The following is a 144,179-nucleotide window of genomic DNA, read 5'->3' as shown; positions in this document are numbered from 1 at the left end:
GGGGAAGGACTACCCTATTCTTTCAGACCTCTCTCTCAGATGGTGGGTGTGCATAGTAAGTTGTGTGGAGGGACTAGCCTCTCCATTCAGACCTCTCGCTCATATAACAGGTGCGCTTAGAAAGGATGTGTGGATGGTCTGGCCTCTCCATTCAGACATCTCTTAGATGACGAGTATGGATAGTCTGGAGTTTGGAGGGGCTTCCCTCTCTGCTGAGACTTCTCTCTCTAATGATAGGTGTGTGTAGTACGGTGTGCAGAGAGACTGTTCTCTCCTTTCAGATCTCTCTCTCAGATGACAGGTGTGCATTTTACAGTGCGTGGAGAGACTGGCCTCTCCTTTCAGACCTCTTTCTCATATGACGGGTGTGCATTGTAGGGTGTGTGGAGGAACTGGCCTCTCTACTGATACCACTCTCTGTAATGATAGGTGTATGTAGTAGGGTGTGGGGAGGAACTGGGATCTCCTCTCAGACTTGTCTCTCATATTGCAGGTGTGTGGAGTAGGGTGTGGTAAAGGGGTGCCCTCTCCTTTTAGACCTCTCTCCCAGATTACAGGTGTGCATAGTAGGTTGTGCAGGGCCAGGCCTCTCTGCTGAGACCTCTCTCTGTAATTATAAGTATGCATAGTAGGGTGTGGGTAGGGACTGGATTCTCCTTTCAGACCTGTCTCTTAGATGACAGGTGTGTGTTATCGGGTTGTTGAGAGATTGGCCTCTCTCCTGAGACCTGTCTCTGTAATGATTAGTGTGTATAGTAGGATGGGAAGGGACTTGCCTTTCCTTCCAGATCTCTCTCTCAAATGACGGGTGTACATAGAAGGGTGTGATGAGGGACTGCCCTATCCTTTCAGACCTGTCTCTCAGACGATGGGTGTGAGTATTAAGGCATGTGGAGGGACTGTCCTCTCTGCTGAGATCTCTCTTTGTAATGATAGGTGTGCCTAGTGGGGTGTAGGAAGGGTGTGGGCTCTCCTTTCAGACCTCTCTTGTAGATGATGGGTGCGTGTAGTAACGTGTGTGGAGTGACTGATGCATCTGGTGAGACCTCGCTCTGTAATGATGGGTGTGAATAGTAGGGTGTGAATAGAAGGGTGTGAATAGTAGGTTGTGGAGAGGGACTGGTTTCTTCTTTCACACCTCTCTCTCAAATGATAGGTGTGCATAGTAAGTTGTGTTGAGGGACTGGCCTCTCCTTTCATTCCTCTCGCTCAGATGACAGGTGTGCTTAGAAAGGATGTGTGGATGGTCTGGCCTGTCCATTCAGACAACTCTCAGACGACGGGTATGGATAGTAGGGAGTTTGGAGGGACTTCCCTCTCTGCTAAAACTTCTCTCTCTAATGATAGGTGTGAGAAGTAGGGTATGGGGAGGGACTGTTCTCTCCTTTTTGATCTCTCTCTCAGATTATGTGTGCATAGTATCGTGTGTGAAGGGACTGGTCTCTCCTTTCAGACCTCTCTCTCATATGACGGGTGTGCGTAGTAGGGTGTGTGGAGGGACTGGCTTCTCTGCTGAGACTTCTCATTGTGAGGATAGGTATGCATAGTAGGGTGCGGAGAGGAACTTGGCTCTCCTATCAGGCCTTTCTCCTAGATGACCGGTGTGCGTAGTAGTGTGTGAGGAAGGCCTGGCCTCTCCATTCAGATCTCTCTCTCTCAGATGACGGGTAGGCATTGTAAGGTGTTTGAAGGAGCGGCCCTCTCTGCTGAGACTTCTCTCTCTAATCCAAGGTGTGTGTAGTAGGGTGTGGGGAGGGACTGCTCTCTCCTTTCAGATCTGTCTCTCAGATGAAAAGTGTGCATAGTATGGTGTGTGGAGGGACTGTCCTCTCTTATCAGATCTCTTTCTCAGATGACGGGCGTGCGTAGTAGGGTGCGTGGAATGACTGGCCTCTCTGCTGAAACCTCTCTCTGTAATGATAGGTGTGCAAAGTAGGGTATGGGGCGGGACTTGGATCTCCTTCCACACCTCTGTCTCAGATGGCAGGTGTGCATAGTATGGTGTGTGGTAGAACTAGCATCGCTGCTGAAAAGTGTGCGTAGCAAGGTGTGGAGAGGGACTTGGCTCTCCTTTCGACAGCTCTCTCAGATGACAGGTGAGTGTAGTAGAGTGTGTGAAGGGACTGGTCCTCTGCTGATACTCTTCCCTGTAATGATGGGTGTGTGTAGTAGGGTGTTTTGCTGTAAAAAGGTATGCAGTGCTTTGATTCTCCCTAAGAAATTCTATATGCAAGTTACGCTATTCCATGCTCTCTTAGTATATTGTGTAGAAGTGAAATTTATGATGTTAGATTGCTAGAAGGTCTTTTAACTCTGGTAGAAATGTTTATTTCACTCCTGTTGGTCACAGCGTGTATTTTGCTGTTTTAATAATTTCTGTGTGGTTATTTTAGATGTGCTAATCAACAAGATGAGACTGTTGAAATACACACTTTTTAGTCAAAGTGTATTTTTCTGAGTGTGATTCTTTAATGTGGTATTGCAAAGAATGAAACCGAGCTTCTAAATTATCACTGCATCCCTGGATCTCAGGTTAGGGGACTGTTAGTAATCTACAAACACAGATACTCCTTTCAGTATGCATTGAGTGGAGTTGTGTCGAGCTACAACAACCTGTTTATTCACATTCAATCGATGGTGCATTGAACCAACTTCATTCATGACACCCATGAGTGCGAAAGTAAATCTTGTCGAGCTCAGCCAGAGTCTTGCACTCACTAGCAAATTATTATCGTCTATTGCCAGAAACATCCTTTTCTAATGCAGGGAACAAACCAGGGATTGCCACTTTTGACATTGACAAAGCTGTACCAGATCATGTCATGTTCATATGAATATAAAACCGCACTATCTATCATGCTACTGCACATGCCCTGTGCATGTGATTGCACATAAATACTTCATCCGAACACACAGTATTTTGCAGCCTGGGTATGCAAATGTTGTAGGTGGGACATAAAATCTTTGCCCCAAACCTCAAAATTTGTGATGTGTTTGTTTCTGACACCAAAATACCACTTGCCTGTGTTCTTCCACTGCTAAAAACACTGCCAGATCACAGTCTGTGACTTGGCAGAATATCCAACAGCACCGTGCCTCATAACAAGAGGATGTCTGGGTCCAGGGAGAATAGATTTCAGTTTTAAATGTTTGTGCTGTTTGCCACCAGACACTCTAGCGTCCCTGCAGTTCGCAAGGCATCAGCGGGAGCAAAATATGAGGGAGAGGTGACAGAAGGTGGAGACCAAAAGAATCTCAGGGTGGGGCAGACCATAAGTGTTGCAGGTAGAAAGGGGCACAGGAGACATGGTCTTGGAGTGGAAAGAACAGAGGAGTAACAGGGTAGCCATGGATGCAGGGGAAAAGAGACATGGGGGGGGGGGTGTCACAGGAGACAAAAGGCAGGGTAGGGATGCAGGGAAGACACAGGATTTGGAGGGACTTGGGTATGGTCCAGGAAGGGGGCTAGAATGAGATTGACGTGTGTAGAAAGGTCCAAAGGAGGCAGCCTGTGGTACATTAGATTAGGTGAAAAGAAGCCAGATCTTGCACATCCAGAGCCGCATCCCTGGCAATCACCTCAGAGGTTTTTTACACAGGAGGGGGGCCTGAGCATTCCAAAGTAGATTTACAAGCTAGGCAGCGAGGTAACATCACTTTTGCTGCTTGCCAGCTTGAGACTCATCGCCCTTTTATTTGCCCAGCGGAAGCACGGAGCCAATATAAGAAAGGTCAATTTCATTTTTTTTTATAAATACATGCTTTGCTGGACTTTTCTAAAAAAAAAGTAGGATTTTTACAAAACTAACGTGATTTCGAGAATATTTGCAAATCACTAAATCCTCGGGTGTTTGTATAGTGCCAACATATGCCATGTGCATGTAATGAATCTACATGTGCTTGCTTTTAAATTGGTATGTAGAATGCTAAAATTGATCTGAGAGACAGGTTATTAAACGGGGCCACTACAGAGACTTTGACAATATTTCACAGTGCACAGCCTGAGGCGCTGGAGCCAGGGAGCCCTGCCGCGGTGTGCGGCAGTTGCAGTTTCAGCCACTACTTTGAGCAGCGGGGCCTTGGATCTGGCAGCCTTTGGGCAACAAACGGACCAGCGCCTGTACCTGTCAGGGTCTCGTGCGCACCACGCAGCGCCCCAGTCGCAGCGCGGTAATGACGGACCCCCAGGACACACTCTTGGTCTCCGCGTGGTCCGGACTAGTTCCGTGACCACGCCTTCTTTTATTTATAGTACACGCAACCGTGACACGTCACGGTCGCGCTAGCGCACTGCTACGTGCGTAACCACTAGACCGCGTACATGCGGTCTTCAAACATTACACTCCTTTCAACCTTTATTAAATCAAAAGAGAAAAAGGAAAAAACCACAACAGTAGTCTGTCTCAGAGTCACTGGGTTAACCCGGGACAGGTGATAAATCAAAATGGCCGGCAGGCCTGTTACCAGTCTGATGAGCAGGTACCACAGTCTTAGCCCACGGCAAAGTCAGCCCCGCGCCCTCTTCGCCAGCTGCGAAGAGGGCGCGGGGTTTCTTCTCAAACCATAGCCAGCAGCTTTCCCTCGGAACAGGACCCTTCAAGGAGTGTCTTGTCGGGCTGGGGTTGGTGATAGCCCGTCGCCGGAAGGGTGGAGGCTATCTGCATCTGACCTCCAGGAATCCGGAGAGTTCGCCACAGTTCTTTCCTCGGGGCTTCCTTGCACACTCCCTGGGGGGTCGATGCCGGACGCCGTGGGGCTTGAGGTGGTTCTGTCCTGGTCTTGATTTTGCTGTTCTCCAGACAGGGTGACTGCTCGCTTGAAAAATGATACGTTGCGTGTGACGCTCTCGCCGTCGCGCTGGGCAGTTACCATCGTGCCCGACCGGCGAGTGACTGTCCATGGACGGGGCTCAAATGGGAGCCTGAACTTGCTCCCGGGAAAACGGTCCCTCACGTAGACCCAGTCTCTTTCCTCTATGGGTGATTGTCTGGCCTGGCGTCTAAAGCTGGCATACTCATTCAAGCGTCTTCTGTTTCGCAGTGTTTGCTGGGGGTCTGCCTCACTTGGGGTCCAGGTGCGATGATGAGGAATGGTGTCTCTGACAATTCTGCCCATAACGGAGGGTCCCGGGGCGGTAGTAGTTGTGCGATGAGGCGTTAGCCGGTATTCCCTCAGGAACGTGTACAGGGCCCTCTCGACTGGTGTCCCTTCTGCCTGAGCGATCCTGATGACTTTGTTGAGGGTCCTCATGAACCGCTCCACCTCGCCATTGGCTTGAGGCCATCTGGGGGTGATGTTCCTGTGCTGAATCCCCCATTCCTGGAGGTAGTCGGCGAACTCTTGGCTTTGGAACTGTGGCCCGTTGTTCGTCTTCATTTGTTCGAAAATGCCATGTGTGGCGATTATCTTTTCCAGTTTGGCAGTCACTTCCCTGGCGGTCAAAGATGTTATTATTTCTACTTCGGGATATCTCGTCAAGTCGTCGATGACGACGAGCATGTAGCGGCCGTCCGGAAGGTGTCCAAAGTCGGCGCTTACTCGTTCCCAGGGCCTCGTCAGATCATCCTCAGTGATTACTGGGGCCGGAGGCTCGGGTGGACCTGCCGCTTGGCACCAGTGGCATCCTTTTACCAGCTGTTCGACCTTATCGTCCATCTCCGGGAACCAAACTTTTGCTCTGAGCCTGCTTTCTGTTTTCACGATCCCTTGGTGGCCGCGATGGGCCAGCTCGACGGCCTGCTGTGTCAGACTCGCTGGCATTACAAATCGGGGTCCGCAGAGAAGGCACCCTTGGGCATCCACCGACAGTTCATCCTTCACTCTGAGGATCGCCTCTAGGGCCTTCTTTGCCTCGGGAGTTCTCTGACCCAAAGAATTCTGGAGTGACTTCCAGTCGCTGTTTCGTGACGCCTTTATTGCTAGCTGGAGGACCTCGTCACTGCGAGTCGCTTCCCCAAACAGGTCGATGCCCATAGGTAGGAGTCGTGAGCGCTCCAGGATGATCCTTACGTACTCTTCCGTTTCTTCCGCATCTTCCCGTTCCTGTGCGGTAGCCGCTCTGGGATGCCGGGAGAGGTAGTCGGCCGGGTTGTTTGCGCCGGGCTTGAACTCCAGCTTGTAGTCATACTCTTGGAGCTGTAAGATCCACTTCTCAATTCTAGGGGGAGGCTTGGAGACTGATCCACGGAAGAGGGGAAGTAGAGGCTTATGATCGGTGGATACGGTGAAGGGATGTCCATAGACATACACGTGGAAGTGCCTACAGGCCCAGTGGATTGCGATGGCCTCCCTTTCAATTTGAGAATACCTCTGTTCGGTCTCCTTTAGGGAGCGGCTCGCATAGGCTATAGGCACCCAGTCCTCTCCGTTTTGGCTCTGTGTCAGTACCGCCCCCAGTCCATACGGGCTGGTGTCAACAGCGATGTTGGTTGTTTTGGTGGGGTCAAAGTACGACAGAGTGGTGTTGGCGGACAGGGCGGCTTTGGTGTTCTGGATCGCCAGCTCTTGTTCTTTTCCCCAGTGCCATGGGGTGGTGGATTTCGTAAGCTCCCTTAGTGGTCTTGTGAGGTTGGAGAGGTCAGGGATGAACTGCCCGCAGAAATTCACCATTCCGAGGAAACTCCGCACTTCTGACGTGTTGGTCGGGGCGGGGGCTGCTTGCACGTCTCTCACTTTTTCAGGGTCAGGCGCTACTCCTTTGTCGGAGAAGGTGTATCCGAAGAAGCTGATGGTGTTCTGTAGGTACTGACACTTCTCTCTGTGTAGCGTAAGGCCTGAGTCTCTGATCCTTTGTAGTACACTCCTGAGCCTCCGGTGGTGCTCTTCCACGGTGTCGGCGTATATCAGCAGGTCGTCGCTGACATTGAGGAGTCCTGTTATTCCGCGCAGTACCTCTCGAATCGTGTTTTGGAATACTTCCGCTGCACTTGATATCCCAAAGTTGAGCCTACGATAGCGCCGGAGTCCGACGTGAGTGGAGAAAGTGGTGATATATCTTGAGTCCGGGTGCAGTGGCAGTTGGTGATATCCTGACCTCAGGTCCATTTTGGAAAACCACTTTGCTCCATTTAACTCTCCCAGAATGTCGTCTATCGTGGGCGTCAGATGTCTTTCTCTTCTTACTGCAGCGTTGGGCAGGCGCATGTCGACGCAGATGCTCACTTGCCCTGGTTGTTTGGGTTTCCGCGCCACCACGATTGGCGATACCCAGGGGGTGGGTCCACTGACTTTCTCGATTATTCCCTGCTTTTCGAGGTTCTCCAGCTCCTGTTCCACCTTCTTTCTTAGATGGAATGCTATCCGTCGATGACGCAGGGCCACGGGCTGAATGGACCGGTCGATGTGTAAGGATACTTCCTTTCCACTGAGACATCCGATGCCTTTGAAGACGTCTTCGAATTCTTCAATGATCGTTTTGAGTTCTTCCTCTAGTACTGCCATTGCGGAAGATATTAGATGCAGTTCCTCGGCTGTTTGGCCGCTAAGTAGCATTCCACTACCTTTTTTGGTGACATAGATGGTAGATGGTGCTCTCTTGTCCTGGTGTTGTACTTCCGTTTGGAAACACCTGATTAGCGGTATGGGTGTCTTTTGGCCGTAAGCAAAAACTCTGATCTTCGCTGGTTTTAGACTCGGTTTGTCTCGCAGTTGGGCATAAACGTTTGCCGCCATAAGTTCGATGGATGCACCTGTGTCGATGGTTGCTCTCACCTCTTGGTTCTGTATCATTATTCTGCACTTCGGGAGTCGCCGTTTTTTCCTCAGCGGCTGATCTATGGCAAACACATAGTGTACCGGGTAGCTGTGTGTGTCGTCATCCATGTCTTCGCTCTCGGGGTCTTCCCGTATGGCGTGGGCAGCTTCGGGTTTGGGCTTGGACGACCTGCATACAGATGCGAAGTGATTCATGCGCCCGCACGACCCACACTTTCTTCCTCGGGTGGGGCAGACTTGTGCTCTGTTTGGCGCACCACCGCAGTATCCACAGTCTTTGCGGCGTTCTAGCGGCCTTCCTCTCCCCGCCGGGCGTTGTTTAGGCCGCACCACGTTGACGTGTTCCGCTACGTGCACCTGTTCTGTTTTAATTGGTCTGTGGAGGGCTGCTTCCATATGAGACGCCCTTGCCTGGGATAATTCTTTAGAGCGGCCCAGCTTTAGGATCTCCACTAGTGGTTTGCCATCCTCTTGGAGGATTTTCACCCTCAGGTCGGAGGAGTAACAGCCTTGGATGATTTGTCTGCGAATTTCTTCTTGCTCGTCGCGGAATCCGCACGTGCTCGCGAGCTCCTTCAGGCGGCCATGGAAAGCGTCGAGGGATTCTTCTGCTTCCTGTCGCGCTTGCCGGAATATGAATCGCTCATAGTCCTTACTTTGCATCGGCTCAAAATGGGCATTGAGCGCGTTAAGGAGCGTGACATATGTGTGTGGAGTAGCTTCCGTCAGGGTCTTGTAGATCTGATAAATATCCTTCCCACCAAGATGTAGTAGGAGCGCCCTGCGTCTCTCCCTCGCCGTACCTGCGCCCTCGAAGTAGAATTGCAGCCTTTCAACCCAGTCCTTCCATCTTGGGGCAAGGGCAGCTGGCACGCCGTAGACGGAGAAGGGCTCAATTGGCGGAATGGACGCCATGGTGGGGAGGGTGCTGTCTCTCACTGCCTCGGGTACACGGGGCAAGTAGCCGCAGGGCCGATGTTCCACACCGACTGGGCCGCTGGGATACTCCTGCCGGGAGCGTGACATTGGGCCGTCCTCAATAGGGCCCCCTCAGGACACTGTTCATGGGTGTGCTTTTCTGTCCTCCGGTGCCACTGGTGGCGTGGGGAGCGCGTAGGACAGCAGTGCAGGATTCTCTGCTTGGGCCTGTGCACCTCGGGGCTGTGTAACAAGGTTGAGCACCCCACTGACCTTCTGGCAGCTGAGAAGCTATGCGCGCGCCGTCATCCACTCGCGCTGGGGCATCACACCCCACGTGGTACCATCAGCGGGGCCCAGCCAGGCACAGGACATCGCCGAGCAGTTGAGGGGCGGGGCAGGTAGTGCTTCAGGGCACACCATGGGCTCTCTAGGCCCTCGTCGCCATTGTCAGGGTCTCGTGCGCACCATGCAGCGCCCACAGTCGCAGAGCGGTAATGACGGACCCCCATGACACACTCTTGGTCTCCGCGTGGTCCGGACAAGTTCCGTGACCACGCCTTCCTTTATTTATAGTACACGCGACCGTGACACGTCACGGTCGCGCTAGCGCACTGCTACGCGCGTAACCACTAGACCGCGTACATGCGGTCTTCAAACATTACAGTACCCACAGAGACCCCCTATCCGCCTCCCACCATGGGTGGGGGCTGGATCTGCTGGCTTTGGGGCTCAGAGTGACTCCCAAGGACTTATGTCTGAGGCGGCTACTGCTGTGTCCTATTAGCCAGCCCGGGCCCAGCTCCTGCCTTGAACTGAGCTCCAGCCATGGGAAACTCTAGAGCCCTTCTCCCTCTTGCGGCGGGTGCACGTCCAGCGGTCATCCACCAGCGGTCCGGTGTGCGGTTGGGTCTTGTGGGGCCTCCCTGTGGGGGGTGCCAGTGCCTCTCTGTCAGACCTGCTGGGAGCCCTGGGTGGGACCACCCTGTCCTGGACAGCGGATGGTGAGTCCTCGGCCCCTGCTGAGACCACCACACCTCCCACAATTAATCACCTGTACCCTTGCATTGCTGGACTGAGACCAGCCTTCACCTCCCGGCCTGAAGGGGGAGCGCCCTGCAGCCAGCCGCCCCGCCTGCACGGAACTCCTTTGAGCTGAGGTCGGAGGACCAGACTGGAGGTGGGTGCCTGCATGCAAGCGCTTTGGGGGCATTCAGCACCGTTCCCTACCGCCTGCCCCCTCACTGCCTTACACCTGGATTATGGCTGGGCCTGCAGCCCCACACCTCTCCTGCATCTGAGAGGAGCCCTCTGTCACCCACCATTGAGAATCAGGCCTGGGTCTGCCAGATCTAGCCACCTAGATCCTCGCTACCGGCTTGGGGCCCTACCTGGGGTGAGACGCCGGATCTGGGAGCTGCCAGCTGGGAGGCAGAATCGGCCGCACCAATCAAGCGGCGTGGGGTCCTGGGCGTGGGCCCTCTCTGCGGCTCCCATTCCCCAGCCCTTCAGCGCCCTGCAAACCACCGTTGAACTCTGCCACTGAGGCTTTGTGGCCTGTTTTGACTTTCAAACTTTAGCAGCTTCCCTCTGACCCATGACAATAAACATACCGCTGGCGGCACTCACCGAGTGCGTGGAGTCTGCGACGCCGGCCCTCCTGCCGATTCTTTGTCCCGGTGCTGCCCTTCGGGGTGCCTGGTCGTACCCTGCGGGCCCTGGATCGCCCTGCCTGACTTTGAGTTGCGGTGCCTGGGTGTGGCAGCCGGCCTGCTGCGGTGGGGTCCCCTCCTCCCCGGTGCTTGCGTGGGGGGTGTTGCAGCTGCCGGTTCGGGCAGTGGTGGCCCTGTTTGTGTGAGGTGCCCCTCCTGGATGACCTGATGCTGGTCTGTGGCAAATAACTGTGGCACACCCGGTTGATCTCGGCTCCTATATCGAGTGGCGGTGTCCTTGGCTTGTTCCCGTTCCCCTCAAGACTCTGACTGATCCCTCATCTGGCCATCAGGAGGTTGCCTTCAGTTCCTCCTCTCCGACGGACCTGGGGGTCCTGGACTTCCACCAACCTTACCCCCGGTAGACCTGTGTGCCTGGAGGTCTCTCTGCTGCCCGCGGGGGTCCCCTGCAGAGGACATCAGTGGTGGTCACGGAGCCGGGTGGCCTAGACGTGCTTGCCCCCCTTCTCCCCTCCTTCGCCATCATCCCCCCACTGACTTGCATGACCCCCGGGTCCACGCTCCATTCTCTCCTAGTTTGACAGTAGCCATGGGTAGAGACAGGGTACCCAAGACTCCGCCACCCAAACCAAGCTGGATAGGTTTACACCACAGAAGCCAGAGCCACTGGTGGCCCCATGGACAAAGAAACTCCTGCCACGTCAGACCTCTCTACCCTCCTCCAGGCGATTCATGCTTCGCAGTCCTCGGTCGAGGGTAAGATTGCGGAAGTCTAAGTAGACATGACCCTGATCCAGCAGTACCCCCACAATGCTACTGCCCGGATGAAAGAAACAGAATCCAGTGTGTATGCCGTGGAAGACAACGTCCATCAACTTAAGCTCCAGGTAACCTAACTCCAGTCCCACACACAGGAGCTACATCGGCGGGCCGAGGATGCTGAAAACCGGGCCCGTGGCAACAATCTTCACCTGATTGTTTTTTTCTGAGGGCGTGGAACAGGGTCGGGCAGTGGCCTTCGTGGAGCGCTGGATACACTCCTGGAAGCCTGAGGGCTCTCTACCCCCCTGGTTCACAGTTAAGAGGGCACATCGTTAGCTGGCTCCCTGCCCGCAGCCGGGCACCCCTCCCAGACCAATCATCCTGAGGATCCTTAACTTCAAGGACTGAGATGCTATCCTAGCCGAATCTCGTAAAAAGCAGTCTCTCAAACATGAAAACCTGCCGATAATGGTGTTTCCTGATTACACTTGAGAGGTTCAAACCCAACGTCGTTCCTTCAGTGTGGTCAAGCAAAAGCTACGCTTGCTTAACATCCAGTATAGGCTCCTCTTTCCGGCTCGTTTGTGAGTGATTTTCCAAGACAAATCTCTCTTCTTTGACATGCCTGAGGAGGCATGTATATGGGCAACAGAGGAACGTCCGTTGAGGCTGAATGCCCAGAACCCGGCACCATCCAGCGGCAATGAGGGCACCAGGTGAGGCATGCCGAGCCTCCGACCGCGACGCAGGTGCTCCGGCAGGCACAGGGGCCAGGGTGGTGCACGCTCAGACTCTCCAGTGGGCCCTTCACGGGGGAACATGCCCAAGCCATATGGAGAGACCTCTCCTGCTAGATGGCGCTCCAGCTCCTTAGTTCGCTCCGACCCTGGAGCGGCTTCACCTCGCCCATCCTTGCTGGAACTCCCGGGCACTGATCTCTCTCGCAGCCCGATGCTCCTCCCAGGGCCGGTTTCAGCTTTTGCTGAGTAGTTAATTTTTCTTTTGTCTCTTTGGATGTTGGCTATTTGGTACTCTTTTGTAACATGCACACGTCACTTTTCTTTTGTAACACACTGTTGGCTGCCTCTTAGATTTTGTTTGCTTTCGATACTTACACAAGTGCCACCATTGCCTACATAACGTTTGTTCTTGTGTTTTAGAGTCTGCCATATATTGCAGTCATGTCACTTTTTCCTCCTGTAATGCACCGTTTGCTACCTCTTGTATTTTGGTTGCTCACAATTGTCACTTTTGCCTCATATAACTTAATGTTTGCTTTTGTAATTTGTTCACTTGTAATGTTCTCCTCATGCATCAGTTCTGTTCCTATTGTGAAGCACTCTGACACCTTCGGGTAAAGTCTGCGCTATGAAAAATATATAAAATAAAATACATAAATAAATAAACCCAATGTTAGCACCTTGCTTGACGATTAACTATGAGGAGGGGTCCTCTACGACTTTCCCTGTTTCCAAGCGTTTTAGTTTGGTTCTGCTGCTTTCTTGTTTATTGTACAGGCGATAGATGCTTCCGTTCCTGAAGTGTAGGGTGGAGGGGTTGGGGACGGTTGGGGCTGCGGCCCCTGATTGTTCTGTTTTTTATCTTCTTTGTCTTCTGCACCAACCTTGTTCCTTTACTTCTGGGCAAACACACGTCACACACTGCTATCACACCATATCCACTAGCTCTAGACATAGCCTCACTTCCGCGACCACTGCCATTCTGGCCGGTGGCCCAGCCCCTTACACGGCCTCCCCCTGTCCGGTGATTCTAGCAGGGCGTCGTCGCTCCATATAATGTCCTGAAATGTTAATGGCCTGCTAGACAAGCTCAAGCTTGCAACTGTCCTGCAATATGCTCAGCGTCAGGCAGCGGAAGTACTCCTGCTTCAGAATACCGATCTGCTAGGCAACCACTGTCCCTTCCTTGCGACATGGCTATGGCGCAGTCTGGCACTCTGGATTTAGTAGGGGGTCAAGAGGGGTAGCTATCACGGTACACCGCACTCTTCCTCTAATGCCGCATAAAGTGACACACGACCCTCAGGGCTGTTTTATACTTCTGGAAGGAACCCTCGGAGATCGCCCTCTTAATCTACTGGCTGTATATTCCCCTCCTATCCTGTTGGCTTCCACACTCCGCAGACTTACCTTTGAAGTTGCTGCCCTGCCCCTGGGACTGACCATTGTTGGGGGTGATTTCAACATAGTTATGGACCCCGGCCATGACACCGCATCTCCCCCCTCCACCTCCACCTCCAGGACTACCTAATCCGGCCTCCTTTCGACATGGGCGGCTAGCCTAGGTCTCGGGGAAGCCTGGAGACTTTGGTACGCGACAGCGCAACAATACACCCACACCCTGGCCTCTCACCGTACGCACACGTGCATAGATAACGTTTTCCTGCTGGCCCAGGACTGCCGGGCTATTCAAGCAATTTATATCCTCCCCAGACGCTTGCCAGACAATTCCCCAGTGATGCTACACATAGGCTCCCTCCCCTATCCTCCCGCCGAATTTGGCTACTCAACGCCTGGTTTCTCCAGGACAAGGGCCCTTATTTATGAGGCCTTGCGTCAGTTTTGCGCCGCCGGTGCGTCACTTTTTGTGACGCACCAACGGCGTAAAATATGCGCCTTGTTGCGCCATATTTAAAAAGTGACGCATCTAGGTAGATGCGTCACTTTTTAAACCCCTGCGCCACATTATACCTGCGTCAGGTATAATGTATGCAGAGGGGGCGTTCCCCCGCAAAAAGCCTCGTAATAGTGACGCAGTGAAATCTATGAGATTTCACTGCGTCACTTTTAGGGTGCTGTTGCGTCAAAATCTTGCGCCTGCCTCACAGCAGGCGTAAGACTGACGCAAGCCCTTTCACATGGGGCTTTCCCCATGTGAAAGGACGCATTGCAGGAGTTGCGTCACTTTTGTGACACACTCCAGCAATGCGTCACTTTTGCGCTTTCAGATACGTCAGAAATACTGACGTATCTGTAAGTCCTTGCGACATGATGTGTCATACATTAAATATGACGCATCATTGGTGTCGCAAGGAGTGCGCAGTGAAAAGTGACGCATCGCTGTTTTCACGCAGCGATGCGTCACTTTTCATAAATGAGGCCCATGGAGTTTAAGGACCACATAGGTGCCGAGCTTCGCCATTATTTCACCACTAATCAAGAATCGGTGTCCTTCTCTCTACACTCTGGGAGGTCAGAAAGGCCACCATTCAGGGTTTCGCCAAGGGTCAACTTAAAATAACCTGCGCGGCACGTGACTCCCAGCTCACGCTTCTGGAAGCACAGGCCACCCAGCTCGAGACACTGCCCCCTGATAACAGAACTGGCACTCAAGACAGGAAACTTGCGTTCCTGAGGTATGAGATCATACAGACCTCTCTGGAAGCTGCCAATTTGCTTTGGCGATCATCCGTGGCCTGCGTGTATGGTTGGGGTGATAAAAATGGGAAGCTCCTCCATCGCCTTAGAAGGGGTACGTGACAGGGATGCCTCCTCTCGCTGATCCTGTTTGCTTTGGCAATGGAGCCCCTTACCTGCCTTATTTGATATGACCACTCCCTCACTGGATGGAGGTGGCCTGGCTTTGAAGAAAATAAGATTGCGCTCTATGCGGACAATGTACTGCTGTGTCTGGCAGACACAGCCCAATTGGGGCCCAGATGCCTCCAAGCATTAGACCTCTTTGAGTGCACCTCCGGCCTTCGACTAAACCCGGCCAAGTCCGTTCTGGTCCACCTTCACCTGTCACATGAGTGCTTTGATTGGCAGTAGGCATGAGCGGATTTTGCGGATTGGCAATCCGCGAATTTGCGGATTTGCAAACTCGCAATCCGCAAAATCCGCGAATTCCCGCGAATTTGCGGTTTTTTTTTTTTTTTTGTGTTCGCCCGTGTTTCTGCCAGTTCGCGAGGGTTTTTACAATTTCGCAATTTGCGAACTTACCTGTCGGGTCGCAAGTTTTGCGAACTTGTTGTTTCTACGTGTCCAACCTGTTTGGGACACTCTTCTTCATCACTGCCACTCTCTGTCACCACTTCCACTCTCTGACTACTCATGCCACCCTCTGGCCCACCCATGCCACCCTCTGTTTCGTCACCACACCCTCTGGTTGTCCAGTGTACATTATTTTTGGCAAAGCAAAGCACACCTTCCCTGCCTCAAGTGACCTGAATTAATTTGGGGCTGATTAATGTGTCACAGAATATTTTTTTAGCTGGCACCTGCTTCCTTAGTGCGCCCTGATTAGTGATCTTTTGCACTTGCTAAGTGCTTTCATTGTTGCAAAATTAGTTACAACACCTGCCCTGCCCCAACTGACAATAATGAATTAGGGGCTGATTAATGGATTTTAACTTCCAGCCTGGCTCCTGCTTGTCTCCCTTAGCTGTAATTCAGGACCTTTGTGGCATATGTGTAACTATTCTGAGGTTCAGAGCAGGGTCACATAATAGTTGCAACTGGCAACTGAACTCTGGAGGGGCCCCTCAGGAAGCACTACAGGAAATGGCTACTAATGATGAGCCTGAACTTTTGAACCTGGTAAGTAGTTACTTTCAGTTTTGCTAAAATCGTATTTCTGCAATTTCGCACTTATTCGCGGGGCGCGAACTCACGCGAACAGTGCGAGCAGTGCGAGCAAAATCCGCTGCTCGCGGATTTGCGGATTTTTCAGGAAATTCGCAAATCTCGCGGATTGCGGATTTCCCGAAAATCCGCAAAATCCGCGAGCGGAACGGATTTTCCGCCCATGCCTAATTGGCAGTCGATGATTCCCTTTCGACGGCAGTCCTTCAAGTACTTGGGGATCTGGGGATCCCTTCTCCCTGACCTTGCATGGTGAGGTCACTAAACATCACCCCACTGGTTAAGCGGGTCCACTCTGATCTCCTTAAATGGCATGTGCTGCCCCTAAACCCTCTGGACAGAATAGCCCTATTTAAAATGATGATTTTACCTCACTTTCTTTACATGCTTCGGAATACACATCTCTCCTTTGCTAGGTCTTGGTTTTGTGAAATGGATGGTCTGGCCACCAAGTTTTTATGGGGGGGCGGAGGCCCAGGCTGGCTCTGGCCCAATGCTGCATCCTACCTTTTGATGGAGGTCGTGGGATGACGACCCTCTATCTCTATTATTTAGCGACTCAGCTCCTTATGGTGCATGATTGGTTTAACATCGGCTGGTCCAACTCGGGATACCGCCTGGAATTGCACACCCTGGGCTTCTCTATCCAAGGGGATGTTGTATGGCACTGTTGTTCCCCGGGCTCTCCCTGAGGTCACACACGGAGTTCTCCTGGCCTGGCAGGCCTCACTACATCATACCCGCTGGTTGGGCAAGCTGATCCAATATATCCCCTTGTGGTACGGCGCCGGGGTCCGAGAGGTTGCTTCTTTGTCAAGGTTCGGGCCCTGGGATCTCATCTGGATCTCCCTGCTGGGCGTTGTCTGGAGTGGTACACATCTACGCTTCTTTCAGTAATTGCAGGCCAGATACTCCCTCCACTCCTCACAATGTTTCTGATATTTGCAGCTGCGCGATGCCTTCTGTTCCTATATCCCAGATGGCACTTCCTTGCCTGAGTATAGTCCACCTGAAGCTCAGGTCATGACCAGTGCTTTGGGAAAAGGAGGGATCTCCCGCATTTACAGCTCACTCACCAACAATACTCCCAACTCCCTCTCTCAACGCCGGGACTAATGGGAGGGCTAGCTTGGGGCTCTGGAGGACGCTGATTGGAGGGACGCCCTGATCGCCCCTAGAACAATTGCGGTCTCAGCGAGGCTTCGGCTAGTCCAAATATACTTCCTACCCGCTGCCTACCTTACACCGCTGCGTCTCCACCACGCGGGGCTTCGGCCTGATGCCCTCTGCCTCCACTGCCCCACTCCCATGCAGACTTTTATCACATGGTATGGATTTGCCCTGCGATACAGAGATACTGGGAGTCCTTAACAGGAGAACTCACGGAGGTCTTGGGCTGGGAGGTTCCTCTTGATCCTACATGTGTTCTCCTGGGCATTACCGAGGGGCTGGATTGCAACAGGGCTGAGAAACTCTTCATCAATACTGCACTGGTGGTAGCTAAGAGGGACATTGCTGCTCACTTGTTGAATACCACTGTGCCCAAATTGGTGCGCTGGCGCTGGTGGGTGGACTGGTGTGCTGCACAGGAGTGGCCTCTTTATGTGGTCACGGGATGTCCTAAGAAATTTCACCGAATGTGGGGCAAATGGGTAAGAGTGCTAGACGACTAATATGCGTTGATTTGATCTCCAGATTGAAAGTGCATATGCCAATATTGGACTATCCTTTTATGCCAATGTGAAAAGTTTTTGCCTTGGTCTTGCCTTTTAAGATGTAGTCTTGAATGGTGCTGTTTTCCTTGTTCTATTCAAAACTCACTAAAATTGATTATCAAAAAATCACTCACTGGTAATTATTCTGGAATTGCTTGTGTTCTTAGCATGTGGCCTGGAAGTCCGGCTGGACTGCCCAGTTCACTTTTGGACCAGGACTGTTTTACATATGGCTGGTCCCTGTCTGTAGTGGTACAGTGAACAGGAAGTGATGGGTTGGATTGGTAGTCAGAGCAATGCCGGTGCTTATAATTAATTCAAACATTCCATCCATCCCATATTTTTTTCGCCCAATGATTCTATCTAGGTGGCACTCTGAGAACGTGGTGTCAGACTCTGTTCAGGGAGCACAGGGCAAACAGGAGATTTTGGGCCCGAGGGTGGTGGTTAAGGATGTTTGCCATTGGTGTCCTGGGAGCAGTCCAACTATGGCTCTGCAAACTGTGACAACTGCAACCTTTTACGCACTTGCCTGTCATGATAGTGTGGGTGAGCAGTCACAAGCTTCTCAGTGAGGTAATGCGGGAGGCAGGAGCTCAGAAATTGACCATCCACCAATAGAAACAATAAGATAACGTCCACCAATAGAAACAATAAGATAACGTTCAACTCAATGATTATCTTCATGAAAAAGAAAGTACTTTTAATCTCACGGAAAAAAGGAAATACTGTACAATCCAATGGATATGACGTATACTGGTGCAGAATTCTACTGCCGCAGCTCCTTCCCGGTAATCGTACAGTGTCTTGCAAGTGCTGCAATTCCCACTATACCCATACCCACTTGTCTCTTGGTTTGGACAAGATTAGGTCCAGGTACAATTAGTTCAAATGTTCTCACTGTTTTACGCAGGCAGCTCAGTGCAAACATTTAATATTTGTTTAGCATCAAAGAACAGTTCCCAGCTGGCACTGTAGATTGACCCGCCTTTCTGTCTTTCATCAGCTGGTGCAGGTTCAGCCCTTCAATGTACCTGCAAGATGCTTTCACCACTCCTAAGCATTCAGCATATGTAGTCACACCCTCCCACTTTCACACTGTGAACTCTTATTTTGGAGCTGACACTGCAAAACAAATTCAGGATGTATGTATATGTGACAGTGTACAGGTCAGCAGCAGTGTCCATCTTGGTCAGATGTGGGAAAGCACTAAGCAGAGGTAATCGCTGCCTTCATGCCAAATCATCTGGTGATATCTCTGGGCAGTGGTAGCCCCTCAGCAGGTTTGGCCTCCTGCTTAGCAGTGATACACTCCTTCACTCCTCAGTGGGGTGGCAGCATGAGTTGATAAAACCCTCAGTCAGCTGCTGGTTGACACCTTCTGACACAGCATTGGTATACCTCACTTCATGAACTGTACAAAGAGGCCCAGTGGATTTGTTTACAGCACCGGCCTCCTTTGGGTTGTCAGCTTTCTCTGAGGTTAACCACACTGGAAACACTTGGACCTCTTCTCTCTTGCAGAGCCAAACACACCAATTCCCTCTAACAGCAGGCACGTAGGCTTAGGGCCTGATTTAGATCTTAGCGGTAATAGTTCCGCCGTCACTTTTTCAACAAAGACCCCGTCTGCCTACTAGGTGGTCTACTTACTCTGTTTGGATGCTGGATGTAAGACCATCGGAGTGCCTCCGACTCCACCAGGTATGTTTACCCGCATCAACAGCGCAATAGGTAAAAGCAGCTGTTGGAGGGAGGAAGCCAGTTTGTCCACTGGCCTAATCACAATGTGCCTTTCCGATGCTGTGACTGTGGCAGTAAAACCTCCACACCTGAGTTGGTGGTAGGAAAAGGATATAAGGCAGAGTCTCACCTTTTCTCACTTTCAAATTTCTGTTTACGCCATGGACCGGATCTCCCAAGCTCACCCCTGCTTTTTGATGACAAACACAATCAACACTGTTGTGGATGGAAGCTCCATTTTTACCTCCTACCTTTTGACTTGTCCGTCAACAATTGCACTGGACTTAGTGCATTTTTAAATCTCCCTTCAAGCAATAGCATCCAAATGTGTAATGCATATATGTGTGTGTAATATAGACATTTATTAAATTTAAAGAAATTCACCTGTATGCTTTCACCATATTTCTAAATCTGGTGGAAGCTGCTTTTAAATAAATGGACACTTGCACAAATATATCAATTTAACAATTAAAAAGTCACCATACAGATCAGTTTAAAGAAATTTTGAAAATTATCAAATTAAAAACATATACACTACACATCATTGGGATAATTTAAATTTAACATGATGATAAAATTGCACTAGACAAGATATAACCTTGACCTTATTAATTTCCTGTTAAATCAACCTCAGCCCCAAATTTGGATCATTTAAAGTATCTATCCATGTAACATTTCCCCTTGTTTAGTGCAAGTCCTTTATTGTATCCAAATTCAATAGTCACATTATTATTTTGAGGTGCAATGCATATGTGTTTATTCTTATCAGGAATCAAGATGAAATAAACACACCTGTAGTCACACTTAAAAAAATAATTTCAAACATCTAGTTGTTGGTGCAAGTGTCCATTATCATGATGAATGGCTGCACTTAAATATAAATACCCATCCCATGCTATTCTAACCAGAGTATGCACTGAACAAAGTAAACATCAAACAATATGTTGTTGTTCCTGCCATATTGGTAAATCAAAATGTATACTTCACATTTTTGTCAGAAACATTTATAGGAATCAAATAAACACAAAGGAAAATTAGTGACCGGACAAACTTGGTTGAATCAAAATAGTGGTTTATTAAACCAATGAGATAATTCTCTCCAAAAATAAATAAATAAAATAAACATAATTTTAATTAACATCCAATAGAATGGTGAAATAAATTCACTGTTGTGCTGTAGCATTAAACTTGCCTTCTATTGAACTGCCAAGCGAAACCTCCTGAAGATGACACATCTAGTGGGCACAGAGCAGACACCTCAATTATCTGTCTTGGGGGGGGGGAGGGGGTTTGGAGGGGAGTCTCGAAATTTGGAGGGGCGTTTTTTGGTTTGGGAGGCGTAGTTTTGGCTTTGGGAGGGGGGGTTGGTTTTGCAAGGGGTGGCCTTGGGTTTTTGAGGGGTGGCTTGGGTTTTGGAAGGAGTGACTTGATATTTGGTAGGGGTGGGTTGCACTGTGGAATAGGTCAAGGCAACAGCAAATAATGCATCTTCACGGGGAAAACTGATAGGATAGTCGGGAGGAAGTAGGGTGTGGGAGGTAGAAGGAGTGGAAGTAGGTGATGTGTGTGTGTGTGTTGAGGTTGCAGGTGCATGTGGGTCTGGGTTTAGTGTAAGTTGTGTAGGTTTGAGTGTGTGCTGGGTGTGGTTGTGGTGCTTGTGAATGTGGTGGGTCAAGTGGATGTATTGGTGGTTGTGGTGTCTGTGGGTGTGCTGTAGTGGTGAATGTGGTTGTGGTGTCTGTGGGTATGCTGGTGGTGGTATGCTGGTGGTGGTTGTGGATGTGGCAGTGGGGGTAGTGTGTGTTGGTGTGGTAGTGGGTGTGCTGGTGGTGGTGGGTGTGTATGAGGTATCAGTATGTTGTTTGGATGTATGTCTGTGTTTTTTGTGTTTATGTGTGGGTGTGCTGTTTGCGTCTGTTGGAGTGGGTGTGTGCAATTGTGTGAGTGTGCTTGGGACAGGGAGGTGAATAGGGAAATGGGATCAGGATGAGGGAAGAGGTGGGGCACAAGGTTAGGATTGTTGGGAAGCTGTGGTCATTGAGGAGGTTAGACCTTGAAAAGACCTCTGTAGGCCAGACATAGCACTATGAATGCCTTCCAGGTATTCTACCATTTGTTGCATATTACAGCTAAGCCCCTGGATGGCCTTCAGTAGTGCAGTCTGGCTGACAGAGATGTTTTGTAGGAAGTTGATAGCCTCTTCACTCTGCGCAGCCACGGGCACAGAGGCAGGGGGTGAAGTGCTACCACTGAAGGGCGGGGACAAAAGCAAAACGAACATTAGCTTGTGCAACATTTACAGAAATCATTCGATCACAGTTTTGCAATTCCCCATTACAGCTCCTACATCATGTATGATTGTGTCTCTTATCCATTTTTATTTTTCTGCAGGATCTGTTTACCACCTCTGAATAGTTGGGCTTTGTTTTTTTAGATTATTGAACTTATGTCACCAAAAAGATATAAACCAAACAGACCTTGTGTACAGTGTGTTTACAAGGCCCATAAATCTGCATCATTTTCATTCACAAAAAGTAAAATATGACTCAATGTGTGCCAACAAATACTGTAATGTTGTACCAATATTTGTAGAAAATGAAAGCCTGTGTTCTTTGTTTGGAGATTTCACAATGGTAACACTTAATTCAAGTAACTAAACTATATTTCAAATGTGAACAATATTGTATGGATTATGTACTGCAGTAGATTCTCAATGAACCACGCACTATGTCAATAGGTATGCTGTTGAAGAAATTAAGAAAACAAGTTTTGGGTGGATTGACAAATGACTTCTTCCATATAAGTAAATCCATCGGTCTTGATACATATCAAGGTTGCATTTTATACTATGTCACCTGAAATAGGGCAAACCGTACATCATTCACAACAGTGAAGAAGCATCACACCTGACACAATAAAGACTAGTGACCTGTTTGGGGCAACTGTCCTTTCTAACATTAAACAAACTCATATGTATTTGTTGTTTAGGCAGGGATGTGTCTGCTGAAACCAGCCCTTTGGTAGTGAACAGAAATCAGATAGTATCATTTTCCACAAATTCATGTACAAAACACATCATCATACATCATGTGCAAAACGTACCCATTCAAGAACTCTTCTTCTGTGTTGGACATGTGTTAACCTTGATGTTGATGGCAAAATTAGTTCCTGTAACAAAAATTAATTATTTAGCATGTTAATCGTGCACTAGAACTTACCCCCTTTCTGCGGCTGTTGGGCTCTCGCCTGCCCATCTTGGTCCGGATAGTCCAGGCCTTTAGGGGTATCAGGGTGTGGCACATGTAATTTCCATGTTGGGAGGACTTGCTGAGCTGGAATTCTGATGACTTCTTGGTCCAGCGTAGTATGTCCTCCCACCTCTTGCGACAGTGAATGCTGCATTTCTTTTAGACCCTCAGGGTCTGAACCTGCTTGGCGATGGCCTTCCATATCTCCTTTTCATGATAGCCATTAACTTGCATGGATACCAGAAATGAAAGAATAAATTATTGATCCATGACTTGCTATTTGTCTGCATTGATGTAATACAATATTACTACATCAATCACAAGTGTTATCCAGAGTTTCTACACAATATATTCATGTCCTTAATTTTGCCAAAATATGACAACAAACAATGCCTCTGTTGTAATCTGTTGACAAATCTTATCGCTTGTCATTCCCTAAAGTCACTAATCCAGGCCAGTGACTTCATTTAGGCGAGGAGACTCTAACATTTTCTGTAATGAGAGGCACTTCTCACCAGTGAATGTCATTGTGAAATACTGAAGAGTAAACAACTTGCGCATTGTGACCAGACACCCCCACGCCCAGCTACATTGGCTCAAAGCATAATGTCCTTAGAGCCAGATACTATGGTTTGAACTAGAGGAGGTGGCCTAACGGCTAGGGTGGTCGACCTCGAATCTGGGGAACTGGGTTCGACTCTCTGCAATGACACTGACAATCCTGTGATTCTGGGCAAATCACTTAATCTCCCTGGGCCTAAATAAAATGAATGTGTACTCATGTAATCCAACTGGTGCTATGTAAAGTGCTCTGATACCCGAATCAGGTCAAGATTGATCTTTATAAAACTCTGTAAAAAATACCATGACTAAGGTCAGTATGACAGGGCTGTCATCTGTGTCAGTGAGTGCGTGCTCTTTGGGGCTGTATGAACATGTGTGCATAAGAAGGAGATACATTTGTATGGGTGACTCAGAGCCTATGAAATGTCAACTGTTTGTGAAATTAATAACTCTCCATTACATTTTTCTTCCATTTACAAGCATCCAGAAGAATCATTTTGCTCACAATTTAGAGTTGCTAAGAATTTCTTTCTAAGAGTCCAATACCTCAGTGCTTCAGTTGTTCACCTCTGTGACTATGCCCAATCCCTGTCCACAAATCTGACTGAGTGCTGCTCATTGTCAGGCCTTGCTATCTGCAGCCTGATGATCATGGTGTCATATGAACACAGCCTTCCCTTAACTTTGAAAAGAAAATATGACATGATGCTCATTTGAAAAATGACACAAGGCTATGAGCTACTCTGAAGTTGTGTGGGAGCTACTGGTAGCTCCCAAACGACTGGTTGGAGACACCTGATCTAAGCTGAGTGATATGTGGGATAATACACATTGCAAGCATCGTTTTAATTTGGTATGTAAAAAACAAGTAGATGGAGAGTTATACATGAAATATAATGTGTTTTCTATTTTTATATGATGTGAAATTTCTACATTTTACATGAAATTCATCTATATAGAAATATATCTTAAAATACACACCAAATAAAATGTAGGCCTTTAAACACACACCACATACTAATGTTGGTATTTTCACTAATCAGAAAGTGCATAACATATCACATCAACATTTCTTTTATGTAATGTAAAAAAGAATTACACCACTTCAATCACTACACTTAAGACATTCTAACCTGCATATTAAAAAAATTGTTAGCTTCACAAATACATGTTAAACATGTACCTGTTCCGCTGGGGAGCCATTGAGCTTGCTGTACAGAGACAGCACCTCAATTGCTAGCAACTTCAGCTCCTCTGGTGAGAAGGCTGGGGCCCTGTCACCTGCTGCTCCTGGCATCGTGGCTCCCAGAAGTCCAAAACAGCAGCAATAGCTGAGGAGGTCTTGTGGGCTGCAGTGTTAGGAGGCAAGTGAGCTTTTTTCAAATGCCGAGTACATGTATATGACGTACGCGATCGTCAATGGCAATTGATATATTTATTGGCTGCTGTATGTTGCTTTTACACAATTTAGCCTATGGTTGGGTCCGTCGTGGTTTTCACACCCACTAGGCAGGCAACTTCCACCACGATCAAGTAATTCCAAATGTCCTGGCGGCGAGGTCTTGCTGATGCCATTTTAAATGGTCAAATAGTGTGTCTCTGAATATTTAGTGGGTCACCTCTACTCAAAATGGTGTCTACTTTGTTTACCATACAAAATGCTAATGTTACTCATTAGCTTAAAAAAAACATGTATATGTAGTGCGTTACTGTTGTTTAATGCAATAGTTGCGCAATGTTGTTTACACTGCCGTTGGCTGTATTTTTTTTTTAATTATGTGTAAATAATACATTTAAAGTGTATTATGTACACATTATTTTTTTAAATCAATAGATGTAAAAACATTAAATTGTTAAAAATATATCCCAACTTTACAATGTTGTATTAAGAGATATTGAGAAACCACACATCTTTTTTGTAAAACATGACATTTGTGTCATGTATTTATAAAAAAATTGTAAATTTTTTTAATGTAATTTTTTATGCAGACATATGAACCCAGAAAGAGTGAGAAGATGATGGCTTCCGGTGTACTGACAATTTCCAGACCTTGTGACCATGGAAGAACGGGATATTATCAAAAAATGTAATAAAGTAAGTAAACTATGCCTCACAATTGAAATCCCAAATCTCTCACACCAATTGTCAAACTCATGGCAATACTTAATTTTTTGGCTGTGGGATCATTCCAATACACTATGACAATATTTGGTGGAATGTCACAACCAGCTTTCAGTTTTCTGCTACAAGAAGTTCTTTCTTCAATGACGAGACACATCAACAGCTTCATCCAGTTTCCTACAAACCAGGATTTTACCTTGGACTACCTACCACATGTAGTTGGAGCAATTGCTGGCACACAAATTGCCTTAGTGCCACCACACTACAGGAAAAAAGTATACAGGTATCGAAGGCACTTCCATTCAATCAATGTGCAAGTTGTCTGCGTACCTGATTTGTACATCACTAGTGTCTGAGCATGTTTCCCCGGATCAGCCTATGATTCCTAGGGTTCAGCAGCATACCCCAGCAAATGTCACAACATGGACCTGAGAGGCCCTGTCTTGTTGGTAAGTACAATCTGTCAATATATGTTATTTGGTTAATTTCCAGTTTCATGATCTACAATAGTAATACTTTTTTGGGCTCTTTTTTTGTCATTTAGGAGACTCAATTTATCCTACATATTTTGTAATGTAATTTTATGAACCTTTTTGCTTTTATCTGTTTAAGGACCCTTCACTGTGTAATTTCATTTGGGAATTTTAAAGTTATGACATTTTCAGTTGTATGACGCTGTTGCCAAATACAAAGGGAACATGGGTATTTCCTGTGGAAGTCACACACACAGACTTTGGGTGAATGTATCTTTTATTGAGACAACTTGCATAGTATTTATATGGACGTTTTTAAGATTGCATTTGACTTGTTTTCTGCCAATATGTGCTGCTTGATTTTCTCTAACTACATGTGGTAGTCAACCAAAAGCATAGTCATCTCCCTTCACATTGGCAAAATGCACATTTTGTGTTAAGTGTACGAACATGTTAATCTGTCTCATCATTGTAGAAATAACAGCTTGTAGCATACCACTTAACGTTGGTTGTGACAGTTGTTTAGGTACTGCAACAGTGTAATGGAATGATCCCGTGACCACAAAATTGAGTACTGCCAGGATTTAGGAATATTGTATTATTGTTGTGCAAATCCTTTTGTAAGTCAGAGATCTTGCTCCAGCTAATGACATAATCGAATGATATTTTGCATATTAAATCTGATTGTTTTGATGATATCCCCTTCCTTCATGATGGCAAGGTGTGGAACAGGAAATGTAAAAATGGCACTGAGTATTTGTGTTTTGTATGGTTTGTTATGTTTCAGAAAAACTTGACAGAAAAATATTTTTTAATTTAATAAAATACTAATTGCTGAGTTACTGATATTTGTATTTTGTTGTCATGGTAGAAATTTGTAAGAAACATTACCTTCTTGCAATTCATTCATAACATTTGGTTGTTTACATTTTGAATATATGATGGAAGCAAAAATAATAGAATGAATACAGAAAATAACTACACCAGTTTCTGACTTTATTTGATTTTGTTTAATAACAGCAAAAATAACAAACTAAAACAGGATAAAAACCAATAAGCAAATGAAACAAAAAGCAGGTCAGTCAGTTATGGTGAATGAAGCCATTATTGATGAGCCAAAATTGTTTGTAGTCCAAAGTCTGATATACAACTGGCCTCAGAAAGGTAAATGTGTTCAGACAATAGTCCACAGAGTGAATGGTAGTCACACACTGGAGGAAATTAGGTACTGTGTCTCCTGGTGGTGGTGGTGGTAGTAGTCTTACCATTCTCTTTTGGTGGTGCAAATGAGCATGTGCTCCTGCGGTGGGGGGGCTGGTGGATCCACACTTGCAGGGACTGAGGTGGGTGCAAGTGTTGACTCTTGTGGCAGGGTCTCCCTTTCTGTGACTGAGGCAGATGTAGTGGCTCAGATGTATTAGGACCACAGAAAAGGGAAGATGGTGATGGGAAAGGCCTGCACATATAAGTGTATATGTCCTGCACCCCAGTCAGTGAGCCCAAACTGGAGTTGAGATTCTCCATCTTTACATTGTGATCCCTCTGCAACAGCTTCATGTCCCGGAGCTCTGTGAGGACTTGCTCCATCATGGATTGGGACTGCTGGAGGGATCCCAAGACTTGGTTGATGGTGGCCTGGGTGACAGTGATCTCAGTGGCCTCACTATGCTGGCCCACAGAATCCCTTCCATGAGCCCTACACCCACTACCCAGTGCCCTTGGCCTGGTGTGCCCCATCCCACTGGTGCCTTACTGAACTGGAGGTGATGGTGGTGTTGTCTAAACAGCAACCAGGTCTGGGGGACACAAGATTGGTGTGCTTTTTCTTTGGACATAGGAAGTAGAGGTATTCATAAGCTGAGATGTTGTAATAGCTGGGGTGGGAGGTGTAGGTGTGGGCTGAGTGAGACTCACTGAAGCCATTTGCCCAAGCAGACCAGATGGACCAGGCTGCTCCTTTTCATCCAGACTTTCAGGATTGGAATCCTCCCTGGAACCTTGATTCTGAGCTGGAGTGGAGGTATCGTGAGTGACAGGTGTTTTGCCAAGTGCTGTGGCTGTCAGACCTATTATGAATGTAAAAGAAATAATATGTGGTAACAGTGTGGATTACACATCCAATAAATTAAAAAAAATGTAGCAACCTAAAAGGGAAAGAGAATTGAATTTCATAATTTTACCTTTCAGTTGAATTGGAATTAATTACAAAAACAGTTTATATTTCATACACAACTACTTCAAATAAACAGGTAAGAAGATGTTCTGAAATGCAAAAAAATAAATGAGTAAGTATTCATGAAATATACCCAGCATTCAACATAACACAGTAGTTAGGAGAAATTTGAATTTAACCATTCCAGGGCCTAGCAGGCTAAAAAACAGACAAATACATAACTTAGAGGGATGTATAACATCATATAAACAGTGCAGAGTTAAGTTTTCACATAGCCACTTATATTCAGCATACAAATTCATATGACTTAAATTTGTTAGGTCAACAAACTTTGATTTGTGAAACTAATGACTTCAATTCAATTACATGACAAGAAAGTGATAACATACAACATTTAACAAACAATTTTCAAAAGAGAGCATTAACTAGAGATTGATCAATAAATGGCACTTTACCATATTTATTATTAAGAGAACCAGAATGGGGGGCGTGGCTAACTGCCAAGCATGGCGAGCGCACATTAACAGAGCTCCCAGCTGGGACCAACATAATCCTGCATTTAACTATGGAATCTAGGGGTAATCATGCTGAAACCTTCCCTCTACCCAACCATGATGCCAATGAGGTCGATCGGCTGAAGAAGCGATATTGCGGGCCCCCGCAACTGCCAAACAATGCCGAAAGAGCTGGCCACTGAACTGCATAGCCTCGCGGAGACGAGGGGCAAGGCCTCCAGGGAGTGATCGTCCAGAAGGCACCCATCGACTGTCTCAGAGAGTTACCCTATGCGACTGCAGAGATGACCCTCGTAGGCCCGAGACTTATCCAAAGGTGTGTGCGAACTTGATCTGCAGTAGCAGCAGGATTCCTGAGATCGTGGGGGCCTGAACACCATGATCTGCTAATGAGTGAGAGGCGACACAGTTCCGACTGGCGCGCAAGGCTTTTACCCCTTTGCTTGGCGTTGTGTGAGAATTTTAGCTGAGGTGCCCTCTTACCTAGGAAATCCATCCGGAATTGACGATCTCACACCAACGCCTGCATCGCCCGATGAAACCCTGCCACTGCACAATCGATTTGCTGCCTCACTGGGGCCCGGGGCTGCGGGGTGGGTCCTGCCTTTCTGCTAGCGCTGAGGTGTGTATGCTGTGAGCGATGAGGTGAATTAACGGCGGATGCTGGCCAGCGCGGTTTTTTTCCACAGGCCCCCCACTGCACATCAGAACTGCGCTGACACTGGGGCTTGCTACACATTTAAGAGAGGCCAGACTGCTATGGAATAAAACGGGTACATAATTCTGTGCCGACATTGAGGTGAGGAGGAGCACTCTAGAAAAGTATTCTCTAGAGGCCAGCTTGTGTTTGATTTTTGACGTCCTCCCCTGCTTTGTGAACTGGGTGGATGCATCCGGGTTCTCCCTTCGCTATTGTGTGGTGGTCATAGCGCAACTCCGGGAATATAGCACCACCTTCTGCTTGTGCTAGACTCCTGATGCAGGAAATGTTATCCCCAGGCTCTACTCAAGTTGTTTGTTGGGGCGCTCCTCTTTGCCTCTGTTTCAATGATCGATATCTGGCTGCTGGTTGGCTCTGGAAACCTGGGTTGCTGAATATACTGACTGCCCTGAACAGTGAACACTCTACAAAGCCACCACCTAACATACCTCGACGGACACTTGGGTATGACTAGATTTTATAGTGCAAAGTCGTGATCCACTCTGGCATTATAAAGACTCGGAGTGCTATTCCTGACTTTCAGTAGACTAACATAGGGCCCTCCCTACCCATATAACAGTGTGAACTTCATTTTTCTTGACAAATCTTGCCAGCTCCGTCCCCTAACCTGAGCCTGGATTTCCACTCAGTACACGGTACAGATGAATCTCACTCTCTCTGATGTAATATTCATGGAGGCTGATTGGCACAGACCTCCTACTCACTGAGCTTCTGAACTATTTCACTGGAATCCAAGAGAGTGAACTAATAGATACAACTGCCTCAAACATTAACACTCTCCTACAACTACAGGGCCATTCTAGTTTGTACTACTGGCACACTTACCGGGCCATTCCTTCTACATTGTGACAATGTATCTGGTAGCTCTTCCCATTAATGTAGCTATATCATATACTTTACAAAATGGGGTGCACAAAAGGGAAACAATCTGATATGCCCTCAACAGAAATACCACTCCAGGGAGACCCTGACTAGGCCTCCTAGGCATCCTCAATAAGATGCGTTCCACCGACGGCTTTAACACCCCCACCTGATAAGCTGGACTAAATCCTTCAGGAAATCAGAGACTCACGTCAATCTATTGACTAACAAATTGGCACTCTCAGCACTGGCTTCACCCTCCTATGTGCAGACCATAATAAACTATCTGATACAGTCAAAGACCATGCACAAACACTGCTAGAACTAGTGCCACAACATAGGGAACATTCTAAACAATTAACGCAAATGCAAAAACAACTGACTACCCTCCTTAACAGAGTCGAGGATGCAGAGGGTAGAGCCAGATGCAATAATGTTCCCATTATTGGAATGCCAGAACATACAGAAGGCCCCAGTGTGACTCAATTTGTAGAAAAAATGGTTGAAAGAGCACATAACCAAGAGGGTCTCTCCACCTTTTTCTGTGTGGAACGAGCACACCAGATCCCTACGGGCGGACCAGCAACAGGAATGCCTCCCAGACCACTTATAGCTTGTATCCTCAATTTTAGGAACCGCGATGTTTTACTTCAAAAGGCATGAGAAAATCTCCTATACAGTATGCCAACACACGGATCTCTCTCTACCCGAACTATTCAGTGCAAGTGCAGTGCCAAAGGGCATCCTATCAACCATTCAAATGGAAACTCTAAGCTCTCAACTTGAAATATGCTCTGCTATTCCCAGCATGGCTAAAAATTATCCACAGAAATTCCACTTTTTTTGAATGTCCTAAGGCAGCAAATGACTGGCTAGAGTCCACTCTCCCTTCTCAATCACTAGACAATATTGATCAACGGCTACGATGTGTCACACACAAACAAATAAGCCTAGGACCCGTCGCAACAGATCAGCACGAACATTATCCACCAAAACACCTCCATCAGAGCAGGTCCTAATGGACCGGGAGTCGGTGTTGGCGGTGGCTGCCTCCATGAGTGACCCTACGCAGACGACGTCTCCGGAACAATCGGATGACAACTTGCTGCCTTCAGACTCAGAAAGCAATGATATCCTGTTCTCCTCGATCACCCATCAGATCGTAGAGGACTTATTTAGTTAAAACGATGGATCAGTACACATGGAAAGATTACAACGAAGGCCCTAACCAAACACGGTGGAGGGAAGTAAGACACTATTGATGTACTAACAATTTGTTTTTTCTCTCCAGATTTCTCCTTATTTTAACATATTACTGGGTCCTGCCACGAGTTTAGCTCTGTCTGAAGCTGTAAAGTCATGCCCAGCATAGGACCCACCCCCGCCTGCAGTTACTGCATTGTATAACCGTTTGGAATTAGTAAGTTATAGAGCATGTCTGGCCCATCGTAGTTCATCAGTTGGCCCTAGTATTGGGTGTTATTGTTTATTGGTGCCTGGCTCACCCTATCTCATACGATACACTGTATTCCTCTTCCCATCATGACACATTTCCTTGTATCTGTCTGATATTATATGGCTGTGTTGGGTAAACACAAAATATTGACATGGAATGTACAAAGAATGGAATCGATCCACAAACGACAGAATCTACGCCCAACTGAATAGACGAAAAGTACAAATAGCCCTTGTCCAGGAAACACATTTAACCAACTCAGAAGTGACCAAAATGCGTAAAAAATGGAGAGGCCACATTTTTAACACATCTTACTCTGCCTTTGCAAGAGGATCACTTATTTGGATTAGGCGTGGGGTACTCTTTCTTCTTGTAGATCAGCGTGTAGACACGGCAGGGCGATATGTACTACTACAGGGCAGACTAGATGATATTCCAATAGTAATTGGCAGTGTATAGCCCCCTAATTATGAACAAAATACCCACCTCACTACCCTCAACACAGTTTTATCAGGTGGGGTTGTATGTCCATGGGTCATTGGTGGAGATTATAATTCTATTTTAGATGTCCACCTGGATCGCTCTCATCTCCCGGTTCAAGGAGCTGTATCCACTAAGAATGCAGAGTTCCAACAGGCTTGGGCTACGGGTTGGACACTACAAGACATATGGCATCAACAACACCCTATTAGTCGGGCATACTCATTTTATTCCCCCCCCCGCATCAGCTGCTCACCAGGTTTGACAGGATTTTCTGTTCCATGTCCTTGATGTCCCAGATTATTGATTCCACATATCTTGGAAAAGCACTGTCCGACCACAACCCGCTTGAAATAATCCTTGAATGGGGGAAGGTGCCCACTCCGTCCCAACTTGGCGACTTTGGCCACAAACTCTAGAGAATGCGGTTTTTAGGGATACAATGGGCACAGCCAGTTCTAATTATTTTACAGAAAATTATAACTCTGCATCTTCCCGCCTAATGGAGTGGGATGACTTTAAATCAGTGATTCAGGGCCCAGCAATAGCAGCAACAGTAGGAACTCGCCAGGAAACAGCCAAGAACTGTACCACGGTGGAAGAATCCCTTAATAATCTGGAAAACGCTACTATTGCTGATCCGATTAAACACTCACAGTTACAAGAAGTCAGAATCAAACATGCTGCACTTCTTGAACAACTTCACCTCATAGATTATAGAGCATACATCCAGTATAGTAACAAAGAGGCAGACAAATTGGTTACTCTTTTAGCAAGCCTCATACGAAATGCTCCCCCAAGTCCTGATATCAGAAATATCTCTACCAGATGGTACAGTTGTGCTTACGTAAGAAGAAATTAACCTTGCATTCTGTACCTACTACAAAAACCTATATAATACTCCAGCTACTACATCACTTGAACATATAACAGCCTTTTTGAGTAACCTTACATACCCTAAATTGAAAACAGCAGCTCAATCAGAATTAAAAGCCCCTATTACAAAAACTGACAAAAAAGAAGCCATTAAGGACCTTCCCAAAAATAAGACCCCAGGTTTAGATGGATTACCGGCTGAGTTTTATTTGACATATGCTGATAAACTGACCGGATGCCTAGAGACCCTCTATAAGACAGCTTTTGAGAAGTGCACCCTTCCATTGACAACTATGCAAGCACTAGTTACCTCTCCCCCTAAACCTAATAGAGACCCCCGGGACATGTCAGGCTACCGCCCCCTTTTAATATTATTATCAACCAAATATGAAATACTTAGTAAAATATTGGTCGAGCGACTCCTTCCCTACCTCCCAAAACTCATCCATATTGACCAATGTGGATTTATTCCTGGCCGCAATACATCATTAAATATCAGACGTTTCCATTACATAATGGACACCGCAATGGATCTTTCCTATAACGCTGGGGTATCTCCCTCGACCTACAACAAGCGTTTAATACACTTGCTTGGACATATAAGTTGGCCTCTCTGTAAAAATTTGGCATCCACAACTGCTACTTACAATGGGTTAAATTATTATACACTGCCACTATGGCCCGGGCCAGGGCTGGCTCTCCTATATCTCCAGCTTATTCAGTAGCAAGGGGTACTAGACAAGGATGTCCCCTGTTGCCACTGTTATTTGTTTTCATCATCACTTCAGTCCTCTTGGTTAACTGTGTTCTTCCTAGCGCCGGGACACCTCCTCGTGAGGTAGCTGTTTGCGCTATATAAAACGCTGTATTATTATTATTATTATTATTAGAACCCTTGCTTATTAAGCTCTGTAAAGAGGCCACAAATACTGCAGAGTTGGAACCTATCCCATCTATATTTCAACAATTCGAACAGGTGTCAGGTCAAACAATCAACGAGAATAAATCACATGCCTTTTATATGCGGTATAAAGACACCCCAGATCCAGTTATATTCAGCGATTTTTCACTATCAACTGCCCTACAGACTTTTAAATATCTGGGCATACAATTATATAGAACTCCCCAAGACCTAATAGATGAAAACCTGTTGACAATGATAGGATCACTAGGGATGCAGATCTCTTTTTGGACCTTGTTGCGATTGTCTGTGATGTGCAGAATAGCCATCTCGAAAATGGTAATGCTCCCTCGACTTTTATATTTCTTTACCAATTTACCAGTCAGGATTCCTGCCAAAATCTTTCATACACTTGAAACAATCCTGTCAGAACTTATTTGGGGAAAGGGACGTAGGAGAGTGAGTATGGCAAAATTTCAATTGCGACCTGAAAAGGGAGGCCTTGGTGCTCCAGACTTTCGGGCATACTGTATGGCGATCAGCTACAATGGTTATCGTGCTGGCTTGCAGGATGATATATACACGAAATAGGCTATACACCACAGCTCCTTAATTAGGGTATTCTTCACACATTATTATTGCCACAAGCCAAGATCCCACCCACAGTCCCCCTGCTTAAAACAGCATTAATGTACTGGATGAGGGCGCTTCAATACTCAATACACCAAAAAGACGTCCCCATATTCTCCTAACATCCTCTTGCTTGGGATACCTACTGCAAATGGATTAATTTTGAAACAGGTTCTGTCCTCATGGGCACAAGAAGGTGTAATGTCGACTGGGACACTGTTTATAGAGGGAACACTAGCGGACCAGGATAACTTTATTTGTACTCAGCTGGTCCCTCCGACGCTATTTCTCCACCATGCCACTATCTCCCATTATATTAAACGCCACTGGTCCCTAGAAGGGATCGAACCTCCTACCCATGAGCTAGTTTATGCAATATATCTAATGGGAAAAGGACGAAACCTTACCCGCTGGTTATACAGGGAAACATTCTTTACAACGCAGGGCTTACAACGCCATTCTATTACAACGCAACTTTTACAACGCAGGAACAATTACATCGTAGGAATTTACAACGCATACTATACCTACGCATATGTAGGTACAACGCATGCATTTGGTAAGTATAGTATGGTAAGTTTTTGTTATAACTTTTATATTATTGATTTTGAATATTGTAAGTTATATTTATTTACAAAATATAAAAATATATTTATATATTTGGTAATAGTTATGTAATAGTAAATTAATACTCAGGTATTAATATTAATGCTACAGTCGAAAATAATATGGAAATATTTGTATTGTTATAGTAAAAAAAATATTATCGAGATATTAATTTAGTTAGTAAATATTTTATTTTTAGGGGAATATTTTTTTAAACATTTTTAAGGTGTAGACAATTTTTTTTGATACATTAATACTCAGGTATTATTATTAATGCTACTATTATCATTAATAAGGATGTATTCATAGAAATATGTAATATTAATCATGATATAAAAAATACTCCAGTATGAATTATGTAGGTAAATATTTAATTTCCATGTTAAAAAATAATTATTTTGATATACAGTTTATTTAAAAAATATATATTTTATATTGTTTAGCTTTATATCAATTTTACAAATGATTTATTTGTAAGGTAAAATGTTGTTATTGTTAAAAGTAAATTGTGAATTATATCATATATCTAACAATGTAAAGCATATGTAAATAATTAATAAAAAACATTTATTATGTATATATAAAAAAATTAAATAGCAAAATATATTTTTTAATTTAATTTACAGTAAACATTAAGAAAAATGTATAAAGAAATTGAAAACAGATAACTTTTTATTGATTTAACATTTTTAGCAAATTTGTATTACATTTTGAAATAAATATAGAAAAATCAATTATATTTAATAATATTTTACAAAAATATTTTTACATTTTATTCAGTATTGTAACATTTTTTATTACCATTTGTAATAAGTTTCTCACACTTGTCCATTGGTTTCAATGAGAGAAATTGTCCTTTTTTCATTTTTACAGAAATATGTGACGTTGACGCGTAGACATGAGTTTCATCATTATGGAGAGGGTCGCTGGAGAGAACAGAAGCAAGGGAGAGCTGCGTTAAGGTAAGATACATTTACGTTATTAAAATGCATAGGGGTCCATTAGGGTAGCGACCGGTTCTCCGCCCGATCGCAGAGTCGACCCAAGCGGAAAGCAGCTAACATGGTGGCGGTGTCTAGGAGACACCGCCATCCATGTTAGCATAAATGCGGGGTTGAGCCTTTCTGTGGCAAAAAGCATGCGGTTTTTGGCATTTGGGGGGCCATAACGGGCCCCCAGGGATTGGTACCCCCCTGCAGTTCCATGCACAACATGGCAGGCACCGCGCAGTGTCTGCAACGTTGTGCACGGAAGTGCACGACATGCCTTCCTGGCATTGCGGGAGGTGGTGCTGAGAGCACTGCCCGCCGCTATGTCAGGAATGCAGGATGCGCCCACCAGTGTGGCAGCCGCATCCTAATGTCTGCAACAGGACCCCCGCACCAGTGGCGGGCGGTCCCAATCCCCGAAAGTCCGCCCGCCATCCTAATGACCCCCATAGTGTAGTGGTATTGTTTATTGTAAGGAGAGAGGAGGGGGGTATATTTAGTTACTAAATGTTTTTACGTAGGTTTGTTGTATTTTCACAAATTGATTTCCGCTATTACCATGCTGCAGTAGTAGGCCCACGTTGGGTCTTGTTTTTTTCTACAATAGTTTTTGTTAGTTAAGTACTTGATGTTATATATATAATAAGTACTTAATTTCCCAAAAGTGTTTGTAAATGTGTACTTTATTAGTTTAGGGGTACGTTGTTTAATAAGTAACACATTTTTATTACATTTGCGGTTAGATGTATTTATACATTGTTTAAAATGTTATATCTTTTGGATGTGATAATAACTTAGGGCCCCATTAGGATGGCGGGCAGATGGCCCCGCCGGGCCAGCGGTAGTCACCGCTGGCCCAGCGGGGGCAATCCGCTCGCCATCTGTGCAGAAATGACCCCCTGCCATATTACAATGGCTGGGGCGTCCGCGGCGGATTGAAAGACCGACCGGGCGGAAAAGGGTTCTCTATGGTGGGGGTGTTTGAAAGACACTGCCAGCCAAATTAGGATGTGGGTTTTGAAATGCCTTTCCGATGCGGTATTGCCGCCACGGAAAGGCATGCAGAGTCTGCTTTGAGGGCCCGTTGCGGGCCCCCAGGGAGATGGAAGTACACAACATGCCTTCCTGGCATTGTGGCGGGCGGTGCTGAGTGCACCGCCCGCCACAGTGTTGGGAATGCAGGATGCGCCCGCCATTGTGGCGGGTGCATCCTAATGGTAGCCACGGGACACCCGCCATTATGGCGGGTGGTCCCTTTGTACACCGGGCGCCCGCCATCCTAATGTGCCCCTAAATTTCTACAGGATTTTGGGTTTTGATGGATTGTTTTTGGGAAATTTGAGGCTTTTTTATATTGACAAAAACATACTTTTCTGGATTGTTTTATTGGGTTTCTTCATTTTGAATTTCAAAGGATTATGAAAAGCATTTGGATTGGACTCATCATTGGATTGCAACATTGGATTTTGTTGCGTTTTTTCTACACAACAAAATATTTTCAGGATTTTTTTATTGGATGCGTTTTTTGATGCATGCACTTATTTTACTGTGTGTATATTAACATCTTTTTCATCGGGTAATGGATTGTTTACCTGGATTATTTGTTATTTATTATGGATTAAAGAATAAAAGGACTCTTGGTGAAGTAGTTGATGGTATGTAAGTCCAAGAGTTGAAGATAGAAGAATTCTGAAGTTAAGAATACTTGACTTTAAAGTTTAAATTTAATATTTGTTTATTATGCCCAATTTAATTAGTAGGAGTTGTTTTAGGGTAAAAGAGACAAGTAAAAGTAATGTGTTTTAAAAGTGTAGGATATGTGCAAGATTATCCAGGTAGTCTGAAGCCACTTGCAACGAAAATTGTTGCATTACACCCAATAGTCTTTCAGACATTTCCTTAGTTCTGTTAGAAATACGTGGGTTTTGACTACCTGTTAATGATTGCACCATTCTCATTTCTTGGAAACTTTGCTCCTTCTTCAAAATTTCCAAAAAATGATAGAAATTCGGATAAGGTTTTCCAATTGCTTTATTGAAAGAGTTGTGCCATCACTCTATGACATTGTTCGTTTTTGCTCCTCCTTCTAAGCAGGTTGAGTAACAGTTCCACCAGTCCATATTTACACAACTACAAATCCCAAAAAGCAGTACAAAAACCTGACTAGGCTGTGGTAGTCATGCCTGATCCTGGGAAATATAAAAGTGCTGAGAAAGGTGGGGCGCCTGCGTCTGAGTCAGAGGTTCTTTTGCTCTCACAATGTACCTGCAAATTCTAAACAACTACAATTAAATAAAGATGGAAAATTTTACATTCGTATAAAACTATTCACCATTCTGAGTCTGCCACAACTTTCCAATTATTTAGCATGACAAAATACTAGTTGAAATGCATTTTATTTATCATGTAGTAGTTTCTTTGTATTTAAATAATAACTCGCCATTACACGTTTTCTTTATTAAAGAAAGTGCACACTAGTTTTAAAATAAAAAGCCACAAATTAATTCCAAAGAGTGTAGGAAACCTCATTATTCAGTAGTATGAGTTGCACATTCCAATTTTTTTTTAGTCATCTTACTTTGAAAATACATGCATACAAACACACACCCCCTCCTCCCCCGCTCAAAAGACTCACAATAGAAGCAGTGCTTGACCTGTGCTGGTAGGAAGTGATGTGAAAAAGTAAATGCTCGTCTGTGATGATTCAAAGCCTCCTCCCTGCCCCCTTTCCATTCACAGCCTCACAGCCTGGGATATCTAATGAACAGGCTTGTTTACTGACCCTGTTATCTAAAGGTCTCAATCTCTTCGGCGCTGACGACACGCCTGAGGAACACCTGCACAGGAGAGACATGTCTTGTACTAATTGTTCTTCCTAAAGTGCCCACTCCTCCCCTTCTTTCGCCTCGGCTTCTCTTTTTGCCCTTCTTTTTAAATGCTAAAAGTATGCTAACTTTTTAGTTATTATTGACTGTAATGTAGCAGGGAGAAGCTAATATGGCTGTACTGCCCCACGTAATGTAGTATGTGCGCACAACCAATAGGAACTCCCTATAGTTTTTATTATCTGCCGGAAGATGATTTTAGGCCTTGTTGGCAAATATTGCGCTCCTTTACCGATGTCGCGGTAATTTCACGAATTGCGAAATGTTGGAGGGTCTGCCTATTGGCTACCGTGATTGAACCTGTATAATGCCATATCTCTTATGCTCTATTAGTACTCAAGAGAATTTAATTATGAATGCTTTGTATATCGATGTGCTTTTTAATTTTTTTAATTTATTTTACAAGAGATTACAACCATCTGTAATGTACATGCTCAAAATAGGACGTCAGAGAACCGGCGGGGAGGGGGGTAGTTTCAATTATAATATAGTAGTTTATGGATACCTGTATAAATACGAGTTTTATAACATCTGGCTGTTTAACTATACGAGTGATCCAAACTTTTTACAATTGCCGAGACCTCTGTATTATTCAATGTCAGTATGTGAAAGAATTCATTCACACGTATAGAGTTTGGTTGTATTATTTTATCGAAGGATTACCATTTAAAAAAATATTTTGTATTACTTTCTTTTATTCTACTTTTGCCAAACTCTGTATCTCATAAGCAACAAGAATTGTAAAAACTCAATAAAATTGTGTTTAAAAAAAATGATTTAGAGGACCAACACTTACAAGCACCATCACGGCATGTGAAAGATGATGACTATTGAAAACTTTTATCTTCAATACAACTCAATACAAACAACAAGTTAAACAAGATGTAACTGATATATTTATTTTCTATGTAAAACAGATCAATGGTTTTGAACACATTAGCAACAGCTAACTTCAAAGCACACCGGACATTTAGGTTGGTGACACATTGGAAATTATAACTTACCAGTCTCCATTCCACCAGTGATTCTTGTCAAGCCTTCATGAATGTAGGATCTGCAATACCTTCTCCTCCCCGTGAAAGAGTTGTAAGGAGACCTGGGATTACCAGAACCAGTCATCTGGAGTTCCAGTTGACTCTTGGAGGCCAGAGAACACACTCACCCCACAGGTATTTCACCTCTCCGTATTTTTCTCCTGTATGCACAGGTTTTTTGCTAAAGCATTCACCGTGTCAGCTTTTCTGAACCACATTTGCCTTTTCTAAGATAGGGGTGTATTTTGGACTTGGGCTCAAACAATTGTGGCCTATGCTCTTCGATTTCATCTACCATGACTGACAATTCTCCCTCAGTAAAATGTGGGTACCGCACTGCCATTATGAAATGATAAACTTAAATGATTGCAATAATCCAAAAAATAACAAAACGAACAAATTTAACAAGTAACAGGAAAAGCAAAAAAAAATCTTACTTGAGTGAGAAATCGCTGTTGGACAATGTTATGCTGCTGTGGAATGGCAAAGGAGCATAGTCTGAAATGGAGTGTGTTTTTTTAGTGTGGGGTGCAGATGCAGACAATTAGCCAAAACACATCAGGTGTGTGATGCTAGCATCCAGCTTACAGTGTCAGATATAGTCCAATGTTAACCACATCCTGTGACGGATTCACTTCTTGACAATGCGCCGCAAGAACACTCAACTGGGGTGGCACGGTGAGCAAAGAAATGATGGATTTAGCCTAGATCGCTTGACTGGGGTGAATGTTTTGATTTGTTCTACATTCCGTCCATCAATTGAGTTTCTTTTGCTAGAACACTGCCAGCACAACTGTGAAATCTCAATAGGCTCAGCACAACTCCAATGGCCTGACAGTGTCGGAGTACTATTTGCTAGCAGAGGAGTCTGCAGCATCGGCAGTGGTAAGCTGTGTACGCGACTGTAAACACTCTGATGTAGACAGAAATTCAGCCTGCATACATATAAATAGGGTGGGTGGGATTCCGTTAGCTTGATGGAGTACTTAGATGCACAGCTGCAGAGTGACACTGGTAGTCCCTTCAAGATCTAAACAGGCTCTAAGATTTTTGGGCAGACCCTCAGCTCCTCCAGCAGATACACTGACTCTAGGTGATGTCCTTTAATATCTGGGAGACTGGCTGCTAGGCAATCATAAGGTCTGGTTATGCAGGAGCTCTTTGAGTACAATGCAGAGTACTCCCTTCCTTGATCAAGAAGAACTTGGGACAGGAACAAAGTTGGATGGTTGGATCCTACTTTTATACACAAACAAGCAATGCAGACCCAAAGTCTCAAAATTCAGAAATTGTTTGGGATCATTCCCTTTTAAGTGTTCTTCTCAGGTTGCACTTGAGACACAGCCTTAGTGTAAAGGGATGCTTCTCACAGCAGGTTGCCCTAGGGACTCTAATCAGGAGCGCATTTAACATGGGTACACTGAAGTGTGAGTTGTCTGCATCTGGCTATCATCAGCTTTCCTGAAGCAGTAATTAGAGTCAAACAAAAGGGCATGTCTGGCCTAGGTATATCCTCACTTCGAACAACAGAAACAGCAGTCTCAGCTACCAAAGAGCAGTGCTCAGGAAGAACAATCAGCAGCCCACTGTCTGAGAAAGCAATACTCACTCTCCAGCTTGTGCCATGGTACAACCAGGTGCAAAAATAACAATTGATGGACAGACTCCAGAACAACGTCATACATTCACCCTAGTACAGAGATCTGGGCCTAAATCCATCGTTATTTTGCACTCCACACCACCCCAGTTCAGACATGGCCATATGCAAATCAGACTTGACCCTGTGCCTCTTGGGAACAGTCCAGCCCGAACTGCCAAGCCATGTCTTTCCTGGACCGGAATCAAGCATCCTAGGACCGGATTCTGGCTATCAGCTGTCCTCAGCCAGGATAGCTTGACTCCAGTGGTGTGGAGAGCATGGGACTAACGTCTGAGCATACCCATCCCCCTCGGGGTGACAAATGCAAAAATAACAGTTGATGGACAGAATGCAGAACAATGTCATACATTCACCCCAGTACAGAGATCTGGACCTAAATCCATCGTTATTTTGCACTCCACACCACCCCAGTTCAGACATGGCCATATGCAAATCAGACTTGACCCTGTGCCTCTTGGGAACAGTCCAGCCCGAACTGCCAAGCCATGTCTTTCCTGGACCGGAATCAAGCATCCTAGGACCGGATTCTGGCTATCAGCTGTCTTCAGCCAGGATAGCTTGACTCCAGTGGTGTGGAGAGCATGGGACTAACGTCTGAGCATACCCATCCCACTCGGGGTGACAAATGTAAAAATAACAGTTGATGGACAGAATGCAGAACAATGTCATACATTCACCCCAGTACAGAGATCTGGGCCTAAATCCATCGTTATTTTGCACTTCACAACACCCCAGTTCAGACATGCCTATATGCAAATCAGCCTTGACCCTGTGCCTCATGGGAACAGTCCAGCCCGAACTGCCAAGCCATGTCTTTCCTGGACCGGAATCAAGCATCCTAGGACCAGTTTCTGGCTATCAGCCGTCTTCAGCCAGGATAGCTTGACTCCAGTGGTGTGGAGAGCATGGGACTCACGTCTGAGCATACCCATCCCACTCGGGGTGACAAATGCAAAAATAACAGTTGATGGACAGAATGTAGAACAATGTAATACATTCACCCGAGTACAGAGGTCTGGGCGAAAATCCATCGTTATTTTGCACTCCACACCACCCCAGTTCAGACACGGTCATATGCAAATCAGCCTTGACCCTGTGCCTCATGGGAACAGTCCAGCCCGAACTGCCAAGCCATGTCTTTCCTGGACCGGAATCAAGCATCCTAGGACCGGTTTCTGGCTCTCAGTCGTCTTCAGCCAGGATAGCTTGACTCCAGTGGTGTGGAGAGCATGGGACTCACGTCTGAGCATACACATCTCACTCGGGTGACAAATGCAAAAATAACAGTTGATGGACAGAATGCAGAACAATGTCATACATTCACCCCAGTACAGATATCTGGACCTATATCCATTGTTATTTTGCACTCCAGACCACCCCAATTCAGACATGGCCATATGCAAATCAGCCTTGACCCTGTGCCTCATGGGAACAGTCCAGCCCGAACAGCCAAGCCGTGTCTTTCCTGGACCGGAATCAAGCATCCTAGGACCGGTTTCTGGCTATCAGCCGTCTTCAGCCAGGATAGCTTGACTCCAGTGGTGTGGAGAGCATGGGACTCACGTCTGAGCATACCCATTCCACTCAGAGTGACAAATGCAAAAATAACAGTGCAACAGTAGGGACAAGGTTGTATAGCGTAGGAGTAATAATTACTATTCCCACTCCAGTGAGTGCAACAGTAGAGAAAGCGTTGGATAGAGTTGTGGTAAAAATTACTATTCCCACTCCAGAGAGTGCAAGAGTAGAGAAAGCGTTGGATAGCATAGAAGTAAAAATTACTAATCCCACTCCAGTGAATGCAACAGTAGGGAAAGTAAATACTTCATATATGAATAAAAATAAATTAAATATTAATACCAATTACAAATTAATAAAAAGTAATTACCAATGTAATATAATATAATAATTAATCAATTAAAAATACAAATAAAAACTAGTTATTAAAAATAATTACCTATTACAGAAATAGGTTCTCCGCAGGGTGGGGGGTGGGGGGGTAAAAAAATAGAAAAAAGTGATTACAATTTGAGGGGGAGACATGCTACTGAAGAAAAAAGTAAATGTATATTTTTTGCGTGGCTCATGGAAAATTTCCGCTTGGTGTTTCATTATGAGGGTTTTTTTTCTTTTTTCTCTTAAATGTATAAAATGAAATGTCTTGCTTGGAACGTCGCGGGGCTTAACAGTAAAAACAAAAGACGTCTTGTGTCGGAAGAGTTGAGGCTGTACGACCTTCATCTTATGCTGTTAACTGAAACACACATAGCCGGCAAGGATAAAAAAAAAAATTCCCAACTAGGTTATGATATTGTTTGCCGCTCCACTTTTGGAGCTTCAATTAGAGGGGTCGCAATTCTTAAAGATAAACGATTCAAAGCAGAAACCTTACGAACCGCTCATGATAAAGACTGTAGATGGGTCATCACCCAACTGAACATTGAAAATCATAAGCATATAGTCTGCGCGGTGTATGGCTCAAACCAAGACTAACCCAGGCTCTTTGATGATTTAAATATAAAACTTTTAGATTGGGATGGGAAGCTCATTATAATGGGGGATTTTAACTGCATCATGGATTACCAACGAGATACTACCAGGCCTAGGAGCTTCCAGCGGATGCGCAAAACTAGAGCCTCAATTCTAGACCTATGCCATACACATAATTTTAAAGACGCTTGGCGATACTTATATCCACACACCCCTGGCTACACATATTATTCCGCACCTCATAAACTTTGTTCTCGACTAGACATGGCTCTAGCTAATGTTAAACTATTGAACATTAGCGCAGTGGAAGTATGTCCTCGAATTTCCTCAGATCACAACCCTATAATGCTGACTTTTGATACTCCACATACTCGTACATGCCATAGACCATTTTCTTTTCCCAGATACTTAATATCAGACTCTGTCTACATTTCACAATTAAAAAATCATCTTACTGAATTTATAGAAATTAATTGGAATTCTGCCTCATGTAATACGGTTTGGGACACCTGTAAGGCAAGCATTCGAGGATTCACGCAGGGATACGTGCTTAAACAAAATTCTGAGCGCCGTAAACTTAGTGAATCCTTGATCTCCAACATCTCTGCTCAAGAAGCACAACTAGCCATAGCACTTCGGTTAAACTCACCTACAGTAATAGAGATAGGCCTTAAACTAAGTCAACTAAAATCTGAAACTAAAACAAAGTTTATTCAAAAAAATATCGCCAACATACATAAATTAAAGATCGCGCTATACGAGGCTGGGGACAAAATTCGCAAAATCCTGGCATACAAAGTGGCTGAAAATAGAGCTAGTACCATAATTACAAACATCCGAGGCTCTGATAATAAGATATACGACCAACCACATGATATACTGGAACAATTTGTGGATTTTTATAGGACTTTATACACCCCCGAATCTATTCCAAACGAAACTATCATACAGAATTACTTAGATGGGACTTTAACAACCATACTTAATTCTTCGGAAATAGATTCGCTGTCTGAAAATATTACAGGGCAAGATATACGCCAAGCTATTGCCACTTTACCGATAGGAAAAGCCGCAGGGGAAGATACCATCCCTCTGGAAATATACAAAATATGTTTAGAGGAACTTTTACCCTTACTACTGCAGGTCATACAATCCATTGGGGTGACTGGGAGGGCCCCCAAGTCATGGAACAGAGCTAAAATAATCTTTTTCTTAAAAAGGGCAAGCCAAAGGAAGAGAGGGGGTCATACAGACCCATCTCTTTGATTAACAGTGACGCAAAAATATTAGCAAAAATCCTAGCTACTAGGCTAGCTCCTCACATGCCCAAAATTGTTAATCCGCAGCAACACGGATTTGTCACCGGGAGAGATACTACCACCCATGTTAACATGGCTATAACAGCGTTCGACGTCGCTGAGACTGATTCCACCCCACTCGGCATGATTTTGCTCGATGCCGAAAAAAGGCCTTTGACCGAGTGGGGTGGGATTATCTCTGGCACGTTATGACTAAAATGGGGTTCAGTGGACACTTTTTAAAGTGGACAAAGGCATTATACGATAATCCCTTAGCCCATGTTAGCTACGGGGGGCAGACCTCCACAGACTTTAAGATCTCTCGAGGTACTCGCCAAGGTTGACCCCTATCACCCTTATTATTTGCCCTTTCACTCGAACTATTTTTATACTCCCTCCAAGCACAACATAGAATCGCCCCCTTCAAATCTAACGAACAAACACTGAAAATCACGGCATACGCCGACGATATCGCCATCTATTCTTCTTATATTATTAAGGCACTACAAGGGATTAACATCGAGGCTTGTAAATTTGGCAAAGTATCCGGCTATAAGTTAAACACAAACAAAACACAAATCATAGCCAATCACACACCAGCGGTAAAAATTCCCGAGATCTGTAAAACTGCCACCTACCTAGGAGTCAGAATTACATCTAACATACGAGAAATAAACAATCTTAATTATAACGAACTAATCAAATCTACTACCATATTGCTTAAAAAATGGCACAGATTGCCTTTGAACCTAATTGGCAGAATTAACCTTATCAAAATGAAGGTACTACCTAAATTTTTATACCTCTTTCGTTCTATTCCATTAGCATTAAACAACTCTTTTTTTAAGCAACTAGACGGAATATTTAGCAGCTTCATTTGGGGATACAAAAAAGCCAGAAGATCGTTGAAACTCTTAAAAAACAGTATAGATAAGGGAGGCCTAAACTTCCCCGATGTTAAACCGTACTTTTGGTCCTCATTTTTTAGGCGCCTCCGGTCTCTACTACAAACTGAGGACACTTTCTTTTTCCATTCTTTTATGTTAAAATCAAACTCAAAAATGTTTTTACTGCGAGCAAACCCCCCTAACTACTACAAGAGGGTAAAATTCAAGACCGCCAAAGATATTTTTAGGATATGGGTTAACATTCTATCTTACTGCAATACATCTTTTTATCAACCCAAACTACAGTTATGGGGCAATCCGGGCCTTCCCAGGATTTTCAATGATGGCATGGCCCTTAGATGGTCTGCTTATGGAATTAAGGTTTTGGGAGATTTGTACGGCGTGCAAGGGTTTTTAGACTATAATACACTTCAAACTCTGTATAATCTGACGGAAACAATGAGATTCAAATATTTACAAATACATGACTTTCTAATAAGGAAGAACCAAATCCACAACATTTTAGACTGTGATATCTGGAACTGTTTATATTCCACCAAAAACAAATCTTTGATAAGTGAGGCCTACAAACATCTTTGTGCCATTAAAATCGACGATTGTCAAAAACTAGCGGAAAAATGGAGTAGTAAAATCGGCTTAAACATAACTCCCAAACAAATATCATGCTCCTTATGTAATATTAATAACTTTGTACGATCGTCCATTTTAAGGTTACAGCAGTTTCGAACAACATATATGCTATACTATACACCGGAAAAGATCTCTAAGTGGTCCCTTAATAACATTCAAGGCGATCGTACCAAATGTCCTAAATGCTCTGCTCATGCAGCAGATTTAGGACACATGCTGTTCTCCTGTCCGACTTTAAAATATTTTTGGGGGGAAATACTTAAAGTTTTGGAAATCAAGAAAATCTTCATACCTTCTCTTACAATACCAATAATCTTACTCGACATCCATCCTGTTTCCCTTCCTCAATCTGCCCTGATAACTATCCTTATCTCCTGCACCAAACTCATATTAGCTATAGCCTGGATATGTCCTGAACCCCCTAGCATATGGGAATGGTGGTCACTAGTCAACGAAATCCACTCTATGGAGTTAGGGCTCGCAGAACTCAGAGGAGTTCGCTCATTAAAAAAATTCGAGAAAATCTGGGGTAACTTTCTTTTTTGAAGACTCTTTGGTTATTTAACCTTATCCTTCTGCTGGATATCTATTTTGTTGCTGTAGATAACTATGTTTTTACTGTTTTTTGCTCTCAATATAAATAATTGACTCACCTTGTAAATATGGTCCAAGTGCAAAATGAAACATCTTTGTTATGGAACAAACTATATTTATCTTGTAAATAATTGTCTTTTTTTTAATTTTATGTACACAGCCATGTCTTCCTAACTAATTTGTCAATAAAAAAAATACAAAAATAAAAAATAATAATAATTACCTATTAATACAAATTAATTACCAATTAACAATACATTAATTAACAATTAAAAATAATTACAAATTAATTCAAAATAAATGTAAATGTAAATGTAGGTGTACTTATATAGCGCAACCTGTCACCCAAAGGGCATCCTGGCGCTTGCTTAGGGAACCCGTCCTGGTATTCCCCTGTGAGAGGCCCCGGCAGGGTGTCCACAGGGTGAAAGCCAGGCATCCCGCCGCGAGGGGCCGTCGTGGAGATTAAGCAAGCTATTGCCCAGAGTTGCAGAGTGAGACCCCGTGAGTCGAGTAGGCACCGGAGCTAGAATTGTCGAGGCCGTGGAATTTTTGAGCCCGAGACCCGCTGAGGCGGGGAATCGAACCCTGGTCCATGGTCGATCCCAGCGTCCGGGACTGCCGCCTCTAACCACTGAGCCACACTTCTCCAATACCAATAAATACATTAAAAGATGTAATTAATTACAATTAAATTACCTCATACCCTGTTCCCCTATAAACTTACAACCCACAACAGAAAATAAATTCATAAAATTAACATAATTATCAATTAATAAAAATTAATTACCAATTATAATTAAATTAATTACCAATTAAAAATTAATTAACAAATAATTCAAGATAAATACCAATAAATAAATTGAAACATTTAATTAATTACAATTAAATTACTTCCCACCCTATTCCCCTATAAACCCACAACCCGCCACAGAAAATAAATTAATAAAATTAACATAATTATCAATTAATCAATTAATAAAAATGAATTGCCAATTATATTTTAGTTAATTGCCAATTAAAAATGAATTAACAATTAATTCAAAATAAATACCAATAAATAAATTAAAATATTTAATTAATTATAATTAAATTACTTCCTACCCTATTCCCCTATAAACCCACAACCTGCTACACAATTACATTACGCAAAAAATAAATACCATAAAATTAATTACTTAAAATAAATTATAAAATAAATATACACTTTTCACACATATACTAACATAAAAAACACTTAAAAAAATTCCATATTATTAAAAAATCGATATTAACTTACCTCAAATTCAATATTTTTGTTGACTGTATTCTGTCCATTCGATATTTTGTCCATTCTATATTTTGAATTCGATATTACTGCAATTCTATTCGATATTTTTGCTGACTATATTCTGTCCATTCAATATTTTGTCCATTCTATATTTTTAATTCGATATTACTGCAATTCTATATTTTTAAATAGATATTTTGACTGTATACCGATGAGCATCAACGAGATTGAAACTGATCCGGGGGTTGTATATGTTTCTGTATAGAGGGAGTGTGGAATAGCAGCTTGTGCTGAAATGTCTCTTTTATCAGCTCTCTCTCTATGATGAGATTGTGAGTGAAACCTGATAGATTAGAATGCTACACAGAGGAATGCCACTAGAAATTATTACTTCAACACAATTCAGCTTAAACATCACTTTTTACTTTATGCTGTACGCTGCTCAAGCTAATACATTCATCGCTACCTATTCAAATGATGGATGGTAGAGGACAGCAACATGATTCCTTTTATCGTTGACCTAGATATGTATGTACATCCAGCCAGATATGTATGTCACATTGCTGCCTAAAATAATGTAGAGCAAATGAGGTGCCTGGCTCTACTGATGGACTGACCTCCTAACTTGCTATATGGCACCAAACATAACTCTGGCTTTGATGCCTAACCCTCTAACCACCCATGACGGTAACTTGAACATGCCTGTGTGTCTCCTTTATGACTGACATGGCCCAACTGTTAAGTCTACCGAAGACATGGGATGTATTGGGTTGCCTCCACGTCACTTGAGTATATCAGTCAATGAAACACTGTTGAGTCCAATAATTCTTCTGCCAGCAATTTGAATGAGGTATTTGGGAAGGCAATGGATATTAACATTTCAGAGCAGCTGACATAGATAAGAATGATTTGTTAGTAGTGGACGGGGATTAGCATTTGGGACCATCACATGACTTAATTAAGAATTGCAGATTTTATGTGTATTTTGCAAGGGTAGGTTCCTGCCTAAACAACATGACTTTCACAGAGATTATTTATATCACAATACTCCAGTTTTTATCATCCTCTTTCAATTAATAAACTCCTCATGCAGCTTTCCCTCTCAACTGTCTGCTGCAGTGGCGTCTAATAGGGAATGAGGGTGGGGAGAGGATGGGGGTCTCGAAATATGTTTATAAATGCACTTACGGGGGCGTGGCCAAGATGGCGGGGTGAGCGGATGCTTCTTCCCGCAGCTCCTCCGACCCGCCTAGGCCCGAGCCCTTTTTCGTCATCTTCTCTCCCCCCGCTGAAGCTCAGCAGATGAGAGACGGATGGCGGAGACCTTGGGGCACGTATTGAAACTACTTTGGCCCCAATCGCTCCGGTGGAAGCACCTTAAAAGACTGTTTCAGGACGGCGGAGCGCCTTGGAGGCGGAGCTGATCGTGGCGCTGTCCGGACATCCCGGCTGAGGCCTGGTGCTGATATCTAGCGATCTGGTGTGGAGACCGCCCCGAGGTTCGACGGGGATCGCCTGAGGGATATCGGCTGCGTGACTTCCCTGCACGGGGACCCTGCCGTGTGAGCGAGGTGGTGCTTGGACTAGCGGTGATGGCCTCCCAAGGGATGCGAGCCCCGGCCCCTGGCCGGTAGACGACAACGCTTGGAATCGGAGCCAGATCTACTGTTTCTCCTTCCTTGCCCGGCGGCCCTGGTTGGAACTTTTCCCGTGGGCCTGGCTTCTGGAGTGTCCCCGGTGCCATCACTGGGCTTGGACGATCTTCCCGGCCCCGCCCAACCGCCATCTTGTCTTCACAGCTAAGGTGAGGCGGCCCTCCTTCGATGTCGCTTGAAGTCGCCTACTGCACCTCCACTTTTGCACGCCTCTCCCTTCCTGCGGGACTCTCCGGCGGAGCTTCCCCGACAGGGGCCCCTGTTGAACTCTTGGCTGGGCGCCGATCGGCCCTTTGTGACTGGACTGGCCCGCCATTTTGTCATCTGTGGCGCAGGTTCCCTATCTGGCCGGGAGTTCCTTCTTGAGGGACTCTGCTGGCCGCTGGAAACTCCTCGAAGTGGCCGGAGCCCGTGTCCTTGCTTCAGTTGGTCGCGACAAGGGACGAGACACGAATGGCTGGAAAAGGAGGTTCGAGGAAGGGGGACCGTACCCTGCCGGACATGCTTAGCAGGGCCCAGCAACAACGGGACAGGGCGCAACCGTCTCCGGATTCTTCCTGGGCTACTGCGGACACGGGCGGGGGTGAGCCCCCCGTCACGAGATCCTTCATGGAGGACCTGTTCAGCTCGCTTAAAGCGGACTTCCAGACGCTGAAGCAGGAGGTGGCCAGCGAGGTACGCGAGGTCCGCAGGGAAGTGGAGGGCCTTGGTGAGCGGATAGAAACGGTGGAGCCAGCGGCCCAACGCCGGGACGACGAGATTGTCCATCTGAAACAAGACGTTCTCCGTCTCAGGGAGCAGTGTGTTGAACTCCAGGCCCACACCGAAGACCTGGAGAACAGGTCGAGGCGGAATAATATCCGGGTACGGGGTGTGCCGTCTGCGGATGAGGGGACAGACCTGGTGGGCTACTTGCGAGACCTGTTCCGAGACATTCTAGGAGAGGCCGCGGACTTTCCGATCCGCATTGATAGGGCCCACAGGGCCGGCCGGCAGCGACAGTCGGCGGCACCTCCACCAGACATCTTGGCCTACCTTCCTGACTTTCCGATGAAGGAGCGCATCATGTCCGAGGCACGCAGGATACAGCCACTGATGTTTAGAGAACGACCTGTGGCGCTGTATCAGGACCTATCTGCCATCACATTGCAGAAGCGCAGGTCCTTCAAGATTGCGACCGATTTCCTGCGTGAGCACGAGACGCCGTACTCCTGGGGACATCCCTTCCGTTTGATATTTCTTTGGAACGGGGTGCTGCACCAGCTGCGTTCCCTGCAGGACATTTGCGTAGTCTTGGGGCTCACGGCTACGGAAGAGGATGGGGCGACGCCGTCTTGGAGGCGCTCAGACAGAGGAGGACGACGGAGGTCGGCGAGACGGAGATCGGCGGCGAGCGCTGGACGGCCTGACTCGCCCACCATCAGAGCGGACATGGCCAGTGCCCTGAGAGAAGCGGCCAGGGATTCGGCTGAATCGAACGGTGTGGCCTTGACGGCCTAAACTCACTCCGGGGGGAGATGGACATAGCTTCTTCGGTGCCAGGTTCGGGGGTTGGAGGGTGGGTCGGGGGGGGGAGAAGTGAGTGGCCGGACGTCCACTTTTGGTATTTTCTACGGACCTGTCCGTTTTGGGACATGACTGAGACAATGGGTTGTTTGAGTTGGTATTTGGCTAGTTGCCATTGGTTCGTTTGGGGTGGGGTTGGGTATTGTTCTGGGGTTGGGAAAGAACCGTCAGATGTTTCCTGTGTACACACTTGGCTTACTTCTGCCTGCCCTGCGCTGCTGCCCCGCGCCCCTCCCCCTCCGGTTGCCTGCCCGCGGCGTAGCGTCTTCGACCTCTGGGAGATATGTCGTCCCTGAAGGTGGTGACCCTTAATGTTAAGGGCCTGAATAACCCTGTTAAGCGTAGGGCGATTTTGTCTCTGCTAGAGGGGACACAATCTGATATATGCCTCCTGCAAGAAACCCATTTGCTGCCCCGCGACTGCCATAGAATGCGCTCTGCCAGGTTTCCCACCCAGTTTTTCTCCTCTGCTGCGTCCAAAACTGCGGGGTGGCTATTCTGCTAGCGAGCTCCTTTAAGGGGGAGGTGTTGTATAAATTTGCTGAACAAAAGGGGAGGCTTTTGGCATACCGCCTCCGCCTGGGGGGCATATCGTTCACTGTTGGCTCCTTATATAGCCCGAATGACCATCAGGAACGTTTTTTGGATTCGGTGCTGGTGGATGTAACTGATTCCCCCGATCGTCATGTCATACTAGGGGGTGACTTGAATATTGTCTTCGATTCTGCAGTAGACAGGTCGGCGCAGCGGTTCCCGCAGATTGGGGAACTTTCCCAGGCCGGGAAGACCCATATCGCCGAACTGGATTTGCATGACCTTTGGCGCACCCTCCACCCTACAGATAGGGATTACTCCTATTATTCGCATGCGCACCGGACCTACGCACGGTTGGACTACTTTCTGGTTAGCGGACTGATGCGTGCCGCTGCTACGGCGGCGGACATTGGGGTCCTGACACTGTCTGATCATGCGCCAGTCGAGGGTGAGTTTGCGTGGCCGGCGTCCTCCCCCTCTCGAGGGGTGTGGCGACTTAGGGACACCCTTCTGCATAAGAAGACAGTGGTAAAACACATTGAGGAGGCGATACGGGACTACCAGGCACACAATAGTAACTCGGACACCTCGTTGGCGACACAGTGGGCGGCGCTAAAGGCAGTCCTTAGGGGGGAATTTATCTCTATCTCCTCGGCAGACAACAGGGAGCGGCAACGGAAGAGGGAGGAGTTGACTTCCCAGGTCAGGGAGCACGAACAGGTCCACCGCTGTACGGGTGCTACGAGGGTTTGGAGGCAGTTGAAGGCTGCCAGGAAGTCACTGTCGGCGCTGGACATAGACAGAGCGGAATACGCAGCGTTACGTTTAAAGCATGCATTCTACACAGGGGGGCAAACTTTTGGCGCATAGGCTCCGAGTTGCGCAACAGCGAAATGTAGTGAAGGAGCTCCTGGGTACGGATGGAGTGGCTGTCTCGGGTGACGCGGAGGTGGCGGAAGCCTTCTGTGGTTTCTATGAGGCGCTGTACACCGGAGACCCTTCCTCGCCACGGGAAACCGTGGACTATCTGGAATCTGTGGCCCTTCCGGCGCTAGACTCCGCTCAGGCGGAATATCTTGAGCGCGATATCCACGTTGAGGAGGTGATTTCCGCGATTGCCAGACTTAAGCACGGGAAAGCCCCAGGCCCGGATGGTTACACGTCCCTGTTTTACAAAACCTTTTGCCCGGTTGTGGCCCCTATCCTCGCTCGGTTGTTTAACTCCTTCTCCGAATCGGGAGCCATCCCACCGGATCTCCTGAGGGCGACGGTCTCGGTGATTCCGAAACCTGGGAAGGATCGGGCCTTATGCGGCTCATATAGGCCCATCTCGCTCCTGAATGTCGACCTCAAGTTGTACACGGGGATTCTGGCGTCCAGGCTGGCCCTGCACCTCCCGGGCCTGGTTGAGGCCGACCAGGCTGGTCTTGTGCCCGGCAGACAAACTGTCGACAATACCACGCGCGTGGCGCACATTCTGGAGAAGGCTTCTCGGATCCCGGGCGAGCGGATGCTGCTGGCGGTGGATGCCGAGAAGGCCTTCGACAGGGTTCACTGGCCTTATCTCGAGCAGGTACTCAAAAAATTTGGCATCGGTGATAAATTCTGCTCGATGGTTTTCAACTGCTACAGGCACCCTTCCGCAGTGGTGAGGGTCAACGGGTGCAGCTCCCGTAGTTTTGCGATCAAGCGCGGCACGAGGCAGGGGTGCCCCCTTTCCCCACTCCTCTTTGCTCTATACATGGAGCCGTTTGCCCAGAGGATCCGCCAAAACCCGGACGCAATCGGGATCAAGATGGGGCAGTATGTTCACGCGGTCAGCCTCTATGCGGATGATGTCCTGCTGACATGACCCCAGGAGATCCCTTCCCGCTTGCGTCCACGAGTTGGATGCTTTTTCACGTGTGGCCGGTTTCAAAATGAACATGGGCAAGTCGGTGGCTTTGGACGTGTCTCTAGCTGCGGACACTAGACGGGACCTCCAGCGGCTCTTCCCCATGCAGTGGTCATCGTCCCTGGTGCCATACTTGGGGATTCTGCTGGCGCCGACGTTGCCGGCGATGGTAACGGCTAATTACGCCTCTCTCAGTAAGAAGATCAAGGAGGAACTTGACCGCTGGGGCAAGAGCCTGTTGTCTTGGCTTGGCAGGATTGCGGTGGTCAAGATGACGGTTCTACCCCGGATCCTATATCTTTTCCGAGCCTTGCCGCTCCAGCCTCCGGTGGGTTGGATCAGGCAGACGCAAGCTGACATCGCGCACTTTGTCTGGCAGGGCCGCAAGCCACGGATGAAGAGAGTTCTCTCCACGCTTGCTCCGGAGGCGGGGGGTCTTGGTATTCCGGACCTCCGGAAATACTTTCAGGCGGCACAGTTGCGATACCTTGTGGAGTGGAGCAGGTGGGGATCCAATAAGCACTGGCTCTTTCAGGACCAGGCGGTGGCGGGGCGCACCCTCCAGGAAGTTCCATTCTTGCGCCGAGCTCACCGCCCTCCCAACCTTTATGCTTCCTTTGTCACGAGGGTCCCCCTGAGGGTATGGGACACGGTTTGCGAGACTCGGGACCTCACCACGTTTCCCTCGCCGTTTATGCCCATTATGGATAATCCGGATTTCTCCCCAGGGATGGAGCCGGGCGCGTTCTCCCATTGGTGGTTGGCGGGCTGCCGGGCGCTTTTTCAGATTTATGGGCCGGAGGGGGTGGTCCCCTTTCAGCACTTTCAACAGGAGTTCCGCCTGACGGAGTCTGATAGACTGCGATATATGCAGGTCCGGCACTGGGCGCTTCAACCCCAGGTGCGGGACACCGCCGATCGTCAGATAACACCATATGAGCGGTGGCTGGTGACCCGCGCCAAGGATGCTAAACTGATTACTGATCTTTATAAGTTCTTACAGCCTCCTCCGTTTCACTATTATAACCCGGGCAGGGAACGATGGCATAGGGAATTGGGTAGGACACTTAGCCACAAGGAGTGGGACCAGATTGCACACCGGGCGAGACATTCAGCGTATCACACCGGCCTCACTGAGACATTCACCAAGGTGTCCACGTACTGGTATTACACCCCTGAGAGACTGCACAAGATGAATAGGCATATTGAGAAGGAGTGCTGGAGAGGTTGTGGTCAGGTGGGGACCCTCACGCATATTCTTTGGGATTGTCCCTTGTTGGCCGCATATTGGAAGGAGGTTCTTGATGAGGTGGATACGCACTTTGAAATTGAGTTACCGCGCTTTCCGGCGTATGTATTACTGGGCCTTCCTAATGGCCTGATGTACCCGCTGAAGTCCCGTAGGGGCAGGCAAATCGCGATTGCGCTGGGCTCAGCGGTTCAGAACATCCTCATCCACTGGCGCACTACCACGGTCCCCTCCATCACTGGCTGGCTGCACAGGCTTTGGCATGTGCTAGGTATGGAAAAATTGTCACTCACGGTGGCAGGGGAGATAGACCAATTTGACGAGCTGTGGCAACCCTTTCGGGCACTATTAACTACTGAATTTAGGGAACTCACCTGTCCGAGGTACCTCAGGCTCCTAAGGTTGACGCCACCGGTGATTCCAGCTGACTAGGGGGGTAGAGGGGCTGGGTTGCTGGAGGGGTGGGGTGCGGTGGGGAGCGGGTAGTGTTTCTAGTGGTACATTGGACGGGGGCGGTGGGGGAGTTGGGGTGTTTGGGGGAGGGTTCTAGGGGATGGTGGGTTGGGTTTGTTATTGCTTATTATTTTCAATGCTCAGACTGATGGTGTTGACCATGTTCGGACTGCAGGTATTGCTTATATTGAGCCTTTTTCACTTGCTGTTGCTTCCTTTTTCACAGCGGACTGGTCCACCGTCGCACTCTTGACATCAGCTCATTTCTTTGTTATGATGTATGTAACTCTAACCTCCTGTTCCCTCTCCCTATGTTTTTGTCTTGATAAAATGCTTTAAACCTAAAAATGCACTTACTTTTTCTGCTGGCCCCATCTGTCCTCCGTTATCTGCTCTTCCTGACTCCAGTCCGGAAGAAGCTGCATGAAGCACCCAGGCATACAGGTTCTCCTGAGCTAATCACACCGCGGCAATGCAACATTGTGGTTGGTGCTCAGATCAGGACAGGGAGTCTGTGCATATTCCCTACCAGGATGTCCATTACAGCCTGGTGGGGAATATGCAACATGCCCATGATTTTTTGGACAACCAAAACGGCCGGCCAAGCAGTCATGCGCACTTAATGTGCATTGTCCACTCCTCCTCCTTAAGCAACTGAAATAAATGGATGATAACGTTCAGTTATTATCATTTTGTTTTTCCCTCTTTCACTGCTCTAAGGGCAGTGGGACAATGCTTCTCCGGCTTAGCGGAGGAGCAGCCACTGGTTCGCTGAGAATTCTGTCACCAGGTGAACATACGCTAGGGACACACTCATGTACAAAAAGGCTTGCTACACAGGATTTACGCTTGCATATTAATAAATTACCCACAACTCTAGTTTGAATCCCTACAGTGCAGAATGAATTAGGCTATTAAATAAAAGCCTACGGGCCAGATGTACAAACCATTTTAGCATGCGCAAACTGATTAGCGACCCGTTTGCACATGCTAAAATTGTCATGGCCATGTACCAACACAATTTTGCAAGTTGCAAATGAATTGCGACTCGCAAAAAAGTGTTTAGAGACTTGTTATTTGGAAAGGGCATTCCCTTCCAAATAGCAAGTCTCAAACCCATGTACCAATGTTTTGAGACTGCAATTGCGTTCACAAAACACTCGCAATTACCTCCTACTCCAAGTAGGTGGTAATGCATTCGTAAATCCCCTTCCCCTTTGCAAATGCATGCAGGGACCACTACCTGCCCTTAAAATATTAAACGAAAAGGTAAAAAAAAATGTTTATAAATGCATTCCATTTTCCTTTAATAAAAGCAGTCCCAGACATGGTGGTCTGCTGACCCTAGCAGACCACCATCCCTGGGAGGGCCTGTCATTCCCAATGGGCTGCAAATTGCAACAGGCTCTGAGGAAATAGAAATTTTTAGGTAATCAATGTGTCCCCCACTCGCACCCTATCCATGCACCCATGTTCCATGTATGTCGTGTAATTCCTTTTCCGTGCCTGCCATGAAGACGCATATGCAGTTGCGTCCAACATTAACATGTCAGTTATTCAGTCCTCCAAGAAAACCACGTTAATTTGACTTTTAGGCCTATGGTGCCAACGTCTTTACATGGTGCACTTTTAAATAACGCGAAACACTTGTTCTTCACGTTCTTCTGGCTCAGTCGAGCCAGGCCCTTAATTGAGGCTCTGAGTCTCTTCCTTCTCTGAAAGCTGCAGTTTAGGTATGCATCCCTGACCTCTGCCTTACTTCCTGCCCAGCGAAGCGGTGCCCCGCTCGGCCTGGCCTGCCTGCCAAGACAGTATTTTGCCTACAGTTATCTGCTCAGCCTCCTCGAAAACACATTCCAGTCTAGTGAAATAGGTAAACATGTTCCCGGCTGCAGAGCAAAGGGCCTGGCCTTCCTGTCCTCCTTGCAAGTGATTTACAGAACCCGTTACCATGGTAGGCCCATGGCCTCCGCGCATTGCACCAAGACACGTATGCACCCACTAGCATTTAGTATTGAACGGCCTCTGCCCGAGAGACCTTTTCCTTCAGACAACACATCCTCCAAACATAAGATACCAGATATGCTATAGGTGCAGGTCGTTCTGACATCCCAGATACCAAGACTCTTCTACTAGAGCTAAAGTCAAGCCCCCCAGCTCTCCCCAGTTACACGTCTATACCACGTCATGCTCAGTTGCGCACGCACACAGGGTAAAGGTTTCTGCTGACCCTGCAGAATCTCTCTATGCATCCACCCACTTATGACACTTCTGTGACGTTTCCAGTACACACCTCCGTGTACGCCCCCCTTGCACGCCCTCTTTTACGCCCATGTGTTCTTATCATTCTCTCTTTTCACTTGTTATGCCTACTGTATTCATTTCAATTATATAGTTTTACTATATATAATGTGTGATGTTAATTAAATGTTGAATATCTCTTCCTGAACCTTAGTGGTGATGGAACTCGATGTCCAGTTTCTCGAGACACTGAATTAAAGCCCGTATGACTCAGATACCACGGACTCTGCCTCTCATTTATTGAGCTATCCTTTATTGTCATTTAATATATAGAAAAATAGACCCGGTAATTTTATTTACCACATAATCTGGCGCCCGAACAGGGACACCTCCCCTTCCCCACTCGCCGGCGATGTAACGCAGGCCCCTGACCCCTTCTACAGCCGTGACGGATTCCTGTGCACACCTGCGGGTTTTCCTGCTATCTCCCTCAGGCCCACGGAGGAGACGGAGACTGCGGTCCGGCATCCAGACGAGGCGGTGAGGAATGCGGAGAGTCCCGACCAGAGCCCAAGCCGAGAGAGCAAGGTCCGAGGTATCTGGAGGCCCACCTGTTCCGAAGCGCATGCGTAGCAGTAGTAGCAGCCAGACGCCGTAGCAGTCCAGTCCAGTCCAGTATCGAGTTTCCGAGGCCTTCAGTTTTGCTTCCCGGTGAGTACCGTTGTTGGGAACGCATCTAGACGGGTTCATTAATTTGTGCCCGGTCAAGACGGGTCTGGGTACACAGACCCGGTCCAGACGTGTTCACTTAGGTGAATACGCGGGTCACATTCTAGATTGCATTTGCTCTAATCTGAATCTGTTGACCTGTACTTCCCCAATAGTTCAAACTTGGTCTGACCATAAACTTATCCCTTTCGAGGTAACTCTTAACTCACCTCTAAATACCCATAGACACACCAAAATAAATACAGGAGAAACAAAACCTGATTGGAAAAAAGTTCTCGCCCAACCAAACCTCTTAACTAAAGTAATAGAGACTAAACCTATTCTATCCGGCCATACCACAATAGACAATCAACATTTTTGCAACTGGATCACATCTCTTAGCAACCAACAAGAGCTGCTGAAGAAAATGACCCCTATGAGCAAAAAAATCAAAGGAAGTGCCCCCTGGTTCTCTTCCACTCTGAAGAGTGAATTAGGCAAAGTGAGAGCATTAGAGCGCAGATGGCGCAGAAAATACTCAGAAGATGACCAGAAAATCTACAAAGCAGCGCGTAAACAGTATCATGCCGCCATCAAATCAGCAAAAAAAGCCCACTTTTCAGAGGCCATTGCATCTTCGGGAAACAATCAGAAAGAAATATTCAAGATTGTAAATAGCTTCACTGATCCTAAAGCTCTTGCCCAGGATATCCCACCTTCGCTATCATTGTGTAATTCTATTTCAGACTATTTCGACAATAAAATCCAAGCCATCATTAAGGACTTTCCACCTCCAACCTTAACTTCAACCTCTCGTGAAAACAATTCTACAGAAGCAAATGGAATTAACGATCCACCTAATCCTCTTTTTAATGTTTTTGCCCCCATCTCCTTGGAGGAATCGCGTCAGGCCATTCTGTCTAGCAAGTCTGGATCACCATTTGACCCTTGTCCGCCTATGTTTTTAAGAGCTTTGGTAAATGAGGTAAATCCCATAGTGAATGGTATCATCAATTCATCATTAGCAACAGCAGAGATTCCATCAGATTGGAAATTAGCCGCGGTTAAACCCCTTCAAAAAAAACCTTTACCCGACCCTACTACCCTCACAAACCTAAGGCCCATTTCACTGTTGCCACTGTTATCTAAATTGACTGAGTCATTTGTCAATAACCAACTCACCACTTATCTGGAAGATAACAATGTCCTGCATCCGAATCAGTCGGGTTTCAGGTCTAAACATTCGACCGAATCGGCACTCTTATTCTCCACTGAATCCCTGCGCTCCGCTATGGACTCTGGAAAGAAGACCGTATTGATATTACTCGATCTATCGGCGGCCTTCGATACGGTCTCCCACACCATTCTGATTGACCGTCTCCGGAGCGCAGGGTTAGGTGGAGTAGTGCTAGAATGGTTCCAAAATTTCCTGAGCCACAGACAACAACTCACTGTGCTGGGCCAATACAGATCTGAGGAAAGTCGACTAAAACAGGGGTACCACAGGGCTCTACTTTGAGCCCACTACTTTTCAATCTCTATATGGTACTCCTGATCTAGTTAATCTCTTCGTATCAGATCAGCACTATTTCCTACGCTGACGATACGCAGCTCATTCTGGTACTCGACAGGGAGTCTCCACAAGCAGAAGAAAATTTCAAAACATGCTTAACTGCGACGTTCGAATGGATGAAGACCAACCACTTAAAATGTAATTCTGGCAAAACAGAAATACTCCCATTCGGCTCGCAAAATCTTTTCTCCCCTAAGCAGTGGTGGCCTGAAGGCGCAGAAGCTCCCCCAAACACCATTTCCTCTGCCCGCAATTTAGGTATTAAGTTCGATAATACCCTATCATTCAAGCAACAAGCCATCGGGGTAGCAAGCTCCTGCTTTCATATCATCCGAATGCTAAGGAAGTTTTTCGATCTCCTTCCTTTGTCCAAGAGAAAGACGGTGGCGGTGGCTCTTATTACATCAAGACTGGACTACTGCAACAGTCTATATGCCGGAGCCAACAAGACCGTGCTCCACAAGTTGCAGATGGTCCAGCATGCCGCCGCCCGTCTTGTCCTGGGCTGGCCCAGGAAATCATCGGCCTCTGCAGCACTTCGTACCCTCCACTGGCTGCCCATCCATAAGCGCGTGTTGTTTAAAATCTTGACTATTACCTTTAGAGCCTATCACGCAAAAGGACCTAGATATCTGTCCAACATCTTTAAACGACATCGGCCATCCCGAAATCTGAGATCTTCCCACCTCAACTTACTAGTGGTCCCTAAATTCAAATTAGCGACCAAAGGTGGAAAATCCATTGCAGTCTTAGGCTCTAGAGCCTGGAATAAACTTCCTCCCGCACTTCGTCAAATTTCAACAGAATCTCTGTTTAGGAAAGCCCTAAAAACCTGGGTCTTTACGCTCTCCGACGCGGCTTGTAAGGACTTGGTGTAATGCTTAAACCTCTTAGAGCTGTTCCAGCTTACTCACCCTTCTCTATTCTGGGGTGACAAACAGCGCCAAGATGCTCCCTGGAGTGATAGCATGCGCTCTATAAAAGCCTCTTTACATTACATTACATTACGGTATGACGTGTCTCTTTATGGGACCGGTATGTCTGTACTGTTTTAGCAGTGCATCTAGTGATTCAGTATTCTAGTATTGTTTCTCGAGATTTTCAGAATTTATGTTTTTCTATGTACCAGGTAGTATCAGTCTGAAATGTTTTAATGTGTTTAATGTCGTGGTATGAATGATTGTTTGGTATACATTACTGTGTTTATTGTGTTCACGTTCAAGTAAGTTCAAATATGCCGCTGTTTTCGAAATTACGTCAGATAGGAACTAGGAAACGGATACTCGAAGAAGCAGTTCCCGTCCCGCCTAGGGACACTCCAGGTCATTTTATGTACCAAAAACATGGCTTAGATGCCATACTGTACTTAGACTTATGGGTTGATTATACCAAGGATCTGGAAGAGAAATATAGATGGCCTGTCTCAGGGACATGGGATGCTGAATGCATCATGAGAGTAGAGGAAGCACTATGGAAAAAGAAAGCCAGACAATCCCAGAAAGATGCTATAGAATTGTGGCGTAAAGAAGCGCATAGAAGAACAGAGAAAGAAATTAGGAAAGCAGAGAAAAGTAGAGAAGAATCTGAAAAAGCTAGAGAAAAAGAGTTACTAGAAGAAGGTGAACGAGTTAGAGCAGAACAATTAGACAGACAAAGAAATGCCCTTATTACAGGCATGTATCCTGTTCTCGCCGAGGGCCTACCCAAGGCGACCCCGGAAGTACCCCGTAACTTGCCGCCACCATTGGTCCCGACTAAACTCCGTCATAAACAGACCGCAGCGGATATTTTCCTTTCTTCTTATTTAGAAGACACTGTCCCAGAATATGCAAACAGAAATCATCCTCCAAATGTTCATCCTCCCAACCCTGTTCACAATCCTGTTGATGACACGATTCCCCCCACTGTCTCATCTGCCACTGTTCCGGGCACTGGCCCTAGCAATCCTTTTAATCTGCCTGCAACTCAGGGCCATCCTACATTACCTACACCTACTTTACCGCCTACACCACCACCAGCGACAGCACAGCCAGTAATGGTTGATGATCACACTTCAGGAGGAGCAGTAGGAGGTCCCCCTATCACCCCGCCTCAAATAAAACGAACCACACTCAGAGAAGCAGCATTACAACGCACACCAAAAGTAACTACATACGCAGCCCTTAAACAGTACCTTACTGATTGCAGATATGATCCAGTACCAGGCGAAGACCAGATGATCCTATATTCAATACGTTTACGACGGGTTACAAACTATTTGACTATTTTTCCAGATATGAGAGAACATTTAGATAACATATATCATTTTATCAGAACGGGGGAGAGACCAGAAAGTATTCACGAGGCCATGGCACACAACAAGGTGGAGACACAAAATATGATCTTACAGTTTTTGATAAATTGTTTGATAAGGGAACAAGATCAGCCAGGTAAAAACAAAGAAGAGATGAAAGTCCTTATAAAATGGAGTGACAACATAGCTGATGGTAAACATAGTAAACAAAGTTGTATAGAATCCATGTACAGAAAGATTCGTAAAGAAATTTTAGAGATACACGCAAGGGAAAAAGCAGCGAGAGAAGCCGAGAAAGCGGAGGAAGAAGTCTCAGAGGACGAAGATATAGAAACTGAAGCCCCAAATTCAATAGCGTATGTAGGTAGGGCGAGACCTTTTGACAAACCCTTTGACAGACCCATACGTCTAGAAAACCAGAAACGTTTTCTTTCTCCCATACCAGAACAATGTTCTCTTGAACATCTATTCCAAGCCACCGATAAAGTACTGAAACAACGAATAGGTTACAGTGAACTTAGTACCATGCATGAACAAGAACTGGCCCGGTCGGCAGTCCAATGGGCTGGCAATACTAGTGTATATAAAGATGACTCAGTAGCGCAAACGTTTTTGAATCTTTCCCCAGACGAACAGCGACTAGCTGGTATGTACATGATCCAACATCTCATTACACTGTATGAAAGTCAGCATTCTGATCCAGGTCCCTTATATAATATATTGGAAGAATTACTCCTAAAGAGATGGAGAGGCCTAGGTACCGATTTAATTAATATCATTCTAGAACAACGACACAAATACAGAACTTTCCTGACTCCACATTTCATTCCTGTTCCACCTCCAGTAAGGAAAACATTTTATATAGACAGACAGAATCCTCTACGAGAAGTTCATCCCGTCCGGACGGAAGGGGGTGAGCTTCAACGAGTATTCGTATACACACCCTTGACCAAAATGGAATTATTGGAAATGAAAAAATTAGTGCCCTGTCATGATAAAGATCCAGCAGGGTTCCACCGTGAATTAAAAGACATGCTCCTCATGGGGGAGTATACGTATCCCGATATCCTTAAAATGTTAAAGGTTCTGTTGCCAGCCGGCATTTACGAAAAACTTAAAGAAAAAGAATGGGAAGTGGGAGAGAAAAAGATTGATTGGGCAGTATTAGAAAACGAAGAAAATACACGAGTCCCGGGTACTGGTCTTGGGGAAAAAGCCAAAGCATTACCCGAGTTGTTAATACAAGTTTTACCAAGATTACTAACTACGAAAAAGGAAGACTGGGATGCTATCTCAGCCTGCAAACAGAAACAAGATGAAGACACTAGTGATTTTTATTCCAGATTCGGGAAATGTTTCATTATTAATAGCGGCCTGAAAACAAGTAGTGAATCGTATCCACATCTTTTTGTGACCAAATTAGTAGAGAATTCCTTACCACAGGTTAAAAACAGAGTACTGAAGGTTGAGAGTACATGGCAAGCTAATACCCCTTCCCAAATGTTACAAATGTTACAGTACCACCAGAATCGAATCAGAGAGGAACACAAACATGAACAGAGACGTATTAAAGACACAAAAATGAAAGTACTAGTTGCCCAGTCCGTCCCAGCTGACGGTCAGAAGAGGGGTACGACACAGACTAGTCATTCTGCAGCTCCTGTTAAAGGGAATTGCAACTACTGTAAACAGCCAGGTCACTATATAAACGAATGTGCCGTTCTAAAATACAATATCGCTACAGGTAGGACGAAAGAAAGACCGCGTCCACCTAGACAAGAACAAGTTCCGCAAAATATTCCGCAGAACACGCAACCTCCTCAGAACACACAACAGACAGTAGCAGTACCCCAACCCCAACCCATCGCTGCCACACAACATGTTACACAGCAAATGTACCAGTATGCACAGTCAGATTACCCCGATTATCAACAGTATTCATGAAACAGCCTAGAGAGGGAGGTTGGCTTGCCCCTTATCGAGGTTCCTGTAGATCAAGAGGGTCCCTATGTACATAGTCAGGTATTAGGGAAAGACAGAACATTTTTGATTGACACAGGGGCGAGCAGAACTACCATCAGTCATGACGAGGTTCCAGGGGCACCCCTCTCAGGCTCACAGAATGTTTCCCTGGGATTTTCAGGAAAGCCTATTGTTAACGAAGTGTCAAAGCCAGTTTCCCTAGAAGTTGGTCCATTGTCTCGTACTACAGACTTGTTACTTACGAAATCATGTCCTGAAAACTTGCTTGGTATTAAAACATTGAAAGCACTAGGAGCAGTAATATGTTGTTCTCCGGAAGGAGTGAGATTGTTTTTACGTGATTTTAAAGGACCTTATGTGTTAAGAGATTTTGATCCACGATTGCAGAATGTACCACAGCACTTATGGGCGCAAGGTCCAACTGATGTAGGTTGCATGCATATTACACCTTATCGTGTTACTCTCAAACAAGGAGTTGTACTGCCTCGAATCCGACAATACAAGTTGCCACCTGAGGCTGTAGCAGCCTTACTGAAAATTATTGACGAGCTCATTGCTCAAGGAGTGGTTGTAGAAACTGACTCCAATGTATGTAATTCTCCGATCATCCTGATTCTTAAACGAACTGACCCGAATGCACCACCGGTCTACAGACTGGTGATCGACCTTCGAGAATTGAACAAATGCATAATACCCCAGTACCCAGTGGTCCCAGACATTTCTTCTCTATTGACTGCCATTGATTCCGAAGCAGCGTTCTTTACTGTAATCGATCTCAAGAACGCCTTCTTTAGTGTCCCCATTCATCCAGAAAGCCAGTACCTTTTCGGATTCTGTTTAAATGGCCGAAGCTTCAAATTTGCACGTGCACCTCAAGGGTTCACGGAAAGTCCTAGTATTTACAGCCAAGCACTGAAACGACAACTAGACTGTATTCATATGCCTACTGACACTGCCCTGCTCCAGTATGTTGATGATCTATTGATCACAGCCCGAACTGAACGAGATTGCGAACGTGCATCACTGACAGTCTTGTATTTTCTGGCCGAAAAGGGGCATAAAGTGTCCCCTTCGAAGCTACAATTCTGTGCCCAGCAAGTGGTTTACCTTGGACACTTGCTGTCCAAGAGGGGTAGACAGTTGACACCTGATCGCATCCAGTTAATTGCACATATTCCACAGCCCAAGACACAAAAGGAAGTACGGGCCTTCATTGGCCTCACTTCTTACTGCAGACAATGGATTCCTCAGTATGCATATCTAGCCAAGCCACTCATACAGTTGACAACACAGGAGGCAGCGTCTTCGACTGTCCTCCCTTGGACTCAGGAACATACACAAGCTTTTGATGAACTGAAGAAAGCTCTATGTCAAGCACCTGTTTTAGCAACACCATGTTACAGCAAACCTTTTACACTTTTTGTCACAGAACGCGATGGCACAGCATTATCTGTTCTCACACAAGATCAAGCAGGAAAACACAAGCCTTGTGCTTATTTTTCTAGTACATTGGATCCAGTAGCCCAGGCACTGCCTGCATGCCTTAAATCAGTTGCAGCAACAGCTCTAGCTATCAGACAAAGCGATTCCATAGTGTTAGGACATCCATTGACAGTACAGGTTCCACACTCCGTGGAAGTTCTCCTAAACAGGACACAGACTCAACACTTGACCATAGCACGACTGACAGGATATGAACTGACACTGTTTCAACCACACATAGAGATCAGACGTTGCAACATACTGAACCCTGCTACACTGTTACCCTCTATCACAGCAGACCCTACGCCACATGACTGTGTGGACGTCATCAATACCGTAACCAAGCCAAGACAAGACTTGACAGACATTGCATTACCTGACCCAGACCTGACACTTTATGTGGATGGTTCATGTATGAGAACAAGTACAGGAGAGTTAGTGGCCGCATATGCAGTGACTACTGAAACTGAAGTCATAGAAACACATCGTATTGACACACTGTCTGCTCAAGCAGCAGAGCTCATCGCTCTGACCCAAGCCTGCATACGAGCCAAGAACATGAAAGTAAACATATACACGGATTCACAGTACGCATTCAGAGTCGTTCACGACTTCGGCGTTCTCTGGCAAGAGAGAGGTTTTCTGACCTCCCACGGAGCCAAGATACAACATGGTCCCCTCATTCAAGCTCTGTTAGAAGCAATACACTTGCCTACAGCCATAGCCATCATGAAATGCAAAGCACATACTAAAGTTACTGACACTATTTCCCAGGGTAACGACCTGGCCGATCGAACAGCTAAGCTTACAGCTCAGACTCAAACAGACATATCGACTGACACGACAAAGATTGAAGTAACTCCACTGACGCATTGTATGACGGTCAGGGATCCCACACAAGATGTACTCGACATACAGTCACATGCCACTCCAGATGAAATAAAGAAATGGACGGAACAAGGAGGGGTCTAGACAGATCAGGGATGGATGACGAAGGGAAAAGCCACATGGTTTCTCCCCGACTCTATGGTTCAAGTCATCATTAATACAGCACATACTCCAGCACACTTAGGAGAGAAAGCTATGTTAGACAGCATCCAGAATATTTGGTTCAACAAGCATTTACGTGCAGCAGCAAAACAGAAAGTACGTACCTGTATGATCTGTTGTCAGTTCAATCCAGGCAAAGGCATTCCCGTGGAACAAGGTGGATTTCATCCTCCTGACCATCCTTTTGAAGTCCTCCAGATGGATTATATCCAGATGGACAGATGCCGAGGATTCAAGTATGTCCTCGTAGTTGTATGTGCCCTTTCCAGATGGACAGAAGCGTACCCAGTCCCAGATTACACTGCTGTAACCACTGCCAAACAGTTGGTCCGTGAATTCTTCCCGCGATACGGCTTGCCCCGTGTCGTATACTCAGATAATGGACAGCCATTCTCGTCCGAACTCATGAAACAGGTATCACTCCTGTTAGGATACTAGTGGAAATTCCACTGCGTACAACACCCCGAAGCAGCTGTTCTCGTTGAGAGACATAATCAGACTCTGAAAACCAGGTTAGCGAAGGTCTGTGCAGAAAAAGGTGTAGATTGGATGGTAGCCCTGCCGGTTGCCCTCTTTTACATGCGTATGGTAGCCCATTCCAGAACCGGACTGTCTCCTTATGAGATTGTTTTCGGTCGTCCCCCCAACATGTGGGGTACGCCTATGCCTCGTAAGATTACTGATGTCGATAGTAACATGCTGACAGATTACCTGGCTTCCTTGATGTCTGCACTACTATCTTGTCGTTCACAGGTCGCGGCTGCTTTCCCGGACAACACCCAAGTGAAACCGCATGAAATCGTTCCGGGTGACCTGGTGTTGGTCCGCAACTTTGACCGCTCAAGCCCTCTGGAGCCCAGGTGGAAGGAACCTAAACTGGTGTTGATGACCACGAGGACCGCTGTGAAGATTGAGGGAAGAAAAGGGTGGCTCCACTCCAGCCACATCAAGCGATTTCATGGACTGTGTCCAAAGACATTTCCCAAGGACTGCCCCGATACTGACTCTAAACTCCCCCTGTTAGAGAAAACTCCACAACAGGAGTACAAAACAAAGTTGAGGTCTAGTAAGTCAGACAGCGTTTAATTGTTTAAGTCCCCCTCGGGTGAAGCGGTTAGACAGGTTTCTGACATGTATAAGATAGACCCAGATAGCCAGAGAGATAGGCGAAAAGAGAAGAGAAACAAATACTGTAAAAGCACCCACAGTCGATGTATTATCACTTTGATTATTATATTTTTTCGGAGTCTTACGATCATATGTATAAGCTGGACGTTACACGTTTTCTTTCCTCCTTCTGGCTCACATGTACATCCTTCCTTCAATGACACCGTAGAGCACACTTTCAGTGACCTGCCCCCTCACGAACTATCCTATCGTCTAGCACTGCTCAACAATACTTTTATCCGTATGTTACACCATTCTCACCAGACCAGCAATGTCACGAATTGCTGGGTATGTGGCCGACTCCCTCCCTATCAGAAATACAAGGGAGCTCTGCCCCTCTTTCCTTATCCGTTTACACATAATGGTTCGCGCGGAGCATGGTTTACTTTAATGTCCTCATTGGACAGTAAGTCCACAGTTTCCCAGAGTAATTGGATATGGGGAGATCTGAATACAGTTATGAATAAAGCATGTTTCCCAGACAAGGAAGGTCTTCCCCAAAGGACAGGGACCGATCTAGAAAATGAAGTGTATGGATTAGGAAATTTTACACTTAGCCTCATGATTCTGAACGTTCAGTCCGAGACTAATTCGGACTTGCCGTTTGTTTCAGTTTTACCAGTGAAAGGTGAATTATGCGTCAGAAAGAATGGTTCAGTACACCTAGGACACAGTGACTGTAATACTGTGGTCGAATTCAGTGATAAAGGAAAGTCTACTTTCAAGGCTTCCCGCCATTCTTATTTTATATGTGGTCAGACAGCCTATGTACGTCTGTCATTAGATTGGGATGGAACATGTTATATCGCATTCCTATTGCCACCTGTTTTTCTAGCCCCACCTGATTATCATCGAAATTCACATCTTGTGCATGTAAGACATAGAAGGGAGATCAAGACCCCGATTGTCGACCAGACTGAAACAACATTGGAGCAATATACAGATTTCAATAGGGGATTCTTTTTCTTCATAGGCCCCATTCAAAATAGTAAATTAATACGTAGATTAACCAGAACTTTGGAAGCAGTAGGGAATGAGACTACTTCTGCTTTGGGTAACCTGACCGAAGAGCAGTCTGCTATGAGACTTGTTGTTCTTCAAAACCGCCTTGTTCTTGACGTCATCTTGGCCGATAGGGGCGGGGCTTGTAGAGTGATCGGATCTATTTGTTGCGTGTTTATTCCTAATAACGCGCCGTCAGTATGTAAGGCAATAACAAGGCTTCATGAAATAGCTCACCTGATACACCAGAATCCTGGCACCTGGACTTGGTCCGGTTGGCTCTGGAGTGTGATATCCGCCTGGGGATGGAAAGTGTTATCATTTCTAGGAATAATACTGCTTATAGTATTCAGTTGTTGTCTCTGTCTGCAATGTGGGCCAGCGATTTGCGGCTTGTGCGCCACAGCTTGTATTCCCCGTCCAAGTTCCCGTTCCAGTTCCAGAATGAAAAAAGACGAGCAAATGATGCTATACGAACAGATAGATAGTCTCATGAAAATAGACATATCCTAGGGTGAAGTAGGGGCCAAGGAGGGAATGAGGAAATAGAAATTTTTAGGTAATCAATGTGTCCCCCACTCGCACCCTATCCATGCACCCATATTCCATGTATGTCGTGTAATTCCTTTTCCGTGCCTGCCATGAAGACGCATATGCATTTGCGTCCAACGTTAACATGTCAGTTATTGAGTCCTCCAAGAAAACCACGTTAATTTGACTTTTAGGCCTATGGTGCCAACGTCTTTACATGGTGCACTTTTAAATAACGCGAAACACTCGTTCTTCACGTTTTTCTGGCTCAGTCGAGCCAGGCCCTTAATTGAGGCTCCGAGTCTCTTCCGTCTCTGAAAGCTGCAGTTTAGGTATGCATCCCTGACCTCTGCCTTACTTCCTGCCCAGCGAAGCGGTGCCCGGCTCGGCCTGGCCTGCCTGCCAAGACAGTATTTTGCCTACAGTTATCTGCTCAGCCTCCTCGAAAACACATTCCAGTCTAGTGAAATAGGTAAACATGTTCCTGGCTGCAGAGCAAAGGGCCCGGCCTTCCTGTCCTCCTTGCAAGTGATTTACAGAACCCGTTACCATGGTAGGCCCATGGCCCCCGCGCATTGCACCAAGACACGTATGCACCCACTAGCATTTAGTATTGAACGGCCTCTGCCCGAGAGACCTTTTCCTTCAGACAACACATCCTCCAATCATAAGATACCAGATATGCTATAGGTGCAGGTCGTTCTGACATCCCAGATACCAAGACTCTTCTACTAGAGCTAAAGTCAAGCCCCCCAGCTCTCCCCAGTTACACGTCTATACCACGTCATGCTCAGTTGCGCATGCACACAGGGTAAAGGTTTCTGCTGACCCTGCAGAATCTCTCTATGCATCCACCCACTTATGACACTTCTGTGACGTTTCCAGTACACACCTCCGTGTACGCCCCCCTTGCACGCCCTCTTTTACGCCCATGTGTTCTTATCATTCTCTCTTTTCACTTGTTACGCCTACTGTATTCACTTCAATTATACAGTTTTACTATATATAATGTGTGATGTTAATAAAATGTTGAATATCCCTTCCTGAACCTTAGTGGTGATGGAACTCGATGTCCAGTTTCTCGAGATACTTAATTAAAGCCCGTATGACTCAGATACCACGGACTCTGCCTCTCATATTATATAGAAAAATAGACCCGGTAATTTTATTTACCACAGCTCATTAAAATTAATGAGCCTTACAATTTGCAACCCCATTGGAAATCCCAAACAGTGTTAAACACACTGCGCCTCACAATTTGCGATGTGCAATTTGTCGCAAATTGCGAGGCGCAAAATCAAATGGTTCGACAGATGGCCCTAAGACTGGGAAGAGAGTGTCCTGGACACATGAAGTGAGGTAGTCATAATACTAATGATTTGGCCACAAGAATGCCATTTAATGTGGGTGTGTCGCCTTACAATTCTTAACAGAAAGAACTATGCTCAACCTTCTCACTCTCCCCAAAAGCCTTTGGCACTTATATTTACTTGATCACTCTTGTAGTTCCAGCAAGTGAGCACCTCAGTCGATGCTTTTATTTTATACACGTTGCTGTCAAGTAGCCCCAATGTCAGGTGTGATACTTATTACCAGCCTTGACTTTTTATTTAAGAGCGCTATGCATGCTTTGATTTGTGATACGATAGTTCCACTTAGTGCTGGATGAAATTGGCCACTAAATTTAAAATAGGAAAAATTGCCTTTCCCAGATGTTTGCCCACAGAGCAACATCTTTGAAGATTGCAAGGAAGGGGATATTTGGCACTTTATCTTGACTCATGATACAAGAAACTTAAGGCTAAATCATTTCCCTTCTGCCACTAAGGTTTTTTTTATAGCGTTGTCATATGTTGCTGCAAAAAACACCATGCAGCAGCCACTGATGAAGTATTTTAATACAGTCTCCCAGTAGAGACACCTGCTAATTAAGGTGTTGTGGAATTAGGGGATGCAGTATGCCACCTGACACCTATGAAAGAACCACTCACACATTCATTTAACACATGTGTACTAATAAAGAAGAACTTAACCCCACATGGCTAGCCCCAAAACAACAATTCAGTACCGGGAGTGCTTTTGCTGTGAGCTCACTATGCACCACGCAGGGCAATGTCCTATTACTTACCAGTAATCTTCATTACTCCGGGTCCCGTTGTCCTTGTCCCCTTCGTACTGAATAGTGAGATTAACCATCTCAATGACAGAAAAAAGAAAAGCAGGGATGCTGGTACGCCCCTCCCTCTCCCTATAGGGAGTACATAAGGGTACAGTACCCAGCATGCCTCCTGAACCACCAAGCCCAAGATGAGGGCCGGAAAGCCCGGGAGGGAGGGATGGTACGAAGGGGACGAGGACAACAGGACCCGGAGTAATGAAGTTTACTGGTAAGTAAAAGGACATTACCCCCAGGTCCCTCCTGTCCTCGTCCCCTTCGTACTGAATAGTGAGAATACCTAAGCAGCAACCGGCCATCATCAAACAAAAAACCACCAGGACACAACTGTACAGCAAATCCAGCAATTTATTGCAAATAACAGCACAGTAGAAGGAAACAAGGGGAATCAGGAACACACAGCCCTAAGAAACCCCAAACCAAAGTTAGTGTCATCACCCAGAACATTCTGGATACGATAATGCCTAACAAAGGTAATAGCTGAAGCCCAAGTGGTGGCCCGACAAATCTCCGATAGGGACACACCACAAACCTCCGCCCAGGAAGCAGCCACCCCCCTAGTAGAACGCCCCTGCACCCAAGCCGGGGGAGGAGAACCAGAAAGAGAATAGGCCAGAACAATAATCTGCTTCAACCAACGCCCAACGGAAGAAGAAGAAGCACGGCAACCCCTGGAGACAGCACCAATAGAAACAAACAGGGAGTCAGAAAGCCGAAAGGCATGGGTCCAATCAACATAGACCCGCAAGGCCCGGCAAAAATCCAGTAAGGACCAAGGAAGGTCGTCCCCGTCCACCTGAGCTGAATCCAAAGCCGGCAGGACCATCTCCTGAGAGCGATGAAATTGAGAGGAAACCTTAGAAATGAAGTAGGAATCCAGACAAAGCACCACCCCATCAGCAGAGAAGGACAAAAAAGGCTCCCGAGCCATCAAAGCACCCAGTTCCCCCAGGCGGCGAGCAGAAGTGATAGCCACCAAAAAAACAACCTTCAGGGTGACAAACTTCAAATCAACCTCCTCCAAAGGCTCAAAGGGAGCAGCAAATAAAACTCTCAAAACCAAGGGAAGATCCCAGAGAGGAAAAGAAGGACGCACCACAGGGCAGGAATTCGCAAAACTGCGCAACAAACGAGAAACCAAACCATCAACATCAGGCAGGTTCCCCCAAGGAGCCCGAAAAGCCCTGATAGCAGCCCACTGAGTAGAGACAGACAAACACTTCTCTAACTCATCCAAAAGGAACTGAAGAACATCCGGCAAAGGACAAACCAAGGGAGACAAGGCCAGGCCAAGACACCAACGCTCAAAGTTACTCCAATGTCTACCATAGAACTGAAGGATAGAGGGTTTCCAAGACCGCTGAATAGCAAAGGCTAAATGGTCTGGGAGGCCCTTATTCCGCCACCCCTGCCTCTCAACTGCCAAACCGACAGCCGAAGCCGACGCAGGGGCAACATCGGAGAGGACCACAATGGAGATGGAGGGAAGGGGAAGAACCACGGACCCTGAACAGGCAACAGCCAACAGCATCAGAGTGGGAAACCAAGACCTGCGGGGTCAGAAAGGCACCACAACCGCCACCTCCCGATCCTCCATCTGCAGCCGAGACAGAAAGCGAGATATCAGAACCAGAGGAGGAAAGGCGTAAAGCAGGCGGGAAGGCCAAGGAAGGGACAGGGCATCCACCCCCCAAGACCCCTCCTGAGGAAACCGGGAGAAGAACCGGGGAAGCTGTGCATTGAGCCGGGAAGCAAAGAGGTCCAGAAAGGGAAGACCAAATCTCACGCACACCTGATGAAAGGCCACTGGAGTCAAGGCCAACTCCAGGGAGGCAGGAAAAAAACGACTGAGGGCATCCACCACCCCAATGTCCACCCCCCGGACATGTACAGCCACCAGGGACAGAAGATGGCACTCTGCCCAGCAAAACAAGGGGGACACCACCGCGTTCAGGGACCGAGAACGGATACAGCCCTGGTGATTCAAGTAGGCCACCGTCACCGAGATGTCCGACCGAACCAACACAGGTGGTTAGAGGCAGCAGACCCGGAAGCAGAGGTCGGCCCGGGACCAGGGTTCGATTCCCGACTCGGCAGGGTCTTGGGCCATGGTCAGCGGACTCGATAATTCTCGCCTCGGTGCCTACTCCAACCATGGGTCCCACTCATCAACTCTGGGCAATAGCTTGCTTAATCTCTACTAACGGCCCCATCAGCGCTGGGGATGCTTGTCTTCACCTTGGAGATGCCCAGGAGGGACCATCTCACAGGGAAAGCCAGGATGGGTTCCCCAGCGGTATACAGCGCCGGGACGCCCCTTTGCTGGGGCAGCTGTGCGCTTTACAAGTACACGACATTTAACATTTAACACATGCTGGCCCATAAGAAAGAGCCGAAACCCTCGGACAGCCCGACACACAGCAGACAACTCCCACCAGTTCGAAGACTGACGACCCTCCAGGATGGACCAACGACCCTGAAGGCACTCCGACCCCAAGGTCACCCCCCACCCCAGAGCGCTGGCATCCGTCGTGAGGACCACCGGAGGCGGAGCCTGCAGAGGCAAGCCCTTGTCCAGATTGGATGACAGAGACCACCAACACAGAGCAGGAAGGATCGACAGGGACACAGGAACCCAAAGGGACAAGACCCCCGACAAGGGATCCCACCGAGCCAGAAGGTAGGACCACAGAGGAAGAAGATGGAAAAGCGCCCAAGGCACCGTGAACACTGTGGCCGCCATCAGACCCAGAAGGCGCAACCAAAGACGGACCTGGAAGGACCGACTCACCAGAAACCGATGTGCCAGGGAACACAGGGTCACAGCACGAGCCACTGGTAGGAAGACCAGATTCAAATCCGTGCGGAAACGCGCCCCTATGAACTGCAAGTCCTTAGACTGCAGAAATTGGCATTTGGGGAGATTCAACAGGAACCCATGGCCCCGCAAGGCCTCACACACCAACCTCTGATCCAACAACAGCTGAGCCACGGAAGGAGCATGCAGGAACCAATCGTCCAGATAAGGATAAACCATCATCCCCTGGAGGTGCAAGAAAGCCACCAAGGGAGCCACCACCTTGGTAAACACCCTCAGAGCCGACCAGAGGCCAAAGGGTAGAACCATGAACTGGTAATGCACCCCCGAAGACAAAAGCGCAGGAAGGGATGGGAGAGAGGATGCACAGGCACGTGAAAAAGGGCATCCTGGAGGTCCAGGGAGCACATGAAATGACCCTGGAGAACCAGGGGAATCACCCGCTGAAGAGTCTCCATCTTGAATGGAATCCGCATCACAAACTTGTTCAGGGCCTTGAGATCTAGAACAAGGCGAAACCCCCCGTCACCTTGGGCACCAGAAAAATGATGGAGTAAAACCCCCGACCCAGCTCCCCCGGAGGAACTATTTGAACAGCCACCTTGTCCAACAGAGACTGAACCCCCAGAGACAGTTCCGCACGTTTGGACTGGCAGGACGGCCAAGGAGTCGGACGGACCACCCAGTCCGGAGGCGGGCTTGAGAACTCCACCAGGTACCCCAAACGGATCACGTCCAGGACCCATAAGTCTGAACAGGAGGACATCCAGACCGGAAGAAACAACCGAAGCTGACCTCCTACTGAGGATCCGACCTCGGACCCCAGATAGTCAGGAACGAGGCTTCGCAGGAGGGACCTCGCCTTCTTGTCCCGACCCCAACCAGGCTGAAAATGACCACGACCCCTGGAAAACTGCCTGTGAGAAGAGGGCCGAATGAAAAGCTTTGGCTTAGAAAAAGGAGGAGCAGCCTAGGGCAGCTTGAAAGAGGAGGAACGTTTCTACTCGTTGAAACGCCGATGAAGCTTGCCCTCCAACTCCACCCCAAACAACATGGAACCCTGAAGGGGCAAACGAAGGGCAGCAGACTTCTGGTCCGAATCGGTCTTCCAGTCCTTGAGGACCACGTTCCTACAAGCAGCAACGCAAGCACCCCCCGACAGAGCAGAGGCACGCACCACATCGAAGGAAACGTTCGATAGAAACTCCACCTGACGCTCAATGTGAGCCAGAATGTCAGAACAGTCCGTGGCATTATCCATGGAACCATACAAAGTCTTCATGTCCGAAAGCAAAGACTGAGCCACATAAGTCCCGTAAATGCCAGCCCTCAGTGCCAGATGGGAACCAGAATACACCTTACGAAGGTCCACCCTCTTATCAACAGGATCACGCACAACAGCCTCCTCGGCCAAAGAGGTGCGCCCCACCAGACTCGCCACAAAAGAATCCACAGGAACAGAGTCCGGCAAATCCTTAGCCATATCCTGAAGAGGATACAGCTTGGCCATGAAGCGAGGAAGCAGAATGCGATCCGGATCCTTCCATTCCCGATCCAAAACCTCCTTCACACATGGATGAACAGGCATAACCACTGGCGCAGTGTACCGGAACTGGCAAAGCAAGGAACCCCCAGAAGTACCAGGGACATCATCCGCAGGGAACCCCATATTAGCCTTAACATGGCTCAACAAGTCCGGCAACATATCCTTATCGATATATTTGCCTTTAATGAAATCAGCGTCAAAACCATCCTCCCCCAAACCAGAGGAAGAAGAAGAAGAAGAAGACGGAGGCGGAACACCTCTGGACCGCGACTTGGACTTGGCCTTGGATCCCTTGGACCCAGAACCCTCCATCTCCAACAAAGTCTCCTTAATCAGGGCTTTCAACCTGGCATCACCACCCCTGGAACGACGCCGCAAACGTCTAGGTGAAGGAGAAGAGGAGGAGGAATCCGAAGAAGATGACGCCACCGCAAGATGCTTGCGCTTATCAGCATGCTTCCCCATGGCAGAGAACAGCAGGGAACCAGAGGCAGCCAAACACCCCCAGGCAATCCAAAACCAGGAAAGCCAGCAAACAAGCCAGTCAACGAGGGACACAGGCAGCAGACAGCAAACAGCACGAGCCCAGAACAAGCACCATGCACCCAGCCACAGCAAGAACGAATGCAGGGGAAAAAAGAAACAAACAACACTTTAAAAGGCTCCAAAAACCGCTATGCGGTACTCACGAGAACGACCGGCAACACAGCATCGAAACCATCGGCAGCCGACCATACAAGCCATTTCCTTAGCAGGTCAAGAACAAAAAGCAATCTTTAGGATTGTTAAGGATTTTATGCATCCTTCAGCTCTATCGCTAGAGATCCCTCCATCCCAAGAACTCTGTAATGCGATATCTGATTACTTCGACAATAAAATCCTGACCATTACCAAGACTTTTCCTTTGGAAAACACTACGATAATGGATGATCAAGAGATAGTGAAGACAACTTCCTTCCTCCATCTTGATGACTTTACCCCAGTGTCTCTAGAAGAAACTGCCAAAGCTACTTTAGCCAGTAAATCGGGTTCCCCCTTCGACCCCTGTCCCCCTCCGGTGTTACACCACTTAATAGAGATGGTCAATCCTATCATTAATAAAATCATCAATTCCTCTCTAGCAACAGCAAATATCCCCAATGACTGGAAATTGGCAGCTGTTAAGCCACTCCAAAAAAAGGCCCTTGCCGATCCCACCACCCTTTCCAACCTACGCCCAATTTCCTTGTTGCCCATCCTATCCAAGCTGACTGAAAAGTTTGTCAATAGTCAACTGACTAACTTTTTGGAGAAGAATAACGTTCTCCATTCCAATCAGTCAGGATTTCAGTCAGAACACTCTACCGAATCAGCTCTATTATTCACTGCTGAAACTTTAAGAGCAGCAATGGACCAAGGGAAACAGGCTGTCCTGATCCTACTTGACCTGTCGGCAGCCTTTGATACCGTGTCCCACAACATCTTATTGGACCGGTTGGCTGCCGCAGGGGTAGGAGGACAGGTGTTGGCTTGGTGTAGGAATTTCCTCACTGACAGACGCCAAATAACAGTGCTAGGCCCATATCAATCTGAGGCTAAAAACGTCAGCTCAGGGGTGCCACAGGGCTCCAGTTTGAGCCCAGTTCTTTTCAATCTATATATGGCACCCCTGATGAACTTGATCGAGTCATTTGGGATCAGTTCTATTTCATACGCTGACGACACCCAACTGATTTTGGTGCTGGACAAGGAACGGCCAGGTGCAGAGGAAGACCTTAGGGACTGTCTTGCAGCAACATTTAAATGGATGAACAACAACCATTTAAAGTGCAACGCCGGTAAAACGGAAATTCTGCCTGTAGGGACAAACAACCCTTTTTCCCCTATAGCATGCTGGCCATTAGATGCTGAAGTGCCACCTAATACAATTGTCTCCGCCCGGAATCTGGGTATAAAATTTGATCATAAATTATCCTTTAAACCCCAGGCTATAGCAGTAGCAGGCATGTGCTTTCAAATCATTAAAGGACTCAGGAAGTTCTTTGACCTTCTGCCTCTCTCGGCCAGGAAAACAGTTGCAGTGGCCTTAATTAATTCTAGGCTAGACTATTGCAATGGACTCTATGTGGGAGCAAATAAGATCGTTCTCCACAAATTGCAGATGGTCCAAAATGCGGCAGCTCGCCTTGTATTGCGTCTGCCCCGTAGATCGTCAGCCTCAACAGCCCTGAATACTTTGCATTGGCTGCCAATTGGGAAGAGAATATTATTCAAACTTCTCCTAATCACTTTCAGGGCTTTCCACCAACGTGGACCAACCTACCTACAAAAGGGGTTCAAAAGATACCACCCAGCGCGTTGCTTGAGATCCACAAACCAGAACTTACTCTCTACACCCCATTTCAAACTGACCACTAAAGGTGGCAAATCCATCTTCGTTCTGGGAACTAAGGCCTGGAATAGACTACCCCTTTCCCTGCGGTCTTTTTCTCAAGAAGCCCCCTTCAGGAAGGCATTGAAAACCTGGATTTTCTCTCTGCCTGATGCCGTGTGCCGGACTCTGGTGTAATGTGTGTGAAGAGATTAGGACATCTTTTTCCTGTCCAACTTTCCATCTGAGTTGTGTAAGCGCCAAGATACTCCTTGGAGTGGAAGTAGCGCTATAGAAATGTCCATTACATTACATTACATTACATCCAAAAGCATGACTTCCTACCCCAAAGAATGGAAGTCAGGCGCGCGCCGGAAGGAAGCGCCCCAGCCACACAGCGGCCGCTGCACCACCGGAGCACCTCCAGAGCTCGGCCACGTCTCGAAAAGCCAAGCAGAACGGATAACCGGCCCGGACACACCCAGCTGTAAGAATCGTCAGGAAACAGGAATCGCCAGGACGTGCCCCAGGAGACCCCTCAAGCCCGGCAGGAGGGGAAACCCGGAAGACCAGCCTCACCCAAAGCCATGCAGCAGGTAAGCAAACAGAAATACGTTGTAAGACAGAAAAAAGAACAGGAGGCATGCTGGGGACTGTACCCTTATGTACTCCCTATAGGGAGAGGGAGGGGCGTACCTGCATCCCTGCTTTTCATTTTTCTTTCGTTGAGATGGTTAATCTCACTATTCAGTACGAAGGGGAGGAGGACAGGAGGGACCTGGGGGTAATGAGGAGGTCTGATATTCTTCTCCATATTGAACGCCGGGGATTCAGCTTGAAAATAAATTTTTCGGCTTCAAGTTTTTCTTTATTAACCTTCACGTTCTGCAAGTTTAAGTTACCACACTTTGGTCGCAACTAATTTACTGTGCCTTTGTCTGTTTTCACAGCTGAACAAAATGCAAGTTTTAAAGTTTTAAAAAAGTTGCGCAATAAGTTACCTGTGTGCATGTTTCTTTTCCTCTTATTTATTTTTGCTTTCCAGAATATAGTTGCAATGGGATTCATTTTGTGATGTTGTTTTTTATGTACTGTATCTAACTGTGTGCTTCAGAGTAAGCCATGTTGAGATGTTGTCGTAATGCTACAATAATCAAGGATGTTAGTGCATGCACCCACAATGTATTTCTATTCATTTCAAACAGCTTAGTGATCAGTCGTGAATGTCATTTCTCCTCTTTGTTTGGTATAGTGGATCATTATTTATTAATAATTTGTGTAGCTTATTTTATACAACCTAATTTCTCCAATGCTAATTGGTTTATGTTATGGATCTTTATTAGTTCAGCCTAATGTTACCTCCTCATGTTATGTCGAGAGCGTTCTTTTCTACTCCTCTGAAACTATAAAATGTGCCCTTTCTGGGATGTGTGCCAGACATTTTGTTTGCGTTTACGAAGGCAGATCATATAACAGTCAGTTATTTGATTTGTACTTGAAAACCTTTCCCTTGCTTCCACACCAAGCAGAACCAATTTTGGACAGTTATTTGACTTAATAAAAACATTTGTCATGCCTTTATTACAGAGCAGCCTGATGTCAGACTGTCCTCTAATTTATACTAGACTTTCCCTTGACCTATGAACTGAATAGATTTATTGTTGTGTTACAGCTTTTTCTTATGAGTAATTTTAAAGTGCTTCTGATGGACAAGGAGCGGTGTTAATCCCCAAAGGATTGTGTTGCTCTTCAACTGGAACTGTCCAACAATTAAATGTGATTCAATAACAATTCAGAAATGTACAATGAAGACTGGCAAGAATTTTAAATGAAATTGTGAAGGTTTATTAAAAGATTTAAAGGTATTACTGAAAGAAAATAATGTATGGTTAGAATCAGTCAATTAGTTAATAGCGTGTTGCTAAAAAAATGTAGCAAATGAGCAAGCAGAACCAATTACAGTCCTGCTCTTAGAGATAAGTCAAGGTCATAAATCAATCCATACTTTATTCGACAGTTGAGTCATCAAAGCACATTTTAAAAACACATTCATCAGTTATACCATAAAGAATAACACCATCTAATATGATACATAAATAGTTAAGACATGATTAAACATCACTACAACTCTCGAATACAAAAAATTAAAAAGTTATAAAACATAAATAGGATCATTCAGAATTACGGTGCCATAATTACATATTTGCTCTTTCATTATGTTAATCAAGTTATTCACAAGATAAAGACAGCAACAGCTTATAACGAATTATCCAGGCCCACTGTAAGAACTTCGCCACAGCTAACGCTATGGGTGGGTTGGGATCAGTACATAGAATTCTCAAGCCCTCAGCATACCTTCGAGTACCCATTAGTCGACAGATGGGTTTAATCCACTTATGACGAGGCAGAATATATTCCGGGCACACGAACAAGATATGACTTATAGTTTTGTGTTGATCTTGGCACCTAGGGCATCTATCGTTAACTGACCCCCCCCCCTTTTCTCAGTAAACAGCTTAGTAGGGAGGGTACCAACCCTGAATTGGAAATATAGTTTGCGATCTTGTGGCTTTTCAATTTGGTCCCAATATTTCTCATACGCTGGCCAAGTCTTAAATACTAGAAAACGACTCGAGAGATTTGAGGCTAAGGTTTTCGACAATGTTAATCCATTAACCATTGCCCAATATCTTCCCTTAACATATTTTTTCGTCGGGAAAACGGCATTTTGCGGGTTATCCCATAATTCTAGCATGTCCATCCTCCCTAGAAGACACCTAATCTCTCTGATCCATTTAATTTTTTGAAAGGGGTCATTCTTAATGATGTCCATAAAACCCTGGGCATAATGAGACAATTCATCAGTACACCATATCCTACGCCAAAACAGTAATGGCCGCAGGCTTGCCAAGTCTTTAACAGTTTTTTTGCCCAAATCCCAAAATAATGGATTTAGCGGGGTACTTTGTGGGACACGTGTCATTTTGCGCACAAACTCATTTTCCACCTTGGTCAATTGAGAGATATTTTCAAAGCCCCACAGTTCGGCTCCATAAAGGGCATAAATCACGGCTTGGACCACTGTGGGGTAACCTCCTAAAAGTCAAGACAGAGTGAGCTCAACAATCTCAAGAATGGGCTTCTTTTCTGATGCAAAATCATTTAAAATCCGTACATGAATACAATAATGTTAAAACCACATAAATGTAACCAATCCACTTTAAGAAAGATCAATATAGTTTCAAAAATCACACTTTTCAGCACTATCTCACAAATTTACTTAATGCAGTTCCCATACACATTTACAAGCTCTCATGCAACTCACATTCTGGTCCCAATAGGTGAGACTTTGGGAGCAATTGCTGTCAGTAAGATGGTGTGCTATAGAGTCCTAGGGATAAGAAACATTAGTCTGTACCTGGGAAAGTGAGACCGCATCTCAAACCAGTGTTTACAAAATTACTGTTGCATATATCGTGTGCAGAGTAAGACAGAATTTCAAATTGACAGTCTGCTGAAAGATGGCTGCAAGCAGAGTAGCCATTTTAAATTCTAGGTCTACCTTGACTAACATTAGCATAAGCACAATTTGCTTGACACTATCTTTATTTCAGTTTCATGTTAATGTTGCAGCGTGAATGGTATTTTCTCTGTGCAGATTGTTGTTGCAATGTCATCAGCAAACAAAAGAGGGGAAGCCTTACAACTTATGAACTCCTAATGTTGTAAGAGGTCAAATTAACTGGTTTCAATAGGGATCTGCACCCAGGTGATCGGTGCGACCCTTGTATCACATGAGTATATTATTAGGATCCTCAACCACTAGTACCACCAGTGGCACGCTTCATCGTCAGACCCTCACCCACTGCAACTAGTGTAAGTGGGTGGGCTCTAGGCGGTTTGTAAACTGAGCTCTTAGTAAAACGTAAGTGCAAGTTGAAAAAGACTTCAGGATCCTTATTCTTGTTTATTAATAAGGTCTTTTAGCTGGGATAAAAACAGTGTGGTGTTCTATGAGTGCAATGACCCCTGACATCTATATCTCAGAAAGGTCAACATGTTTCAGCCTGTTACAAATGCCACTCAAGGATCATGTAATCGTCTCATGCTTGTGCACACTTAGATTATCATATGCCAAACAGGGCATGCAGACACATGAGTTTTCTCCCATATGACGGACAAGACACATATATATATATATATATATATATATATATATATATATATATATATATATATATATATATATATATATATATATATATATATATATATATATATATTGCATCAGCTTCTTCTCCCCACGACTTTCGTAGATAAAGACACGGCACAGCAAGAGATAGCTTCTCCACTATTTTATTTACACACCATGTGCAAAGCAAAAGTGCATCAAAATGGACGGTCTACGCGTTTCGGCTTCCTGCCTTCAACTGGACCATAGAGTCCCTAGGTCTAGACCTGATTTAAATACAGTGCTGTGTATAAGTACCCTCTACTATTTCCATGGTCATCTGGACCTTCAACCCTGCACAGTATGTTTTTGGCCAGCACATACTAGTAGCCATTTTGGCAGTTTTTACAAATATCGTGAAGTACACATTTTATAACCTTACCATTCTCAAAGAATAATAATAAAGTATTTACAATCTCACAATTATCTAATTGTTCTAATCCTTTTCTATGTACAGTATAGATTGAACTAATTACTTTTTCCTAATTTATTTCAGTAAAGTACTCATCTTATAACAGGGATGGTGAATTTCTAGTTCATTGTTGTTGTAAACTTCTCCATTATTTAGCCAAATAAAAAAAGTTTCCTAAATAGATGTATAACATTTCAAATTATAACCAATATTCAAATCTTCTATTTACAAATATATACATATTCAAGTCCTTTTCAACCATTGGCCAATCGCGCTTAATTATCGGGATGTATGAAAACATAATATCTGTGAAGTACCTATTTGTCCCTTAATTCATTTTACGCAATGTATTGAGTTAGTTATTACTTTTTACCTTCCCCAGTTATGTCCTGTATGTAGAAAAAATATTTTTTTTGAGATTAGTTAAACTTCTTTTGGCTTCTAGTGTGTGCTGTATCCCACATCTTACACATCATTATATACATTATATACATTAATCCACACAGTTCTATAGTGAAGAATTCCAGTCCCATACTTCCATCAATTTCTATCTATAAATATATAGATCTACAGATGTACATGTAGTTCGGCATCCAGATTGTGCCCAAACGGCACCTCAGTTCCCATACTCAATATCATCTTTGATTCTAATCGTCTTAGTTGTACAGTTTGGTCACCGCCTCTCTCCGAGATTTTGCTCAGCTTGATCCCTGAGTATTTTAGTAGGGCGGGATTATTCTGATGATATTTAGCAAAATGTGTGGCCATCGGGTAGCATGGGTCCTTGTCCTTAATGGCCCTCAGATGTTGAAGTATTTTTAATTTAAGTTTATTTACAGGGCTCCCGATATAAAACTTGCCACAAGGACACTGTAGCCTATAGACCACACACTTCGAGTCACATGTGATGTGGTCCTGAATTGTTTCTGTTTTGCCGTTTTGCAGTTTGTAGTTTTTGATGTTTGTTCTGTGCTCACAGGCTTTGCACTTGTAGCATCTCCAAAAACCTGGTGTGGTTAACCACGTCTGTTTGCTCTCTTCTCGTAGTTCCAAATGACTTTGTGTTAAAATGTCCCTTAGGGAAGAGGTCTTCCGATATGTGATACTTGGATGTTTTGTCAAGGTCTCTTTTAAAGTGTCGTCCAAGAGTAGAACTTGCCAATGTTTTTGAAGGGCTTTTTTCATGTTGGTACTCTGATCATTAAAGTCCATAATGAGTCTAGTTACCTCCTTCCCCTGATTTGTCTCATGTTCCAGGTGTCAAGAAAACTTAAGCATAGTTTACAGATTCTATAGGAAAGTACCATGTTAATGCAGAAGTAGTGTTTTGGAGGTAGCAATGCTTGTTATTTAACTTCCACCCCTAACGTTGGGATTTAGAAACATATTTGTATAGCGCAATGCTTATTGTCATAGGGATCTGTAGGAGGTTATGAATATTCATGAAGGCATCACGTTGAGCAGGTGCGCTCAACCGACGCTCCCCCACACGTGAAACACAGCCTATAAAAGGCTCGCCGGTTCCCTGAAAAGACGCTTCGCTTCACAGCCTACGCGTCGCTTCAGGAGTCTCCAGGACCTTGTTCCCCAGCACCCGGCCCCGCCCGCTTATCCAGAACTCAGCAGCAACTTGCCTGTTTTTTCCCTCGGAACAACCCAGCGGTTAAAGGATTCCCCGACACATGAAGCATCCTGGCAATTTCCAAGCTCCGTCAGAGACAGATCCAGAGACTTCCGGTTTTTCGAGTCGGAGCTCGTTTTCAGTCGGACCTGCTTAACCCTTCCGGTCCCAGAACTTGGTCTTCCGGCAGATCGCAGGATACAGTAAGACCTTTCTGTTGTTGGTAATAAGGAAACAAACCTTGGCCAAGACAACAAACGAACCTTGGCAAAAACAATAGTTTAACCAAACTGAACCTTGGCTAAAAGTATAAGTCGGACCTTTTAATTTTATTGACATTGTTATTGTTTTGATTTGTACCTTTCAGGCTTATATTTGGATGTTCATTTTACAGCGGTGATTTAAACTGCAAAGTCTTCTCATGGTACTGCAGTGACCTAAACTGCAAAAACTGATTGTAGAGTTGTTTGTCAATCTACAGGATTATTGAGTAGTAGTTATTAGGGGGCCTGTATTCTTTTTTTTTATATTTCCACAGAACCCCTTTTAAAGACACACATGTATCAGTGCAAGGTAAGATACAACAGTTGCATGCTGAGAGTGATTTGAAGTTAAACTAACCAGTTCTTTTAATTTGGTGAAACAACAGTATAAGGACAAACATTTACCCTGTGCGTTTATGTTTTAAAAGGTGCTACAAATTTCTAGGCAGCTCAGTGTATGTTTAATGACGTTCCATAGACTTGCACAAGAAGTACAGGAATGGGCTTTCTAATTGTTGGTATGTACATAGTTAACTTCTACTGTATTTATTGAAAAAGCTGCAGAACAATAAGAAACTGGTGGTAATTAATGTTGATCTTACAATGCAGTACTGCAGCCTATGAATCACGACAGTTAAGAGAAAGTCCAGAGTGCTTCAAAAGAGAGAGACAGTCATCTCAAGAAGAGATCCAGTGTTGTTTGTTTCTCTCTTTCGCTTTCCTTTCCACCATCCACTACCCTTTCTGTCCCCCACTTCCCTGTCCCTTTAGGGGTCAGCAGATTGTGCCAAGTGTTGGAATCCTTGCCACATTTGTTGGTCCTTGGAGGTATTGGGACTAGTCAACTCCAAGACGGAAGAAACCTGGACTCTTGAGGTGGCGTCACTGACACCAGGTTGATCTTAGGCCTCTTGTTTTTTGGATTTTATGGAGTTAATAAATCAGTCCTGTCTTTTAGATGCATCCTGTTTCTCGCAGAAGATATTACTTCCTCAGGGTATCCCCTTTCTAGAAACCTTGTGCTCATTTTATCAATTTCCTCTATTAGATCTTCCTGTTCAGAACAGTTTCTTTTTGCTCTCAACATTTGGCCATATGGAATGCTCCATTTTAGTCTCATGGGGTGTCCACTATTTGCATGTAGAATGCTATTACATGCAGTCGGTTTTCTGTGGATTTTGGAGCAAAGTTTATCATTTTTCACAGATATTTCCACATCTAGGAAGATCAGGGAGTGAGGACTGATTGTTTAAGTGAATTTCAAATTATACTCATTGTTGTCTAGCGATCCAATATAGGTTTCTAGTGAGTTCTCATTTCCGTCCCATATGACAAACAAGTCGTCTATGAAACGACACCAAAGCCTAATTTTCGGCCCCTCCGGATTCTCTTGATCTCTTCTTATCACTTCGCTCTCCCATGCCCCCATCAAAAGATTTGCATAAGTGAGTGCAAATGATGTCCCCATTGCAGTCCCCTGTTTCTGGAGGTATACCCCCCCCAAAAACAGAAAAACATTATGGGTCAAGCAGTAACGGAGCATGTCAAGTAACATAGTTGTGTGTTCAAGTAGGTTCACGGAGTGTGCTTCCAGTGCTTCCCTTACCACCCCAATACCATCCTCATGACGGATAGAGGTGTAGAGCGATGCAACATCGATGGTTGCCATTAGATAAGTTGGTCTCCATTCACATGTGGACATTTTGTGTAAGAAGTCCATTGTGTCCCTTAGAAAAGAAGGTAAGCTTGTTACATAGTTCATAAGAAAAATGTCTATAAACCTTGATGTAGATTCCAATAGTGATCCTATCGAACTCACAATCGGTCTCCCTGGTGGACATTCAAGTGACTTATGAACTTTTGGTAAAAAGTATATGGTTGCCATGATTGGATTGTCCGTTTTCAGGTAGCTATACTCGTAAAAATCCAGTAGACCCCTGTCTTTCCAGTTCAACAACATAGAATGATACTCACATGTCCATTCTTCCATGGGATTTTTTGTTAATTTTTCATAGTGTTCTTGAACTTTTAATTGTCTGTTTGCTTCCTCAATATAACTTGAGACATTTTGTATGACGAGGTTGCCCCCTTTATCCAATGATTTGATAATTATCGATGTGTCGTTTTTCAATTCGGCCATGGCTTTATACTCTTTTGGAGAGAGGTTTTGTTTTTTCTTTTTCCCATTTCTTACTGATTTATCAGCAATTTTTGTTATTTCTTCGACCATTAGTTCTTGAAATAAATCCACTTTATTGCCTGGTGGAAGCTGCGGGCAGAATTTCGAATTTCTTTTCAATCCGCTATTGCCTCCTAAGTTTGTCGCTATTCCAAGAGTCTTACAGAAGTCGATTTCCATTTCTGGAGATATTGTGTTGTCCTCTTGGCTAGTTGAGGGGACTTCTTTAATTGATGCAAGTGTTATCATTGCTGCTAAATCTTTCTGTGCAACAGTTGATGTTGTTTTGCTTGTTTTAGGGACATATGATTTTTTATGGTCTTTTTCCGCAAAATATTTTTTCAATTTTACTTTTCGGCAGAATTTGTAAAGATCAATGCGAGTGTTGGGTACATTTATGGATTTTGTTGGGCAATAAGAAAGGCCTCTATTTAAAAGCTTTAGTTGTGTATCCGACAATTGCTTATTTGATAAGTTTATTACTATATTGTTGGATATTGACATTTTCTTTTTCATAGCTACTTTTGCTTTCCTTTGCCTCGCTTTGCTTTTACTTCTTTTTCCACCCCTTCTGGTTTTTGGTTTGTTGGGGGTTTATTCGGTGGACGTTGTTCCCTTCCCCACGCATTGGATCTGGCTCTTCCTCTTTGTCGCGTGACCATATGTGCTAGCTTTATCTCCCCCCCAAAAATCCAGTGGTGTAGTGGTGGATTCTCCTTTAACGGAACTCACTTCTGAGCTATCAACCTCCTCCGTCGGTTCAGTGACTCTGTCCATGTTTTTGTCCATAGCAACATGACTTCTCCGGGTGTCATATTTATGTGCGAATGTATAAATCCGTCCGTTCATATAATCCAACCTATCTCTGGTGAATTTCTTTTCTCAACCTCCATCTCATGTTTTGCCACCTTCTTTTCCATGTTTTCAATGACCTCTTTATTTTCTTCCGATGTGGGTATGTCTGCGAGTTCTGATTCTAATGCCGTTATTGTGCTTGTAATCTTTTCTAATTTCCTCTCGGCATGGATGATTAAAGTTTGCATCAACTTGAAGGAGCATTCATTTGTGTCTGTTTGCCATAGTTTGATCAAGTCTGCATCCAAGTCATTTAAGGTTGGCATTATAAGGATCCTTAGACCTCGCGGGATTCTCTTATATTCAATGTACTTTTCTAGAGATGTTTTTTCCCACCACTTATAAATTTCTTGGATTCGCTGTATTTGCAGTTCTCTGACTATGTTCACAATTGTTCTTTCCTTTGTTCTTTCTCCTCCATCCCCTTTGGCTTCAGTGGTCATTGTAGGGGGGTTATCATCATTCAGTAGCTCGCTCGCCCTTAGTTGGCGATTCCTGGATTTATCTGCCATTTCTTAAACTGTGCAGGGTTGACTTATTTAGTTTCTTTATTGATGTACTATTTCTGTTGCCAGGTGTGTTTTTGCTATAGTTTTTTAAGGATAATCAGCTCCCTCATAACCAAAGTTTGCTGAATCCAAAGACGTGTCTGTTGCTCCTTGCTGAACACCCTGTTCATTCAGTTTCCAGTTATGCTGCACGGCCCCTTTAAGGAATGTTCGTCTTTGCCGATGACGTATTCTCTCGGCTTCCCTTCCGGGTGACTTGCTAATATTCTCCCGCTTAGCGCGGGTACAGCCAGGTTGTGGATTGAAAGGTGAGCGTTTTTTGTATTAAAGAGGATTTAATTCTCCTACGTGTGTTTTCACGCTGCACCCCGGCTTCGTTTTCAAGGGTTAATTTGCCGATGGGAGGCTGTCCCCTCACCCTACCCGAACGCCGCCTCCGCCGCGCTACAGAGCGGAATGAAATTGGCATACACCCCGCCGGTTCACTCACCCCTGAGTCCGTCGCCTTCACAATCTCCCGTGAACTTCTTTCCTACTGCGAATCTTCCCGCAGCATATTTCACGGGATTCCCGGCTTGCAGCAGAGGCGTCGGTCGTTTCTCCCAACTCGAGTCTCACTGGATTCCAAATCCTTTCACGACCGCTTCACCTCTTTCTGGAGTGCCTGTGTTGCGCGTTCCAGTGCACACGCCAAATTTTGCATCAGCTTCTTCTCCCCACGACTTTTGTAGATAAAGACACGGCACAGCAACAGATAGCTTCTCCACTATTTTATTTACACACCATGTGAAAAGCAAAAGTGCATCAAAATGGACGGTCTACGCGTTTCGGCTTCCTGCCTTCAACTGGACCATAGAGTCCCTAGGTCTAGACCTGATTTAAATACAGTGCTGTGTATAAGTACCCTCTACTATTTCCATGGTCATCTGGACCTTCAACCCTGCACAGTATGTTTTTGGCCAGCACAAACTAGTAGCCATTTTGGCAGTTTTTACAATTATCGTGAAGTACACATTTTATAACCTTGCCATTCTCAAAAAATAATAATAAAGTATTTACAATCTCACAATTATCTAATTGTTCTAATCCTTTTCTAGGTACAGTATAGATTGAACTAATTACTTTTTCCTAATTTATTTCAGTAAAGTACTCATCTTATAACAGGGATGGTGAATTTCTAGTTCATTGTTGTTGTAAACTTCTCCATTATTTAGCCAAATCAAAAAAGTTTCCTAAATAGATGTATGACATTTCAAATTATAACCGATATTCAAATCTTCTATTTACAATTATATACATATTCAAGTCATTTTCAACCATTGGCCAATCGCGCTTAATTGTTACAAATGCCACTCAAGGATCATGTAATCGTCTCATGCTTGTGCATACTTAGATTATCATATGCCAAACAGGGTATGCAGACACATGAGTAAACTCGAAAATGCAGCAACTCTGTTTTATTCCACAAAGCCACTGATGAAGAGAGCTTCCTGACTCTCGAAACGCGTTTGGCTGTCGACAAATGAAACTGAAGTGTTTCCTGCCTGTTGTTCACCAGCATGAGGCAATAAAAGAGCGTCTTTTTACTAAGCTTCTGTGTGGCCATTCCAATTGGGGATCCTGGACTTGATGGATTTGTAGCGGCCCTTCCTGGTCGCGGTAATGGCCCATCGTGTAACACGACCCTTCGCTAGCACCTACCTGATGTCAGTGATCTAAAGGCGGAAGGGGAGCGACGCCATCCAGGTGAGAGCGTATGCCCGCGCTCAATTGCAGCAACAAAGCAGGGTGAATGAAGGCTGTGCTTCACCTCTACCCACATGGGAGAAAATATTAGAGAAAGGCACGGAGTGCGCATCCACTGGGAGATTACACAGGATTGACACTACAACACCCAGAAGGCCGAGTGCGGCCACGCCCAGTGAAGGGCGGGTGTTGACTACTAAAAACTCGAAAATGCAGCAACTCTGTTTTATTCCACAAAGCCACTGATGAAGAGAGCTTCCTGACTCTCGAAACGCGTTTGGCTGTCGACAAATGAAACTGAAGTGTTTCCTGCCTGTTGTTCACCAGCATGAGGCAATAAAAGAGCGTCTTTTTACTAAGCTTCTGTGTGGCCATTCCAATTGGGGATCCTGGACTTGATGGATTTGTAGCGGCCCTTCCTGGTCGCGGTAATGGCCCATCGTGTAACACGACCCTTCGCTAGCACCTACCTGATGTCAGTGATCTAAAGGCGGAAGGGGAGCGACGCCATCCAGGTGAGAGCGTATGCCCGCGCTCAATTGCAGCAACAAAGCAGGGTGAATGAAGGCTGTGCTTCACCTCTACCCACATGGGAGAAAATATTAGAGAAAGGCACGGAGTGCGCATCCACTGGGAGATTACACAGGATTGACACTACAACACCCAGAAGGCCGAGTGCGGCCACGCCCAGTGAAGGGCGGGTGTTGACTACTAAAAACTCGAAAATGCAGCAACTCTGTTTTATTCCACAAAGCCACTGATGAAGAGAGCTTCCTGACTCTCGAAACGCGTTTGGCTGTCGACAAATGAAACTGAAGTGTTTCCTGCCTGTTGTTCACCAGCATGAGGCAATAAAAGAGCGTCTTTTTACTAAGCTTCTGTGTGGCCATTCCAATTGGGGATCCTGGACTTGATGGATTTGTAGCGGCCCTTCCTGGTCGCGGTAATGGCCCATCGTGTAACACGACCCTTCGCTAGCACCTACCTGATGTCAGTGATCTAAAGGCGGAAGGGGAGCGACGCCATCCAGGTGAGAGCGTATGCCCGCGCTCAATTGCAGCAACAAAGCAGGGTGAATGAAGGCTGTGCTTCACCTCTACCCACATGGGAGAAAATATTAGAGAAAGGCACGGAGTGCGCATCCACTGGGAGATTACACAGGATTGACACTACAACACCCAGAAGGCCGAGTGCGGCCACGCCCAGTGAAGGGCGGGTGTTGACTACTAAAAACTCGAAAATGCAGCAACTCTGTTTTATTCCACAAAGCCACTGATGAAGAGAGCTTCCTGACTCTCGAAACGCGTTTGGCTGTCGACAAATGAAACTGAAGTGTTTCCTGCCTGTTGTTCACCAGCATGAGGCAATAAAAGAGCGTCTTTTTACTAAGCTTCTGTGTGGCCATTCCAATTGGGGATCCTGGACTTGATGGATTTGTAGCGGCCCTTCCTGGTCGCGGTAATGGCCCATCGTGTAACACGACCCTTCGCTAGCACCTACCTGATGTCAGTGATCTAAAGGCGGAAGGGGAGCGACGCCATCCAGGTGAGAGCGTATGCCCGCGCTCAATTGCAGCAACAAAGCAGGGTGAATGAAGGCTGTGCTTCACCTCTACCCACATGGGAGAAAATATTAGAGAAAGGCACGGAGTGCGCATCCACTGGGAGATTACACAGGATTGACACTACAACACCCAGAAGGCCGAGTGCGGCCACGCCCAGTGAAGGGCGGGTGTTGACTACTAAAAACTCGAAAATGCAGCAACTCTGTTTTATTCCACAAAGCCACTGATGAAGAGAGCTTCCTGACTCTCGAAACGCGTTTGGCTGTCGACAAATGAAACTGAAGTGTTTCCTGCCTGTTGTTCACCAGCATGAGGCAATAAAAGAGCGTCTTTTTACTAAGCTTCTGTGTGGCCATTCCAATTGGGGATCCTGGACTTGATGGATTTGTAGCGGCCCTTCCTGGTCGCGGTAATGGCCCATCGTGTAACACGACCCTTCGCTAGCACCTACCTGATGTCAGTGATCTAAAGGCGGAAGGGGAGCGACGCCATCCAGGAGAGAGCGTATGCCCGCGCTCAATTGCAGCAACAAAGCAGGGTGAATGAAGGCTGTGCTTCACCTCTACCCACATGGGAGAAAATATTAGAGAAAGGCACGGAGTGCGCATCCACTGGGAGATTACACAGGATTGACACTACAACACCCAGAAGGCCGAGTGCGGCCACGCCCAGTGAAGGGCGGGTGTTGACTACTAAAAACTCGAAAATGCAGCAACTCTGTTTTATTCCACAAAGCCACTGATGAAGAGAGCTTCCTGACTCTCGAAACGCGTTTGGCTGTCGACAAATGAAACTGAAGTGTTTCCTGCCTGTTGTTCACCAGCATGAGGCAATAAAAGAGCGTCTTTTTACTAAGCTTCTGTGTGGCCATTCCAATTGGGGATCCTGGACTTGATGGATTTGTAGCGGCCCTTCCTGGTCGCGGTAATGGCCCATCGTGTAACACGACCCTTCGCTAGCACCTACCTGATGTCAGTGATCTAAAGGCGGAAGGGGAGCGACGCCATCCAGGTGAGAGCGTATGCCCGCGCTCAATTGCAGCAACAAAGCAGGGTGAATGAAGGCTGTGCTTCACCTCTACCCACATGGGAGAAAATATTAGAGAAAGGCACGGAGTGCGCATCCACTGGGAGATTACACAGGATTGACACTACAACACCCAGAAGGCCGAGTGCGGCCACGCCCAGTGAAGGGCGGGTGTTGACTACTAAAAACTCAAAAATGCAGCAACTCTGTTTTATTCCACAAAGCCACTGATGAAGAGAGCTTCCTGACTCTCGAAACGCGTTTGGCTGTCGACAAATGAAACTGAAGTGTTTCCTGCCTGTTGTTCACCAGCATGAGGCAATAAAAGAGCGTCTTTTTACTAAGCTTCTGTGTGGCCATTCCAATTGGGGATCCTGGACTTGATGGATTTGTAGCGGCCCTTCCTGGTCGCGGTAATGGCCCATCGTGTAACACGACCCTTCGCTAGCACCTACCTGATGTCAGTGATCTAAAGGCGGTGGGGAGCGACGCCATCCAGGTGAGAGCGTATGCCCGCGCTCAATTGCAGCAACAAAGCAGGGTGAATGAAGGCTGTGCTTCACCTCTACCCGCATGAGGCAATAAAAGAGCGTCTTTTTACTAAGCTTCTGTGTGGCCATTCCAATTGGGGATCCTGGACTTGATGGATATATATATATATATATATATATGGAGATAGCCAGTAGGTATATATAGTTAGGATTTTTTTCCTATGGGACTTTTGAAAATTCTATGTCTAATAACTTTGGCGTTTGTGGACGGAATCGGCTGAAATTGTCAGGAAAATGGCACATTTTGTGTCTGAGCCGCCCTTGAAAATTTGGGGGGGTTTTGTCAAGGGGGGGCCGAGAAAAAAGCGGGGTCCCAAAACGCGTTTTTCCCATGTTAATTTCCATAGGGCGTTTGGCCTCACTTTTAGCTCGAACGGCTGAATGGATTTGCACGAAACTTGGCAAAATTGTAGGGACTGTTAGCCCGATGTGCCTTTGCTGGGTCTCAATATATGTGCTCCAGTGGATTTTGAGAAATTAACGTTTTAAAAAATTTATATATCTGTGACAGCGTCCCAGATAGCGCTCCAGATCGCGTACTTTTCACGTCACGGAGCTTTGCGAAGCGATGCTGATTGGCTCTCCGGTGTCTGTCAACGTTCTAAACAGTCCGGAGCGGCCGCCATCTTGTCTCTCTGTAGGATCGAGAGACAAGAAGAGGTGAAAAACGAAGGGGGAATTTAATGAAAGGGGGCAAGGTAGAACCCTCTTGACCCCCTAGGAATGATGTTGGGGTTATTAAAGGGTCCTGTGGGGAAAATTAAAAAAATTAGATTGTTCACGGTAGAAGCGCTTCTCGGTTCGCAAATTATCGGCTGAATGGATTTGCACGAAACTTGGCAAAATTATAGGGACTGTTAGCCCGATGTGCCTTTGCTGGGTCTCAATATATGTGCTCCAGTGGATTTTGAGAAATTAACGTTTAAAAAACAGGTATATCTGTGACAGCGTCCCAGATAGCGCTCCAGATCGCGTACTTTTCGCGTAACGGAGCTTTGCGTAGCGAAGCTGATTGGCTCTCCGGTGTCTGTCAACATTCTAAACAGTCCGGTGCGGCCGCCATCTTGTCTGTCGGTAGGATCGAGAGACAAGAGGAGGAGAAAAATGAAGGGAGAACTTAATGAAAGGGGGCTAGGTAGACCTCTCTTGACCCCCTAGGAATGATGTTGGGGTTATTAAAGGGTCCCGTGGGGCAAATAATAAAAATTTGATTTTTCGCGGTAGAAGCGCTTCTCGGTTCGCAAACTGGTAGCGAAACGTGAATTCGCCATTTTGTGTTTCGATTTCATTAAATTACTAGGTATAAGGGGGTACGGGAGACGTATCCTGACCCCTTTTGTTTTCTGAGGGTGGCTGAGGAGGCTCATATATGTTGATACATGTCTTCCAGCGGCTGTGCGTGAGCGTTTTTTTTTTTGTTGCGTGACGTCTGTTAACGTTCGATTCGATGGAAATCAGGAACTGTTGACCGCCATTTTGTCACTGCGAGTAAATATTTTGTTTTAAATAATTGTTATAAATTAATCCTTATTGATAAACATTGTCTGCGCCATCTTGTCTTTTTTGCAATGCCACACTTTTGTTGAGCACGGCAGCCATTTTAGATGCCTTGACCAGACCCACTCTCTGCACGCCGCTGATCCTCAGCATGGCTCCTCACCCTCGCAAGCATCTCCCCCACGCACTGGTCACCCCCGCTCTCTCTCTCATGCATGGGCCAGAAACCTCCTTCCATGTGCGCTGCTCTTCCCTGAGAATCACACCCTGTGCCCGCCCGACACCACCCTTTCACCCTATTCACTACCGCACCCTCTGACACTCTGTGTCCGATTGTTCAGGCCGGTCCCAGGCTATCACCTAGCCCTGCAGATGAAGTTTATGGCCCCAGCTGTAGAGAATCACCCCTCTTCAAAGGAGTTACAGTAGATCTGTCACACCACACGCGTTCCTACTATCTGATAACCATCCTGTATTGTGCTTGGGGAGGGGATTCTCACTGTGAGGGTGTGTGGGACCGAGCCTGAAGCGGAAGATTCCAGGGATGCTTCTTTGTACATCAAAGTTTTTACAATTATGTGTCACATTATAAATATATAGTACTCCAACAAAGTAGGATTATAACACTTTAATAACTTTTAAATATATAGAACGCAACAAAAACAGTAAATACATTTAAACATTTTTTTGAAAAAAGAAGCAACAATGGTCAGTAGCTGTGTTTTGTGCGAATAGTCACAAGGCAGCACAACGTGCTGAGTTCTGGAGGGCACCCAGGTGATGTTACCTGGGTGCCGCACTGGTTTTTGGTATCCTACAATGCAGCTCCGAAAAACGGCGTGGGGCGTCCCGGGGGGTGCGCGGGGAGGCCTCGTCAGTAGCGGTCTGTTGTGCGAATAGTCCCAAGGCAGCAGAACGCACTGAGATGTGGATGGCACCCAGGTGATGTCCACTAAGTTGTCGCACTGGTTTTGGCATCCTACAATGCTGCTCCGAAAAACGGCGTGGGGCGCCCCGGGGGGGGGGTGGAGGCGGCGTGAACGGGTCTCCCCAGGTGGAGGCTCGTCGGCTGTACTGGGGCGCCCCTTTACCGTTTCAGTTGCCATTCCGCCCGCTTTTGCTACACTGTGCCTCATTCGCCATTCAGCTGTTTATCGCCCGCTCTTGCGGCTACAGCGTCTCGCTCACCATGTAGTTGAGTTGCACCCACTCTTGCGGTGCAGCGATAGGCGGCTGCCACAGGACTCTTAAAATGGCGGACGGCTCTTTGGATTTGGGCCTGGTCCACTAACATGGCCCTGGGACACCTTGGAACTTGGACGTCCCCTGAGCCTTGAAGATTTTACAAAAGTCTTGGGGGCTCCCGACTCCTGCAGGCTTCCGGTGGGGAGCGGCTGCCATGATTGCTCGCGGAATGACCACGACGGAGCCACGAGATGGTGGTGCTCTCAGGCTGACGCCAGCTTTAGTCTGAAACATCTAGAAACAAGGTGGGGCTTTCATCGTTTGGGAAAAAATTTTTTTTTAATCCAATGAAAAGTGATATTTTTAGGTCATATGATCAAGCCTTCCATCATTAGGAAACCGAAAGTAAAATGAACCAATGAAAAGTTTTATAAAGAAGTCACATGACCTGTTATGCTTACGTTACGCGCTGCTATAAATAGCGTAGAAAATCCGTTGGCACGTGAGGCGGCGTCAGTAGCGGACCGATGTGCGAATAGGCCGAAGGCAGCACAACGCGCCGAGATCCGGATGGCACCGAGGTGGTGTCCAGCAAGTTGCACTGGTGTGGCCATCCTTCAATGCTGCGCCGAAAGTCGGCGTGGGGTGCCTGGGGGGGGGGGAGGTGGCGCAAACTGGCCTCTCTCGCCTCCCCAGGTGGAGGCACCTGATGTGCAGTGCGGCGCCCCTTATCTTTTCACTCGCCGTCCAGCAGAGTTGCGCCCGCACTTGCTGCTACAGTAGGCCGAAGGCAGCACAACGCACCAAGATCCGGATGGCACCGAGGTGGTGTCCAGCTAATTGCCGCACTGGTGTGGCCATCCCACAATGCTGCGCCGAAATTCGGCATGGGGCGCCCCGTTGGCCTGTGAGGTCGCGTCAGTCAGTGGGGGCTGTTTGAGAAAGCAATGTGATGCTGTGCGTCGCCCCCAAGATGGAGGCTCCTCGGCTGCAGTGGGGCGCCCCTTGGTGTTTCACTCGCTATCCAGCTGAGTTGCGTCCGCACTTGCGGCTACAGTAGGCCGAAGGAAGCACAACGCGCCGAGATCTGGATGGCACCGAGGTGGTGTCTAGCAAGTTGCCGCACTGGTGTGGCAATCCTACAATGCTGCGCCGAAAGTCCCATGGTCCGGCGGAATTTTTTTCCTTTTCCTTTCTGCATCTTGTCCCACAATCGTTTAACCTTTAGACACGACCAGGTCCCTGAATGTGTGCAGGGGGACGCTATTGATTGAATCAAAATGGCGGCTTCACACAAAGCTGACTCAAGCGTTGCTGGTGATGCTATACAGACAAAAAATGGTTTTCAGTTTGTACATTCTTCAGGATTTTTCCATCCAAGTCTGCTTGAGAGTTTGTAGAACAATGGCTTTAGATCTTGCCCTCCCCTCTTTTGACTGTTGGTCTTGTTGCCTATCTCTTCTGTTGTCATTTAACTGAACCTTTTTTGACTGCCGAAAGGGGTTCTGGTCCGACCGCTGGTTGGTGGAGATATTTTGACTATATCCTGGACCTGCCCGGCCTCGCCCAAAATGGCGCCGGTATAAATGGGACTCGTAACTTCTTGTTGTGTACTGGTTGCACAACCTTGATATCACGAGATACGTATGCAGTTTTGAAGCACATGGCGGGCGGGAATGAGAATTGATTGAATATTTCGACATCCCTATTGATATTAAGTTCTGATGTGTTATTGATTACTGTACTATTGAAAGTTCGAATTAACGTCACCCATGGTACTTGCCCGCAAATGTATATCTAGATAATTTTATTGTAAGTGGCCCTGTCGTATTTTAATTACAAAATGTACGTCCACCGATTCCGCAACTGTTAGACACCTTAGTTCTTGCAACCTAATGGCCCGCTCGTTGCGTTCCTCTACAGTGTAAATGTCTCCTCATCATATACGATTCCAGTTTGCTCCGTGGCCGGCCCACGTGGTTATAGGCCCGTATTTGTATACTGACATTTTCACAATAAAGGTTTTTAAAACAAAACATGGTAGTAGTATTTACATTGGTAAAGTTTTTAATTTTAGTTTCTGTTTTCGAATCAGTAAAAGGCAAGTGAAATAAAGCAGTCCAATTACATGACGGATAAAAGGTATAATACGCAGGAACGCAGTAAAGATAAATGGTCAAGGGCTGTTGTGTTTTTTACTCCTGCAACATAAAGTGATCGATAAGAATCTGATATTCAGGCGTATCGGCGACTAAGACAGCAGGCCGAGCATCTTTTGCTCAACGGCTCCGTCATGGGACGAAGAAACGCCCTTTTGCTAGAAAAAGGAATATATTTTACTTGCAGGACAGTTGTAAATTTTCCGGGAAAATACATTAGCCTGGAACATTATAACATATATGTTTAAGAAAAAATAATGTTCGAAAGCAATAAAAAGCGTAATTTTTAGGTCATGTGACCAAGCCTCTCATCATTAGTATAACAAAAGTAAAATGAACCAATGAAAAGTTTTATTAACAAGTCACATGACCTGTTATGCTTACGTTACGCGCTGCGCGCCGCGCCCCGGATCCCTTCCGGGAAGCTGCGCTTCGCGCACTGGAGTACTTCCGGGTGCGCTAACGCGGCGTGTCATATAACGCATTACGCGACAACGTAGGTCCAGAATATAGTCAAAATGTCTCCACCAACCAGCGGTCGGAACACAACCCCTTTCAACAGTCTAAAAAGTTCTGTTAAATGACAACAGAAGGGACAGGCAACAAGAACCATCAGTCAAAGAGGGGAGGGCAGTTATTCCCTACCGGGTCACGTTGGGGCGCTACCGGAACTGATCGAATTGGTAGTCTACAGTGTTTCTGGATGTTTCAGACTGAAGCTGGCGTTAGCATGAGAGCACCACCATCTCGTATCTCAGTCGTGGCCATTCCACGAGCAATCATGGCAGCCGCTCCCCACCAGAAGCCTGCGGGAGTCGGGGGCCCCCAAGACTTTTGTAGAATCTTCAAGGCTCAGTGGACGCTTTCGAGAATGGGGCCCAAGCCCTAGCAGACAAGCGTCCGAGTTCCAAGGTGTCCCATGGCCATTTTAGTGGACCACGCCCAAATCTGAAGAGGCGGCCGCCATTTTGAGAGTCCTGTGGCAGCCGCCTATAGTTGCATCGCAAGAGCGGGAGAAACTCAACTACATGGTGAGCGAGACGCTGTAGTCGCAAGAGCGGGCAGTAAACAGCTGAATGGCGGAAGAGGCACAGTGTAGCAAAAGCGGGCGGAATGGCAACTGAAACGGTAAAGGGGCGCCCCACTACAGCGTGTCTTCAGGTCAAACGGATTGTGGGATAAGGTCCAGAATGGAAGAGTCATCAAAAGGCAAAAAGTTCCGCCGGAACCCGGGAGCCGGCCGCCTATGTCGGGGGCGATCTTAGGCCACGCCAGGGCAACACGACTTGGGGAGGGGGCAGAAGTCAAGCGCACCCTCCCAGTCCTCGCCACCACACCGTATGTTGAAAATCTGAAGCCATCGTTCTACAAACTCTCAACCAGCCTTGGATGAAAAATCTTGAAGAATGTACAAACTGAAAACCAGTTTTTGTTTGCATAGCATCAGCAGCAACGCTTGCTATCAGAATGCATGAGTTTCATGCTCGATCGATTGAGCTAGCCGGATCAGGCAACAAAAAGTATAAAATAGTTATGTAAATAGTTATTTAATAAAATGTTTTACCCTGTTACTTTGCTGGTGTCTTGTATATATTTATAATATTTGCATAGAGTTTATCGTTATTTTGGGCGGGGTGGGTGGCGGAGCCGAGCTGTCTTGCAGCCATTATGGTGTGGAGCTCAGTTCATCTCACTAGTTTCGTATTTCTCATGAAGGGTTGTTCCTAATGTTTCTATTTTAGCGAGGTCAAAAAGAGATCCCATTAGTGGCCTACTGATTTTGCTCGATTTTTTTTTTTTTTTAACACGATTTTTCACTATCTGCAAAGACTAAACAGAGTATTGCGGCTTTGTGCTTGTTAGTAAATAGAGAATGAACCAAAGAGAATAAATTCTAAAATAGTAAACGCTTGGATAACAATCAATCAAATGGAGAGACAAGCAGGCACGACGGATTACAACGGGGGCAAAGGCCTGCGTTAACTACCCTTCACTATCTGCAAAGAGAGAGTACTTCTAAGAGAAAAGAGGGGGGGGCGCAGCGTTTAAAGCACATCAGCGTGCATAAACACGAAAATGTTTTTACCTATCACGTACTTGACATTTGACAGCTTTTGATATTTGTTATTAAAAAACCATTGAAATTCAATGAAAAAACCATAGGTTTTAGCCCATATATAGTTAGGGATTAGCATTTTCAAAACCTTATTTTACTCGCATAAAACCTTTGAAATTCGCATATATAGTTAGATGCGCTAACTATATATCGCGCACCCGCAATCCACTGCTGATGATGTCACATATTACATCATTCATGACATGCTCAGTGACATCACTGATGACATCACTGATGACATCTCAAATGACATCACTGATGACATCACTGATGACATCTCAAATGACATCACTGATGACATCACTGATGACAACATCCAGTGACTGTATGTTTCTGTAAAGTTAAAATATGTCTTACATATTGAAGAATGAGTGGATGTATAAGAGTCTGGATGAAGGATTTAGTAGGTGCATGACTGACTGTATGAGTGAGTGATTAAATGTGTCTCACTGAGTGAATGGGTTAGTGACTAAACTGTCTTAATTTGTGCATCATTATGTCTGTTGTTCTGTAAACTGCTGCATGTGTTGATCAGTAGCTATATGAGTAACTATATGGGTTATTGATTGGTTGCCCAAGTATTTGTATGGGAGACTGAGTGTGTGTGGGTGGCTGGGAGGTATATGACTCTGTGCATAGATGTGTGAGCAGTTGATTCACTAGATGTATGGGTTCAAAAGTGCATGTGGAAACAGCTGTATGGGCGGTTGACTGTGTGCATGAGTGTATTGGTGAGTGAATGGATATCTCAGTGCTACATGTCAAAGTAAGTACATATGTAAAACACAGTACATGTGAGAGTTGACATATATAAATAACTGTGCATAAGAGCCAGTGAATGTGTGAGTGGCTGTATGGATCATTGTGAACTTGTATCAGGGATTGTATAAGAGAGTAAATATGTGTTAGTATATGTTTGAATAAGTAAGGTGTGTATAACTGTATAGTAGAGGAAATGGAGGTGTGATTGATTCTTTGCATGACTGACTAGGTGTGTGAGTAACTCCATGGATGAGTGACAGTCTGTGAGTGTCTATTTACACTGAGTGTATCTAAGGTTATATTAGAGTCTGAAGAGGTTCATCGTATTATCACATGAATGATGTCATTAGTGATGTGCTCTGTAATGTCAAATGAGATGTCAAATGAGATGTCATCAGTGATGTCATTTGAGATGTCATCAGTGATGTCATCAGTGATGTCATTTGAGATGTCATCAGTGATGTCATCAGTGATGTCACTGAGCATGTCATGAATGATGTAATATGTGACATCATCAGCAGTGGATTGCGGGTGCGCGATATATAGTTAACGCATCTAACTATATATGCGAATTTCAATGGTTTTATGCGAGTAAAATAAGGTTTTGAAAATGCTAATCCCTAACTATATATGGGCTAAAACCTATGGTTTTTTCCTTGAATATATATATATATATTCAAGGAAAAAACCATAGGTTTTAGCCCATATATAGTTAGGGATTAGCATTTTCAAAACCTTATTTTACTCGCATAAAACCATTGAAATTCGCATATATAGTTAGATGCGTTAACTATATATCGCGCACCCGCAATCCACTGCTGATGATGTCATATATATATATATATATATATATATATATATATATATATATATATATATATATATATATATATATATATATATATATATATATATATATATATATATATATTACCTACTGGCGGTCGCCAGTAGGTATATATAGTTAGGATTTTTTCCCTATGGGATTTCTGAAAATTCTATGTCTAATAACTTTGGCGTTTGTGGACGGAATTGGCTGAAATTTTCTGGAAAATGGCACATTTTGTTTCTGAGCAGCTCCTGGAAATTTGGGGGGTGTTCGGCAAAGGGGGGGCTGAGATAAAAGGGGGGTCCCAAAACGCGTTTTCCCATGTTAATTTCCATAGGGCGGTTGGCCTCACTTTTAGCCCGAACGGCTGAATGGATTTCCACGAAACTTGGCAAAATTGTAGGGACTGTTAGCCCGATGTGCCTTTGCTAGGTCTCAATATATGTGCTTCAGTGGATTTTGAGAAATTAACGTTTAAAACAAGATATATATCTGTAACAGCGCTCCGGGCTGCGCTCCGGTTCGCGAACTTTTCGCGTATCGGAACTTTGCGAAGCGAAGCTGATTGGCTCTCCGGTGTCTGTCAACATTCTAAACAGTCCGGAGCGGCCGCCATATTGTCTCTCGGTAGGATCGAGAGACAAGAGGAGGCCAAAAAAAAGGGGGAAATTACCATAAGGGGGCATAGTAGATCCTCGTTGACCCCCTAGGTTTTATGTGGAGGTTTTAAAAGGGCCCAGGTGGGTCAAAAAAATGTTTTGTTTTTTTTTTGCGTGGTGAGCGCCAGGTTCGCGAACCGGAAAGCGTTCTGGGCAGCGTACTATAAGGATAAAAGAATGATAGACTTTTCTAATACTGTATGTTAATTGTTTGTTGTTTTTGTTGTTTTTTTTTGTTTTCTTTATTTTAAAAGTATTTTTTTTATTTTGATTGTGTGTCATAATTCATTAAACTTTTAACATTCAATAAACATATAAAAATAAATAATGTGTCAAACAATTTTTGAATTAAGAAATTAAAATTTATTTTTCATTTTGTTTTTCAAAATTTAAAAGAAAATCTAAAAAATCGTGATCATTTTTTCTTCATTTTTTAGTAGAAAATCTACTGCATCTACGCATTGCATAAGTTCATTATTTATTGTGTCGTCGTAGAAATCCATGTCATCTTGTGTCTCAATTTTTTCTTCTGTTTCAGTTTTCATGTTGTTTTGTTGTTCTTCCATTTTCAATTCTGAAAAATGAATTTTTAAAAAATATATCAGTACAGAAAGGTCATTGTTGGGTTTCAGTACAGATTGGCAGTTTGGTTATTTATATAGTGTTTTTTTCACAAAGAAAGGTGTCGCCTGCAATTAAGGTCTATTGCAGGGGGCCCCCTCCTTGGGCCCCCCATGGATGGTGTCAGGAGGTATAGGGGAGGGAGAAGGAGACGCTCCCTCAATTGCAAGGAGACCATTCACAGGCACTGAGGGGGCCCATTGTCCAGCATTTTTGCGCCCCCACAGTTTTAACTTTTAGACCACAATCAATTCTCACACCTATGAAGCATGAAGATACTGTTTGTTTAAAATATATATCTTTAGGATTGTGTAGGGACGTAGAGAAGCAGAGGCTTCTGTAAATGTCAAAGTTGTTGAAAAACTGTTTCTTCTTGAACCTTTTCCCTTTTCTTTTCTAATTTTTAAATACATGTTTTAATATTTTTGGAAATGTTTGTTCTCTCTTTTACAGATTGAAAGTATGAAAAAATATTTTAAAAAGTTAACAAGAATTATAAGGTAAATGTTTTCTACTCTTTTTACCCGCAATGCACTGCTGATGATGTCACTGACCATGTCATGAATGATGTAATAAGAGGACATGACTTACTTCATTGGTAGGCCTTCACATGCATTATCTGCTCTGTATTCTTCAACAAGTGTAAAATTGATCTGTAACCCTGAGTAGGTCTCACCTTAAACAAACCTCAGGAGAGATCACACCTTATCGTCATCCTGAATTAATAAATAGATCTATTAAACAGTATGTCTGGTTTACTCCCTATAGCTGTCTTTCTTTTAACATTACTCTCTGTTTACTTCCCTTATACTAACTCTTCTTTTTTTTTTTTAAATATTTTTTGGTTCGCTTCAAGTTCGCGAACCGGGCAGCGAACCGGAAAGCGAACCAAAAGAAATAGAGCTTGCCAGAGTGCTAAACATTCTAGCAATTTTATTTGAAAGGGGAGGTAGTTCTGAAAAGAACTTTTTTTTATGTTTTTGTTGTTTTATTTATTTATTTATTTATTCTGAACATTTTTTGTTTTTTTGTATTTTTAGAACAGTTTTACGTTTTTTTTGTGTTTTTCATGGAGGGGAAACAACAAAAAACTGGCATTGAAAAGAGCTCAACAGGAGCAAAAAAAAAATTACTGTTTGGGTGGGTTAGGGCAATTGTGGTTTTCGTACGCCATGTTGATTAATTTCACGCTCATGTTCCCACATGAGAGCAGAGCACCACAATATATGCAGGTTAGCTTCATGTGTTTGAAGTTTTGCTGTATGTTTGGCACGGTTTCCTGTGCCTCTCGTCCTGTCAAAGAGATATTTGACGTTGACCTGGCCACAGGAGTTGTTGGGGGATTATCTTGGAGGTCACGCAACTCTGCCCGGCTGTAGTTTAGTGGATGCCACCTGGCCGTATGGCGATGCATAGTATAGTTGCCCATACTATACTTTTTTTCAGTGCCTGTAGATAATCTGTATTTGCAAATGAGGCAGGTGGCATACTTCGCATTGACCTTCTTCTCCCCTTGAGGGATTGAAAAAAATTGCCATATGAAACTTGTTTTCCGTCGGGAAACACGGGGCAACTCCTGTATAAACTGTGGTTCATCTGTCTCCTCTTCCTCAAGGTCATCCTCTTCTTCCTCTCTGTTGGAGATGAATTGAGATGGTGGTCCTCTCTTCTCATGAGGAGGTGGAGGTGGTGGTGGGGGTGCACCAGCTGCAGCAAGTATAGAAGCCATTGCTGAACTACAGGAAAATGGTCTTTCTCTCACCAAGATGAAAGTCAGAGTGAGGAAAGAAGGAGGGGTTTACATGATTTGGGAAAAGCAAAAGTTCTGAACCAATGAAAAGTGTTATTTTTAGGTCACATGACCTAGTCATACATCATTTGGAAACCAAAAGTGAAATGAACCAATGAAAAGTTTGATAAACAAGTCACATGACCTGTTCCGCTTACGTTACGCGATGCGCGCCGCGTCCCGGATCGTTTCCGGTTCGCGGTCCGGAGCACTTCCGGGAGCGCTAACGCGGCGCGTCATAAGACGCATTACGCGACAACGTGATACGTCGCGCTTCCGCGACGCGTCACAGTTGCGCTAACGAAACGTTTACCGGTTCGCGGACTAGGTCGCGGCATCAAGATGAGCTAACGGAAAGCTTCCCGGTTCGCTTACCGGAAGCGAAGAAAAAAAATATTTAAAAAAAAATTATCAATAAACATCTAAAATATATTTTGGGATTTAAAGAAGAATACATTTTACAGCTACAGATGTTAGCTTTTAAAAAACCAATGAAATTCACAGAAAAAACCATAGGTTATAGACCATATATAGTTAGGAATTTGCATTTACAAAACCTTGAAAATTCACTGAAAAAACCATAGGTTATAGACCATATATAGTTAGGGATTAGCATTTACAAAACCTTATTTTACTCGCATAAAACCATTGAAATTTCATATATAGTTAGTTGCGCTAACTATATATCGCGCACCCGCAATCCACTGCTGATGATGTCACATATTACATCATTCATGACATGGTCAGTGACATCACTGATGACATCACTGATGACATCTCAAATGACGTCACTGATGACATCACTGATGACATCTCAAATGACATCACTGATGACATCTCAAATGACATCACTGATGACATCTCATTTGATATTACTGATCACATCACTGATGATATCTAAACAGGTCATATACCTGATTACCCGTCCATGCAAACTTAGATATGTAGGCATGACAAGTCGAAAAATAAGCACAAGAATCTGCAAACACAGGAGTAACATCAGGTGTAGAAGCAATAACACTGAAATGGTGAAACACTACATCACAGCTGGACACTCTGTAAAAGACCTCAAATGGGCCATTCTGGAACATTTCATAGCGGAAACAGGGAATCTGGAAAGAACATTTTTTGAGAAGGAACAACGTTGGATTTGTAAATTATCTATGCAAACGAAAAGTAATGGTTTATGATATGCCCTGGTGGAATATGCTACAGTAAAATGTATTGCAGCTCACCTTCCAATAACTTACATTAATGAATATGGACTGGTGGTACAAAGGTGTAATTTTTCTCCATATTATTCACATCATTGCATTGTAAAAACATTTTTATCTTTCCCCTTAGTAAGGGGATTTTTCCTTTTCTCTTCCCCTTTTTTGTTGTTGCCTAACACTGCTCTCCATAGATCAACAAGATCACATATACCGGGAAATCTCAGTGCTACATGTGCAAGTAGGTATATATGTAAAACACAGTGCATGTGAGAGTTGGCATATATAAATGACTATACATGAGAGCCAGTGAATGTGCGAGTGGCGATATGGATCATTGTGTACTTGTATCAGTGATTGTATAAGAGAGTAAGTATGTGTTAGTATATGTTTGAATAAGTAAGGTGTTGTGTGTATAACTGTATAGTTGAGGAAATGGAAGTGTGATTGATTCTTTGCATGACTGACTAGGTGTGTGAGTAACTCCTTGGATGAGTGGCAGTGTGTGAGTGTCTGTATAGGTGTATGAGTGCATATGATAGTTTTGTATTGATGAGTGGCTGTATGTATGAGTGATTCTATGGGTGAATGAGTGAATGTGTGTGTAGACCTAGGAATCAGTGAGTGCGTATGTAGTAACTGGTATTGGTGTGTCAATGGTTTCAAGAATGGTAGTCTGTATTTAACACTGGGTGTATCAAAGGTTATATTAGAGTGTGAGGAGGTGCATCGTATTATCACATGAATGATATCATCAGTGATGTGATCAGTGATGTCAAATGAGATGTCATCAGTGATGTCATTTGAGATGTCACCAGTGATGTCATCAGTGATGTCACTAACCATGTCATGAATGATGTAATATGTGACATCATCAGCAGTGGATTGCGGGTGCGCGAAATATAGTTAATACAACTAACTATATAGGAGCAATTTCAATGGTTTTTTAAATGCTAATTCCTAACTATATAAGGCCTGAAACCTATGGTTTTTTCAGTGAATTTGCAAGGTTTTTAAAATGCTAATTCCTAACTATATAAGGCCTGAAACCTATGTTTTTTTTTAAATGAATTTGCAAGGTTTTTTAAATGCTACTTCCTAACTATATAAGTCCTGAAACCTAGGGTTTTTATAAGTGAATTTGCAAGGTTTTTAAAATGCTAATTCCTAATTATATAAGGCTTGAAACCTATGTTTTTTTCAGTGAATTTGCAAGGTTTTTTAAATGCTAATTCCTAACTATATCAGGCGTGAAACCTATATTTTTTTTCAATAAATTTCAAAGGTTTTGTAAATGCTAATTCTATTAGCGGATAACGTTTATATATGTTATTATCCTTCTGGGACCACCTGTAAGTGTAAGTGTCTATGCAGAGTCTAAAATTGTTGAGAAAGACTCTGTTTGCCTCATCTGTGAAATGTACACCAACTCGCCTGTAGATTCCATCCATATTAAAACGCAGATTGTTGTATATGGACCCCATCCTATAATCCCTGAGATAAGCTGAAACAGCTTCATTGACATGTTTCCTACCTTTCTCAATCGGTGGACAAAATTGATTGGACTAGTTCCATTTCTGTCTTTGGCATATGTTAGAGTAGACAAAGGCAGTTTGGGGGAAAAGTAACATAAATTCTGCAAAAGTGTCCTTCATTAGCATTTCCAAACCTACCCCAGTCAAAGTGCCTAGATCATTGCGACCACAGGGAACAATTATGAGTTCAGGGTGTTGGAGTTGCAAAATGGATTTAACCAATGGAATCAATTGGTGCCACTTGAATCCTCTCTGTCCAATCCATTTAATGTCTACATTTTGCAAGGCTAGGTCTTTCTCAATACCTCTGATTTCAGCATATCTTTTGCACCAGAAAATATAGCTGTGTCCCGCAATCCACACTCTAAGCATCTTGAAGGGAAGTCTGGATGCACTCAAAAGATGTCTGTAGGTGAAATAGGGAGTTGGAAAAATAAGAGGTCTCGAAAATGGTTGACAAGATGCAGTTTTAAAAAAAGAAGAGAACATTATAGTGTAAAAAATAGGATGCATGTTCTTGTGTTTAAAAAGCATGTTTCTTATTGGTTAGTAAAAACTGTTTGAAAGGTACATTAGATAGGATAGGCTGATATTTTGGAAAGTAAAGCACACTTGCTGTTTGAATTTGCAACATTGTGTGCTGAACTTGTGACCTGTGTGTTCAGTTGAGTGTTCCATGAACTGTTACTATGGAAACAGACATTAAGCAGGATGGGGGTAGGGTTTGAAGTTATGTGTGGTATTAAAATGTGTATTTCTTATAAATATTAAGGAAAAATGTAATTGCAGAGAAATTTCCCAACTCACTGGTATAGTTAGAAGTCATGTGTTATGAAAAGAAAATTGGGAAAGTATTTGTAATATACTTTTGAAGTCTCGTCTGAATCCGCAGTTCCATCGATTATGGTGCACGGACCAGGCGTGACTACAGAAAATTCCAGAAGCAATTTTGGTTCAGTTAGAGGTCAGTTGGCAAGGGTAGACATGTGTAACCAATAGAAATGTGTCTTAGAATTTGAATTAATCTGGGAAGCAATGTGATTCGATATTTACATGTATATGTGTGCAGAATGAGAGGAAACCTTTGTCATTTTTGGGTTTTGCTAAGAGCAGTGCACTATGTTTATTGTGTGCATAGGAAAATCTAGTATGTGATTCAGATACTTCATAATCTACAAATCAACTTTAGAGGGGAGTTATTAATTTGTGAGGTGTACTATGTGTTAATTTTGTTTTTAAACATAAAATATAATTCATAAAATTGTAAGTGAGTCAAATTTTGTAATGAAAACTATTTAATGCAGTTTTGTGTAATGATTTTAAATGTTGTTTAATAAACACTTTGGACACTATTATGTATGTTTTGGAATAGGAATTGCTGATTATGACTGATTGTTTTTCTAAAACAGGCGTTTGACTCTATTAAATGGGACTACATGCTTGCGGCACTCGAATACTTTGGAATACCGCCAGAGTATATTGACTGGGTTCAGCTGCTTTACACCTGCCCAACGGCACGGGTCCGCACGAATAGATGCATCTCTACGCAATTGGACATAGCGAAGGGTACAAGGTAGGGATGCCCATTATCCCCGCTATTATTTATACTGGCGCTGGAGCCATTGCTATGCAAACTTTGCGAGTCCGCACAGCACAGGGACATACAGAGAGGCGGGGTGACCTATGTGGTGTCAGCGTATGTGGATGACATCATCCTCTACTTTGGAGACTTAGGGGCGGATTTGAGACCTGTACCTAACATATTTGACAGCTTCAGCGCCATGTCGGGTCTTACAATCAGTGAACCCAAATCGTACGGGTTTTTCTTCTCTGCTGCTAGAGCGGAAACCCATCTGCCTTTTGCGCCCCACTCTTTTCAGGTGGCGGAGACCACCTTCCGCTATCTGGGACTACAGATTTACAGAGAGACAAGGGATTTGTTAGATGGCAACCTGGGGAGGGCGCTAACGGCGCTGAAGTCACAAGTGCAATTCTGGACTACGCTGCCGCTTTCGGTGGCGGGCAGGGTGACCATTTCCAAGATGGTGGTCTGCCCCGCCTTTTATACTACTTTACTGGATTGCCATTGTTGGTCCCTGCCTCCATATTCAAGACACTTAACACGTTGTTGACAGAACTGATTTGGGGCCCCGGGAGGCTACGTATTAGCTTAACTAAATTGCAACTCTCCACGGAAGCGGGTGGTATGGGGGTCCCAGACCTCCAGGCATATAACTTTGCCTGCCAATTGCAATGGCTGGCTTACTGGCTGGCAGGACGCAACCTACATGAAATTGGCATGTCGGAAATGGAATGGAATAGGGGAGGTGTCCACACCCTGCTGCTCCCGAGGGCGGAAGTCCCGAGGTCAAAACCCCCCTGCTCCGAATAGCGATCGATTACTGGAAAAGGGCGGTGAAATATACATCTAGCGCGTCAACTTATGCCCCTACGATACCGCTACTAGGACTCCCAGTAGGACTGAGAACACTTTCGACTCCGATGCTTACGGAGTGGCATGACTCGGGCATGACACAAGTAGGGGACCTATTTACAGCGGGCAGGATCATGGCGTTCGAAGACTTCCAAAATACACACCACACGCCCGGAGGATCATTCCTGCTACACGCAGGGGTGAAACGCTATATCACCCAGGTGTGGACTCCGGACGGGTTGGAGCCACCCACAAACCCACTACTCACAATGCAGTGCCTGATGGGATCGGGAAGCCACTTGACCAGATGGATAACACACAGTATAAGGGAGGGCAGGGCTATCCCCTTGCAACCCTTACGAGATAAGTGGGAACATGATATTGGGAGGCCGCTCAGGGACAAGGAATGGGACCGGATTCTGAAATACCCTAAGAAGGTGTCGAAGTATTAGCTTATCTAAATTGCAACTCTCCACGGAAGCGGGTGGTATGGGGGTACCAGACCTCCAGGCATATAACTTTGCCTGCCAATTGCAATGGCTGGCTTACTGGCTGGCAGGACGCAACCTACATGAAATTGGCATGTCGGAAATGGAATGGAATAGGGGAAGTGTCCACACCCTGCTGCTCCCGAGGGCAGAAGTCCCGAGGTCAAACCCCCCCTGCTCCGAATAGCGATCGATTACTGGAAAAGGGCGGTGAAATATACGTCTAGCGCGTCAACTTATGCCCCTACGATACCGCTACTAGGACTCCCAGTAGGACTGAGAACACTTTCGACTCTGATGCTTACGGAGTGGCATGACTCGGGCATGACACCAGTAGGGGACCTATTTACAGCGGGCAGGATCATGGCGTTCGAAGACTTCCAAAATACACACCACACGCCCGGAGGATCATTCCTGCTACACGCAGGGGTGAAACGCTATATCACCCAGGTGTGGACTCCGGACGGGTTGGAGCCACCCACAAACCCACTACTCACAATGCAGTGCCTGATGGGATCGGGAAGCCACTTTACCAGATGGATAACACACAGTATAAGGGAGGGCAGGGCTATCCCCTTGCAACCCTTACGAGATAAGTGGGAACATAATATTGGGAGGCCGCTCAGGGACAAGGAATGGGACCGGATTCTGAAATACCCTAAGAAGGTGTCGAGAAACCAGAAATTCAAATTCATACAGCTCATGATCTTACACAGGCTGGCAGGACGCAACCTACATGAAATTGGCATGTCAGAAATGGAATGGAATAGGGGAGGTGTCCACACCCTGATGCTCCCGAGGGCGGAAGTCCCGAGGTCAAACCCCCCCTGCTCCGAATAGCGATCGATTACTGATTACCGATTGCCTGACACCCCACCGCCTGCACACAATGTTCTCTCACACATCTGATACATGTCCCAGATGCGGTGCGGAGGCTGCCCGTATAGTACACATGTTATGGACCTGCCCCAAAATAGGGTATTTCTGGACCACAGTACAAGATGACCTGGCTAGGCTGGTCCCCGCTAAACCATACACCACACTGGAATACACCATATTGGGGCTGGGCCCTGTAGAACGGAAAAAGAGTGTAGGCACACGATTCACTGACTTAGCCCTGATCCTAGCGAAACGTACCATAACCATGAAGTGGAAGTCGCCTAGGCCACCAGACCCCGAGGTATGGAGGGCGGAGGTGGTGAGATGGGGGCAGGCTGAAAGCACTGCATTGCAACGCGAAGAACGTAGGGGGCTTAGGAAAAACCCCATATCCCTGGTTGGAATGCGTTATTGGGGTCATTTGAGACAGGAAGCGACATAGAGTCAGACCACACAATAGATATAGTACAACAGGAGTGATGACATGCATAAGAACTACGAAGCTCCTCATTGGACTTGGCCTGACCAGGATAGGACCGGTGCACGTAATTCCGGGTGCACGAGATATGTCAAGTAAAAGTGAAGAATTCTGTAAAACTTTAGTACAGTTATAGCAGGGTCATGATAAGCAATGTCTATGACTAAAAGGAGCTTGGAACCATGAATGCACACAATGTAAAGTAGGTCAGTGCCATGGGGGGAGGGCGAGGTAGGGGGGGCGTTATGTTTGGAACGTTCTTAAATAACAAAATGAAAATGCTTGCATCCTAATGTCACGACGATACTATGTGAGTACATTATATGTAAAGTGTGAATATACTGCACTGTCGATCATGATGAAATTATCCTGTTAATAAAGAGATTTTCAACAAAAAAAATGACTGATTGTTTTAATGTATGGGTATGTACATTAGTAATATAGTGCATAATTGTAGGTGTTGATTTCAAATTGGAAATGTATATGTCCAGTTAAGGTATTAGTGATAAGAATCGTTTTTAAAAGTGTCTACAGAGGTATAGTTATGATATGCAACATCATTTTTGGTGTTTGAAGCTTGTATTGTGAATTTATGTGGTGTAGATTGTGTTCTGTAGAGAGAAACTCATTTGTGTTTTTCAGTGAAAAGGTGAGACTTATAGTTGAGATATGTAAAAGGTTTCTGCTTTGTATTTGGCTATGTGTAATATCAAAAGTAGTTGTAGAAAGGTAATGTAGCAGTGCAGATTCATGCAGTAGGTTTATTCTATAAAGAGTTTGCTTGCTGAGCAGGTATTGCCTTGTTAGAACTGAGAAACTCCTCTAATCACCCATTGAGCACCATACTCCGTGCAGTAATACCTAAATATTTATAAATTCTCTATGCAATGTGTTTGGTACAGTTAAATGTGCACAATATATGCGGCCCCCTAACCCCCTGCAGACTACTGAGTCAGTGCTGCAAAAGTCCAGGTAATAGTCATACTTATATGGAATCACACTGTGAGTCTGTGTCCACTCTTACAATCATACAATCATCCTGACATAAGCATGTCCTTATCTAATGACTCTGCTGAAATGGATGTATGACGTTACAACGCATACTTTTACCACGTATACCATTACAACGCATAGCGCTTTGGGGTGCTGGATAGTGAATAGTTTAATTTACTATTCCAACTCCAGTCCCCGTGGACACTAGGGAAGGTGTTGGATAGTAAATTAAACGTATTCCCTATCCTAGAGCGCCCCCCAGCGCAATGCGTTGTAATGGTTTGCGTTGTAATGACTGCGTTGTAATGGTAGTGCGTGGTAAAAGATTTGTTGTAAGGGTTGTATACCGCTGAAACTTAAGCGCTTATAAACTTATCCTGCTGTCAACTACTAGCACTCTAGGAACCCAGTCACTGTCTATGCACTTGCAAAATGACTCAGGCATTGAGACAAGCAGAGATACAGTCAAATGTGTAAAATGTATGCAGTCTCCTAAGCCCTTGCAGAGTACTAAGTCCGTCCTGCAAGCGGCCAGGTAATAGTCATGCTTGTCTGGAATCACACTGTGAGTCTGTGTCCACTCTTACAATCATCCTGACATAAGCATGTCCTTATCTAATGACTCTGCTGAAACTTAAGCGCTTATAGACTTATCCTGCTGTCAACTACAGGCACCCTAGGAACCCAGTCACTGTCTATGCACTTGCAGAATGACTCAGGCATTGAGACAAGCAGTGGTACAGTCAAATATGCACAATGCATGTGGTCCCCTAACCCCTTGCAGACTACTGAGTTAGTTCAGCTGAAAGTCCAGGTAAAAGTCATGCTTGTCTGGAATCACACTGTGAGTCTGTGTCCACTCCTACAAATATCCTGACAGAAGCATGTCCTTATTTAATCATTCTACTAAAACATAAGCGCATATAAACTTATCCTACTGTCAACTAATAGCCCTCTAGGAACCCAGTGACTGTCTATGCACTTGCAGAATGACTCAGGCATTGAGACAAGCAATGGTACAGTCAAATGTGCACAATGTATGCAGTCCTTTAACCCATTACAGAGTACTGAGTCAGTCCTGCAAAAGTCCAGGTAATAGTCATGCATGTCTGGAATCACACTGTGCGTCTGTGTCCACTCCTACAATCATCCTGACAGAAGCATGTCTTTATTTAATCACTCTGCTGAAACATAGGTGCTTGTAAACTTATCCTACTGTCAACTACTAGCACTCTAGGAACCAAGTCACTGTCTATGCACTTGCAGAATGACTCAGGCATTGAGGAAAGCAGTGGTATAGTCAAATGTGCACAATGTATGCAGTCCCCTAACCCCTTGCTGACTCCTGAGTCAGTCCTGCAAAAGTCCAGGTAATAGTCATGATTGTCTGGGATCACGCTGTGAGTCTGTGTCCACTCCTTCAATCATTCTGACAGAAGCATGTCCTTATTTAATCACTCTGCTGAAATATAAGCGCTTATAAACTTATCCTGCTATCAACTACTAGCACTCTAGGAACTCAGTCACTGTCTATGCAATTGCAGAATGACTCAGGCATTGAGAAAAGCAGTGGGTCAATCAAATGTGCACAATGTAGGCAGTCCCTAACCCTTTGCAGACTACTGAGTCAGTGCTACAAAAGTCCAGGTAATAGTCATGCTTTTCTGGAATCACACTGTGAGTTTGTGTCCACTCTTACAATCATCCTGACAGAAGCATGTCCTTAGGTAATGACTCTGCTGAAACATAAGCGCTTCTACTCTTATCCTGCTGTCAACTACTAGTACTCTAGGAACCCAGTCACTGTCTATGCACTTACAGAATGACTCAGGCATTGAGACAAGTAGTGGTACAGTCACATGTACACATTGAATGCAGTCCCCTAACCCCTTGCAGACTACTGACTCAGTCCTGCAAAACTCCAGGTAATAGTCATGCTTGTCTGGAATCATACTGTGAGTCTGTAACCACTCTTACAATCATCCTGGCAGAAGCATGTCTTTATTTAATCACTCTGCTGAAACATAAGCGGTTCTAATCTTATCTTGCTGTCAACTTCTAGCACTCTAGGAACCCAGTCACTGTCTATGCACTTTCAGAATGACTCAGGCATTGACTGACTGACTGAGATACTTATAAAGTCCTCTTATGCTGCGGCGTCTTGGCGCTGAGTGAGTATAGTGCAGACAGCAACAGGTCTTAAGGCCTTGAGAAGAGCCAAGTCTTTATTAGTTTTCTAAAAACAGCCCTATTGGATTCTAACCTGATTGTCTCAGGGAGGGAGTTCCATAGGATGGACGCCTGATAGGAGAAACCCATTCTTCCCCATCTAACTCTTTTGGTTCTTGGGACACAAACCAATCCTGTGTTAGCTGACCTAAGAGAGCGTTGGGGCTGGTACATTGAAAACAAAGTTTGAATATCGCCAGCCCCTCCTCCATATATAGCCTTGCGCAATAAGCATAGAGCTTTAAAGTTCACTCTCTCATGGACTGGAAGCCAGTGTAACTCCTTAATCACCGCAGATGTTGGGTGATTCTTGGGTAGGCCAAGTAAAACCCGAGCTGCTGCATTCTGGAGCGACTGAAGTGTTTTGGTCTATCCCTTACCAACTCCTAAGTATAGGGCGTTACAATAATCGATTCCCGACAGAACCAGGGCTCTGACTACTGTTTTTCGAAATGACAGTGGAATAAAGGGCAGAATTTTCCGTAACATTTTTAAGGTGAAAAAGCATGATGAGGAAACTTGATTTATTTGTGAGGCAAGTTTAAGGTCCTTGTCAAACACAAATCCTAAGTTCCTAACCTTAGGCACGGGGACTGGACAGGTGCCTGCTTCAGGCGGCCAACAGGCTTGGCTCCATACCGAGGGTAGTTGCCCAAACTCAAGGACCTCACTTTTTTCTGTATTTATCTTTAAAAAGTTTACATTCATCCAGGTCATTACATCTGTGAGGCAATTCCGAAATCTCTCAGCTGTAAGCCCCACATTTCGTATCACAGAGACCACTAGTTGAATGTCGTCAGGGTACGACACCAACATTATCCCATGTTCTATGATTACCCGAGCCAGAGGACTGACATATAGATTAAATAATGTCAGAGACTAGGCCGAGCCCTGAGGGACTCCACATGGGAGATGAAAAATTCCCGATTGCAGACCATTCCAGTGGATTTGTTGGAATGCCTGAGCTTGACTCAGGCATTGAGACAAGCAGTGATACAGTCAAATGTGTAAAATGTATGCAGTCTCCTAAGCCCTTGCAGAGTACTAAGTCCGTCCTGCAAGCGGCCAGGTAATAGTCATGCTTGTCTGGAATCACACTGTGAGTCTTTATCCACTCTTACAATCATCCTGACAAAAGCATGTCCTTATTTAATCACTCTGCTGAAACGGTTATAATCCTATCCTGCTGTCAACTACTATCACTCTAGGAACCCAGTCACTGTCTATGCACTTGCAGAATGACTCAGGCATTTAGACAAGCAGTTGTACAGTCAAATGTGCACAATATATGTGGTCCCCTAACCCCTTGCAGACTACTGAGTCACTCCAGCAAAAATACAGGTAATAGTGATGGTTGACTGCAATCACACTGTGAGTCTGTGTCCACTCCTACAATCATCTTGACAGAAGTATGTCCTTATCAAAACACTCTGCTGAAACATAAGTACTTATAAAGTCTCCTTGCTGTGAACTACTAGCACTCTAGGTACTTATTCACTGTCTATGCATTTGTATAACACTTATTAATTCCAATAATTATTCAATTAGTACCTGTGTACTTCAGTAAATTAATTGTGATTTCAAAAGGAAGTGTTTAAATGGTTTTTATGTAGAATGTATTTGTTTAGTAATAGAACAGTATATTTTATACATGTATTTAAATAATATTTTTTTTTAACAGATATTGTTCATCATCATTAAAAGAAACTTATCATGGCTAGAAAAACAGAAAAGAGGAAACAACAGAAAAAGGTCTCTTATTTGAAGACAATTCAACAGCAAGTATTAGATGAAGAACAATTTGTGGGGAAAAAGAAAAAGTCTCGGGGTAAGAGAACAAAATAATTTATAAAAAAACTTTCAAAGCCTGGAAACAGTGTGCAGATTGTGGAAAGTACAAAGAATGCCTCAAAAACAAAAAAGAATAAGAAGAAAAGAAACATAAAAAATGGTAAATCACATTCAAAAGACACAATGTATGGTAAAAGAAGGCAGAGTCAGTATAAAGAAATAAGAAAGAATATGTTTCACAATAGAGTTGTCTTTAATTTGTTGAAGGATGTGAAGAAATACCAAAGAAGAGCAGCATTTTATAAAAAGAAGAAAGAAATTGAAACTATTGTTGAGAAGGCCTTTGAATTAAAAAGGAAATTGTTCATTTTAGTTTTAAACATAATTCAATCGCTAGATAAGCCAATACATCTTATGAAGACCAAAGGTAAGAAGAAAAGAGTAATTAACAGAACTAACTTTTGTGATTTTTTTGGGTGAATGGTAACACAGTTCAAGTTCAGAGCCTGTTATTAATGAAGAGCGTTATTTTCAGAAGATACTTTATTGCTTGCAGTTGATACCAGTGGTCAAGCTCATGAGGTTAGAAACGGTTGTCCTATTGAGAAACAGAAGATGGTTCCTAGAAATGTAGAAGAACTAATAGCTGATTCAGTTCTAGGGAGACGTCCTAAAGCCCCAGTGTATACTTGAGATTGTAGTAGGATTTGTAGTGTACGGCAGCTATTTATTGATATTTCACGCAATTTTTTACAACAGTATAGTAAAAAAAGTCTTAAACAAAAGATTAAGATGTTGCAAGGACTGTATCCTTGCAGAGTGAGAAAAAATACTGGTTTGCAAGGTCATTCTCTGGCTTGTCTTTCTAGGAAAGTATGTCAAAGTGTTTGTCATCATTTTAGAATGTTAGCAGTACATCATTCTCAAATGCGGAAGTTAGTCAGAAGATTGTAATACGGAAAAAGTCCAGCAATAATTTTAAATGAGTTGAATAGTGCTCTTTTGCGTGGGTCAGTATCAGATGTAAAACAAGTTTGTGATGAAATAGAGTTTTGTTACCTTGGTCCTGAAAAAGAGAGTGCAGAAAGTGAGACATTAATAGAAGTAGATGTTGAAGAGAATATGGAACATACTATTATAAAATCTTTTGAAGAACAAATTACAAAGTTTAAGGCAATTTCATGTGAAAGGCCAAATTATTCTTGTATTTGATGCAGATGAATTCACTATAAAAATCAGAGTAGGACTGTTGATCTATATTTAAAAAGTGAAAGAGAAAATAATGATAAATGGAAGGAATTTTCAACTTATTTGTTGGTAGAGGATTGCTTTGATTTGGGTTCTGATCAGCGTATTTGTAAATATTGTTATAACAAATTAGGCGAGAATAACATGCCTACTAGAGCTATCTATAATAATCTAGAGTTGGTAGCTATTCTTCCAGAACTGATAGATTTAAACAGGTATGAGTCTATTCTGATTCAATCTGTGCACCTATTTCAGGCTATTGTTCGTATGGAGCCTAAAACAGGTAAATTGCCTCCTACAGATTTACAGAGAGGATTAAAAGGAAGAGTTGTATATTTACCTCTAGATTTAAAGAAAAATATTGAAACTATTGGTTTAGAGAATGTAGAAAGTGAACCACTAATTATTCTAGTTAATGATGTTCCTACTAAGAGTAAGACAATCTGGCAGGAATTAGTGGATGTCAGGAAAGTGCAAAAGGCAACATGATATCTAATCAAAAACAATGATTACTACAAAAATGTGTATGTGGAAGAAGAAGAAATACTTTTAGGAGATGATAGTAAAATGTCAAGTGGTCAAATTGAAAAAGTGGACATGTCCAAATGTGAAGAAATCTATGAGCATTATAGTGTACATCCACTTCATTCAAAAGAAGTGATGGGGAATACTATTGAATTATTCCAAATGAAGAAAGCAAATGGGACTCCCATGAGTGTATGGGAAAAAAGTTTGGAAGCTTGTTGTTTTCCACAGCTGTTCCCAACTGGAAAAGGTGGATGATATGAGGAATGATCAGTGCAGATTTCTGCATCAGAATATCGGACAACCAAATTGTATGCAGAAGATCCAAGATTTCGACAATATATCCCATATATATTTCATCTGTTGTTGAGAGTGACTTGTCTGGACTTTCATATGCAGTCAACCACATATTGAAAGCAGGAGTACATCTTCAAAATGTTTCTGCAAAGGAATTTATGGATAATGTACATCAGAGAGACTATCATTTAGAATCTCAACTGATTAATTTGATGGCATGTCAGCGTGGTACTAATGAGTATTGGTATCGTGGTCATGGAGAACTTAAATACATGCTAAGGAACTTAGGAACTCCTACATGGTTTGTTACCCTAAGCTGTGCTGAATACGCTTGCAATGATTTACTTGATTTTCTACGAGAAGCAAATTCAAATATAAAAAATATTGAATACATAACACCTGGAGAATTGTGCTCTTTAGATCCTGTAAATGTATGCAGATATTTCAATCATAGGTTTGAAGCTATGATGTCTTTTATCTGCAATAAAAAGAATCCTCCTCTTGGAGAAGATGTTGATTTCTTTTGGAGAAAGAAGTATCAAGCTAGAGGTGCTCCTCATATACATATGCTGTTATGGATCAAGGATGCACCCAAAATTGGAACTGATTCGGATGAAAGTGTTTTATCTTTTATTGAAGACTATGTCACATGTGCTATACCAAAAAGAACAGAAGAAAACACCTTAAGGCAACAAGTGTTATGATTCCAAAGTCATTGATGTGGTAAATACTGTCAACGAAAGTACAAGTCTAAGGAAAAGTTGTATACCAAATGTCGTTTTGGATTTCCACGTCCAGTAATATCCAAAGGAAGAGTAAGCAGTTTCATGTCAGCTGTGAGACATACCTTCACTAGAAAATCTCCCAAAAATATGTACAATTTGAGAAAAAGTGACGAATCAAAGTATATCAATGATTTTAATCCAGTTATTGTCTCACTGTGGAATGCTAATATGGATGTCCAGTATGTTGCGGATAATTCCATTGCTTTTGCCCGGTATGTGACATCTTACATAACAAAATCGGAAAAGACGGAGGTGAGAGAAATGTGGGAAGAAATTTCCCCGAGAAGAGTCTTAGTAAGAAATTGTACACTTTCAGTTTGAAGATGTTATCTCATCGAGAAATTGGAGCATACAGATGCTCGGGTTGGTTTTCATCTGCAAGCTTATACTCAAAGTCTAGAAGAATCATTTGGGTGACTCGAGGTCTTGCTGCAACACGAAATCGATCACTTAAATCTATACAAGAAATCATATATTTAGCAGAAAATGAACCGGAAAGCACAGATATTGTCAAAACAAATTGGAATTACTTGGAGATTTTCATTGCAATGAAGATTCTTTCAATGCTTGTAAACATAGCATAGAATGTACAGTTTTTGCAAATTATCTCAAAATGTTGAATGATGAAATTGATCAAGAAGCTACTATTGCAGAAGAGATTGCTGGAGACAGTTCTCAAGATAGTCAAAGTTCTGCTCCACTGAGTCAAGATCTACTAGGACGACCAATTCTTGAAAATAAAGCGGCAATCGCCATGAATGAAGTGGAAACAGCAATGCATCAAGCTCAAGAAGATATTATGGACTTAGGAAACTTGGAAGAACAACTAAATGTTGAACAAAAAGAAATATATCAGCAAGTAATACAACAGATCGACCATGTTTTTCTTCATGAAAAGAAAGAATGCACATGCACATTATTTCATTCTATTTAAATGTATGTCAGTGGTCAAGCTGGTACAGGAAAAAGTTTCTTAATCAAAGTTTTGACCAGTTATCTACAGAAAACAACTGACCCACATTTGTCTTGTGTCGTAATTGCTCCAACTGGATTGGCAGCACACAACATTAAAGGAATTACATTACATCATTTGCTTATGCTACCTGTAAAGAATGAAAATAAATTTGAATATCACAAGCTATCTGGAGAGGCTTGTTATGAAGTTTCAAGAGTGCTAAAGAAAATGAAACTTCTGATTATTGATGAAGTGAGCATGGTCTTAAACTTAATACTTGCCTTTGTGCATTTAAGAATGCAGCAAATTTTAAAAACCGAACACAGTGTTTTATTTGGAGGAAAACATGTGATAGTTTTGGGAGATCTACTGCAACTCATTCCTGTAAAAGGACAACCAGTAGTTAAAACGCTTGCTCATGAAGACACCAAAAAGTATTTGGGAAGTGTTGGAAACTTTAACATTTGGTCATATTTTGAATACAAAGAACTCATTAAAAATATGCAACAGGCAAAAGATGTTGATTATGGAACTATTCTTCAAGATATAAGAATTGGAGTACTGACAAAACATGGCAAACAAGCTTTGCAAAGTTGACTACTTAGACACTTGTTTCCAAATTAAAATATAGTTCCTGAAAAAATATACAAAAAAATTGCAGAAAATAAATCTATAATTTGCTTAATGCAACGCTGCGCGAGTGTTCTACATTCAATGAATAACTTTTAAAGCTGGAAAATGAACAAATAGTAAAAATGGAAGCCATTGATAAAATGGAGCATGTAGGAATCACTATTATTTTGACGGAAAAATTAAAAACAAAATTGGAATCTTTAGAAAAATCTATCTCTAAAACTGCTGGTTTAGAAAAGAATTTATATCTATGTGTAAACTGTCGAGTAATTTTACGGCATCATTTGGATGTGGAAAAAGGTTTAGTAAATGGAGCAATGGGTAAAGTTGTTGATTTTGTTAATTATCAAAATAGAGATGGAAATGAATTTTTGAAAATCAAATTTGATCAAATTGAAGAAGTAAAACAAATTAGCCATTGTTCGGTTTGTTTTTTTGCTTGTTAAAGATTTGTATGTTCGTAGGAAACAGTTTCCTCTTTCTCTGGAATATGCGGTGACTATTCATAAATCTCAAGGTTTAAGTGTAGACAGTGCTTTGGTAAACATAGGAAGTACTTAAAGAGGGTATGGCATATGTTGCTTTGTCCAGAGTCAGAACTTTATCCGGATTGCATTTGATTGATTTTGATTAGAGAAAGATTAGTGCAGATGCAAATTGTGTAAGAGAGTATAATCGGCTAAGAAGATTGTATGCTCCCAATTTAGGTGAATATCCTGTATATGAAAAGCGTGTAGTAGGTCGAAAAAGAAGATATGAGAATATCTGTAGTGAAGTTGAATCGAAGAAAGAAATCAAGATAACGTTGGGATTCCAAACAAAAAAGAAAAAGGACACTATTGAAGAGATTGTCGGGTATCAGTTAGAAAATAGTTCAGGTATCAACTGCTATGCTAATGTAGTAATAAATGTTTTTTTTCCTAGCAAGTCTGCAACATCAAATTATTGAGAATTGAGTAAAAAGATTTTGTTCCTTGTTGCATTGTATTTATGAAAAATTGAGAACCAATAAAAGTAAACTGCAAAGTGTTTCTGATATTTGGAATATTCTGGATATATGTTCTGGTTCTACACAATTTACACAGAATGTCCAACAAGATGCTCAGGGATTACTAATGTATATGCTTGCAGTATTGGAAAATGAAGGAATAGAAATTGAAAATCTTTTTGGACTTAGTTATTAATGGAAACATGAATGTGAAAATTGTACATTTACTTCTACCACTAACATAGACACTGAAAGATTCATATATTTGACAATACCAGACTGTAAAACTGTGTCTATCAGCAAACTAGTTAAAGCAGCAAATCAAAACGGAGTGTAGCCATTGCAAATCAGAAATGTTATCAACATTATTTATACAAAGATTTGGACAATATATAATTTTAATGATACAACATTGTACAGCTGATTGAAGAAAATTGGAAACTTTAATTAAACATTTTGTAGCAAGTCAACTATCAATATCAGGAAGAACTTGTGTAGCAGTAGCAATTATTTTCCAAAATGGTCCTTCTACAACATCTGGACATCTGGACATTACACTGTCTATTTAAAATGCAATAAAGGATGGACATATTGTAATGATGCTCATTTGGTTTTTAGACATCATTTGCCTTACGAATTACCAAAGTCCTACCTAATATTTTTTAGGCCAAAGTTCTAAGAACATAATGCGACCTATTGGGAATATGTTAATATGTATTAATATGATTACTATTGGACAATTTCAGTATAAAGGATTTCAGGAATACCATTTGGCCTAGAGGAAATATATTTATATAAATTAAGCACTTTCTCTTGGATTTTCTGACAGCATATATTTTAAAGAACATCACTTAGAGTATATGGAAATTATAAAGAATTGTTGATTGAATTGTTGTTTCAGTTCTTTCATATTGTAGTAACAAAAGTCTCTTAGAAAGAAGCATTTTATATATGTGTGATTTGCATTATATGGTATGTTATAAAGGATATTGTTTTTATGGAATGTGCAAAGATAGTTGACTATATTGAAAATATTTTTGCCACAGATTTGGTTTTTTTAAACAATCTTATTGATTGTTTTTTTTTTTGCCCGCTGTTATGTGATGAGTAACATTGAAATCACTTTCTATAGTGAAATTCAATATATTCTGAGAACAGCAAAAAAGGCAAACAAAATAATTTATATAATGCTAAAATTATGTTGTGTTGTAAAAAATATAATATTATAAATTATAACTGTATTTTTTCTTCTATTTCACATATCCTAATTCTAAAGTACGAAATTTTGAGAAATGTAAATTATAAAAAACAACTGAAAAAAAGTTTGCAATTTTTTGATATCTACTACTGTCAAGGTAAGATTAAGTAATCCAAACACTATCAATGCACCTCTACATTCAACTGTACTCTGTATATATAAACCTCTAACCAGCTACTTAGTAAAATACTACCCATGCAGCCTAGGAATCCTCCTGTCTGTCCCTTGCACTTGTCCAATCACCCATCCAGCACTATCAACTTATCCTATTACTCCGTCAATACCTAAGCACTTATAAATTCAGCATGCACTCTGTTTACAGCTCTGTAATTATTCCAGCTACTAGTCATGTACTTATGGAATGGCATAGCCACTAACACAAGTACAGCTACAATATTCTGTGCACTATGCATGCACACCTCTAACCAGGTACATAGTATTGATACTCTCTTGTAAATACCCAGTTAGTACTCATGCAGTGTAGGAATCGTCCAGTCTGTCCCATACACTTCTTTATTCACTTATATACCACTCCTATTACTCTTCCAATAACTAAGCTCTTATAAATTAACTGTGCACTCTGTTTGCAGCACTGCCATCATTCCAATTACTAGTGGTGTACTTATGGAGTGGCCTAGCCACCAACATAAGTACACGTACAATACCGAGTTGGTACCTATGCAGTCTAGGAATCCTCCTGTATATCCCATGCTACAGTTACTAGTCATATACTTAAGGAATGGCCTAGCCACTAACACAAGTGCAGGTACAATATGTTGTACACTATGCATGTAGACCTCTAACCAGCTACATACTATTGATACGCTCTTCTAAATACGCAGCTAATACCTATGCAGGGTAGGAATCCTCCTGTCTGTCCCATGTATTTCTCCAATCACCCCTCTAGCACTATCTACGTATTCTATCACTCCGCCAATACCTAAGCACTTATAAAGTCAGCACGCACTTTCTTTGCCACACTGAAATTATTCTAGCTACTAGTCATGTACCTAAGGAATGGCCTACCCAGTAAAACTAGTACACCTACAATATTCTGTGCACTATGCATGCAGACCTCTAATCAGCTACTTAGCATTGATACAATCTTTTAAATACTCAGTTAGTACCTATGCAGTCTAGGAATCCTTCTGTCTGTCCCATGCATGTCTCCATTCACCCATCCAGCACTATCTACGTATCCTATCACTCCGCCAATACCTAAGCAATTATATATTCAACATGCACTCTCTTTGCAGAACTGAAATTACTCCAGTTATTAATCATATACTTAAGGAATGGCCTAGCCACTAACACAAGTGCAGGTACAATATTTTGTACACTATGCATGCTGACCTCTAACCAGCTACATACTATCGATGCGCTCTTCTAAATACCCAGTTAATACCTATGCAGTGTAGGAATCCTCCTGTCTGTCACATGTATTTCTCCAATCACCCGTCCAGCACTATCTACGTATAAAATCACTCCGCCAATACCTAAGCACTTATAAATTCAGCATGTACTCTCTTTGCAGCACTGAAATTATTCTAGTTAGTAGTCATGTACCTAAGGAATGGCCTAGCCAGTAAAACTAGTATAGCTACAATATTCTGTGCACTATGCATTCAGACCTCTAATCAGCTACATAGCATTGATACAGTCTTTTAAATACTCAGTTAGTACCTATGCAGTCTAGGAATTCTTCTGTCTGTCCCATGCACTTCTCCATTCACCCATCCAGCACTATATACGTATTCTATAACTCCGCCAATTCCTAAGCACTTATATATTCAACATGCACTCTCTTTGCAGCACTGGAATTACTCCAGTTATTAATCATATACTTAAGCAATGACCTAGTCACTAACACAAGTGCAGGTACAATATTTTGTACAGTATGCATGTAGACCTCTAACCAGCTACATGCTATTGATACACTCTTCTAAATACCCAGTTAGTATTTATGCAGTGTAGGAATCATCCAGTCTGTCCCATACACTTCTTTAATCACTTATATAACCACTATCTACTTATCCTATTACTTTGCCAATAACTAAGCTCCTACATATTAACTGTGCACTCTGTTTGCAGCACTGTCATCATTCGAATTACTAGCGGTGTACTTATGGAGTGGCCTAGCCACCAACAGAAGTACATGTACAATATTCTGTGCACAATCCTTACAGACATCTAAGCACATACATACTATTGGTACACTCCACTAAATACTGAAGTAGTACCCATGTAGCCTAGGATACCTCCTGTCAGTATCATGCACTTCGTTAATCACACATCCAGCACTATGTCCTTAGTGTTTCACTCAGCCAATACCAGAGCACTTTTGGGGCAGATTTACAAGCCCCCAGCGCCACCAGTAAATCACTTTCTGTGACGTAGTGATGGAGCCGGGGACTCTTCCATATTTACAAGGAGAGGAAGAGCCACCTTGCGTGGCTTTTCCTCTCCATGAAAATAAGGCTCATTCAAATGCAACGCTTTGCGTTGAAGGGGCGTTCCATGAGTATTGCTGTGTATGTTCCCACAACACCCATGGAAGAAGACACATCTCAAGATTTACGAGAAATCGTAAATCTGGAGATACATGTGAATGCTGCGTCACCCTTGAGGTGGTGTAGCGAGGCGCAATGAGGAGAATTTTTTTTTCCTCGTTTTTTCCTCTTTCAATGCGTGCTGCATTCCACAACACACATTGAAGGAGGAAAATGCCTTTAGTAATTATTTTTGTGCAGGAAGGTGTCCCTTCCTGCACAAAAACTGTCTCCCCATGACACAGACATCCTTGCACCATGATGCAAGGGTGCCTGCGCCGGCACTTGGCAGTTGCTTGTGCGCCAGTGCAGGGAGAAGCACAGAGTTGCGACATATTAATGTAAATATGTCACATCCCTGTGCTTCTGAAGTGCCGCAGCGCGGTGCAGCTAAAGAGCTTGCAGTGTCACGCTGCAGCACTTCCTTATAGATCTGCAATTATATATTCACCATATACTACTAATGCATTCTTTCAGGTAATCATGCCCAACACATATATTCAATCAAACTTTCAGATATTACCATGCAATAATAGTTCTTTTTTTAACCAGATAAGGTAGTTCTAATAAGACCTTTTTTTTCTTCTTTCTTAGTTTTGTATTTGTTTTGTATTTTTTCAACAATTTTGTATTTTTTGGGTGTTTTTCTAAACACTGAACAATAAAACAAAAAAAATAAACAGGTAACTTTTGGAATTAAAGATGATTCCAAAAACAACAAAAAAATAGCATCCACCAACTGCTCTCCATAGCAAACTATTTTTTTGCACTTGATGCAGTGCTGCTCCAAAATGGCAAATTCAGCCCTTATATCGATTGGAACTTGAGATGTAGATGCTCCTGAAGTACTTGCTCCAGCTGCTGATGGATTTAAAGCAGCTCTCCACATCTTCTCCCGAGCAAGATTTAGAGATGGATTGTCCGGAGGTGCTTATACATGTTGGCACTGCCGCATGAATACTTTTTTATCCTATCCCAGCACCCTGAGCACGTGGAAACTCAGGAGAGGTATTGTTGGAAAGGGGAGAAGCTCCCCTTTCCAATGCTACCACTAGTGGATCCCTGCTTGGGGATTGCCCCAGGAGGGCGATCCCCAAGCAGGGATCCTCCCACTATGCACCAGGGAGGGGGGAGCAGCCCCTTGGGCCAGTGCCTTTGCTCCCCCATAAACATTTTGGCATAATTAGTCTTTCTGCCCACCCGGGGGTTAGAAAGCCCACTAGACACCAGGGATTTTTTATGGAATATTTATTAGGGGTGGGGGATGCCCAAAACGGGCATGCCGAAGCCCCCACCCTGGCCTCAAAATTACAGTCTTTATAACCCCCCGGGGGGCAGAAGGGGCAGTAGCCCCCAATCTGCCCCCCGGTGGCTCAGAAAGCCCACTTGATGCCAGGCATTTTTTTGGCGCAATTTTTATTTGGGTGGGGCAGCCCCAATCTGCACCCCTGGGTGCGTAAAAAGCCCACTAAACGCCAGGGATTTTGTTTTTGCACCATTTTTCTTTTAGGGTGGGGCTGCCCGAAACAGGCACGCCAATGCCCCCACCCCCACCACAATTACAGCCTTTCTGCCCCCTTGAGGGACAGATGGCGGCAGTAGCCCCCAATCTGCCCCCCGGGGTCAGGAAGCCCACTTTACGCCACTTTACGGCAGGGATTTTTTTCGGCGCAATTCTATTAGGGTGGGGCAGCCCCAATCTGCACCCCTGGGGGAGGTAAAAAGCCTACCAGACGCCAGAGGTAATTTGGGGCAAAATTGAATTAGGGGGGGCGCTGCCCAAATTGGCCATGCCCATGCTCCCACTGCCTCCCCAACAACAATTACAGCCTTCCTGCCCCCCCTGGGGTGCAGATGGGTCAGGAGCCCCCAATCTGCCCCCTCGGGGGCAAAAATGACCAGTAGACGCCAGGGATTTTTTGGGCAAATTTTAACAAGGGTTGGGGCATTGGCATGCCCGTTTTGTGCAGGCCACACCCTAAGTAAAATTTGCCCAAAAAAACTCCCTGGCTTCTAGTAGGCTTTCTGCTCCTCCCATGCCATCAACCCCCACAAAATGTACAACCTTCCTGCCCCACCGGGGGGCAGATGGGACAGTAGCCTCCAATCTGCCCCCCCGGGGGCAAAAAACCCACTAGACGCCAGGGATTTTTTGGGGAAAATATTTATTAGGGTAGGGGAATTGGCATGCCCGTTTTTGGCAACCCCACCCTAATTAAAATTTTCTCAAAAAAATCCCTGGTGTCTAGTAGGCTTTCTGCCCCCCCTGGGGGGCAGATGAGGGCATTTGCCGCAATCTGCATCCCCGTGGGGCAAAAAGCCCACTAGTCGCCAGGGATTTTTTGGGGGCAAATTTGAATTAGGGTGGGGGCTGCCCAAAATGTGCATGCCCATGCCCCCACTTCCTCCCCCGCAGAAATTACAGCCTTCCTGCCCGCCCCTGGGGGGCAGATGGGACAGTAGCCCCCAATCTGCCCCCCCCCTGGGTAGGCAAAAAACCCACTAGATGCCAGGGATGGGGTGACTTGACTGGCTCTCACCAGGTTCTGTTACCCAGAATCCCTTGCAAACCTAAAAATGTGTCCAAAAAACACATTTTACTCACATTTCTGTTGTGGAAAAGTCTAGAATCTGCATGGATCCACAGAATTCCACCCACCCCATGTTCCCCAAAGCCTTCCGATAAAAATGATGCCTCACTCGTGTGGGAGGCCCAAGTACCTGTGACAGGCAGGGGCCCAAAACGTATTGCTGAGACATCAAATTGCCTGTCACCAAAACCTGGTTTCGCTAGGGGGGTCACCTGGGTTTTTGGCCCCATGCTCCTCGGCCATCTAGGGAAACCTACCAAACCCACACCTTTCTAAAAACTAGACACTCAGGGAATTCCAGGGAGGTATGAGTTGTGTGGATCCCCCAACATTTCCTAGAATCCCCTGCAAACCTCAATTTTAGCTGAAAAAAATCACTTTTTTCACACATTTCTGTGGGGGAAAGTTGTGAAAATACTGGACTGACTCATTGCTATCGCAGTATGGGGCAGTATCGGGACTTCAGGCAAACTGGAGCAAAAACAAGTCTTTTTCCGGTCCGACAGGGTTTGCCGCCACCGATGTCAGTTGGTGCGATTACCTGGGAACCGTCGTGCCTTACCTATTTGGCGGTTCGGGTCTATCATGACACCATGGATTTGCTGGAAGGGAATGTGGGATGCTGTATTAAAGCTCTGAAGGGGTGTGTGGCGTTCTGGTCGACGCTCCCTCTGTCGGTGGTAGGACGGATAGCTCTGCTCTAGATGGTAGCGCTCCCCAGATTGCTCTACTATTTTCGTACGTTGCCGCATACTTAAAGACTTGCGGTCGTTGACCATAGACTTCCTATGGGGCAAAGGTAGGAGAAGAATAGCGCTGACGACCCTGATGAGGCCTAAGCCGGATGGCGGACTGGCTGTACCTGACTTCGAGCTCTATTATCTGGCGGCACAGCTGCAAGTACTGACACAATATATAGCGCTGCAATTCAGAGGACCAGACACACACACGGGCAAGGAATACAGCGACATGTCCTCTCTTACATTGTCCTGCAGCTGAAACTGGTTATGCGGGATTTGACAGGGAAGGAACGAACCTTGAGGCTCTGCTGGAATAGAACACAGCGCAGGGCAGGGGTAACTCGCCCGTATGCGCCAGAAATCCCTCTGGGTATGTTGACAGCAGGGACTGTTAAGGCGGTCAAGTGCCTCCAATCTTGGATGTTGCAGGACGGTTTACAGCGACTGGGGGTACTGAAGGCAAAATGGGAAGCGAGCATAGGACACCAGATCCCGGACACGGCATGGGGACACATTCTAAATAGGGCATGGAAGGGGTGCAGAAATGCCCGGTTCCAGTAGATACAGTTTTTCATTCTACATCGCGCTTACCTGACCCCGGGCAAGATTAGGAAATACTTCCAGGTCCACGATGCGGCATGCCCCAGATGTTTGGAACGAGAGGTGGAAATAGAACATATGCTGTGGCTTTGCCCGTCTATTGGGGAATATTGGGCAGATGTGGGGGACCTGCTAGACGCCATAACTGATCGACACCTAGACTACGACATGGCTAGATGCTTGTTACACTGGTTTCCGCACACGGCAAAAACGAAAATAACCAGCAAATGTATTGATTTAGGCTTATTGTTGGCCAAACGAGAGATAACCTGGCACTGGAAGTCAAGGGCGGGACCCTCGAGCAAGCGCTGGCGTATGGAGTTCTGCAAATGGGCAAAGTGTGAGAGTGTGGTCCGGCTTCGGCAGGCTAGACGCGTTGATAATGATAAGGCTCTGGAGATGGCGAGAGCTTGGGAGGCCCTGACTCAGGCCTTGCGGGATGCCCAGATAGTGGAGGAAGACGACTGAATGTTAATCGTACATGTGATCATCAAACTGTGAAACTGATATGTAACGCTTTATGTGCAACTGGTACTATGTTACGATACAGACTTCTGGATATGCCCTCACCACCGAGCATAAGGGGGAGGGGGTTTAGGGGGGAATTAATGTTAAATTGGGGGACGTGTTTACCGGATATTGATGCTGTTGTCATTGTCATATATTATATGTCGATATAAAATCCAATAAACTATGTTTTAAAAAAATTCCTACCACCCAGAGTTTCCCCAGGTCTCCTGATAAAAATGGTGCCTCACTCCTGTGGGAGGCCCAAGTACCCGCAACAGGCAGGGGCCCAAAGCGTATTGAGGTGACATCAAAATTGCCTAGCACTAAACAACTTGGTTTTGTAACCAGCCATCTAGGGAAACCTACCAACCCCACACATTTCTGAAAACTATACACCCGGGGGCTTCCAGAGAGGTATGGCTTGCGTGGATCCCCCAATGTTTCCTTATCCAGAATCCCCTGCATACCTCAAATTTGGTTGAAAAAGTCACTTTTTTCACACATTTTTGTGTGGGAAAGTTGTGGCATCACTGGACTGACACAAATTTCCTACCACCCAGCGTTCCCCCGGGTCTCTCGATAAAAATGGTGCCTCACTCGTGTGGGAGGCCCAAGTACCCGCAACAGGTAGGGGCCCAAAACGTATTGAGGCGACATCAAAATTGCCTGTCACCAAACAGCCTAGTTTTGCAAGGGGGGGTCACCTGGGTTTTTGGCCCCATGCTCGGCGGCCATCTAGGGAAACCTATCAAACCCACACATTTCTGAAAACTAGCACCCGGGGGCTTCCAGAGAGGTATGTCTTGCATGGATCCCCCAACGTTTCCTTACCCAGAATCCCTTGCAAACCTCAATTTTAGCTAAAATAAATCACTTTTTTCACACATTTGTGTGTGGGAAAGTGTGGCATCACTGGGCTCACACAAATTTCCAGCGTTCCCCCAGGTCTCCCGAAAAAAATGGTGCCTCACTTGTGGGGGAGGCCCAATTACCAACAACAGGCAAGGACACAACATGTTTTGAGGCAACATCAACATTGCCTATCAAAAAAAGGTTTGGCCCCTTCCCTGTCGTGGGCAATTTTGATGTCGCCTCACTACGTTTTGGGCCCTTGCTTGTCGCGGGTACTTGGGCCTCCCACACAAGTGAGGCACCATTTTAATTTGTAGACCTGGGGGAATTCTGGGTGGTAGGAAATTTGTGTGAGCCCTGTGATGCCACACTTTCCCACACAAGAATGTCTAAAAGAAGTGATTTTTTCAGCTAAAATTGAGGTTTGCAGGGAATACTGGGTAAGGAAACATTGGGGGATCCAAGCAAACCATATCTCCCTGTAAGCCTCCCGGGTTTCTTCTTTTCAGAAATGTAAGGGTTTGGTAGGTCTCCCTAGGTGCCGGCAGAGCTAGGGTTCACAAACTACAGCTAGGCACTTTGCCCAAAAAGGGTCATTTTTCACTGCGAAATTGAGGTGTGACCACGTTGCGTTTTGCGCCGTTTCCTGTTACGGGCACTAGGCCGACCCACACAAGTGAAGCACCACTTTTCTTGGAAGACTTTGGGGAACTTGGGGTGGTTGGAAATGTGTGGATCCACACAGATTCCCGAACTTTCCACCACAGAAATGTGGGGAAAATGTGTTTTTTTGCCAATTGTTCAGGTCTGCAAGGGATTCTGGGTAACAGAACCAGGTGGGAGGCATTCAATTCACCCCATCCTGGATTCCCCTTGGTGTCTAGTTTTAAAAAATGTATAGGTTTGCTAGGTTTACCTAGGTGCCGGCAGATCTAGTGTTCAAAAACTACAGCTGGACACTACCCAAAAAAAGGGTACGTTTTCATTGTGATAATGTGCTGTGTTCACGTTGGGTTTTGAGCCATTTCCTGTCATGGGCACTAAGCCTACCCACACAAGTGAGGTACCATTTTTATCAGGAGACTTAGGGTAATTCAGATTTATAAAGCAGCTGTTATTACCTATTGATTTTTGATGCATTTATGCCTTCCAAATGAAAGACATTGTGTAAAAAGAAGTCATTTAAAAAAATGACCAATAATTCTCATGCTAGTATGAGTATTTCCAATTTCGAAAATGAAAAATGTGCAAATATGTACTATTTCTAAACTCTATAATTTGTTCCCATTTCAGAAATACATAGGTGTCTTTCATACCGATTTTTCCATGTATACATTTTCCCACAATAATTGCTATATACCTGGTACATAATAAAAAGCCATTGCAAATTGCTGCTCAGTTTTTGACTCTGGGTTTGTCAGGTTCTTGGTGAACCTACAAGTCCTATATCCCCACAACCAGGAAAGTACAGCGGATGTAACAATATATTTCTTTTAAAGAGCTGTCTTAATTATAAGAAGTTACAGGTGAAAACGTTGACACAAAAGGCTGTTTTTTTAACTAATTTTCAATTTTTCCTATATTTAACTGTTAGTTTCTATAAAACAACCTTGATGGATCCACACAAATGACCCCTTGCTGAATTCAGAATTTGGTCTACTTTTCTAAAATGTATAGCTTTCTAGGATTCATTATTGCTTTCACACCCATTTCAACCATTAACTGGGAGGAGGTTGAAAGCACAAAAAAATAGCACAAAAAGGCTATGTCCCAGAAAAATGCGAAAACTGTGAACAAAATGTTGGTTTTCTGACAAAAGTCTGTCATTCCCTAAAAGCTGGGAAAATTGTGATTTCAGCCTCACAAACCCTTTTTTGATAACATTTGCAGGGAAAAACCCAGACGCTTCCATTTGCAGCTTATTTTCCCCCCAAAAAACTAAATTTTGGCTAATTTCTGGACCCCTCCAGGGGAATCCACAAACCCTGGGTAACTTTAGAATCCCCATGATGTTGGAAGAAAAGGACAAAAATTTGGCGTGGATACCTTATATGGTCAACAATTTACAGGGGCCTAAGCGTGCACTACTCCAAATAGCCAAAAATAGGCTTAGCACAGGGGGGAAAGGCCTAGCAGTGAAGGGGTTAAAGACACATACATTTTAGAACATAAAAAATTTCACGGGAGTCGCACACCCAGTGCATCCCAGTATGGATATGACGTCAAGTGGGGCCCGCCACTGCGCAAGCGTCGCGTACCGTAATGCGCATTTGTCGCAAATGCACGGGAGCAGGAGTCGCAGACCGGTCACGCACACCACGTAACATTGTACGTATATGATGAAACTGAAAAAAACACTCACTCGTCGCTCACAAAACGCTGATCCTTCACGACTTTTCCAAAATGGTGCCTAGAATACGTCGACCCGCTGCGGTAGGTACGCTTTGGGTGTGCGACTCCCCAAAAATTTTGAAAAAGAAAATTATATAAATATATTAAAATACAAAAATAAAAGAAAATTTAAAATATTTCATTTTTTAAAATATTTAAAAAATGTTTTTGCTATTTTCGGATAAATATATAATGTTGTTTAATAAGTAAAATATTTATAAATAAACAGTTAAAAAACTGTAGAAATTCAGTACAAAAAAGTAGGTATAACTACTATTACACTTAAAAAATAGCATTTAAAAAACCTTTGAAATTCACTGAAAAAACCATAGTTTTCAGAGACGTAATAGTTAGAAATTACCATTTAAAAAACCTTTGAAATTTACTGAAAAAAACATAGGTTTCAGAGACGTTATAGTTAAAAATGAGCATTTAAAAAACCTTTGAAATTTACTGAAAAAAACATAGGCTTCAGTGACGTTATGGTTAGAAATTAGCATTTGAAAAAACCTTAGAAATTCACTGAAAAAAAACATAGGTTTCAGGAGTGTTATAATTAGCTGGACATTTCACTTGTACAAAACGATAGAAATTTCTCCTTTATAGTTAGTTCTGCTAACTAACTTGCGTGCCCGTAATGCACTGCTGATGATGTCACATATTACATCATTCATGACATGGTCAGTGACATCACTGATGACATCACTGATGACATCTCAAATGACATCACAATGACACACCTGTATATATATATATATATATATATATATATATTACCTACTGGCGGTCGCCAGTAGGTATATATAGTTAGGATTTTTTCCCTATGGGATTTCTGAAAATTCTATGTCTAATAACTTTGGCGTTTGTGGACGGAATTGGCTGAAATTTTCAGGAAAATGGCACATTTTGTTTCTGAGCAGCCCCTGAAAATTTGGCGGGGGTTAGGCAAGGGGGGGCCGAGAAAAAAGGGGGGTCCCAAAACGCGTTTTTCCCATGTTAATTTCCATAGGGCGGTTGGCCTCACTTTTAGCCCGAACGGCTGAATGGATTTGCACAAAACTTGGCAAAATTGTAGGGACTGTTAGCCCGATGTGCCTTTGCTAGGTCTCAATATATGTGCTCCAGTGGATTTTGAGGAATTAACGTTCAAAAAAAGATATATATCTGTAACAGCGCTCCGGGTAGCGCTCCGGTTCACGTACTTTTCGCGTAACGGAACTTTGCGATGCGAAGCTGATTGGCTCTCTGGTGTCTGTCAACATTCTAAACAGTCCGGAGCGGCCGCCATCTTGCCTCTCGGTAGGATCGAGAGACAAGAGGAAGCCAAAACAAAGGGGGAAATTACCATAAGGGGGCATAGTAGATCCTCGTTGACCCCCTAGGTTTTATGTGGAGGTTTTAAAAGGGCCCAGCAGGGCAAAAAAAAAATTTTTTTTTTTTTTTTTGCGTGGTGAGCGCATAGTCCGCGAACCGGAAAGCGTTCTGGGCAGCGTACTATAAGGATAAAAGAATGATAGAATTTTCAAATACTGTATGTTAATTGTTTGTTGTTTTTGTTGATTTTTTTTTGTTTTCTTTATTTTTAAAGCATTTTTTTTATTTTGATTGTGTTTCATAATTCATTAAACTTTCTAACATTTCATTGTCAGAAATTTCAAAATTGTCATTGAATATATTTTGTAGTCTATGAGGGTGTAAAATGTCCTCATTTTTAAGCAGGTTATCCACTGCTTCCACACATTGTAGTAGTTCCTGGTCCCTACTTTCATCCATAAATTCATTTTGATTTTCATCAATGTTTCCTTGGCTGCTCTCTTGCAGTACAATTTTAAATTGAACTTGCTGCCCGCCTTCCATTTTGCCTGAAATTTGGATTAAAAAAATATATATTAGTAGAGATAGGGCACTGTTGGGATTAATTTTAGATAGGCAGTTTTATCAGTGAATTTATCTTTTGGCAGTGTATAGTATCAGAGTGGAAGTAGGACTATAAAAAAGTGTATGTGATTAAACCAAGAGAAACCTAACTCCATCCATAACTATAACAGAGAAGTCTATCTAAATCTATAACTACTACAGAGGGATAGTATATAACTATCAGAAAAAGTCTACCATATTAAGTTATAGTGCACAATATACTTCAGTTTTAAAAATAACAACTTACCTTCACAAACAAGTTGAAGTGTTTAGTAACTATTCAAATGTAATGTACAACAAGAAGTAGCAGTCAAAATGGCTGTGTTTTCTTCTCTTCCTTTATATATATTCAGGTATATAACCAATCAAATGTCAGGTAATAAAAGTAGAAAATGAAAGTAACATTTTCATTGGTTGTCAATTCCAACACTTCAGATGTGTTTTGTGAAGTAATTTACCTCACGGTATTTAGAGAGGTCTACAGGCTTAATGGCTAAATGGAATTTCAATCAACTTTGTGAAAATGAAAGGGATTGTTATGTAGTATGAGCTAATGTATATTTGGTGAGAGTGTCTCCAGTCGTTTTTCTGTAAATTACTTTCCCACCTTTTTTATTGGACCGCTACCCGGTATGCGTCCCGGTCCGCGAACCAGCAGCGTTACAGGAGTCCACCATTTTGTGTTTCGGTCGAATCAAGATACAAGATGGAGGGCAAATAATGTTCAGAATGGGTAGAAGGGGGCACGGTAGATGTATCTTGACCCCCTAGGTTTTCTGAGGGTGGCTGAGGAGGACCATATGTGCGGGAAAATTTTTTTTTTTTTTTAATTTTGCGCGGTTAGCTTCCAGTTCACGTACCGGGTAGCGCTCTTTGAGCGTAGTTTGTTGAAAATTAGAGACAAAAGTTAGAGAAAAATAATAATTGTGAGTGATCAGATGTAGGGTAGCTCTGAGTAGAGCTTTTGGGTTTATGGTACATTTTGGTACTTATAAGTAGGTACCAATGCACAGTCTTAAATTCAAAATGAAAATTCTGTTGCCCTCATCTGAGAAGTGAACTCCATCTCCTCTGTAGATATCTTGCATGTAGTAACGCAAGTTATTGTTGCCCATTCCATGGTCTCTCATGTAAGCTGAAACAGATTTGTTTACATGCTTCCTCGACTTCTCAATTTGTGGACAAAATTGGTTGGACCACCTCCATTTCTGTCTTTGGCATATATTGGAATATACCAAGGCAGTTTGAGGAAAAAGTGCCATTAATTGCTCAAAGGTGTCCTTTAAAAGCATTTCCAGACCTACCCCAGTCAAAGTGCCCAAATCATTACCTCCACAGTGCACAATTAACAGGTCCGGTTTTGGCAAATGCATAAAGGTTTTCACCAATGGTATCAATTGGTGACATTTTAATCCTCTTTGGCCCAACCACTTAATTTCCACATCTTGTAAATTGAGGTTAGGTAAATTTCTGTTCTCAGCATACCTTTGAGCCCAGTAGATGTAACTATGTCCAACAATCCAGACATTAAACATGGTGAGAGAAGGTTGGGCTGCAGTCAGATGAAGTGTGGTAATGAAAGGGCAGTTGAAACAGTAGGAGTTTGTAAACAAAAAAAACTGTGGATTTCCAGTGCTAATGATTCATTAGCAGTGATTGGTGCATTTCCATTTCTGAAAACAGAAAGTTAGGGTGCATGGATGTGTTCTTTGAAAGATGTAATTTGAATGGTCAAGGAAAAAACATTTCATGAAAGATTGCACTGGATACGCAGGTGCACTGAGAGTTCAGAGTTCAATTGAAACATTGTTGTGTGAACTTGCAAACATGAGAGGTCTTTCAGGAGGTGATTGCTAAGCAAAAAAGGCAGAGAGGGCAGAGGGGGAAGGGTTTTGATTTGAAAAAAGTGAGGGAAGAGTTATGATTGGCTAATATGAGAGATATGTGTAATGAATATCAGCATTTCTGTGCTTTCTATAGCTGCAGCCTCTGGAGTGCATCCTCTTTGTTCTGCTGAAGACAATTTGGAGTATTTCTGAGACTGTTTTGAAACTCAAAAAGTATTTGCTAAGGTGAGAAAAGATTTATTTAATTTAGATAGAGAATAGTATGATTTAAGGAGAAAATTATGAAGAAAGCTGTGTTTTTAAAATGTGGCTTTGTCTCAAGTGATATACAAATAGATTTTGTTTCTTTGAGAAATTGTAATTGCATATTCGGTGTAGCATTCTGGCATGCAGTAACACAAGTTATTGTTGTACATGGAGCCCATTCCATGGTCTCTCATGTAAGCTGAAACAGATATGTTGTGTTTAAAAACGATTTTTGAAAACAATTACATTTCTGGATATGTACTGCTAGAGCTTCATAGGTTGTTTGGGTCATATTTATAAGGCATTTGAGTGTCTATGATGTTATTTTTCCCTTTTTAAATGGAAAGCTTCTTCATGGGGCAAGTTTCTTGTAAATACGCTCCCACCTGTGCTTGGCAAATTTAGATTTTGATTATGGAAGTTACATAGCCATGTTAAAAATGTAAAATGGTGCAAGGGCATTCAAACGCTTTCATGTGTCTCAAGGACATTTTCAGTCATTTCCTCTTGAATGTAGGTATACAATTGATTTATATGCTGTGTTTAAAAACGATTTTTTGAAATCAATTACATTTCTGGATATGTACTGCTAGAGCTTCATAGGTTGTTTGGGTCATATTTATAAGGCATTTGAGTGTCTATGATGTTATTTTTCCCTTTTTAAATGGAAAGCGTTCTTCATGGGGCAAGTTTCTTGTAAATACTCTCCCACCTGTGCTTGGCAAATTTAGATTTTGATTATGGGAGTTACATAGCCATGTTAGAAATGTCCCAAAAATGGTGCAAGGGCATTCAAAAAAACGCTTTCATGTGTCTCAAGGACATTTTCAGTCATTTCCAACTGAATGTAGGTATACAATTGATTTATATGTTGTGTTTAGAAACGATTTTTGAAATCAATTACATTTCTGGATATGTACTGCTAGAGCTTCATAGGTTGTTTGGGCCATATTTATAAGGCATTTGAGTGTCTATGATGTTATTTTTCCCTTTTTAAATGGAAAGCGTTCTTCATGGGGCAAGTTTCTTTTAAATACGCTCCCACCTGTGCTTGGCAAATTTAGATTTTGATTATGGGAGTAACATAGCCATGTTAAAAATGACCCAAAAATGGTGCAAGGGCAATCAAAAAAACGCTTTCATGTGTATTAAGGACATTTTAAGTCAATGAGGAAACACAGGTGATGTAATTCTGAAATGAGGAAAAGAAACTCCACATTTTTCAATTACATCACTAGTGTTTCCTAAGTTTATGAATGACATTGTGCAGATGAAGTTTAGGTGTGACCACAGATTCAAAAGAGGTCTGCCCTTTGTTCAAGAGTGAAGTGGACATGACTTACTTCATTGGTAGGCCTTCACATGTATTATCTCCTTTGTTTTCTTCAACAAGCGAAAATCTCATCTGCAACCATGTGTTGGCCTCACCTCAAACAAACAAAACAGGTGATGGACCGAATGTGGATCAATGACACACATTCACCCCAGTCCAAAGATCTGGGCCCAAACAAACCTCTAGATAGGCCACACCTTATCGTCATCCTGAATCAATCATTTAAAATGTTAGGGAGAGATTTATGATAGGTGTATGCCTGTTTTGTACCACTGTGTGTCACTTTTGTGACGCAGTGGTGGTGCAAAAGATTTGCTATGTTAAATAATAAGTAGGGTGTTAAGTTTTTGATGACTGTTATTCTGTAGTGTAGTTCCTAGTTTCCCACTAGGCCCTGCGCATTGGAATAACATAAACAGTAGTATCGACGTGGAACTGCTTATATTCCAGGCCTCCACTGACTATGCTAAACTTAATTGGGTTGTGTTACCAACTAGCTCAGAGGTCACTGGAAACTTTCTTCTCTGCATAGGAAGTGATCAGCTTCCTTGGCACAGACAAGAAGGGATTCAGTTTTCCAACAACCGTGCAACATGACAACTTTGCTCCTCAGATCAAGAGTCGATCTCTAGGGTCGTGTGAAACAATAGACATAGATTTCACTCAGTCAGTCTAGTGCAGTTTACTTTCACAGATGTAGAGAATAGAGAGACGGGCGTTTATCAATAAAGGGTTAACATTTATTGAACAGTCTTTCTTCTCGTACAAGAGAAATGTATTGCCACAATTGCAATAACTGTTATTATAAAAAGTACGTACAGTAAGATAAGTATTGCGAAATAGAACTGTAAAAGCATTGATATGGTTTCTTAGCCATACAATGGTTTAAAAGTAATAAAACATATATACAGTCATATATACATTAGGCTAACATACTCAACTGGTGCTTCTAACTAAGCCTACCCCAGTGTGCCTGACCTAAGCCTAACACGTGAAAGGGGGAGTAAGTAAGTAGCTTAAGTTAAGTTGGTTTTGCCAAGGTTTGTTTCAAGAATTCTCGTCTAAGGGTTTAGTCAACACCATACCTCTGAATAGAATGATGGAGGATTGGTATCTCCTTCAGGGGTCTCTCTCGATATCCCAGTCACCCGCGAGGGTAAACCGGAAGCGCCGGGACTGGATTTCTCTGCACGAGAAAGGCAGCGGCTTCTCTCTTCAGCGCGTCGAGGAAGGAGGGGTGACAGCGTCCGCGGGCAGCTGGGCTGGATGTCTTCGCAGAGGACGGCTGCACGGCTCCTCAAGCGTACTGCACCATAGGTCGCGCTGTAGCGGCGATAATGGTAATCAGCAGCTTCACCACCACAGGATAGCAGGCTGCAGCGACAGAGTGCTAGTTTTTACCAACACAGGGTCATGCAGGCAGCTGGCATCAGCAACAGGCAACGAACTCACAGCTCGTATCTCTCTCATTGCTTAAGGCAACGTTGGTAATATTTATACCTGACAGGTGCCGGGTTTGACGCAAGTTTGCTGGACATAAGACGTCAATTAAAGATGTCACTAGGAAGTGACAGTTATCAGTTGCTCATTAGAGTTCCATTACTAATCAAAACATAGCAAGCGGGGATTTCCAGGTTTGCTGAGTTTTTATCTTGTTGAAGAACTCGGAGTGTTATCTAGGAATATCAGATAGTGACTGCTGCTCTGTCATTGCACTAATTGGTCGCAAAGGAAGTAGCAGAGAGTCATGCTGGAATGTGGCTCTGTTCGTGTGAGGCCAGAGATGACTTTTCAGAAAATCGCACTTGAACGGTTATGCCAATATAGGGAATAAATGGATTTATAGCTGAATAGGGGCATAAGGTCACAGTATCGATCAGGAACCTAGATAAGCACGCAACACCCACTCCACGTTTTCATGTCCATCAAAATTACTAAAACTAAGCAATTAGATGTATGTGTAACATTGCCCACCCCAAAATACATAAATGCATTCGAAATAGGCGTACTTGTAATACATGGAATTTTAGGTACTGTACGTTTTTTAAAGCATAGTAATCATTCAAAAAATTATTGCATATGAAGTCAATGAACGATTATGCAAAAGGAATTACACATGAAGTATCTCTGACAGAAGAAATGCGAGATAAATCATCACATAAAAATGTATTGTAATAACATGTGTGCTAGAGGCTGGTGTTATGCTGTTATGTCTCTAGATGTGTTTAGAAATAGAAGTGTGAAGCTTCTGTTCTCTAAGAATAGTTTTTACGTTAAGCAAAGAATTATTCGTGCCAAAAAGAGAGGGTCAATATTTTAAAAAAATTGTCCAATTCAAAGAAAATAGATTTCCAAAGCACTTGGCAGTTTTTGTTGATCAAAACTGAAGGCCGAATTCAGAGTTCATGGGAACGCTGTGTGTCGGAAAGCTTTTCAAAAGTTATTGTTTCTCTATGGGTGAGAACATCGTATCAGACAGGCTCGCAAAGAATTGGTCTACAAAATCAGGTGATAGTTCAACCAAATTAGATAGCGCTGTAACTTGGCAGGTGTGAGAATGATTGCTGTCATCGAAGGCAGGACCAGCAATGCTCACAGAACGTTGTACCTGGATGATGTTGCTTTGGTCACTCGCTCCACTGTTACCACTTGGCTGTAGTACAGGAGTCTCCACGAATGCCGTCATCAGGATTGGTAGCCGCTGGGGACAACACAATGCGTGAGCCGTTATTGGACTGAGCAAAGTATCGACGTCCATTGGTACTGCTGATGGAAGTGAAAGACAGATGTCCAACACGCATTCCTCGCCGCAAAGCATACACCGTAGCACAGGTAAAATGCAATTTTGCCATATCGGTCTGAATGAAAGGAACCAGGTCATGTTTAGATCTCTCAACCTGGCCAATCCGAGGACGTTAGTGATCCTGTCCCTGTAGCGCATTGCTAGGATTGTCTCTTCCATTCCCATGGGAGCTATGTCTGAGCCGAGGCTTGCCATATCGTAGCAGGATAGTCAAAAATAGAATCCCTGCAATGAGTCCCAAAAATAGTGGTATGCCGCCAAAGATGGAGTGCACAAAATTAGGAAAGATTCCCAAAATTGCCTGGAAGGGTGTCAGCAGTCCCGTAAAGACTGTCTTAAATATGCCTGGGATGCTTGTTGCACTAGACATGTTAAGGAGTTGGCTGAACATTTCTACGAAATGCACGGGGCAATTTGTTGATAAAAGGTCATGGACTTCAGTAGCCGTCCTTGCGACTAGAAGATCATACGTCTCTTTAGATGACGTTATAGGCACTGTTGTCTGTAAAAGCACAGATTTCATTTTGCTTAATGTATAAATTCGTATAGAATAGAGATTCAGACGAGGCCAGAGAGGAGTCACTATGTCTGGAGACCCGCTCGGAAACAATGCTTGCATACAACATTTGACCATGGACGTTACTTGTACTAGATAACTTTTCCCTGGCGCGAGGCCACAGCACCTGTGATCCGTTCTAAGAATGTAACTCCCGTTCGCGAGTTGCATAAAGAAGGGCTCTATCTGAGTTGCAGGTGTGACTAGCTGGTGGCTTGAGAGGTTGTTTGAATTTCCATCACATGCTCCGTGTAAATTAATACCCTGACACAAAAGTATACCGCTTAGTGAGTGTTTACAGTTGTCACCACTAAGAAATACATGTTTGTCGCTGTCACTATAGCAAGAATGAGTGTATGGTAATTTCCATTCGGATTTTACATATCCCTTACCCAATTGTTCATATTGGCCAGCAGGTATGTACTCAAGGCATTTATGAAATCGGAAAGTTGTTATCGGAATTGTGATAATTCCGTGTATTATCCATTCAATGACAGGGCTCTCTGACATTGTCAATGGTAATCTCTCGAGTTTCTCGATGCTCAAGATTGTATAGTCTGCTCCTTTCTGTGCCAAACTGATCTGTTTATCAGTAATCTATAATAGAGCGTAATTGAGACTGGCTATGTTGTAACATTAGCAAATCTCTGTCTATCACATCAAAGGCAGAGGATACAATATTGTCCAAAGAATATATTCTGGAAGACAGAGTCATTAACCCATTGTCTACCACAGAAAGTGATTTCTCCAAATTAATACGATCAATTTCTCGTATTTTTCAGCAGTTTCAATTTGCTTTACTTTCCAAGCCTCGTTGTAAGCAGCATAGATACTGGTCGCTATGAAACGCTTTTGACGCTGTTTGCGTGGTCCAAGAATGAAATCGCGCAAATCAGCACCATCTTTCAGCAAAGACAAGTGTTGCTTAATTTCAGCCAGTGTGGATGTAGTTAGCCATTCTAGGCAGAGTTTCCCTACACTGTATGTTGTTATAATCCCTGGATGTTGTCTCTGGGAGTATCTAGGGTCTAATCTGGTCATTTTTAAACCCTGTGTTTTATTCAGGAACCTATCTTGACAGCTATTTGTGTCTGTAGGCCAGATTAACCACTTTTTCTAATCAGGATGTGTTCTGTTGAAATGTAAAATGTGTGACACGT

This window comes from Lissotriton vulgaris, chromosome 6, assembly GCF_964263255.1.
Source record: "Lissotriton vulgaris chromosome 6, aLisVul1.2, whole genome shotgun sequence".
In the NCBI taxonomy this organism is placed as follows: domain Eukaryota; kingdom Metazoa; phylum Chordata; class Amphibia; order Caudata; family Salamandridae; genus Lissotriton; species Lissotriton vulgaris.
The sequence above is the reverse complement of the archived record's forward strand: the minus strand, read 5'-3'. Positions refer to the sequence as shown.